The sequence below is a fragment of the Odocoileus virginianus genome, chromosome 8 (genome assembly GCF_023699985.2).
Source record: "Odocoileus virginianus isolate 20LAN1187 ecotype Illinois chromosome 8, Ovbor_1.2, whole genome shotgun sequence".
Lineage (NCBI taxonomy): Eukaryota > Metazoa > Chordata > Mammalia > Artiodactyla > Cervidae > Odocoileus > Odocoileus virginianus.
Window position 1 is genome coordinate 69,547,162 of NC_069681.1, and position 144,179 is coordinate 69,691,340.

Genomic DNA, 144,179 nt, shown 5'->3' on the forward strand with positions numbered 1-144,179 from the left:
TCTTTCTGTACCAAAATTTTGGGCTCTGATACCTGAGGCCTTATCTATTTTGATGTCTACTGTTACTACAAGACCTTCTAGAATTAACACAAAAAAGATGTCCTTTTCATTATAGGGGACTGGAATACAAAAATAGGAAGTCAAAAAACACCTGTAGTAAAAGGCAAATTTGGCCTTGGAGTACAGAACGAAGCAGGGCAAAGGTTCATAGAGATCTGCCAAGAAAATGCACTGGTCATAGCACACAGCATTTCCCAACAACACAAGAGAAGACTCTACACATGTACAACACCAGATGGTCAACGCTGAAAACAGATTGATTATATTCTTTGCAGCCAAAGATGGAGAAGCTCTATACAGTCAGCAAAAATAAGACCAAGAGCTGACTGTGGCATAGATACTGAACACCTCATTGCCAAATTCAGACTTAAATTGAAGAAAGTAGGGAAAACCACTAGACCATTTAGGTATGACCTAAATGAAATCCCTAATGATTGATTATACAGTGGAAGTAAGAAATAGATTTAAGGGACTAGATTTGATAGACAAAGTGCCTGATGAACTATGGACAGAGGTTCATGACACTGACAGGAGACAGGGAACAAGACCATCCCCAAGAAAAAGAAATGAAAAAAGCAAAATGGCTGCCTGAGGAGGCCTTACAAATAGCTGTGAAAAGAAGAGAAGCCAAAAGCAAAGGAGAAAAGGAAAGATATTCCCATTTGAATGCAGAGTTCCAAAGAATAGCCAGGGGAGATAATAAAGTCTTCCTCGGTGATCAATGAAAAGAAATAGAGGAAAACAATAGACTGGGAAAGACTAGAGATATCTTCAAAAAAAATTAGAGATACCAAAGGAACATTTCACGAAAAGATGGGCTCAATAAAGGACAGAAATGGTATGGACCTAACAGAAGCAGAAGAGATTAAGAAGTGGTGGCAAGAATACACAGAAGGACTGTACAAAAAAGATCTTCATGACCCAGATGATCATGATGGTATGATCACTCACCTAGAGCCAGACATCCTGGAATGTGAATTCAAGTGGGCCTTAGGAAGCATCACTACAAACAAAGCTAGTGGAGTGATGGAATTCCAGTTGAGCTATTTCAAATCCTGAAAGATGATGCTTTCAAAGTGCTGCACTCAATATGCCAGCAAATTTGAAAAACTCAGCAGTGGCCACAAGACTGGAAAAGGTCAGTTTTCATTCCAGTCCCTAAGAAAGGCAATCCCAAAGAATGCTCAAACTACTGCACAATTGCATTCATCTCACACACTAGTAACAATTCAAAAATTCAAAAAAAATTAAAAATTCTCCAAGCCAGACTTCAGCAATACATGTACCATGAACTTCCAGATATTCAAGCTGGCTTTAGAAAAGGCAGAGGAACCAGAAATCAAATTGCCAACTTCCACTGGATCATCAAAAAAGCAAATGAGTTCCAGAAAAATATCTATTTCTGCTTTATTGACTATGCCAAAGCCTTTACTGTGTGAATCACAATAAACTGTGGAAAATTCTGAAAGAGATGGGAATACCAGAGCACCTGACCTGCCTCTTGAGAAACCTGTATGCAGGTCAGGAAGCAATAGTTAGAACTGGACATGGAACAATAGACTGGTTCTAAATCGGGAAAGGAGTACTTCAAGGCTGTGTATTGTCGCCCTGTTTATTTAACTTATATGCAGAGTACATCATGAGAAACTCTGGGCTGGATGAAGCACAAGCTAGAATCAAGATTGCCGGGAGACAGCAATCCCACTTCTGGGCATACACACCAAGGAAACCAGATCTGAAAGAGCCACATGCACCCCAATGTTCATCGCAGCACTGTTTATAATAGCCAGGACATGGAAGCAACCCAGATGCCCATCAGCAGACGAATGGATGAGGAAGCTGTGGTACATATACACCATGGAATACTACTCAGCCATTAAAAAGAATTCATTTGAATCAGTTCTAATGAGATGGATGAAACTGGAGCCCATTATACAGAGCGAAGTAAGCCAGAAAGATAAAGACCATTACAGTATACTAACACATATATATGGACTTTAGAAAGATGGTAACAATAACCCTATATGCAAAACAGAAAAAGAGACTCAGATGTATGGAACAGACTTGTGGACTCTGGGAGAAGGAGAGGGTGGGATGTTTCAGGAGAAAAGCATTGAAACATGTATATTATCTAGGGTGAAATGGATAACCAGCTCAGGTTGGGGACATGAGACAAGTGCTCGGGCCTGGTGCACTGGGAAGACCCAGAGGGATCGGGTGGAGAGGGAGGTGGGAGGGGGGACTGGGATGGGGAATACATGTAAATCCATGGCTAATTCATATCAATGTATAACAAAAACTACTGTAATGATGTAAAGTAATTAGCCTCCAACTAATAAAAATTTAAAAAAAAAAAAAAAAGATTGCCGGGAGAAATATCAATAACCTCAGATATACAGATGACGCCACCCTTATGGCAGAAAGTGAAGAGGAACTAAAGAGCCTCTTGATGAAAGTGAAAGAAGAGAGTGAAAAAGTTGGCTTAAAGCTCAATATTCAGGAAACTAAGATCATGGCATCTGGTCCCATCACTTCATGGCAAATAGATGGGGAAACAGTGGAAACAGTGGCTGACTTTATTTTGGAGGGCTCCAAAATCACTGCAGATGGTGATTGCAGCCATGAAATTAAAAGATGCTTACTCCTTGGAAGGAAAGTTATGACCAACCTAGACAGCATATTAAAAAGCAAAGACATTACTTTGCCAACAAAGGTCCATCTAGTCAAGGCTATGGTTTCCCATTAGTCATGTATGGATGTGAGAGTTGGACAGTGAAGAAAGCTGAGAGCCAAAGAATTGATGCTTTTGAACTGTGGTGTTGAGAAGACTCTTGAGAGTCACTTGGACTGCAAGGAGATCCAACCAGTCCATCCTAAAGGAGATTAGCCCTGGGTGTTCATTGGAAGGACTGATGTTGAAGCTGAAAGTCCAAAATTTTGGCCACCTGATGTAAAGAGCTGACTCATTTGAAAAGACCCTGGTGCTGGGAAAGATTGAAGGCAGGAGAAGGGGACAACAGAGGATGAGATGGCTGGATGGTATCACCATCCAACCAATGGACTTGAGTTTGAATTGGTGATGGATGGACAGCCTGGCGTGCTGCAGTCCATGCGGTCACAAAGAGTCGGACACAACTGAGTGACTGAACCGAATTGAACTGAACTGTCTCTAAATGCTTGTTTTAATTTGGGTCCCAGTACTCCCTACTTTGAAGCCTCCTGCTGTAATGCACCTGCCTGCTGAAAATCATGTGGACTGTCGGATACATCCTGCACCCACCTTGACTAGCACTGTATCCTAAAGAACTGGCTGGGGTCCTCTCATCTCTTTAACTACAAAGAGATATCTCCAGTGTACTTAGTATAATATTCACTTCCTGGATATTTGCTGGCTGTTTCTCTGTCAAGCCTACCACACTTTATGTCACTGTTTCATAACCTTCTTTGATACTACAGTGATATATGCTATGTGGGCTTTTGACTCAGTAAATAGTCACTTTAAATTTGAGTTTGCTTTCTTACAATTTTTCTTCCTTTGCTACAGTAATTATGTGGATTCTGTGAAGCTGCTGTCCCAAATATTTGTTTTATAAGATAAATATTTAAATATTAAATAATTTCTTACAGTTATTTAAAAAAATAATACACTTGCTTTTGATATACCAATCAGTGCTTCTTATTTATATAGGAATTTATATAATTATTTCTAATTAATTGTTTTAAGGGAAATCACAGTTCAAAACAGTTGAATTCACTATGCTTTACTAGACTCCTACCCTCCTAATGCAGGTAACTTAACTGACCCATTTAAACCTTTCCCATACAACAATAATTCGGCTTTTACTGAAGTAGATTTAAATGACCAGAGCATTACAAAAATTCTGGGTAACACATATAAACACTTTTCAAAATGATATTAAAATTATTTCTATTATAATGTCTAAATTAAACAAAGGCTGTAATAATTTCAACAAACATTCACAGTTGCCACCATAAAAAATCTTAAATTCTGACATTTCCTCTAACAAATATTTGTTAAGGTTATTCAAACACTAGATATAAAACAAAGACTGGATTTATTCTTCTATATATTGTCTCAGATCTATCCCACTTGATGTAATCAGAAACCATGTTTAAGCAGTTTCAAATCTAAATAACTACTTCCTCCTAAAGCTTAATGCATCACAAAATAGTAATTTTGGACACAATTTTCCTAAGCAGCACAAAATACAGAAAAATGATCAAAATATTAATACCATGCTGTCAATTGTAAATTTTTCAAATTTCAGACAAGATTTTGTGAAAATTTTCTTTTAAACCATAATTGAAAATGGACTCCAAGCCCTCCATCTGAACATATAACTCTAAAGTGTAACCAAAGATCCCTTCACATCTCTTCTTAATACAGATAGTTGCTAAATAATTTAAAAAGTAATTTTAAGAACAATTCAAAAAGAGTAATGGAAAAGATTTTATGTGTTGACATACAGAGAAACATAAAGAATGACAAGTACATATTGCAATGGTTGCTCAAAATCTGGAGCATCAATTAAAATTACTTAAAAGATGTTTTTCATATTGCAATAAAAACATTATAGTATTATTTTTTCTCAACCTGTCATGAAATGCTTTTGCTCTAATTATAATTTTATTTAACTAATACTTACCACATTCTATGCTATAGAAATAATTCATTTACATTTAGAAGATTAAAATAATATAAATATTTCTAATAATAGAAATAAAATATTTAGATTTCAAAGATTTTTGCATGACATATGATCTAATAATTGAAAGATCTAAAAAATGAAAGACAGTGTGATATTATAGTGGAAATGAGCATTAACAGCTACGATTGCTCAAAGGAAAAGGAACACTCACTTGAGGTTCTGAAAAAGTTCACACAGAGGAGGAAAATGTATGAAATAAGTGTAAAATACTTTATTGGAGAGATCGTCACATAAAATAAGTATTTCTTAGTTTTTAAATAATCATAATCATAACTAGATTGAGGCCTTACTGGACAAGATTAATTTTTTTTTCTGTCACAGGAAATGTGGAGGATCAGTAGGCAATTCTTTTGGGAACTAAAGTTTAAAGATAAAAAACTTTTTGAATTAAGCTCTTCTGCTGAATTTTGATCACAAATAGATTTTCACCTGTGCATTAGAGTTTCGGTCATGTATAACTCTGTGATTCCACGGACTGTAGCCTGGCAGGCTGCAGGGTTTTCCAGGCAAGAATACTGGAGCGGGTTGCCATTTCCTATTCCAGGGGATCTTCCTGACTCAGCGGTTGAACCTCTCTTTTTTTTTTTTTTTCCATTTTTTTTTTATTAGATGGAGGCTAATTACTTTACAATATTGTAGTGGTTTTTGCCATACATTGACACGAATCAGCCATGGATTTACATGTGTTCCCCATCCCGATCCCCCCTCCCACTCCTTCCATAACCCATCCCTCTGGGTCTTCCCAGTGCACCAGCCCTGAGTACTTGTCTCATGCATACAACCTGGGCTGGTGATCTGTTTCACCCTTGATAGTATACTTGTTTCCATACTATTCTCTCAGAACATCCCACCCTCGCGTTCTCCCACAGAGTCCAAAAGTCTGTGGACTTTTCTGTTCTGTTCATCTGTGTCGCTTTTTCTGTTTTGTATATAGGGTTATCGTTACCATCTTTTAAAATCCCATATATATGCGTTAGTATGCTCTATTGGTCTCTATCTTTCTGGCTTACTTCACTCTGTATAATGGGCTCCAGTTGCATCCATCTCATTAGAACTGATTCCAATGAATTCTTTTTAATGGCTGAGTAATATTCCATGCTGTATATGTACCACAGCTTTCTTATCCATTCATCTGCTGTTGGGCATCTAGGTTGCTTCCATGTCCTGGCTATTGTAAACAGTGCTGTGATGAACATTGGGGTGCACGTGTCTCTTTCAGATCTGGTTTCCTCAGTGTATATGCCCAGAAGTGGGATTGCTGGCAGTTCTATTTCCAGTTTTTTAAGAAATCTCCACACTGTTTTCCATAGTGGCTGTACTAGTTTGCATTCCCACCAGCAGTGTAAGAGGGTTCCCTTTTCTTCACACCTCTCCAGCATTTATTGCTTGTAGACTTTTGGATAGCAGCCATCCTGACTGGTGTGTAGTGGTACCTCATTGTGGTTTTGATTTGCATTTCTCTGATAATGAGTGATGCTGAGCATCTTTTCATGTGTTTTTTAGCCATCTGTATGTCTTCTTTGGAGAAATGTCTGTTTAGTTCTTTGGCCCATTTTTTGATTGGGTCATTTATTTTTCTGGAGTTGAGCTGGAGGAGTTGCTTGTATATTTTTGAGATTAATCCTTTGTCTGTTGCTTCGTTTGCTATTATTTTCTCTCAATCTGAGGGCTGTCTTTTCACCTTGCTTATAGTTTCCTTTGTTGTGCAAAAGCTTTTAAGTTTCATTAGGTCCCATCTGTTTATTTTTGCTTTTATTTCCAATATTCTGGGAGGCGGGTCATAGAGGATCCTGCTGTGATTTATGTCAGAGAGTGTTATGCCTATGTTCTCCTCTAGTTTTATAGTTTCTGGTCTTACATTTAGATTTAATCCATTTTGAGTTTATTTTTGTGTATGATGTTAGAAAGTGTTCTAGTTTCATTCTTTTACAAGTGGTTGACCAGTTTTCCCAGCACCACTTGTTAAAGAGGTTGTCTTTCTTCCACTGTATATTCTTGCCTCCTTTGTCAAAGATAAGGTGTCCATAGGTATATGGATGTATATCTGGGCTTTCTATTTTGTTCCATTGATCTATATTTCTGTCTTTGTGCCAGTACCATACTGTCTTGATGACTGTGGCTTTGTAGTACAGCCTGAAGTCAGGCAGGTTGATTCCTCCAGTTCCATTTTTTTCTCTCAAGATTGCTTTGGCTATTCAAGGTTTTTTGTGTTTCCATACAAATTGTGAAATTATTTGTTCTAGTTCTGTGAAAAATACCGTTGGTAGCTTGATTGCTACCAACAGTAGCAATCTATAGATTGCTTTGGGTAGTATAGTCATTTTTACAATATTGATTCTTCCAATCCATGAATACGGTATATTTCTCCATCTGTTTGTGTCCTCTTTGATTTCTTTCATCAGTGTTTTATAGTTTTCTATGTATAGGTCTTTTGTTTCTTTAGGTATATATACTCCTAAGTATTTTATTCTTTTTGTTGCAATGGTGAATGGTATTGTTTCCTTAATTTCTCTTTCTGTTTTCTCATTGTTAGTGTATAGGAATGCAAAGGATTTCTGTGTGTTGATTTTATATCCTGCAACTTTACTATATTCATTGATTAGCTAACCTAACTCAACACCTAAAGCAACTAGAGAAGGAAGAAATTAAGAACCCCGGGGTTAGTAGAAGGAAAGAAATCTTAAAAATTAGGGCAGAAATAAATGCAAAAGAAACTAAAGAGACCATATCAAAAATCAACAAAGCTAAAAGCTGGTTTTTTGAAAAGGTAAATAAAATTGACAAACCGTTAGCCAGACTCATCAAGAAACAAAGGGAGAAGAACCAAATCAACAACATTAGAAATGAAAATGGAGAGATCACAACAGATAACACTGAAATACAAAGGATCATAAGAGACTACTACCAGCAGCTATATGCCAATAAAATGAACAACTTGGAAGAAATGGACAAATTCTTAGAAAAGTATAACTTTCCAAAACTGAACCAGGAAGAAATAGAAGATCTTAACAGACCCATCACAAGCACGGAAATCAAAACTGTAGTCAGAAATCTTCCAGCAAACAAAAGCCCAGGACCAGATGGCTTCACAGCTGAATTCTACAAAAAAATTTAGAGAAGAGCTAACACCTATGTTACTCACACTTTTCCAGAAAATTGCAGAAGGAGGCAAACTCATTCTATGAGGCCACTATCACCCTAATATCAAAACCAGACAAAGATGCCACAAAAAAAGAAAACTACAGGCCAATATCACTGATAAACATAAATACAACAATCCTTAGCAAAATTCTAGCAAACAGAATCCAACAACATATTAAAAAGATCATACATCATGACCAAGTGGGCTTTATCCCAGGGATGCAAGGATTCTTTAATATCCACAAATCAATCAATGTAATACACCACATTAACAAATTGAAAGATAAAAACCATAGTGTTATCTCAATAGATGCAGAAAAAGCCTTTGACAAAATTCAACATCCATTTATGATAAAAATTCTCCAGAAAGCAGGAATAGAAGGAACATATGTCAACATAATAAAAGCTATATATGACAAACCCACAGCAAACAGTATCCTCAATGGTGAAAAATTTAACGTATTTCCCTTAAAGTCAGGAAAAAGACAAGGGTGCTCACTTTCACCACTACTATTCAACATAGTTGTGGAAGTGTTGGCCACAGCAATCAGAGCAGAAAGAAAAACAAAAGGAATCCAGATAGGAAAAGAAGAAGTAAAACTCTCACTCTGCAGACGACATGATCCTCTACATAGAAAACCCTAATGAACCTATGTCTCTTGAGTGTCCTGTATTGGCATGTGGATTCTTTACAACTAGCACCACTAGTTTCTCCAGTAAAAATGTAACCTATAAAATTAACCTATAAAAGTCATCACAACGAATCAAAATAGTTCATCTAAAAGAGTTTTCTACCTCAGAAAAGATTTATGGCATTCTGCTTCCAAAGAAAAAACCTTTTTTTCCCATTTATTTTTTTAATGGAAGGATAATTGCTTTTCAGAATTTTGTTGTTTTCTTGAAACCCCAGCATAAATTTGCCATAGGTATACATATATCCCCTCCCTTCTGAACATTCCTCCCAGCTTCCTCCCCCTCCCACCGCTCTAGGTTGATACAGAGCCCCTGTTTGAGTTTCCTGAGCCATTCAGGAAAAACCTTGCCAACTGATCAAATATAAGGTATTATCTAGCCTGGGTTACATGATACAGGACAGTTTTGAAATGGAACTTTTCACATTACTGTTTAATCAACTATAAGTATCAAGAAACTCAGTAAGAAACTCATGGGAATATTTCAAACTAAAACAATAACAGATATGGCCCATTTGATATTGTCTGCCTAGATATATATCTATATGTAGAAAAGTTTTTTGTTTATTCCATTTTATTTTGTGTGTACTGACTGCTTCAAAAGTAAAAGTTAAAAATACTCACTGCATGGAAATAACATGGTAACTTGTTATGATGCATTTTTTATGCAGTCACATCTAAAATATTATGTTACTCTAACTTAGGAAAGAACTATTCAAATGTTATTCTTTTTTGACCTTTATAATTTAATGCAAAGATTCCAGTGTATCTGCTATAACTTTTTCAACCAATTTTTACCAAAAGCAATACAATTTTGTCTCCTTTATGATCCAAAGTTATTGAGGTACTGATCACATTTTGTAACTCCACAAACCTATTCATCATGCTGCTGCTGCTGCTAAGTCACTTCCATCAGCTATACACTTATGCAATAAAATTTAAATTTATGCACAAATTAATTAAATTCTGTTTAGCAAAAGAAAACACTAGGTAAAACTTTGAAACTGCAGGTCTAGTGTGACAGGGAGAAAAGAAAAAGTTCGTCTAAACATGTGTATATCTGTGTGTTTACATAAAAAGCTGCTTTTGTAATACAATCCCTTCCTCAAATCTATTCTCTCCTCTCTCCGTATTTTCCCAATCTCATTTTTACAAAATCATGTTTCTATCAAAAGTTCTCTTGCCTAAAAAATGTTTTCCCATTTCTAACTTGTTTCTTCACATTTAAATCTGAGCTGAGATAGAATAAGCAAGTATGGTGATCATAACTACTAGAGTTACTTTTCACAAAACCATTGTGATTTTAAACAAGAGTAGATATTTAGGAAAATTGATTCTCAAGACAAAATTGGTTGAATTAGCAAACCAGAGATAAGTTAACTATTTCACAACTAATAACATATATCAAAATGGAACCCCAAAGAAAATAAGTCTATGCAGCTCTGAATTCAACTTTTTATAAAAATAAATCAACCCATAAATTTTAATCACTATAATGTGATTACCTATAGATTTGATTTTTTTCAAAAACTTTTTATTGCTATTTAGAACTGATATAACTGAAAGGGCCCTTAACTGATAATGTTGTTTGGCCACCACATGAGGTAACTGAGTCCCACAGGAATCATTTGGTTTGCTAATGTTAAGAAGCTTTTTCATGGCATAATCTGGCTTAAAATCCATGTAACCCCACTGTCAAGACCAATGTTTTTATACTTTAGCACTAAATGCAATTAAGGATACTCAATCTTTTTATAATAATGAATCAAATAGCCAATGTTTTAATATAATTTATGTTTTGAACCAAAGTGTAAAACTGTCAGATTAATAAATTAGTATTGTTTCAAACCTCTAAATTTGTGGTATTTACCACATCAATAGGAAATAAAATTATCAAATTCCATTCAATTTAAATAGGATATCACACATTGTATATGCTTGATTCACTTGTTATGTGCTCATTTAGAAGTCATATTATGCTAATGGTTGCAGAGAAAAACTCAGTTTGACGTTTTGAAGTTTCTGTCCAGCACAAGATACTTCCTTCTTCCTTCTGAAAATAACCTTAATTTTATTCAGATATTCACCTCTTCCTCATACATGTGACATAAGAGAACTCCTTTTTGTTAACTCAAGGAATACTTATTATTGGTCTAAAAGTAATTTCATCTTGATTCTAGTTACTCTATCAGTAATATGAATGTTACCCAATGGAGCTCAGGGAAATGTTCTTATGTTAAATATTCTCTTGAGTCCTTAAGTAAGCTGCATGTATAAACTTCTTTTGATCATTATCATAATTTCATATGTCAGGAAATGCTAATATTTTGAGCATTAATTTAAGGGCAATAAGGAGATTACAAGACATTAAAAAAGATACCTGGGTTTAATAATTGTGGTAATAAAAAAACAAATCCCATATTTTTCTTCAATTTTGAACTTTTTTCTTAATGTCTTATTACTATTTAAGCCATGTTGACTTCTGATTCTTATTCCTTGCAGTCAAAGAATATAATCAGCATTGCACTGGAGTTGACTATAAAGATACATGCACTGTGGTCCTGAATTCTCAATTTAGTAGATGCATAGCTTTACTTGAAAATAGTTTCACATTTTTAAGGCTTAATTAGTTTTAAAAAATCATTTGACAATTAACTGATATACTATATGTGAGTGTATTTTGACTGCAAAGTTACACACACTGGACTAGTAACAATAATACATCCAACAAGTAACATGCATCACTATATTTCCTTTCTTCAACAATCTGCCTCTAACCAGTTTATTTAACTTTATATTTTGCTGTTGTTTGAGAAAATATCTTATGAAAAAATCCAGTCTTGTCACTGCCTGTAAATAAACCATTATCACAGTTGTTTGAATTATGCTATTTTCTTTGCATGGAACAATTTCAGATCACACTGTACCTATGTAAATATCAACTGATTCAGTTAAGAAGATACCATGAAGATACAATTGGCTACCATGACCTACCCCAAATTATTCCTCTCCCAAAGGAACAAATCTCAACAGTAATACATTTTATCCTTATCATTTATTTTCTTATGGCATTGTATCTATGTTGTTAAATCATTAGATGCATTATATCAAGGCATTATAATAAATTGCCATTCCTTAGTCTTTTGCTTATATTGTAAAGAAATTAGCCTCCAATTAAAATAAATGAATTTATATTAAAATAAAAAATAAAGGTAAAACACTTTAAATATTGAATTTATTAATGCTGTTTGCATAGTTACATTACATATGTACCTTATAATCATGTCTATTTATTCAGAGTATCACTTTTGGAAGTGTTCTCATTTTATTATTTTTGAAATATCCATCAAAGACATAAATATTCGACTCCTTTGAATGATCATCCATTTTAAATATTTTTGTTAATGTTGCATTTTTATATAGGGCTTGCACTTTTATAAATCCTATATTTCCAACTTGATTGTGGATCCTATGAGTATAAATACAATAGATTGCATCTTTTACAAATCGCATTTCCTCATTCTGCAATTTGTACAAAGATTAATTTCTGAAAACACTCATGATATGATAAAATTGAGAAGTTATAAACCTCTCTGAAGTTTTAATAAGAATTACTATACTAAGATTGGAAGTGAATTCACAAGTCTTATAAATATGTAAAATAATTATAATGTGTAAAATGAATGAATTTTTATTGGTAATACTGAATACTGTATCTCATTTGTTAATATTATTTGCTCTATAGTTGCAATGAAATTTTTGTTTCTTGTATATATTGCATGATTTAAGAAATATATTTTGTCTTAGTTCTGGATGTGCATACACATAAAAGAAATGCCTTTTTGGCTGTATGATAATTAGCTGTTGATTTTTGTAAACTGGGTGCCCACAAAGTCCTAGATACAAAATAACTTGTGTGACTCAGTTCAATTCATTTCAGTCGCTCAGTCGTCTCCGACCGTTTGTGACCCCATGAACCGCAGCACACCAGGCCTCCCTGTCCATCACCAACTCCTGGAGTTTACCCAAAGTCATGCCCATTGAGCCGGTGATGTCATCTAGCCATCTCATCCTCTGTCGTCCCCTTCTCCTCCTGCCTATAATCTTTCCCAACATCAGGGTCTTTTCAAATGAGTCACTCTTAGCATGAGGTGGCCAAAGTATTGGAGTTTCAGCTTCATCATCAGTCCTTCCAATGAACACTCAGGACTGATCTCCTTTAGGATGGACTGGTAGGATCTCTTTGCAGCCCAAGGGACTCTCAAGAGTCTTCTCCAACACCACAGCTCAAAAGCATCAATTTTTCGGCGCTCAGCTTTCTTCACAGTTCAACTCTCACATCCATACATGACCACTGGAAAAATCATAGCCTTGACTAGATGGACTTTTGTTGGCAAAGTAATATCTCTGCTTTCTAATATGCTATCTAGGTTGGTCATAACTTTCCTTCCAAGGAGTAAGCGTCTTTTAATTTCATGGCTGCAGTCACCATCTGCAGTGATTTTGGAGCCCTCCAAAATAAAGTCTGACACTGTTTCCACTGTCTCCCCATCTATTTCCCATGAGGTGACCAGATGTCATGATCTTGGTTTTCTGAATGTTGACCTTTAAGCCAATTTTTTCACTCTCCTCTTTCACTTTCATCAAGAGGTTTTTTAGTCCCTCTTCACTTCCTGCCATAAGGGTGGTGTCATCTGCATATCTGAGGTTATTGATGTTTCTCCCAGCAATCTTGATTCCAGCTTGTGCTTCTTCCAGCCCAGCGTTTCTCATGATGTACTCTGCATATAAGTTAAATAAGCAGGGTGATAATATACAGCCTTGCCATACTCCTTTTCCTATTTGGAACCAGTCTGTTGTTCCATGTCCAGTTCTAACTGTTGCTTCCTGACCTGCATACAGGTTTCTCAAGAGGCAGGTCAAGTGCTCTGGTATTCCCATCTCTTTCAGAATTTTCCACAGTTTATTGTGATCCACCCAGTCAGAGGCTTTGGCATAGTCAATAAAGCAGAAATAGATATTTTTTTGGAACTCTCCTGCTTTTTCAATGATCCAGTGAGTGTTGGCAATTTGATCTCTGGTTCCTCTGCCTTTTCTAAAACCAGCTTGAACATCTGAAAGTTCACAATTCATGTATTGTTGAAGCCTGGCTTGGAGAATTTTGAGCATTACTTTACTAGCATGTGAGATGACTGCAATTGTGTGGTAGTTTGAGCATTCTTTGGCATTGCCTTTCCTTGGGATTGGAATGAAAACTGAAATTTTCCAGCCCTGTGGCCACTGCAGAGTCTTCCAAATTTGCTGACATATTGAGTACAGCACTTTCACAGCATCGTCCCTTAGGATTTGAAATAGTTCAACTGGACTTCCATCACCTCCACTAGCTTTGTTCATGGTAATGCTTCCTAAGGCCCACTTGACTTCACATGACTCAGAGAAGAAGATATTTCTCAGATCCTCTCAAAAAAATATGAATACTTAAATATTTTATGTCAAGCATAAGACATACATTTTATTATTTTATTCAAGTCCTACTTGCCTTCTTTCCTCCTCTCAGATAAGAATGTCCTAAGGTTCAGTATTACTTTATTTCAGCTTTACTTGTTCTGGAAGAGCAAGAATTTATTTTTACCCTGTTATATGTTTTCTTTTCTTTTTCTCTGTTTTTCTCTTAATAACACATTTTTCAGTTACTGTAAAACAAAGCAAACTAAACAAAAACCCCAAAACCTACATGCACAGACAAGTGCATGTAGTCACTTGTCTGCATATATACAAGTCAAGCTTCATATATACAAATAATATAATTAAGAAGAATAAGACTATATGTATTTTCAAATATTTTTTATGAAAAATTTTTTTAAAAAATAGTATGGAGAATCAAATAGATATTTCTCAGTTGAATTTAGAGAAAGAAATTGAAAGATTATCAAGCAGTTGAGTTAGTTAAGTGGGCTTTTGAAGATACTGATCAGCAAATAGTACAGATGTCTCAGAATGATCATATCTCTATAATATTATACTTAAATGTATGTAATATGACCAATGTGACATTGGCTTTTAGTAATTCAGCTTTCTAAGTGATCTATTCATGCAAATTATTTCACTTGTAAGAGAGAAAAAAATAGAGCATATTGTCATAAATATAACATTTTCTAGCTCAAAATAAAGTCACAACTATCAAATATGAGGCAAGCTTAATATTTTAAGTGAGAAGAAATAAGTTGATATTATTTATTTCATTGCCATTGATTTTATTGTTTGTTTTAAAAAGACAAAAACATGCATCAGTAATAACAATGAGAAAACTATTGACAGATAACCAAAGTGGAATGTAGCGTGGAATGTAGCAAGTGCATTTACAGTACTCTGAGACTTCCCTGAGTAAGGGATATTTGAGCTGGGATTTTAAGGATGACAAATAAAAGGAAATAATTGGATATTAATGTTTCTCAGGTTTTTGAAAGTACATGGAATTTAGGAAATTATGACCTAAGCAGTGTTACATCCTGGCAGAAACAGGTTGAAATGGTTGGAATTAATTTATGTAGGAGTCCTGTGTGTTAGTCATTCAGTCATGTCTGACACTTTTGGACCCCACGGACTATAGCTGATCATGCTCCTCTGTCCATGGAATTCTCCAGGCAAGAATACTGAAGTGGATAGCCATTCCCTTCTTCAGGGGATTTTCCCAATCCAGGGATCAAACCCAAGTCTCTTGCATTGCAGGCAGATTCTTTACCATCTCAGCCACCAGAGAAGCCCATAGGAGTCTTGTATATACTAAATTTGGTATTTAGTACCAAATTTAGCCCCTAAATTTGGGGCTTCAAAGTTGCTGATTTTTTTGTTTTCACTTTTAATATTGTTATATTACTATAAGGACACATCTTTCAGAGCACTAACTCTGACAGCCTTAAGAAAAACAGAAATTTGGTGTAGTAAAGTTCTTATTTAATTGATAGGTCAAATATTCCATAAATAAGATAGTGCTTTTTAAAACTTTAAATGTCACCGAGAGTATAAAAATATTCATGTACCCACACACATATAAATAAAAAAATCCTTGCTATATTTAATGTGAGGTGATATTTTATACTAATTCTATTTTATTAATATTTTAATAGATAATACAATTATAATCAAATAAATTGATTTAACAGCCAGTTAATGACCTATAACCCACAGTTTTAAAAATATTGGCAAATTGGTGAGATTCTGAATTTAAATATACTGATAGGAGGGAAGATTTCTAAGTATAACTGACATAAGAATAGTAACATTCATTGAGTACTTATTAGTTGCCAAGTTTATTTTATAAATTAGCTAATTCAAACTTACAAAATTCCCAGCAGATAGTTGAAATTTACATCCAGTTTTACAGATGTTATACTGGTTATGTAAAAATGGTTACAACCTTTAAGGTTCAACTTAAATTTCATGTGTTCCATAAAACATGTTCTGAGTAATATAGCCCTTTAATTTTTCCTCTGAATTTCTATATGTTTTTACTTATAAAAATGAACCATATCTTCTTTCTTTGTGCCCCGTAGTATCTAATACATATATGATCATAGAGTAAGTACTTTCTTTCATAGTTAATAATGTGATTCCTTGTAATATTTATCCACTAGACAAAAGATTTTATGTTTTTGCATTACTGTCCAAGATTTTCATTTGCCTTTCCCAATCAGTTGAAAATAGAATCATGAAATACTTTTTGAGCATAAAATCATTTTTTGAATATAAAATTAAATCACAGTAGAATATAAATATAGATAAAATATATGATCAAGACAAATATATTAACATGCACCCCCATATAAGACATGCTTTTCCTAACCCCAGAAAAAGATCAGCAATACTCAACCCCCATTGTACATTTTGCTTCTTTAGCAATTTTCTTTCAGGTAAAAATCAATTTTCTTTCCTGTCCTTTCACTCTGAGATTGTTCTGCATATATAAACTCATCCAATATTTTGTAATTTGATTTATCCAGTTTTCTCTTTATCTGTTGTTATCGCTTCTTTTTGAGGGAGAGAGATCCTGGGTTTTGTGGAAATACCTCAGTATGACTCTCTCTAAAATTATAGTGAATACATGAATTATAAAAATGCTTTATTTTTGGTTGGTAGCATGGCATGGAGTTAAATATCAGGACATAAAGACAAAGACATCCTATGGCTCTTCTTAAGTTTAACCTTGACTATGACTACATATTTTGGTTTGAAGTACATATAGTCCTGCTCATTCAGTATAATTTCAAATAAAAATAAGATATCACTTTTAAAATACAACAGAAATGTCTTAGGTTTTTATTCTTACAGATTACTTATCTTATGTTTCTTCCCTGAAAGAATACATAGTTAAGAAATAAACACATATTTGATTTAAGTGAAATGTACAGGAAAAGTTTAATTAGACAAAAAATAAACTATATTTGTGTTTAAAGCATATATACATGAGGGAATACTGTAAGAAAGAGGTAGAGGTTACAAATATCTAAAGTCCAGATAAGATTTTTGTAGAGAGCTTATTGCAGATACAGTTGAATTCCAGTAAGCCCAGGTCCTTTTTTTTTTTTGCCCAGGTCCTTAAATGTATAAAATTGCTTCCGACAATTAAGGTCTCCATGGTTGCCAACATCTTCAGCAAAATGCTGGCTTAGTTTCAAGGGAACTGTCTACTGAAAGTATCCTTTCTGGCACTGCTTTTTTAATCTGTATGGGTTTTGAAGAAGGCAGTCACTTTGAATATAGGTCTAACAGTTTTAGGTTACCAAAGAGGAAATCTCAAGATAACCAATTCAAGGACTCAGAGCCCTTGTTGTTTACTGGGCAGCCCCAAGGAAGGTTCAGAAGATTGTGTAATTAACTCCAACTTGTCCAAAGGTTTTCTCTTGAGTAATTCTGTATTGCCTTAATGCTTTTATTCATTATACTTGCTTAAAATGTATTTAGATAGAATTATATACACATTATATTTAGTATGGGTGTGAAGAATATTATTCTTTCAACTTAACTCAAAATGGAGGATTTGTGAAGTCCATTACCTAACATACTTTATTAAAAGGTATTCCAGGGTAACATCACATGGTGAATATTATACAGAGAATAGTATGAAATGCATAAGCATTATTATTAACAGAACCATACTGGGCTTTCGAAACCTAGCATCTAGTAAGATCCTCTAAGAGTAGTTTCAGGCCCATAGCTATTTAACATATTTATTAACAATCTGGATAGAATGTTAAGATACATATGATTCAAAATTAAGAGGAGAAGAAAGTAATACGCTTGAAGATTTAAGATTCAGTAAGATCTGGAGAGATTAAGAGAACAAGCAAAGGGTACTAAGCTTCACCATATGCATTAGTAAAGGGACAAGAAAACATTTTAAATTATGTTAGAGAAATTTGCATTAAGATGTTCTAGCTAAGCAATATTCAATATGATATAATTGAATTATGTACTTATGCACATTATTAAGGTGGCATTTACATACCAGTGCCAAAATGAGGGAGCTTTCCTGGTGACTCAGACAGCAAACAAAATCTGCCTGTAATGCAGGAGACCCAGGTTCAATCCCTGGACCAGGAAGATGCCCTGGAGGAGGGAATGGCTACCCACTCAGTATTTTTGCCTGGAAAGGCACTATGCATTCAGATTTAAAACAATATTAGACTCATTGCCAAAAAGAACTACAGACAAAAGGCACATTGAAAATTATTCAAGAATTGTATCTACAACCAGAGTCACAAATATAAATCATAGAACAGAATTAAACCATAGCTGGGGCACTGTTCTCTTGTTCTCTACTAAGAACATATACACAGTCTGGAAAACATATATAGATAATAACCAAAGGGAAGTCATAAAATAAATCATACAGTAAAAAGTTCAATGGTGAAATGAGAATGATGAAAAAATGAGAGATTGTGATGAATAAAAAGCAGTTATTAAGAAAAAATGCCTTTAATCAATATACATAATTTTCTGAACTACTTAATGTAGATAAAACAAAGAAATTACAAAGAATTGTTGATGTATTTTGAAATCAATAATATCCTAAATGTTCTAGACTTCAAGAAATCTTTGTGTATAGTTATTCAGAAAGATTATTTCCAGTTATTCTGATAGATTATTTCCTATTAATTATTTGATATCTTGTGTTAGCTACTCCTTAGGTTGTTGCAGTGAACTCACTGTAGAAATTTTAATTTTGAAATTTTCTTTTAGGAATCCCCATTAATATATTTAATTTTTATTTTTTCATAATTTTTCCACAATTGCACATGGTTTTATTTTGTCAAAGAAATTTAAGAAAGAGAATAGAAAAATCAAGGCTGGAAAATAAGGACAATTCATTATAAACTCAGAAATAGAATTCTACATTATTTTCACATATAAGATGATATAAACAGTGAACACGTAGACAACTTACAGAAAAAAATGAATGTTGCTATCTAATGATGTCTAATAGAAGTGGTTCAGTTCACTTCTGTTCAGTCATTCAGTCGTGTCCGATACTTTGAGACCCCATGAATCGCAGCACGCCAGGCCTCCCTGTCCATCACAACTCCCGGAGTTTACTCAAACCCATGTCCATCGAGTCGGTGATGCCGTCCAGCCTTCTCATCCTCTGTCGTCCCCTTCTCCACCTGCCCCTAATCCCTCCCAGCATCAGGGTCTTTTCCAATGAGTCAACGCTTCTCGTGAGGTGGCCAAAGTATTGGAGTTTCAGCTTCAGAAGCATCAGTCCTTCCAATGAACACCCAGGACTCATCTCCTTTAGGATGGACTGGTTGGATCTCCTTGCAGTCCAAGGGACTTCTCCAACACCACAGTTCAAAAGCATCAATTTTTCAGCGCTCAGCTTTCTTCACAGCCCAACTCTCACATCCACACATGACCACTGGAAAAACCATAGCCTTGACTAGAGGGACCTTTGTTGGCAAAGTAATGTCTCTGCTTCTTAATATGCTATCTAGGTTGGTCATAACTTTCCTTCCAAGGAGTAAGCGTCTTTTAATTTCATGGCTGCAATCACCATCTGCAGTGAGTTTGAAGCCCAAAAAAATAAAGTCTGACACTGTTTCCACTGTCTCCCCATCTATTTGCCATGAAGTGATGGAACCAGATGGCGTGATCTTAGTTTTCTGAATGTTGAGCTTCAAGTCAGCTTTTTCACTCTCCTCTTTCACTTTCATCAAGAGGCTTTTTAGTTCCTTTTCACTGGTTAAGATTCGCTAAATGTTAGGAATTGTATAAGCATGCAATGAGAATATTCAGGGCTAATTAGGCACAGAGAATCTTAGTGGGTGATTAGAAAGTCAATCTGAGGTATAAATTATTTTAACAAAATGAAGAGGGATATAACTGAAATTAATATAAATAGAGATTTCTAGTCAATGGAAAAATTTGGTAGGTGTGGTCATATTGAGGTGTAATTACAAGATTTTACTAACCATATTTTCCATGTTTTCTATTACCATCTATAAAAAATGAGAAAGAATAAAATATGGTGTTTTAGTTATTTGTTGAGTTTTAAATAGCAGCTATTTTTTTTAAAGGACTGCTATAATCAGGATGACTAAAATGCTTCCCAGGTGGCGAAAGGTCTTCCCAGGCTCCTTCCCAATACAGGAGCCTCAGAAGACACAGGCTTGATCCTGGGACCGAGAAGTTCCCCCTGGAGTAAGAAATGGCAACCCACCCAGTTTTCTTGCCTGGAAGATTCCATAGGCAGAGCAGCCTGGCAGGGTATAGTCCATAGCGTTGTGAAAGACTCGGACTGAGCACACACACAGAACCTTTTCTTTTTTTCATAATCATGATACTCAACAACTTTTATTGTGTTGTTTAAAAAGTTTTTTAAGTTCTTTTGCACACAGTAGAATACATTGGCATGCAGAAAATGAGAGACATTTAAGATGAAACAGTTAACACAGACCTGAGAATGGCTTGGGGATTAGTGAAGAGGTTCTGTTTCATGTTAGTGATGTGTTACAGGCTCCAATTTGAGTGGGTTAGTTGTATTGAGTGATGCTTCTATAGAAAGGCTATAATAATCTGGGACAACAGGTGAAACTCAGGAATTTATCTGTAATTGAAAAATGAGGAGTAAAGGCAAGCATTTCATTTGGAGATTAACTCAATGGCTAAAACTTTAAGTGAAATATGTTTACAAAGTTACACTGGATTTATCATCTGACTATATGAATACAGCCACATAGCACACAGGACAATTTCTGATGCTTCACATCCAATCTCCAATAAATTATCTTATGTAATAATTACAATTTTTATTAATTACCTTGAGAGCTGTCATTTTTACCTTTCCTGTGCAGTTTTCTAATGTGTGTCCTCTCATTCTGTGACAATTATATTTCCTTGAAACCCAATCATTTATACTTTTTCTGTCATAATGTAACTTTTTCTCCACTTATCACTGTATTTCCTCCTTTCCTGGGTGCTTGTTAGAATTGATGCATTAATTTGCAATTTGTTAAAATATCTTTTAAATTTATTTACCTAAGCTCCTACCCACCTATTAAATTTGAGAAAAATATTATTACCAAATACAAAAATCCTGCCTGCTCCATGGTATCTGATTTCAGTTAAGTTCAGTCGCTCAGACTCTTTGCAACCCCATGGACTGCAGCATGCCAGGCATTCCACCTTCCAGAGTTTACCGAAATTCATGTCCATTGAGTCAGTGATGCCAACCAACCATCTCATGCTCTGTCTTCCCCTTCTCCTCCCGCCTTCAATCTTTCCCAGCATCAGGGTCTTTTCAAATGAGTCAGTTTTTCACATCAGGTGGCCAGACCATTGGAGTTTCAGCTTCAGCATCAGTCCTTCCAATGAATATCAGGACTGACTTCCTTTAGGATGGACTGTTTGGATCTCCTTGCAGGTATCTGATTTAAAAACTTGTAATTATGCTTCTTATAACACCACTAAAATTGAACAAAATAATATGTCCTAATCTTATTAAAATCTAAGTAATATTTTTAGTGACATTTTAATTTTTAAAAACTTTTTTTTTCTTCACACATTATGTGGGGTGTTAGTTCACCCTATCAAGAATCAAACCTGCATCCCTTGCAGTGGAAGTGCAGAGTCTTAATTACTGGACTTTCAGGGAAGTCCCTAGTGACATTTTCTTACCTCATATTATTTGTGGCTATTATTCAACAAAACAGAACTTGGCTTTACTGCTATTTTTATTGCTTAAGCAAAGAACATATCATTATATATGATATTATGTACTCTAAAAGAAAATTTCTTTTTTTAATTTATTTACTTTAATTGGAGGATAATTACTTTACAATATTGTGGTGGTTTTTGCCAAACATTAACATGAGAAAATTTCTGTTAAACTAGACATGTTCTCGGGTGGCTCAGTGGTAAAGCATCTGCCTGCCAATGCAGAAGACACAGGAGATGCCGGTTTGATCCTTGGGTCAGGAAGATCCCTTGGAGAAGGGATAGCAACCCACTCCAATGTTCTTTCCTGGAATGGCCCATGGACAGAGGAGCCTGGTGAACTATAGTCCATGGGATCTCAAAGAATCAGCCAGGACTGAGTGACTAAGCATGCATGCATATTTTATACATATTTTGAATTTTTAAGATTTTTTTTTTAATTAAGGCTCTATATAATTACATTGCTATAGCAATGATACTGGATTTTTCAAAATTCCAAATTTATAAGATACTGAATGCTAATTTTAAAAATTCCAATAGTCATGTATGAGTGTGAGAGTTGGACCATAAAGAAGGCTGAGTGCCAAAGAATTGATGCTTTTGAACTGTGGTGTTGGAGAAGACTCTTGAGAGTCCCTTGGACTGCTAGGAGATCGAACCAGTCAATCCTAAAAGAAATCAATCCTGAATATGCATTGGATGGACTGATGCTGAAGCTGAAACTCCAATCCTTTGGCCACCTGATGTGAAGAACTGACTCATTAGAAAAGACCCTGATGCTGGGAAAGATTGAAGGCAAAGGAGAAGGAGGCAGCAAAGAATGAGATGATTAGATAGCAGCATCAATGACTCAAAGGACATCATTTCAGCAAACTCCAGGAGATAGTGGAGGACAAAGGAAGCTGGTTTGTTGCAATCCATCTGGTTTGTCAGGGTTGCAGAGTATTGGACATGACATAACAACTGAACTACAACAATATTAATATACTTAATTCATTCAAGTTTATTTACATATATGGTATGAGAAAGTAATCCAGTCTGATGTCTCGAATGTAGCTGTACAGTTTCCCAACACCGTTTATTGAAGAATCTTTTGTTTTTTCTTCATTGTATAATCTTGTCTCCTTTGTCCTAGATACGCTGTTGTTCAGTTGCTCAGTTGTATATTACTCTTTGTGGACCCATGGACTACCGCACACCAAGTCTCCCTATCCCTCACTATCTCCTGGAGTTTGCTCAAACTCATGTCCATTGAGCTCTGGTTTTGTTTATGGGCTCTCTATTTTATTTCATTGATCTACATGTTTGTTTCTGTGCTGATTGTAGTGCTATTTTGATTATTGTGCTTTGTAGTATACTTTGAAATCAGAGGGCATGATACTTCCAACTTTATTCTTCCTTATCCAGATTGTTTGGATATGTAGGATCTTTTGTGGTTCCATGCATATTTTATAATGATTTCTTTCAGTTCTGTGATAAATACCTTCAGTATTTGGGAAAGGATTGCATTTAATCTATAGATTGCCAGGTTAGTATGGTCATTTCAATAATAATTTTTCCATTCTGTTAGAGTTATATGTTTTTCAATTTGTTTTATCATCTTCAATTCTTTTCATGTAAGTCTCAGAGTTTTCCGAGTCCAAGTCTTCTACTTCCTTGCTTAGACTTATTCCTTGGTTAGATTTATTTATTTATTTACTCATTCCTTGCTTAGATTTATTCTTTTTGATGCAATTATAAATGGGATTTTTTTCTTCATTTTTCATTTTTATATTTTTATTAGTGTATGAAAAGGCAACAGAGTCTCTATAGTAATTTTTTATTTTGCAAAATTATTGAAATTGCATATGACTCAAATTATTTTTGATGGAATCTTTGGAATTTTCATGGATCAGTTCAGTTCAGTTCATTTCAGTCACTCAGTCATGTACAACTCTTCGTGACTCCATGTATTACAGCATGCCAGCCTTCCCTGTCCATCACCAACTCCCAGAGCTTGCTCAAACTCACATCCATCAAGTCAGTGATGACATCCAGCCATCTCACACTCTGTCATGCCCTTCTCTTCCTGCCTTCAATCTTTCCCAGAATCAGGGTCTTTTCTAATGAGTTAATTCTTCTCATCAGGTAGCCAAAGGATTGGAGCTTCAGCATCAATATCAGTCCTTCCAATGAACACTCAGGACTGATTTCCTTTAGAATGGACTGGTTGGATCTCCATGCAGTCCAAGGGACTCTCAAGAGTCTTCTCCAACACCACAGTTCAAAAGCATCAATTATTCAGTGTTCAGCTTTCTTTATGATCCAACTCTCACATCCATACATGCTTACTGGAGAAACCAGAGCTTTGACTAGGTGGACTTTTGTCAGCAAAGTAATGTCTCTGCTTTTTAATATGCTGTCTAGGTTTGTCATATTTTTTCCTTCAAGGAGGAAGTGTCTTTTAAATTCATGGCTGCAGTCAAAGTTCACAGTGATTTTGGAGCCCAAGTAAATAAAATCTGCCACTGTTTCCACCTCATCCCCATAATTTTGCCATGAAGTGATGGGACCAAATGCCATGATCTTAGTTTTTTGAATGTTGGGTTTTAAGCCAGATTTTTCAGTTTCCTCTTTCACCCTCACTGAGAGACTCTTTATTTCCTCTTTGCTTTCTACTATTAAAGTGGTATCATCTGCATATCTGAGGTTGTTGATCTTGATTCCAGCTTGTGATTCATTCAGCCTGACCTTTCACATCATGTACTCTGCACAGAAATTAAATAAACATGGTGACAATATACAACCTTGATGTATAACTTTCCAAATTATGAACCAGTCTGTTTTTCTATATCTGGTTCTAACTGTTGCTTCTTGACCCACATGCAATTTTCTCAGGAGACACGTAAATTGGTGTGATATTCCCAATCCCTTAAGAATTTTCCACAGTTTATTGTGATCCACACAGTCTGTAGTATAACCAATGAAAGAGAAATAGATTTTTGTAGAGGAATTCCTTTGCTTTTTCTATCATCCAGTGGTTGTTGGCAATTTGGTCTCTGGTTCCTCTACCTTTTCTGAACCTAGTTTGTACATCTGGAAGTTCTTAGTTTACATATTGTTGAAGCCTAACTTGAAGTATTTTGAACATTACCTTGCTAGCAATGAGATGAGTGCAACTGTATGGTAGTTTAAACAATCTTTGGTTTTGCCTTTCTTTCAGATTGGAATGAAAACTGAACCTTTCCTGCCCTGTGGTCACTGCTGAGTTTTCCAAATTTGTTGACATATTGACTGCAGCACTTTAATAACATCATCTTTTAGCATTTTAAATAGCTTATATGGAATTCCATCACCTTCACTAGCTTTGTTCATAGTAATGCTTCCTAAGGCCCACTTGACTTCACTCTTCAAGATGTCTGGCTCTAGGTGAGTGACTATTACATTGTGGTTGTCCTAGTTATTAAGATTTTTTTTTATAGGTCTGGCATTTATAAGGCTTTATTTATGTTGAGATATCTTCTCTCTATGCCCTCCTGTTTGGGAGTTTTTAATCACATGTTGATGTTAAATCACATCCATAGGTTTTTCTCCATCAATTGAGGTAATGATATGATTTTTATTTTTCACTTTTTACTATCATTTATCACATTGATTGATTTACAGATATTGAGCCATTTGTATCATTAGAAAAAAGTCTCATTTGATCATGATGTATTTTATTGTACTTTTGAATTTGCTTTGCTAATATTTTATTGAGAATAGTTTATCTATGTTCCTTAGTTATGTCGGCCTATAACTTCCTTTACTGTGGTGTTTTTGACTGATTTTGTTGTCAGCATGATGCCAGACTAATAGAATGAGTTCAGAAGCCTTCTTTCCTTGTGAAGTATTTGAAATACTTTGATGAAAATAGTTGTTAACTGTTCTATAAATTGTTTGGTAGAATTTATCTATGATGCCTACTGGTCCTGTATTTTTCCCTTTGGGAACCTTTAAATTACTGAATCAGTTTTTTTTTTAATAGTAATTTCTCTGTTCACATATTTTATTTCTTCCTAATTAAGTCTGAGAGATTGTACATTTCTAGAACTTTATTCATTGTTCGAGCTTGCCCAACTTTTTTGTGTGTATAATGGTTTGCACTTTTTTTTCCCATTTATTTTTATTAGTTGGAGGCTAATTACTTTACAACATTGCAGTGGTTTGTGTCATACATTGAAATGAATTAGCCATGGATTTACATGTACTCCCCATCCCGGCCCCCCCTCCCATCTCCCTCTCCACCTGATCCCTCTGGGTCTTCCCAGTGCACCAGGCCCGAGCACTTGTCTCATGCATCCAACCTGGGCTGGTGATCTGTTTCACCCTAGATATACATGCTTCGATGCTGTTCTCTTGAAACATCCCACCCTCGCCTTCTCCCACAGAGTCCACATGTTTGTTCTATACATCTGAGTCTCTTTTTCTGTTTTGCATATAGGGTTATCGTTACCATCCTTCTAAATTCCATATATATGTGTTAGTATACTGTAATGGTCTTTATCTTTCTGGCTTACTTCACTCTGTATAATGGGCTCCAGTTTCATCCATCTCATTAGAACTGATTCAAATGAATTCTTTTTAATGGCTGAGTAATATTCCATGCTGTATATGTACCACAGCTTTCTTATCCATTCGTCTGCTGATGGGCATCTAGGTGGCTTCCATGTCCTGGCTATTATAAACAGTGTTGCGATGAGCATTGGGGTGCACGTGTCTCTTTCAGATCTGGTTTCCTCGGTGTGTATGCCAAGAAGTGGGATTGCTGGGTCATATGGCAGTTCTATTTCCAGCTTTTTAAGGAATCTCCACACTGTTTTCCATAGTGGCTGCACTAGTTTGCATTCCCACCAACAGTGTAAGAGGGTTCCCTTTTCTCCACACCTCTCCAGCATTTATTGCTTGTAGACTTTTGGATAGCAGCCATCCTGACTGGCGTGTAATGGTACCTCATTGTGGTTTTGATTTGCATTTCTCTGATAATGAGTGATGTTGAGCATCTTTTCATGTGTTTTTTAGCCATCTATATGTCTTCCTTGGAGAAATGTCTGTTTAGTTCTTTGGCGCATTTTTTGATTGGGTCATTTATTTTTCTGGAGTTGAGCTGGAGGAGTTGCTTGTATATTTTTGAGATTAATTCTTTGTTGCTTTGTTTGCTATTATTTTCTCCCAATCTGAGGGCTGTCTTTTCACCTTGCTTATAGTTTCCTTTGTTGGGTTTGCACTTTTCTTATGATCTTTTGTATTTTTATGGTGTTGTTGGTAACTTCTCTGTTTCATTTCTGATTTTATTTATTTAGGCACTCTCTTTTTTTTCTGGTTTACTCTCTGAAGGTTTATCAATTTTCTTTATCCTTTCAAAGATATAGATCTTAATTACATTGATCTTTACTACTGTTACTTAAAATATGTTTTTTATTTTATATTTTATTACTTTCCACTCAATCTTTGTCAGTTGTTTCCTTCCACTCATTTGGATTTTCTTCCCAAAGAAAAAATTTATAATTCTTTTAATGTAAGGTTATTTGAACTTTTTCCTTTCTTCCAGAGCTCAACATGTATAGCCACAAACTTCCCTCTTTGAAATGATTTTGTTATGTCCCCTATATATCATTGTGTCAATCCCAAGCAGAGATAGCTCTAAAATGTTAAAGCATTTGGTAAAGGGTTGCTGAGATTTTCTGTTGCCAGTACCAAACTGCTTTTCCATTTATGAAGAATTCATGCCTTTCAAGCATTTAAAATATGACAATATTTATAAATGTTTGGTTTGGAGGAATTGTTTAAATCCTTTTTCCTAATTTCCTTCTCTTCAGGATAAGTTCTTTCAACAAGTAATTTATATTAAAGACTGTGTTGACTTCAATTTTGGAGCATAGTAGCTATGTTAATGCTTTGTGAATAAGTGTTAATACTATGTTAATACTTTAACCACTTGATGAAAAGAGCTGGCTCACTGGAAAAATCCCTGCTAGAAAAGATTGAGGGCAGGAGGAGAAGGGGATAGAGGGTAGAGGATGAGATGGCTGGATAGCATTAGTGACTCAATGGACATGAGTTTGAGCAATTCCAGGAGATAGTGAAGGCCAGGGAAGCCTGATGTGCTTCATCTCAGTCCATGGGATCTCAGAGAGTTGGACATAATTTAGTGCCTTAACAATAACAACAGCTATGTTAAAGATTATTTGATCTTATTGAAGCCAACAGAGAATTTGCTGCTATGTTTTTCCTTCAGTGATAAATAAATTACTTACAGGAAAAAATGAAAATTATGGGCTATATATTTGATGAAATAGAAGTAAAAATCCTCAAGAAAATATTAGCAAATGTGGCTGAGTTCATAAGACCTACATGGCATGGTAAACTGAAACATAGTTAAAGGCATAAGCATGTGGACCCACCCCAAGACTCCGCAGGAAATTGAAAGTGAAAAGTGAAAGTTAAGTCACTCAGTCGTGTCCACCTCTTTGCAACCCCATGGACTGTAGCCTACCAGTCTCCTCCATCCATGGGCTTTTCCAGTCAAGAATACTGGAGTGGGTTGCCATTTCCTTCTCCAGGAGATCTTCCCGAACCAGGGATTGAATCTGGGTCTCCCACATTGCAGGCAGATGCTTAACTATCTGAGCCCCCAGGGAAGTCATAGGGAAGCTAACTGAAAAATGCCCAGGCTTTCTGTGAAAGAGGCTTGTTATCTTAAAGTGTCAGCCTGAGAGTTCTACTGAAATGCTCTCTAGGGACAAAGGCTTCCAGCACTATCTCTGTGCTCTTCAGAGCTCATCTTGCTCTATCTGAGAGGCACCATCTTTGTACTTTACCTGTGCTGATCTCCAGGGCACTAATATCTCCTAGAGGAGAGCTTTTAGAGGAATCTGGTGCAAGTTTTTTTTTACAACTGACACCTAAAGGATGCCCCTTGTTTGGCCTGGCCCTGTTGGCCAAAAGGGATTGTGATCCTCTATCCTTACCAAACTGTAACATTTTGAGACAGTTCTTGACCAGATATTATCCTTAGGTTTCTGTACAGACAATAGACTGAAACATACTCCTAGCCTGTGAATCAGGCCTATTTCCTTTTCCTGGAGCTTCAGTATGAAGGGCAGGCTTCAGGTATAATATATAACTAGATATTTACTGAGCTGCTCTCAGGGAATGGAAGATGGTCGGTGTCATTTTAGCAACCTCCTTCTACCTCATTTCATCTCACTAGTATTTCCCCAAAAGGAGGCATCTTCAATGAGCATCTCATTTTTCTTTTTACTGCTGCCTGTGGTTACCTCTAGATTATCTGGCTCTGGTGACCAGTGGGGCCTGTGTTCATGTAGCCCAAGAAACTGTGACAGAGAGAGAGAGTTCTTAGTTAGCTACCATCCCCAAGGCACAAAAAGAGGTAATGTACTCTTTCTCTGAAAGAGGTTTATTAGCTTGTTTTCATATCTGAAGTCTGAGGGGAAGGCTTTTATTTTTTTTTTCCATTTATTTTTATTAGTTGGAGGCTAATTACTTTACATCATTACAGTAGTTTTTGTCATACATTGAAATGAATTAGCCATGGATTTACATGTATTCCCCATCCAGGTCCCCCCTCCCACCTCCCTCTCCACCCGATCCCTCTGGGTCTTCCCAGTGCACCAGGCCCGAGCACTTGTCTCATGCACCCAACCTGGGCTGGTGATCTGTTTCACCCTAGATAATATACATGTTTCAATGCTGTTCTCTTGAAACATCCCACCCTCGCCTTCTCCCAGAGTCCACAAGTCTGTTCTATACATCTGAGTCTCTTTTTCTGTTTTGCATATAGGGTTCTCGTTACCATCTTTCTAAAGTCCATATATATGTGTTAGTATACTATAATGGTCTTTATCTTTCTGGCTTACTTCGCTCTGTATAATGGGCTCCAGTTTCATCCATCTCATTAGAACTGATTCAAACGAATTCTTTTTAATGGCTGAATAATATTCCATGCTGTATATGTACCACAGCTTCCTCACCCATTCGTCTGCTGATGGGCATCTGGGTTGCTTCCATGTCCTGGCTATTATAAACAGTGCTGCGATGAACATTGGGGTGCATGTGTCTCTTTCAGATCTGGTTTCCTTGGTGTGAATGCCCAGAAGTGGGATTGCTGGGTCATATGGCAATTCTATTTCCAGCTTTTTAAGAAATCTCCACACTGTTTTCCATAGTGGCTGTACTAATTTGCATTCCCACCAACCGTGTAAGAGGGTTCCCTTTTCTCCACACCCTCGCCAGCATTTATTGCTTGTAGACTTTTGGATAGCAGCCATCCTGACTGGCATATAATGGCACCTCATTGTGGTTTTGATTTGCATTTCTCTGCTAATGAGTGATGTTGAGCATCTTTTCATGTGTTTGTTAGCCATCTGTACCTCTTCCTTGGAGAAATGTCTTTTTAGTTCTTTGGCTCATTTTTTGATTGGGTCATTTATTTTTCTGGAGTTGAGCTGGAAGAGTTGCTTGTATATTTTTGAGATTAATCCTTTGTCTGTTGCTTCGTTTGCTATTATTTTCTCCCAATCTGAGGGCTGTCTTTTCACCTTGCTTATAGTTTCCTTTGTTGTGCAAAAGCTTTTAAGTTTCATTCAGTCCCATTTGTTTATTTTTGCTTTTATTTCTAAAATTTTGGGAGGTGGGTCATAGAGGATCCTGCTGTGATTTATGTCGGAGAGTGTTTTGCCTATGTTCTCCTCTAGGAGTTTTATAGTTTCTGGTCTTACATTTAGATCTTTAATCCATTTTGAGTTTATTTTTGTGTATGGTGTTAGAAAGTGTTCTAGTTTCATTCTTTTACAGGTGGTTGACCAGTTTTCCCAGCACCACTTGTTAAAGAGGTTATCTTTTTTCCATTGTATGTCCTTGCCTCCTTTGTCGAAGATAAGGTGACCATAGGTTCGTGGATTTATCTCTGGGCTTTCTATTCTGTTCCATTGATCTATATTTCTGTCTGTCTGCCAGTACCATACTGTCTTGATGACTGTGGCTTTGTAGTAGAGTCTGAAGTCAGGCAGATTGATTCCTCCAGTTCCATTCTTCTTTCTCAGGATTACTTTGGCTATTCGAGGTTTTTTGTATTTCCATACAAATTGTGAAATTATTTTCTCTAGTTCTGTGAAAAATACCGTTGGTAGTTTGATAGGGATTGCATTGAATGTATAAATTGCTTTGGGTAGTATAGCCATTTTGACAATATTGATTCTTCCAATCCATGAACAAGGTATATTTCTCCATGTGTTTGTGTCTTCTTTGATTTCTTTCATCAGTGTTTTATAGTTTTCTATGTATAGGTCTTTTGTTTCTTTAGGTAGATATACTCCTAAGTATTTTATTCTTTTTGTTGCAATGGTGAATGGTATTATTTCCTTAGTTTCTCTTTCTGTTTTCTCATTGTTAGTGTATAGGAATGCAAGAGATTTCTGTGTGTTAATTTTATATCCTGCAACTTTACTGTATTCATTGATTAGCTCTAGTAATTTTCTGGTAGAGTCTTTAGGGTTTTCTATGTAGAGGATCATGTCATCTGCAAACAGAGAGAGTTTCACTTCTTCTTTTCCTATCTGGATTCCTTTTACTTCTTTTTCTGCCCTGATTGCTGGGGCCAAAACTTCCAAAACTATGTTGAATAGGAGTGGTGAGAGTGGGCATCCTTGTCTTGCTCCTGATTTTAGGGGAAATGCTTTCAATTTTTCACCATTGAGGGTAATGCTTGCTGTGGGTTTGTCATATATAGCTTTTATTATGTTGAGGTATGTTCCTTCTATTCCTGCTTTCCGGAGAGTTTTAATCATAAATGGATGTTGAATTTTGTCAAAGGCTTTTTCTGCATGTATTGAGATAATCATATGGTTTTTATCTTTCAATTTGTTAATGTGGTGTATTACATTGATTGACTTGTGGATATTAAAGAATCCTTGCATTCCTGGGATAAAGCCCACTTGGTCATGATGTATGATTTTTTTAATATGTTGTTGGATTCTGTTTGCTAGAATTTTGTTAAGGATTTTTGCATCTATGTTTATCAGTGATATTGGCCTGTAGTTTTCTTTTTTTGTGGCATCTTTGTCTGGTTTTGGAATCAGGGTGATGGTGGCCTCATAGAATGAGTTTGGAAGTTTACCTTCTTCTGCAATTTTCTGGAAGAGTTTGAGTAAGATAGGTGTTAGCTCTTCTCTAAATTTTTGGTAGAATTCAGCTGTGAAGCCATCTGGTCCTGGGCTTTTGTTTGCTGGAAGATTTCTGATTACAGTTTCGATTTCCTTGCTTGTGATGAGTTTGTTAAGATTTTCTATTTCTTCCTGGTTCAGTTTTGGAAAGTTATACTTCTCTAAGAACTTGTCCATTTCTTCCAAGTTGTCCATTTTATTGGCATAGAGCTGCTGGTAGTAGTCTCTTATGATCCTTTGGATTTCAGTGTTGTCTGTTGTGATCTCTCCATTTTCATTTCTAATTTTGTTAATTTGGTTCTTCTCCCTTTGTTTCTTAATGAGTCTTGTTAATGGTTTGTCAATTTTGTTTATTTTTTCAAAAAACCAGCTTTTAGCTTTGTTAATTTTTGCTATGATCTCTTTAGTTTCTTTTGCATTTATTTCTGCCCCAATTTTTAAGAGTTCTTTCCTTCTACTAACCCTGGGGTTCTTCATTTCTTCCTCCTCTAGTTGCTTTAGGTGTAGAGTTAGGTTATTTATTTGACTTTTTTCTTGTTTCTTGAGGTAGGCCTGTAATGCTATGAATCTTCCCCTTAGCACTGCTTTTACAGTGTCCCATAGGTTTTGGGTTGTTGTGTTTTCATTTTCATTCATTTCTATGCATATTTTGATTTCTTTTTTGATTTCTTCTATGATTTGTTGGTTATTCAGAAGCGTGTTGTTTAGCCTCCATATGTTTGAATTTTTAATAATTTTTTTCCTGTAATTGAGATCTAATCTTACTGCACTGTGGTCAGAAAAGATGACTGGAATGATTTCAATCTTTTTTAATTTACCAAGACTAGATTTATGGCCCAGGATGTGATCTATTCTGGAGAAGGTTCCGTGTGCACTTGAGAAAAAGGTGAAGTTGATTGTTTTGGGGTGAAACGTCCTATAGATGTCAATTAGGTCTAGCTGGTCCATTGTGTCCTTTAAAGTTTGTGTTTCCTTGTTCATTTTCTGTTTAGTTGATCTATCCATAGTTGTGAGTGGGGTATTAAAGTCTCCTACTATTATTGTGTTACTATTAATTTCCTCTTTCATACTCGTTAGCGTTTGCCTTACATATTGCGGTGCTCCTATGTTGGGTGCATATATATTTATAATTGTTATATCTTCTTCTTGGATTGATCCTTTGATCATTATGTAGTGTCCATCTTTGTCTCTTTTCACAGACTTAATTTGAAAGTCTATTTTATCTGATATGAGTATTGCGACTCCTGCTTTCTTTTGGTCTCTGTTTGCGTGGAATATTTTTTTCCAGTCCTTCACTTTTAGTCTGTATGTGTCCCTTGCTTTGAGGTGGGTCTCTTGTAGACAGCATATATAGGGGTCTTGCTTTTGTATCCATTCAGCCAGCCTTTGTCTTTTGGTTGGGGCATTCAACCCCTTTACATTTAAGGTAATTATTGATAGGTATGGTCCCTTTGCCATTTATTTTGTTGTTTGGGGTTCACGTTTATACCACCTTTCTGTGTTTCCTGTCTAGAGAAGATCCTTTAGTATTTGTTGAAGAGGTGGTTTGGTGGTGCTGAATTCTCTCAGCTTTTGCTTGTCTGTAAAGCTTTTGAGTTCGGGGAAGGCTTTTATTGAAGCACACAACCACTATCCACTATAACCCTATCTAGAGACCTTATATGTCAGGCACAATATTAACATTATTCCTTTACTGCAATGAGAGTTCCACTATCTCCAAGAGGGAAGTATGTGCATATATTTATTGCCCAGATTTTTACATCTTATGCCCTGATGTAGCTTATGGGGCTACATCCTAAGAAATGACCTTTATATAATTGGCTCTGGTGGCCAGTGGGGCTTGTATCCCTAGGTCCCATGGAATTATAAAAATGCAGAAATTGATTTTGACTGACAACAAGCCACAGGGAACAGCACAAACAGCAGATGGAAACATACCCCAATCCTTTTCTGAAAGAGGCCTATTTTATTTTTCTATCACTTTGGCCTTAAGAGAAGTTATCAGGTTTGGCAGATATCTAGAGGTCTACTGAAGGTTTTCCGAGGATGCAGGCTGGTAAACACCATTTTTGTGGTCTCCCTCTGACTCATTCCAGGTTGCTGGTATCTCCCAGGGAAAAAATTTGAGCAATCATTTGGCATACCAAGCACTGCAGATGTTTTTCAGGGAACAAGCCTATAGCATCTGATTCTAGGAGGCTGTGGGACTTAGCTTTATGGCTCCACAATACTGTATATGTTTACATATTTTAAGAATTGCTGGCTGATAGGATGCTGTCATCCAATCAGCCTGAATCTAGGTCTTGACCGAGATTCTCCCCTTTTGTACACTGAGAGGTCTTGACACACCCTCAAAAACTGGAAGCCACTAAAAATAAAAGAATCTGCTTTGCCAATAACAAAATATTGGGGAAAAGCTAAGAGCAGGTTCATCTCACACATTATGTCATCTCTAAAGACTGAGAGGTGACTACATTATATTAACATATGTGTCCAACAGAGAGAATTTAAGAAAAATAAGAAAAAGAGGAATGGACTTCCCCGAAACAAGGATAAAATCTCAAAAGAATTCCTCTATGAAATGAAAATAAGTGATTTACCTGATAGTCAAAATTAATGATCATAAAAATGACTGACAATCTTGGAAGAAGATATAAACATCAGCAAAGAGAAAGAAACATAAGAAATTTACAAAAAGGAAATCACATAGCTCAACAATACAAAAAATGAACTGAAAAGTACACTAGACATATTCAACAGAAGATTAAATAGAGAAAAGTTCTGTGAAATCAAAGACAAGTCAGCGAAAACCCCAAACAATAGCAAAATAAATAAATAAAAAGGGAAGATCCTTTAAAGAACTTATGGGACAACAGTAAGCAGATCAAAATTTGCATTATAAAAGTCCTAGAAGAAGAGGGAGAGAAAGTAGCAAAATAATTGCATTTTTATGTAATGGCTAAAAACTTATCTAATCAGGCTGTGAAAATTGAAATCCTGTTCCAGATTCTCATGAACATCCAAACAAGAGAAACACAAAGAAATTCATGCTAAGACACATTTTTTACTAAAATGTTATGAAGTTAAAGACAAGAAAGGCATATTTAAAGCAGCAAGTGAAAAAACATATTAGACACACACAAAATCCCCATATGACTATCAGTAGATTATTTAGCAGTTATTTTGCAGCCATAAGGGAGTGTCATTTATATTTGAAGTGCTGAAAGAAAATTATAAATAAGAATATTTTACCCAGAAAAGATGTTATTCAGAATTGAAATAGGGATAAAGATTTTCCAGAATGAAAGAATGCTAATTTGTAACAGAAAAACATATGAAAAAATTTTACTGTTAAAGGTGAATATGTAATATTCAGAAAAATCAAATGTAAAAGTGGTGATAATCACTTATAAAGCTAATATTTTAAAAAGTAGTAAAAGTAGGTACAAAAACAACAATCAGCTAAGGGATTCACAAGATAAAAGCATTTAATGTGTACAATCAAAACCACAAAATCAGGATTGAAATAAAAATAAAGAACTTACAATGCATTCAAGCTGAGGTTATCAAATTTAAAAGACTGTTTTGAATATAAGTTGTTGGATGTAAGCCTCATAGTAACAGATAATAAAAACCTTTTGTAGATTTTTTTTTAAAAAGAAAAAAAATCTAAGCATACTACTAGGGAAGAACATCAAATCACAAAGGAGAACACAAAAGGAAGAAGGAAAAAGGAACTATAAAACAAACAGAAAACAAATTACAAAATGGCAATAAATACACAATGACCAATAACTACTTTAAATGTAAATAGAATAAATTCTCCAGCCAAAAACATACAGTGACAAAATGAATTATTAAAAACAAAGAAACATGACCCAACCATGTGCTACCTACAAGAAACTCATTTCAGATATAAAGACACACAGACTGTAAGTGAAGATGTGAAAAGTGATATTTTATACAAATGAAACTAAAAGAATGTGGCTCTTGCTGTACCTCTATCAGACAAAAATAGATTTTAAAACAAAAACTCTAATAAGAGACAAATAAGGGTATGACATCATGATTAAGGGGTCAATTCATATATGATTTGTAAATGTTTATGTACCCATTTAGGAGTGTCTAAATACATAAAGCAAATATTAACAGACCTAAAAAATATATAGCAACATAATAATAGTAGAAAAATTTAATACCCTATTTTCCAATGGATAGATCATCCAGATAATCAATAGGGAAACATCAGCCTTAAATAAAACATTAGACTAAATTTACTTAGCAGACATATACTGAATATTCTAACCAAATGCAGCAGAATTCACATTCTACTAAAGAACACATAAAACATTCTCCAGGATAAGTCATTAAACAGGTCTTAAATTTGGTCATATTAAATATGTTAAACATCCTTTTCAATCATTGGTTGTTATTGTTGTTGCTCTGTTGTGTCTGACTCCCTGTGAACCTATGGACTGTAGCACTCCAGGCTTCCCTGTCCATCACTGCTGGAGCTTGCTCAAACTCACGTCCATTGAGTTGATGCCATCCAACCACTTCATCCTCTGTTGCCCCCTTCTCATTCTGCCCTCAACCTTTCCCAGCATCAGGGTTTTTTCCAATGAGTCCACTCTTCTCATCAGGTGGCCAAAGTACTGGAGCTTCAGCATCAGAACTTCCAATGAATATTTAGGGCTGATTTCCATTAAGATTTATTGGTTTGTTTCAAGAGAACAGCATTGAAACATGTATATTATCTAGGGTGAAAAAGATCACCAGTCCAGGTTGGGGGCATGAGACAAGTGCTCGGGCCTGGTGGACTGGGAAGACCCAGAGGGATCGGGTGGAGAGGGAGGTGGGTGGGGGACTGGGATGGGGAATACATGTAAATCCATGGCTAATTCATTTCAATGTATGACAAAAACTACTGTAATGATGTAAAGTAATTAGCCTCCAACTAATAAAAATAAATGGAAAAAAAAAAAAAGATTTATTGGTTCTATCTCCTTGCTGTCCAAAGAACGATCAAGAATCTTCTCTGATACCACAAATTATTTAAAAAAAAAAAAAAAAAAACAGGAAAATTCACAAATATGTGGCTTTTAAGCAACATGCTACTGAACAACAAACAGGTCAAGGAACAATTCAAAAGTCAAGTCAAAAAACACTCTGCAACAAGTGAAAATAAAATACAACTGCCAAAACTTATGGGATATAGCAAAAGCAGTCTTACGAAAGTTCGTAGCAATAAATGCTTACATAAAGAAAAAAGAAAAGTCTCAAATAAACAACCTAACTCTACATCTCAAGTAACAAAAATAGAAAAGCAAAAATGTTAGTCACTCAGTCATATCTGATTCCTTATGAGTAACAAGTAACAAAAAAAGAAAAGCAAACAAAGCCCAGAATTAGTATTATAGAAGAAATTAATAAAATTGTGACTAAAAAATTTTTTAAAAATCAATAAAACTAAGAACTAACTTTTGTTTTTTGGGTTTTTTTTTTTTTGTTTTTTTTTTTCCATTTATTTTTATTAGTTGGAGGCTAATTACTTTACGTCATTACAGTAGTTTTTGTCATACATTGAAATGAATTAGCCATGGATTTACATGTATTCCCCATCCCAGTCCCCCCTCCCACCTCCCTCTCCACCCGATCCCTCTGGGTCTTCCCAGTGCACCAGGCCCGAGCACTTGTCTCATGCACCCAACCTGGGCTGGTGATCTGTTTCACCCTAGATAACATACATGTTTCAATGCTGTTCTCTTGAAACATCCCACCCTCGCCTTCTCCCAGAGTCCACAAGTCTGTTCTATACATCTGAGTCTCTTTTTCTGTTTTGCATATAGGGTTCTCGTTACCATCTTTCTAAAGTCCATATATATGTGTTAGTATACTGCAATGGTCTTTATCTTTCTGGCTTACTTCGCTCTGTATAATGGGCTCCAGTTTCATCCATCTCATTAGAACTGATTCAAATGAATTCTTTTTAATGGCTGAGTAATATTCCATGGTGTATATGTACCACAGCTTCCTCATCCATTCGTCTGCTGATGGGCATCTGGGTTGCTTCCATGTCCTGGCTATTATAAACAGTGCTGTGATGAACATTGGGGTGCATGTGTCTCTTTCAGATCTGGTTTCCTTGGTGTGTATGCCCAGAAGTGGGATTGCTGGGTCATATGGCAGTTCTATCTAAGAACTAACTTTTGAAAAGATAAAATTGAAAAAATTTTAGCTAAACTCACAAAGAATAAAGCTGAGAACACAAAATCATAAATTAAAAGGGAGACATAATATTGACATCACAGAAATGCAAAGGATCATAAGATACTACTATGAACAATTATACAGCAACAAATTGGACCATCTAGAAGAAATTGATTAATTCAAGGATATCATGAAGAACTAGACAATCAGAACAAACAAATTACTAATAGTGTTATTAAATCAATCATCAAAAAAATCACAGCAGGGCTACTCTGGTGGTCCACTGGTTAAGAATATGCTTGCCAATGTAGGGGATACAGGTTTGATGCCTGCTCTGGGAAGATCCCACATGTCTTAGAACAACTAAGCCCTTTAGTCACAACTACTGAGTAAATGCTCTATAGTCTGCAAGCCGCAACTACTGAGCCCATGTAACGCAACTCCTAAAACTCAAGTGCTCTAGAGCCCATGCTCCACAGAAAGAAAAGTCACTGCAATGAGAAGCCAGTGAACTACCACAAAGAGTAGCCCCAGTTCACCACAACTAGAGAAAGCTAGTGTGCAGCAAGAAAAACCCACATGCAGCAATGAAGATACCAGCACAACCAAATAAATAAATATCTTAAAATCCCAACAACAACAACAAAAAAAGCCAATACCCGATGGCTTCACTAGTGAATTCCACCAAACATTTAAAGAAGAGTTAATATTAATCTTTCTCAAATTCTTCCCCCAAAAATGAAGAAAAAGGAATACTTCCAAAGTCATTTATGAGGTCAGCATTACCCTGACATGAGCCAAGGACATTTCAAGAAAAGAAAATTATATATCAATATATCTGATGAATTTAGATGCAAACATCCTCACAACAAAATATTAGAAAGCTTATTTCAAAAATACATTAAAAGAATCATACATAATATTTAAATCCAGAAATACAAAGATGTTTGCAGATCCACACATCAAACAATAGGATATACCATGTTAACCAAATGAAAAATAAAAATTGTAATTATTTCTCAATATCTATAGAAAAATCATTTGAGAAATCTCAATATCCAGTCATGAAAAATTCTCAACAGTGGATATGAAAGTGAAAGTGAAATTCGCTTAGTCATGTCTGACTCTGTGACCCTGTGGACTGTCCAAGGAATTCTCCAGGCCAGAATAATGGAGTGAGTAGCCTTTGCCTTCTCCAGGGGATCTTCCCAACCCAGGGATCGAACTCATGTCTCCCACACTGTAGGCAGATTCTTTACCAGCTGAGCTATCAGGGAAGCCTAACAGTGGGTATAAGGGGAACATACTTTAACTTAATAAAAGTCATAATAAAGGACAAGCCCACAGCTAACATCATAATCAAGAGTAAAAGTTGAAAGTTTTTCTTCACTGATCAGGAACAATGATTCCTATTCTAACCATCTTTAATTAACTTGGTATTGGAAGTCCTAGCCAGATAAATTAAGCATGAAAAATAATAAAAGGCATCGTAATTAGTAAAGAAGTAAAGCTGTCATTATTTGCAGATGACAAGATATTATGTATACAAAGCCCTAAGGACTTCAGCAAGAAAACTGTCAGAACTACTACACAAATTCAGTAAAGGTGTAGGATACAAAAATCAATATTTAAAAAATCTGTTGAATTTCTATACTAATTTCTATAAAATATAAGAAAAATAAAATAATCCTATTTAAAATTGCATCAAAAAGAATGAAGTATCTATAAATAAATTTAGCCAACTAAGTAAAGGTCTGTGTAAAGAAACTAGAAGACATTGATGAAGAAGATATAACTGAATAGAAAAATATTCCATGATCATGAATTATAAAAATTAAACCATTAAAATGTAATACATAACATCCAAGATAATCTACAGATTCAATGCAGTTCTTATCAACATTTTAGTGGCATTTTTCACAAAAATAGAACAAACAATTCTAAAAAAATTTTGGAACCATTAAAGACCACAAATAGTCATAGAAATATTGAGAAAGAAAAACTAAGCTGAAGGCATCAGACTCACTTATCAAACCATATTACAAAGGGTATGGTAATCAGAACAATATATAATGGGAATAACAAAGACACATTGTTCAATTGTTCACTAAAATGGAATCAAGAGCTTAGAAATAACAGTAAATTAAATTAACAAGAGAGTCAATAACATACAATGGAGAAAGGACAGTCTCTTCAATAATGGAAAAATTGGACAGCCATATGCAAAAAGAGTAACACTGGACAGTGTCTTATACCTTACATAAAAATTATCTCAGAGTGGATTAAAAACTTAATGTGTGACCTGAAACCACCCAACTCCCAGAAGAAAACAGGGAGTAAGATCCTTAACATTGGTTTTGATAATTTTTATTGTTGTTTCTGCTGTTGTTTTGACAGTAAAAGCAAAAGGAACAGAAGAAAAAAATAACAGGAAAAACTAACATGGGACTAAAAAGCTTGCGCCAAAGTAAACCATCAACAATATGAAAGGGAGTCCTACTGAATGGGAAAAGTGCTTGCAAATAGTATATCTGATGGGGGTTAAAATAAAAATATATAAAGAACTCAAACAATTCAAAAAAATAATTAATCCAATTTAAACTTTGGGAGCAGATTAAATAGACATTTTTCCAAAGAATGCATACAAATATCCAAAAGATATATTAAAAGATGCTTAACATTACTAAATATCAGGAAAATCCAAATAAAATTTACAATGAGATATCATCTCACACCTGTTAAAATGGTTACTATTAAAATAACAAGAAATAACAAGTGCTGGTGAGGATGTGTAGGGAAAGGAACTCTTGAGTACTTTCTGGTCCCTAATGTGAATTGGTGCAGCCAGTACTGAAAACGATATGGAGCTTTCTCAAAGAATTTAGACTAGCACTATCATATGATCCAGAAATTCCATTTCTAGGTAACCATCTTCAGAAAATGAAAATAATGGGAATGCATGCATCTCATGCTCATTGCAGCATTATTACAATACCCAAGATGTGGAAATGAACTAAGTATTAACTGATGGATGAATGAATACAGAAAATGTGGCACATATATATACAATGAACTAGTATTTAGCCATAACAAAGACAAATGTTGCTATTTCTGACAACATATATGGACAATGTGGGCATTATTCTATATGAAGACAGAAAAGGACAAATACCATATGACCTCTCACTTTTATGTGTAATCTATTTTTTAAAAAAAACTCATACCGAGAAAAAATACATGATTACCAGAGGGGGGGGTTGGGAATTGGGCTTATCATGTCATGTGTTTGTAATTGGCTATTTCATTTTTATTTTCCAATTTTTTTTCTTAAAAATAAAAATATAGCCTCATTAAAGAAAAGTGATATAATTACAAAAGTTACTTAGATGAACTACAAATTGCAAGAAGTCAAAGAAAGCAAAGATTTTATTTTTTTAAACTAAGAATATTATTTCAGGGATGATCACTTTTGAAACCACATCATATGTGGGAAGAAACAGTTATCAGAATAGGCTTTAAAATCCAGCACTAGTTACTGAAATGTTATACACTTATATAAAATTTACATATGAATATTTTATGATCATATATGAATATTTATCAAATTGTTGGTTTTTTCCATCGCTTAGTCACATTTCTAGTATATAAAATTAAGTAAATGAGAATATATCTATCTATTATAATGTGTGTGCTGTGTATGCTCAGGCACTCAATTGTCTCTGACTCTTTGTGACTCTATGGACTATAGTCCACCAGACTCTGTCCATGGAATTTTCTAGGCAAGAATACTGGAGTTGGTTGCCATTTCCTTCTTCAGGGGATCTTCCTGACCCAAGGATTGAACTCATGTCTTTTGCATCTCTTGCATTGGCAAGCAGAATCTTTACCACTGTGCCACTTGCATGTATGCATTATATAGCTTGACAATACATCTGTCTGTCCCCTCATCTCTCAATGCCATTATCTATTTTTAAGAAAAGGAGAAATCTAAGAACATGTTCTTCTAATGTTTAATAGTGTATTAGTCTCTAGAGCTATCATGACAAAATAACACACACTAAGGACTTAAACAACAGAAATTTGTTTTCTCATGGTTCTGGAAGCTTGAAGTTTAATATGAAGGTGCCATAAAGGTTGATTTCTGCTGAGGCCTCCCTTCCTGGTCTACAGATGCTCATTTACTTGCTGTATTCTCAAATGACCCTACTTTGTGCACTCAGAAAGCAAGACTTCTCTGGTATCTGTTCCTATTCTTATAATGAATTATATAGTCATGTATAACAGGTTAACAAATAAATAATAATAATTTTATTTAGATTTATAAGTATGCTTCCATTTTTATTATGTATTTAATAAATAACTTGATGCTTCATGGCTCAATCTGGAAAGCTGTCTTGCTCTGTTTTCTTTTAAAACTTATTTAAGAACGAATATGGTTCCTGGTTGATACGGATTGATTTGTGTATCCCCAAAATATATTTGTTAAAGCCCTAATTCCCACTGTAACTGTATATGGAGCTAGAACCTTTAGGATGGTGATTATTATGAGATCATAAATCATGACAACAGTCAACATGAAAATCAACATGAAAACATTGAAAACAAGTTTGGAAAGAGATGAATACAATTTATCCTCATGAGACAGGGCAAATCATAACATCCCCAAATTATATGTTCGTGCATAACAAGTTAACAAATAGGATTTTAGCCTTCTTTATGGTCTAATTCTCACATCTATACATGACTACTGGAAAAACTATAGTTTATTGGCAAAGTAATGTCTCTGCTTTTTAATATGCTGTTTGGATTTGTTATAGCATTTTTTCCAAGGAGCAAGTGTCTTTTAATTTTGTGGTTGCAGTCACCATCTGCAGTGATTTTGGAGCCCAAGAAAATAAAGTCTGTCACTGTTTCCATTTTTCCCCCTTCTATTTGCCATGAAGTGAATGGACCAGGGAGAAGGGTATACAGATAATATATGTGAAATAATTGGAATACAAATTATATAAATTTGATCTACAGTTTTTGTGGAGAGAGTGTCCTTGAACTAAATGTAAAACTACTGAATCTTCGCAAACAGAGGTAGAAGATGGATTCAGGATAAATATATTAAACATTTTAATTAACTAAAGATGAAGGTATTTGTGTCTCATTGCTTTTATTTTCTTAATGACATGAGTTAAAACCATCAGTAAAGAGTGGATCCTTCCACTATCCTTAGCAGATTTGAAAAAAGAGGAAAACATAGAATACAAGCTGTACAGAGTGAGAGAGTGATTTTTGTTAAGTTCTCGAATGAGGTTAGCAGCCATGAATTTGTAGTGAAACTCTCATTCTAGGATGTGGGATTTTTTCTAAGAATAATCCATTATAGTAATAAAACAGAATATCAGGTCAGTTTGTTTCTTTTCCTCAGTTCTTGACTCATCCCAACAAAAATTTGGAGTGATGAACTAAAGGGCGTAGAACAACAGACAATTTACAGCTTAGTTCAGCTCAAGCAGACAGGTCTTTTATTAAACACACATTCCCAGGACATGGGAGCAGGACTCCCAAAGGAGTCCTCCTCATCGTTCCTCTTGACCCTTCTTGACTTCCCCCTTTAATACTTCCAGTCTCCTCCTTTTAGTTATGCCCTCTGCAAAGTAGAGCTTATACCCACCACCAATCAGTGAAAGGGAATGCAAATGGGCACACTCTCAAGGCTGACTGACAATTGCAAATTATAAAACAGCAGGCTGTGTTGTTTATATCTTCCCATAATTTAGTCTGTTATAATTAGATGTAGAATACTCTGGAACCCTTGCTGGGTTCCTAACTGCCTAAGGTTATTTAGAGAAGCCCCTGTACTTATTTTGTATCCATCGTGTGCCTAGGGCACCTATGCAGGAGTTGAAAAGTGTCAGAGGTTATTTTGTAGCATATCTATGAGCTCTCTTGGGTATGTCTGGTATGGAATTTAGAGATCAACTTGCATCCCTTTCAGCCAGGCCACCCCTCGTTGCTCATGCCTAACTTCAGACCTGACAGAAAAGACCATGTTTGAGTTTGTCCATGGTTGCTACTGCTGCTGCCAAGTCGCTTCAGTCCTGCCTGACTCTGTGCGACCCCACAGACGGCAGCTCACCAGGCTCCCCGGTCCTTGGGATTCTCCAGGCAAGAACACTGGAGTGGGTTGCCATTTCCTTCTCCAATGCATGAAAGTGAAAAGTGAAAGTGAAGTCGCTCAGTCCATGGTTAGGGTGCTAGAAAAATATATCTGGAGGAGAAAGAGATAAGAGAAGCAACAAGAAGAAAGAATACCCCTCGTCCAAGAAGATATCCCTCGTCCAAGGTAAGGAGCAGCAGCTGCGCTTTGCTGGAGCAGCTGTGAAGAGATACCCCCGTCCAAGGTAAGAGAAACCCAACTAAGACGGTAGGTGTTGCGAGAGGGCATCAGAGGGCAGACACACTAAAACCATAATCACAGAAAACTAGCCAATCTGATCAGAGGACCACAGTCTTGTCTAACTCAAGGAAACTAAGCCATGCTATGTGGGGCCACCCAAGATGGTCGGGTCATGGTGGAGAGGTCTGACAGAATGTGGTCCACTGGAGAAGGGAATAGCAAACCACTTCAGTATTCTTGCCTTGAGAACCCCATGAACAGTATGAGAAGGCAAAATGATAGGACACTGAAAGAACTCCTGAGGTCGGTAGGTGGCCAATATGCTACTGGAGATCAGTGGAGAAATAACTCCAGGAAGAATGAAGGGATGGAGCCAAAGCAAAACCAATACCCAGTTGTGGGTGGGACTGGTGATAGAACCAGGGTTCAATGCTGTAAAGAACAATATTGCATAGGAACCTGGAATGTTAGGTCCATGAATCAGGGCAATTGAAAGTGGTCAAACAGAAGATGGCAAGAGTGAATGTCAACATTCTAGGAATCGGTGAACTAAAATGGACTGGAATGGGTGAGTTTAACTCAGATGACCATTATATCTACTACTGTGGGCAGGAATCCCTTAGAAGAAACGGAATAGTCATCATAGTCAACAAAAGAGTCCAAAATTCAGTACTTGGATGCAATCTCAAAAACAACAGAATGATCTCTATTCATTTCCAAGGTAAACCATTCAATATCACGGTAATCCAAGCCTATGCCCCAACCAGTAATGCTGAAGAAGCCGAAGTTGAACGGTTCTATGAAGACCTACAAGACCTTTTAGAACTAACACCCAAAAAAGATGTCCTTTTCATTATAGGGGACTGGAATGCAAAAGTAGGAAGTCAAGAAACACCTGGAGTAAAGGCAAATTTGGCCTTGGAGTACGGAATGAAGCAGGGCAAAGGCTAATAGAGTTTTGCCAAGAAAACGCACTGGTCATAGCAAACACTCTCTTCCAACAACACAAGAGAAGACTCTACACATGGATATCACCAGATGGTCAACACTGAAATCAGATTGATTTTATTCTTGCAGCCAAAGATGGAGAAGCTCTATAAAGTCAGCAAAAACAAGACCGGGAGCTGACTGTGGCTCAGATCATGAACTCCTTATTGCCAAACTCAGATTTAAACTGAAGAAAGCAAGAATAACCACTAGACCATTCAGGTATGACCTAAATCAAATCCCTTATGACTATACAGTAGAAGTGAGAAATAGATTTAAGGGACTAGATCTGACAGACAGAGAGCCTGATGAACTATGGACAGAGGTTCATGACATTGTACAGGAGACAGGGATCAAGACCATCCCCATGGAAAAGAAAAGCAAAAAGGCAAAATGGTTGTCTGAGGAGGCCTTACAAATAGGTATGAAATGAAGAGAAGTGAAAAGCAAAGGAAAAAAGGAAAGATGTTCCCATTTGAATGCAGAGTTCCAGAGAATAGCCAGGAGAGATAAGAAAGCCTTCCTCAGCAATCAATGCAAAGAAATAGAGGAAAACAACAAAATGGGAAAGACTAGAGATCTCTTCAAGAAAATTAGAAATACCAAGGGAACATTTCATGCAAAGATGGGCTCAATAAAGGACAGAAATGGTATGGATCTAACAGAAGCAGAAGATATTAAGAAGAGGTGGCAAGAATACACAGAAGAACTGTACAAAAAAGATCTTCACGAGCCAGATAATCACAATGGTGTGATCACTCACCTAGAGCCAGACATCGTGGAATGTGAAGTCAAGGTGGCCTGAGAAAGCATCACTATGAACAAAGCTAGTGGATGTGATGGAATTCCAGTTGAGCTGTTTCAAATCCTGAAAGATGATGCTGTGAAAGTGCTACACTCAATATGCCAGCAAATTTGGAAAACTCAGCAGTGGCCACAGGACTGGAAAAGGTCAGTTTTTATTCCAATCCCTAAGAAGGGCAATCCCAAAGAATGCTCAAACTACCACACAATTGCACTCATCTCACATGCTAGTAAGGTACTGCTCAAAATTCTCCAAGCCAGCCTTCAGCAATACGTGAACTGTGAACTTCCAGATGGTCAAGCTGGTTTTAGAAAAGGCAGAGGAACCAGAGATCAAATTGCCAATATCTGTTGGATCATCAAAAAAGCAAGAGAGCTCCAGAAAAACATCTTCTTCTGCTTTATTGACTATGTCAAAGCCTTCGACTGTGTGGATCACAATAAACTGTGGAAAATTCTTCAAGAGATGGGAATACCAGACCACCTGACCTGCCTCTTGAGAAACCTGTATCCAGGTCCAGAAGCAACAGTTAGAACAGGACATGGAACAATAGACTGGTTCCAAATAGGAAAAGGAGTACATCAAGGCTGTATATTGTCACCCTGCTTATTTAACATATTTGCAGAGTACATCATGAGAAACGCTGGGCTGGAAGAAGCACAAGCTGGAATCAAGATTGCCGGGAGAAATATCAATAACCACAGATATACAGATGACACCACCCTTATGGCAGAAAGTGAAGAGGAACTAAAAAGTCTCTTGATGAAAGTGAAAGAGGAGAGTGAAAAAGTTGGCTTAAAGCTTAACATTCAGAAAACTAAGATCATGGCATCTGGTTCCATCACTTCATGGCAAATAGATGGGGAGACAGTGGAAACAGTGTCAGACTTTATTTTGCGGGCTCCAAAATCACTGCAGATGGTGACTACAGCCATGAAATTAAAAGACGCTTACTCCTTGGAAGGAAAGTTATGACCAACCTGGAGAGCATATTAAAAAGCAGAGACATTGCTTTGCCAACAAAGGTCCCTCTAGTCAAGGCTATGGTTTTTCCAGTGGTCATGTGTGGATGTGAGAGTTGGACTGTGAAGAAAGCTGAGCGCCAAAAAAATTGATGCTTTTGAACTGTGGTTGGAGAAGACTCTTGAGAGTCCCTTGGACTGCAAGGAGATCCAACAAGTCCATCCTGAAGGAAATAAGTCCTGGGTGTTCATTGGAAGGACTGATGCTGGAGCTGAAACTCCAGTACTTTGGCCACCTGATGCGAAGAGCCGACTCATTGGAAAAGACCCTGATGCTGGGAGTGGTTGGGCGCAGGAGGAGAAGGGGTTGACAGAGGATGAGATGGCTGGATGGCATCACCGACTCGATGGGCATGAGTTTGAGTAAATCCCAGGAGTTGGTGAAGGACAGGGAGGCCTGGCGTGCTGCATTCATGGGGTCACAAAGAGTCAGAGACGACTGAGCGACTGAACTGAACTGAACTGAACTGAAGGGACTTGTGGGACAATATTGAGGCAACCAGAATTTGCATTACAGGAATCCCAGAAAAAGAATATATAGAGGAAGTGGTAGAAAACTTATTTGAAGAAATAATGGTGGAAAACTTCCCTAAACAGGTGCAAGAAACATGTAGATCTAGGAAGTCCACAAAGTTCCAAAAAAGATGAAGCCAAAAAGACCAATTAGAACCCAAAAAGAGCAATTATAATGAAAATGTCAAAAGTTTAAAAAAAAGGAGAAGAAGAAGAAGAAAAGCAGAAAGGTCTCACTGGTACAGCTAAATTTATACCAAAAATCAAAATAATCTAACATTGTAAAGTCTTATAAAGTTAATATGAAGGTTAAAGACAACAGTAGTGAAGATAAGTATAGCTACAATAATTATAAGGGATGTGCAGTGCTGTGCCAAGTTGCTTCAGTCGTGTCTGATTCTTTGAGATGTTATGGACTGTAGCCTGCCAGGTTCCTCTCTCCATGGGATTCTCAAGGCAAGAATACTAAAGTGGGTTGCCATGACCTCCTCCAGGGAATCTTTCCAACCCAGGGACCGAACTAACATCCCTTTACTTCCTCTGCATTGGCAGGCATGTTCTTTATCTCTAGCACAACCTGGGAAGTCCTAATTAGTTAAGGGATACACCAGATAAAAATATGGAATATGAGCCATCAAAACTATAAAACATGCAGAAGGGAATAAAAATCAAGATATTTAGAACTTATTCAAATTTAAATTGTAATCAACAAACTGTTATAAACAAAAGTTGTTTTATGTAAGTTTCATGGTAACCACAAAGAAAAACCTATAGTAGGTACACAAAAAGCAAAGGGAAGGTTAGAAGAACAAGATGGTGGAGGAGTAGGTGAACATGGAGTACATCTCTCTCCAAGGATACATCAGGAATACATCTTCAGACACAGAAGTGCATATAGAACACCAGCTGAGGGCAGAGAGGAGTACCTGACCAGTGGAAAAGAATATATAGAACCAGGCAAAACTCGGTAGAACAAAGGAACTAGGGAGAAAAACAGGAGTGTTGGTAGGACTGGACCTGCCCTCAGAGGGTGGAGGAACTGAAGTAGGGGTCTGATCACCACATCGGAGCAATTGTCTGAGTCACAGGAGGAACATTTAAGGCTGAGAGTGAAAGAGCTGATCTGTGGCAGCCTAAACGGAATGAGAATCAGGCAGTCCTTAGTACAGTCATACATACCTCAAACAGGGATGCAGGTCTTCTAGAAGGTGCAGCAGTTGGGAGCTGGAGTTTAGGGATTGTGGAGAAATCCCAGGTGAGGGCTGCTATTGACTGCAGAGAGACAGATCAAGGGGGATGTGAGTGAGGAGACTGTGGTGGGAAATGCCTGTGGAGGAAAGCTAGGCAGCCAAGGAAGCAAGGCAATACTGCTGAGTCGTGTGTAGGAGGTGGAGCCATTACAATAACCTCTCTCTACCCACAGCCAGCATCGGCAGCTGAACAATAGAGAGGCTGGCCCATCAAATGCCTGACATACTGAACTACAGAGTAGGACCCCACCCAGGGTGCCCCTTTAAGTGCCTGATGTGCCAATACACACTAGGATCCCAGTCAGGGGGCCTTCTATGTGTCTGATATGCCAAACAACAGAGAAGGACGCGAGACAAGGGAGCTCTAAATGCCTGAATGGGCAGAGCTACAAAGAAAGACTAGCCAAAGAGGCCTTCTGATCACCAGCTACTAGAGGCTAAAAAAGACTCTGATAGGGCCATAACTCCTGCAATGGAGACAATCCATGTACCTGCACACTTGGCACCACCAGGGACCCTGCAAGCCAAGTAGCTGCACCACCTTCACACTCAACACTCACTGGGGCAGAGCTGCCACAGGATAGAAACAATGTGCGTCTGTTGGGGGAATTTGTAATTTCCTCAGTTCTGTCTCACTGCAGCAAAATTTGAAGCAACAGATGGGTCAGTGTTACTGCCCAGGTTTATTTGGCAAGCAAAGAAAAATATATGCTTGAGGCATGAGGGCAGGCCAACCCAAAAGAAGTGTAGAGAAGCCCAAAGTTCAATTTTGACTCCTCTTTTTATGTGCTTTTCTCCTCCCCCGAGCCTGCCCTAGCCAGGAGTGCTGTTTGTTTCGCCTGAGGTTCTCACTCCAGTCCTCAGACCTTCCTTTGTTCTATTTTCATAGGCTTTTCACTTCTTTGTCTTTTAGCCACCACAGTTCTGGACTTCTTTTTCCTATCCTAACTACCTAACATTCCCCCCTGAAAAGATGGGAGACTAAATTATTTGGGAATACGGGCGTCAAGGTCTTTCTGGATACTTCCTGCTGAACTGGGACAGTGAGGGCCTCCCCTACTACTAGTTGCAAACCTCAGAGTCTTACAGCGGTATCCATCTAAGGGTGAGTGATACATTCCGTGATTGGCTGTAGTTTTATATATACTTGTTGAACTGGCACTGCACATTGTAGCCTGTTGATGTGGATAGAGACAAAACAGCTTAGACAATTGATAATACATGGAACAACCATAAGCAGCATCTATATGGTGGTAACAGGGATTAGTGGGGGCATTAGCTAACTCAAATTCTCCCTCGCCAGGAGGAGGATGCCCCAAAAAGAGATTGTAGCCACCCCGAGAACTCTCCAGCTCATTTTTTGAGATCCTGTAGGATCTGAATTTTTTCTTGAGGACTGTGACTTTCTTTAACTTGGTTGGAGATATTTACATAGAAACAACATGCCTCATTCAAGATGACTCAAGTCCCTCCTTGTTCAGGAATCAAGAGATGTGTTTTTAGAGTACAACCCCTGCCAAGCTGTGTTGGCTCTTTAGAGCTAACCTGAGAAATCTTATCCCCAGAAACATAATTTTGGGAGTGTTCATTAGAATGGCACTTATTTGTAGTCCTGAATACATATCTGAGATCTCCCAGGGACTCACAAGTGTATTGAGTGTCCTATTCGGTTTTCTTAAACAGCTTGACTCATGAATAGTGAATCCAGGAGTCGTGTCCTACTATCTCACTGCTGTGGGGGTAGAAAGTATTACAGGGTAGGGGCCCTTCCATGTGGGCCAGAGTTGAGCCTTTGGGGACCCATCTTTCCAGACTTTAATTAGGACTTGAGTCCCTGGAGAATATAGTGGTGGCTCTTTAGAATCTTTTGGGTCCTGGTTGACAACTCACAAGCATATATCTTGTTGGAATTGCCCAATGGCCATGGTATAAGACTGGAGGGCCTGAGCCTCTGGATTTAGGAAGGGGTCATTGGTGTAAACAGAAGGTCTCCCACATAGCATCTCATAAGGATGAAGACCAGCTTGTTCCTTAGGGGCATTATGGGTGCAGAGGAGAGCTATTGGTAAAGCCTCCTTCCACCCCAGGGAGGTGTCCTGGATTATCTTTTCATCACTGATTTTAAGAATTGGTTGGCTCTTTCTAATTCTCCTGAAGACTGAGGCCTTCAGGCACAATGGAGATAATAAGTAATGCCCAATGCTTTAGAGATCCCTCGGGTGATCTTAGAAGTAAATGATGTCCCATTGTCACTTTGTAATGACCTTGGCAGACCAAATCTCAGAATGATTTCATGGAACAGTTTATTTACCACCTCCTCAGTCTTCTCAGTCTGGGAAGGAAAGCCTTCAATCTATCCTGGGAATGTATCTATCATGACTAATATGTATTTATATCCTTGAGAAACTGACATCTGGGTGAAGCCCATCTGCCAGTCCTCTCCTGGGTAGGCCCCAGGTCATTGGATGGGCTGAGCCAGCTGGGGTCTTCAAGCTCCTTGAGGGTTGTTTAATTGGCAAGTGGGACAAGAGGAGACCACTTGCCTTATACTCGTTTGGTGGCCTGTTTCACTGAAGGACCTTTCCAGTAATCTTTGGAGGGCCTTGTCCCCTAAACGAGTGGTGGAATGTAAGGAGTTAACCAACTTACATTGTTAGGCAGATAGGAGTTTCTGCCTGGTCCTCAGGCAGAAAAAGGAGTCCCTCCTTTTGGAACAACCCCATATGATCTTCTTGAAAGCCCTCATTCTTAGCTTTAAGAGTCTCACCTTCGGTATATGAAGGAGTTTCTGACAAATTAGTCTGTGGAACTGAGGTGGCAACCCCTATTACGTCATTGTTCTGTAATGCTGCTCTCTTAGCTACCTAATTGGCTGCTTGGTTCCCTCATGCCACTCCCATGCTCCCTTTTTTGTGTCCTTTACAATGGGAGACTGAAACCTCAGTGGGCAGATGGATTGCTGCCAAAAGCCTAAGAATTTGATCACCATGTTTGACTGGGCACCCTCAGGTGGTCAAGTGGCCTCTTTCTTTCCAAATAGCAACATGTGCATGTAGCACCAGAAAGGCATACTTGGAGTCAGTGTAAATGGCTACTCTATTTCTCTTTCCCAGCTCCAAAGCTCGAGTCAGGGCTATGGGCTCCGCTAATTGGGCTGAAGTACCTGGTGGGAAAGGTTTAGCCTCTATGGTCTCAAAATTGGAGACTACTGCATATCTGGCTCTTCTTTTTCCATCCAAGAGAAAACAGCTTCCAATCAGTGTACCAGATTTCCTCATGATTGGTCAGAGGATCTTCTGACCCTCTCAGGGTTTTGTCCAGTGGTCCAAGGTTTCTAGGCAAGAGTGAAAGGGGAGAGAACCCTCGAGGGTAGGCAGGAGGGTAGCTGGGTTAAGAATCTCACAAGGGGATATAGTCAGGCCTGGATTTTCCATCAGCACTATTTGATATCTGAGGACCCTTTGCTCAGACATCCATAAATGGCCTCTCCCATTCAGGAATTGTTTCACTTGGTGGCTGGTAAATAGTTAGTTTGCCCCCACACCCCCAAAAGAGTCTTAAGGCATTTTCTATCAGGACTGCAATAGCTGCAAGATTTCAAAGGCAGGGAAAGATCTCTTCCCAATAAGGGAGTAGGACACTCAGGGACCACCAAAACCTACAGGGAAAATATTTGTCCACCCCAGCAACAAAGAAGTGCTCATGTGAATCTTTTTGTAATTGTTTTTCCTGTAGCACCCAAAATGGTACAGGTTTGGGGGTAGGAGGCTCTGAAGCAGGAAGTCAGGACAGAGTAGTTAGCCCCTGGGTCAACCAAGAAATTCTCGAACCTACCTGCCACATCCAGTTGCATCCTTGGCTCCAGCCCCTTGATGGTTACCTGTGACAGGCAGGTTGGCTGGAGTGGGCTGCTTCAGTCCTATTGAACCATTGTGAGGGAAGGCTTGACACTTCACCTTGAGGTTCTTGGGTCCCCAGGGCAGAGTGCTGCCCAATGTCCCAATTGATGGCATTTGTAGCAAGTCATTTTAGGAGATTTGTCATGGTTTGGACCCTCTTTGGCCCAGTGTCCCACCTGTCAACAGGTTAGGCATTTGCCTTGTGCCTTGTCCTTCAAGGACTTGGAATTTGCCATAGGGCTTCCCTGGAAGGTAGCCAGCATTTGGGCATGCCTTGTCTCTTTTCTTTTCTCCCTTTCCTGGGCCTTGACTTCCCTTCCTGGGCCTTGAATTCCCTCTCCTGTTCTCTGTTATAAAATGTATTGGTGGCTGTCTGGACCATCTCATCTAGAGAGGCAGCAGAGTCCTGCTGTTGTGGCTGTTGAAACTTTATCCTGATGTCTGATACACACTGGGACATGAATTTGTCCGTTAAAATGACCTATCCCTTGTAAAAGTCCAGATTTGTAAACTTCTGGAGGGCGTTTTTTAGACTTTCCAAAAAGGCAATGGGGTTCTCATTGGGCTCCTGAGTTATTGCTGAGACCAGGCATAGTCCCACAGCTAATAGGCTTCCTTCTATTTTCATGGGTGGACTTCCTTAGGGGTGAGTCTTTTTGAAGTTTATCCTACCCAGTACTGCTGCAACCTGAAAGCCAGGCATCCCCAGGTCAGGGTGTAAATCCCCAGGAAGATTGAGGCATGACAACTTCCTGGAGATTGAATCCCCAGGCAGGCTGAGGCATGTCGGCCTCTCAAGAATTGGGTCCCTGGGCAAGTTGAGGCATGTCAACCTCCTGGGACCCATGGATTGATGGATCCCAGAACAGGTTAAGGCATGACAACCTCCTGAGGACCAGATCCCTAGGCAGGTCGAGGCAGGTTGACTTCCCGGGACCTCTGGGCGGGAGCTGGGCACCCCAAAGTCTCCAGCATGACTGGTGTTGGGTAGGATTAAGGGATTGTAATCTTAACTCTATACAGTCATAAGGGACTTGATTTAGGTCATACCTGAATGGTCTAGTGGTTTTCCCTACTTTCTTCAATTTAAGTCTGAATTTAGCAATAAGGAGTTCATGATCTGAGCCACAGTCAGCTCCCGGTCTTGTTTTTGCTGACTGTATAGAGCTTCTCCATCTTTGGCTGCAAGAATAAAATCAATCTGATTTCAGTGTTGACCATCTGCTGATGTCCATGTGTAGACTCTTCTCTTGTGTTGTTGGAAGAGGGTGCTTGCTGTGACCAGTGCATTTTCTTGGCAGAACTCTATTAGCTTTTGCCCTGCTTCATTCCGTACTCCAAGGCCAAATTTGCCTTTACTCCAGGTGTTTCTTGACTTCCTACTTTTGCATTCCAGTCCCCTATAATGAAAAAGACATCTTTTTTGGGTATTAGTTCTAAAAGGTCTTGTAGGTCTCCATAGAACCATTCAACTTCAGCTTCTTCAGAATTACTGGTTGGGGCATAGGCTTGGATTACCGTGATATTGAATGGTTTGCCTTGGAAATGAACAGAGATCATTCTGTTGTTTTTGAGATTGCATCCAAGTACTGCATTTTGGACTCTTTTGTTGACCATGATGGCTACTCCATTTCTTCTAAGGGATTCCTGCCCACAATAATAGATATAATGGTCATCTGAGTTAAACTCACCCATTCCAGTCCATTTTAGTTTGCTGATTCTTAGAATGTCGACATTTACTCTTGCCATCTCCTGTTTGACCACTTCCAATTTGCCTTGATTCATGGACCTAACATGGCATCTGGTCCCATCACTTCATGGCAAATAGATGGGGAAAGAATGGAATCAGTGTCAGACTTTATTTTCGGGGGCTCCAAAATCACTGCAGATGGTGATTGCAGCCATGAAATTAAAAGACGCTTACTCCTTGGAAGGAAAGTTATGACCAACCTAGATAGCATATTAAAAAGCAGAAACATTACTTTGCCAACAAAGGTCCGTCTAGTCAAGGCTATGGTTTTCCCAGTGGTCATGTATGGATGTGAGTTGGACTGTGAAGAAAGCTGAGCGCCAAAAAATTGATGCTTTTGAACTGTGGTGTTGGAGAAGACTCCTGGGAGTCCCTTGGACTGCAAGGAGATCCAACCAGTTCATCCTAAAGGAGATCAGTCCTGGGTGTTCATTGGAAGGACTGATGCTGAAGCTGAAACTGCAATACTTTGCAATACTTCATGCTGAAGCTGAAACTGCAATACTTCATGCGAAGAGTTGACTCATTGGAAAAGACCCTGATGCTGGGAGGAATTGGGGTCAGGAGGAGAAGGGGACGACAGAGGATGAGATGGCTGGATGGCATCACCAACTCGGTGCACATTAGTTTGAGTAAACTCTGGAAGTTGGTGATGGACAGGAAGGCCTGGGGTGCTGCGATTCATGGGGTTGCAAAGAGTCAGACACAACTGAGCGACTGAACTGAACTGAACTGAATCTTAACTCATTGCTGATTTGTCCACCACGGATGGGAATAGAGACCATGATGTAAAGCAATCCAAGCCTGTGCCCTGAGACTGGGAACCTGGGAAATAGCCATAGGCCTTATCTTCTTATTGCTCTGAGGAAGTTTAAGTCATTGATTTCATCCCCTAGTCCTCCATAAGAGCAGTTTAGAGTGTTTCCAATGGTAAACATTTCATTGTCATAGACCCACTTTAGGTAATAACAGAAGTAATGACAAAGGAGTCATTATGGTCAAAATGGTCATGTTAGGGGCATTAGGAGTATTTTAATAATTGGTGGGGTGGAGCAATGTTGCCTACAAGGGGGCAGGGTCCTGGTTGTAGGAGTCAGTAAGTTTCTTAAGGACAAATTGATAAGAGGCAACAGAGCAGATGTTTCATAAAAGTGGAGTGGGGTAGGTTTGTAACTTTAGGAGAAAGGTGGTAAGGGTTTGGGCCCAAACAGCTTACAGGGCTTAACTCCCAAAGTGGCAAACATTATCCCTGGAAGTCCAGTTGCCCTTGAAGGGATGCCATCAACAGATGTACTTCTAGCAGGCATTGTGTGCCTGTCACCCACCTGAGCAGGTCCACTGAGAGGTACTGTTGTCACACTTGTTGTAGGAAATATGGAATATGAAGGGCTGACTATCTATAGAGATTGGATATTACACAGTATTTCCCTCCCTTGGGCCAGCTATTTTCTGATTGCCCCTCCTAAAGATTGTAGATACAACATTGTGGGCCTGGACAGGGATCAGGAAAAGAGCATGAAATAGGAGGGAAGCGGGCAGGGCACCACTTTTGAAAGAATTGCATAGCCCAAGGGCATAACATAAACCAATTAAAGTCAAATGGGTCCAAGATGACAAGTCAAATTCAGCTAAACCTTGATTCTCACTCTGCAAGCTAAATGACACACCCAGAGATGCCAGGACAGTTCCAAAGTGAAGTGAAGTGAAGTGAAGTCGCTCAGTCGTGTCCAACTCTTTGCAACCCTGTGAACTGTAGCCTACCAGGCTGCTCTGTCCATGGGATTCTCCAGGCAAGAATACTGGAGTGGGTTGCCATTTCCTTCTCCAGGGGGCCTTCCCAACCCAGGGATCAAACTCGGGTCTCCAACACTGCAGGCAGATGCTTCACCCTCTGAGCCACCAGGGAAGCCCAAGGACAGTTCCAAGTCACTGTCAAAAAACTGAGGAATGGGTGGTTCTTCAATTGTTGGAGTGATCCTCCCACTCACTAGCATATGAAATCACCCAGCTCACAAAAACTAACCACACAACATTCCATGGCTGCTGCCCTGGCCCTCTGCAATGGCCCACACCCTGTAGAATGTGCTTCCTCTGAATCTGAACAAATCCACCTCTTACCTATTACTGCCTCTCACTGAATTTTTTTGCAATGAGAAATCAAAAGCCTGAGTTTCATTCGGTCCTAAAACCAGGCACTGTGGGTTTCGGCCAGGCTCAAGTCCCAGTCGGATATGACTGAGTGACTAAGCATAGCACAGAGTCCCTGCCATGTGGGTCTGAGTCCCAATCTTAGGTAAATGGTTTGAAGTACAACTTTCAGAAATGGAAAGATGATGACATGCCCAATACTTTATAAGTAGTGGCATAGGTGAAGAGATGAGCTGAAGGACAGGAGGAAAAAGCAGTGGGGGAAAACGTGTCGAGTAATCCCGTTCACAGCCTGCTGGAAAATCTGCTAAATACCTGACCTGTGCTCACAGTTTTTATTGGCCTTATCCTTGGCACAAAGAAGATTAAGGACAGAAGAACCCACACACACATGAGCAACAGCTACTAAGGCACAACAGATAGTAGAGCCTTTGGGACACCCAGTGGCACCCACTACTGCTCACCTGTTCATAGGGGTTTCAAGAAAACAAGATTGTAAAGGAATTAAGATTTTGTTAGCCATATGTCCTTCCAGCCATAGATAGGAGCAAGGACTTCCTATCCCAACCAGAGGATTTCTGTATTCTGAGACTGAACTGCATGAGCTTTCTGCCAAGTTTGTTTTTGCTGTCCTGGTTTCCAGCACACTGGGGTTATTGTCACTTCCCTTACACTGGGTTTTCTTTATATTCAGCTTCCACCATGGGAGCTTTCACCCAGTTGGCTTCTGCTGTGCTTGGCCTCCACCTCACAGGGGCCGAGCTGAGTTTGTTTCAGCAAGGTTAAACCTGAGTCATGGCACCATAGATGTCAGAGCAGTTTGTAATTTCCTCAGTTCTGTCTTGCCACAGCAAAAATTTGAAGCAATGGATGGATTGGTGTTACACCTTGGTTTTATTTGTCAACCAAAGGAAAATACATCCTCAAGGTGTGAGGGTGGGCTGAACCAAAAGAAGCAAAGAGAAGCCTGAGGCTCAATTTTGGTTCCTCTTTTGTATGTCTTTCCTCCTCCCTCTAAACCTGTCCAATGTAAATTGGGCAAGCCAAGAGAGCTGTTTGTTTCCCATGAGGTTCTCAATAGGTCCTTGGGCCTTCCTTTGTTCTATTTTCGAAGGATTTTCACTTCTTTGTCTTTTAGCCACCACAATTTTGGGCTCCTTTTTCCTATTCTACCTACCTAGCACGTTTATGTGTGCAGGGTCGCTTTGGTTGTCTCTGGCTCTGTGTGACGCTGTGGACTATGGTCTGCCAGGCTTCTCTGTCTGGGGGGTTCTCCAGGCAAGAACTGGAGCATATTGACCAATACTGGCTGCCATACGCTTCTAGAGCACTGTATTTCCTGGTGCCCTAGCCACCAACTCTCCTCAGTAACTGGCGCTGCCAGAACCCCTGCAGCTGCACCACCTCCACACCTGGCACTCACTGGGGCAGACCCAAGTCCTGCAGGGCAGCCTCAGGAGTGGACGACCCACATGCAGTGGATGACCCACATGCAGAGATGGAAGGAAATGAGACCACAATTGAAACCCAGTGGATGACCCACATGCAGAGATGGAAATAAGACCACAATTGAAACCCAGGGGCAGTGTGGCTAAGGAAGAAAACCCCAAACATTCCCACCAGTTGTACAAGCTGCAGATTAAATCCACATGATCAACTAGGCAGACTCTGTGCCTATGGAATATATAAAAGGACAATGAGAGCTCTCACAAAAGAAAATGCATTAGTTCTGATACCTGTGAACGTTGGAGGCAAGAACACACAGGAGTAGGACCAGATTAGAATCTGAGCTTCTGCCACAGCAGGGCCAGAGCTCAGCACAGTGTTGGAGGGCATCCTAGGGAGGTGAGGGGGACTGTGACTCCCAGCGAGGGAAAGCACTCTGACAGCAGAGACTCAAGAAGAACACTTATTATTCTTATGCTTTGACTTGTTCTATAGATTCTTTTGGATTTTTTTGTTCTTTATTTTTTCCTTTTTCCCCCCTCTGTTGTAGTTGTTGATTTATTAGCATTATGAAATCTAATTAAGATTTTGAGCTTTTTTTTCCCCTCGGTCACATTTCTTACTGTTATGATAAACCTCTGCCTCTATGTTGGACTTTAGCAGTTCTGTGGAGTTGTTTTCCTTTTTTCTTTTTTCTCTCTTCTTCCTTTTTTAAAAATTCCTTTTTAATTTTAATTTTTAATGCTTTAAAACCTATTGATATTTTTCTACATTTATTCCTTTGTCTGCTTTTCCTGCTGTTCTTTTCCCTTTGCAGTGAATCTTTAATGTATATAAACCTTCATCTACCTCTATTTAACTTTGCATATCTATTCTTTCTTCCTTTGTTTTCTTTCCTCTTAAAATATTTGTTAGTTTTATTTTCATTGCTTTATCTCCCACTGGGCACCTTGATTTAGTTTTATCTTCTAGTTTGTGCTTTAGTTAGTTTTGTTCTTAACTGGTAGATATAATTTTTTATTTCCTTTGTTCACTAGGCCAATCTACTGTACTTTAATTTTGTTGGACTATTCTGATTTTGCTTATGGGTGTATATGTATCTGTGTATATACCATTATTCTAATTTTTATTTGCCTGATTTTGTAATTGCCACTTATCTGGGGTAAATCTTTGGTTTCTCATCTTGGGGTATTTGTTTTAATCTCACATGTTGTCACCCTGCTTATTTAACTTATATGCAGAGTACATTATGAGAAACACTGGGCTGGAAGAAGCACAAGCTGGAATCAAGATTGCTGGGAGAAACATCAATAACCTCAGATACGCAGATGACACCACCCTTATGGCAGAAAGTGAAGAGTAACTAAAGAGCCTCTTGATGAAAGTGAAAGAGGAGAGTGAAAAAGTTGGCTTAAAGCTTAACATTCAGAAAACTAAGATCATGGCATCTGGTTCCATCATTTCATGGGAAATAGATGGGGAAAGTGTGGAAACAGTGTCAGACTTTATTTTTTTGGGCTCCAAAATCACTGAAGATGCTGACTGCAGCCATGAAATTAAAAGACACTTACTCCTTGGAAGGAAAGCTATGACCAACCTAGATAGCATATTAAGAAGCAGAGACATTACTTTACCAAAAAAGGTCCATGTAGTCAAGGCTATGGTTTTTCCAGAGGTCATGTATGGATGTGAGAGTTGGACTGTGAAGAAAGCTGAGTGCTGAAAAATTGATGCTTTTGAACTGTGGTGTTCAAGAAGACTCTTGAGAGTCCCTTGGACTTCAAGGAGATCCAACTGGTCCATCCTAGAGGAGATCAGTCCTGGGTGTTCATTGTAAGGACTGATGCTGAAGCTGAAACTCCAGTACTTTGGCCACCTCATGCAAAGATTTGACTCATTGGAAAAGACCCTGATGCTGGGAGGGATTGGGGGCAGGAGGAGAAGGGGACAACAGGGGATGAGAGGGCTGGACGGCATCACTGACTCGATGGACATGAATTTGAGTAGACTCCAGGGGTTGGTGATGAATAGGGAGGCCTGGAGAGCTGCGATTCTTGGGGTCGCAAAGAGTTGGACACAACTGAGTGACTGGACTGAACTGAACTGAGTGCTATAATGAACCACTTGTGGAATCTTCATTTCTGACCAGAGATCAAGCTAAGCTCTGAGCCTTTGGAGTGGGAACACTGACTCCAAGACCCTAGACCACCAGAGAACTAACCCTAGGGAGTATCAAATACTGAGAACTCACACAAAGGAAACCACTTGAATACAAGACCCAGAATCACCAACCCACCCTGTGCAGGATGCCTCATCTAAACAACAAACAAAACAAAAATACAAACCCAATCATCAGCAGACAGGATTAGCACCTCACTCAACCTTGCCCATCAGAGGAGAAACAAATAAAAACAAAAACAACTCAGCACAAAACTTACCCTATATGAAGCTTACACAAACCACTGGAATAACATTGGGGGGGTGGGCAGAAACAAAACGGAAGAAAGAATTCAACCTTGAAGCCCATGAAAAGGAGACCTCAAACACAATAAGTTTAAAAATAATAATAATAATAACGCAGAGAAATACTACACAAATGAAGGAACAAACTAGAAACACAGAAGTCCAAATAAGTGAAGAGGAAATAAGCAAAGTACCTGAAAAAGAATTCAGAATAATGAGAGTAAAAATTATCAGAAACCTTGAAAACAAAATGGGGGAAGTACAAGAACCAATTAAACAAGACCTAGCATTAAAGAAGAAACATACAGAGACAAACAACACAATTTCTGAAACTAAAAATATTCTAGAAGGAACCAATAGCAGAGTATCTGAAGCAGAAGAACGAATCAGTGAGCTGGAAGATAAAATAGTGCAAATAGCTTCTGAAGAACAGAATAAAGTAAAAAGAATGAAAAGAACTGAGGATAGTCCCAGAGACCTCTGGGACAATATCAAATGCACCAACATTTGAATTATAGGGGTCCCAGAAGAAGAAGAGAAAAAGAAAGGGTATGAGAAACTTTTTGATTATAGTTGAAAATTTCCCCAACATGGAACAGGAAATAGCCAATCAAATCCAAGAGGTGCAAAGAGCCCCATACAGGATAAACTCAAGGAGAAACGTGCCAAGATACATACTAATCAAACTAACAAAGACTAAACACAAAGGAGCAATATTAAAAGCAGCAAGGGAAAAGCAACAAGTAACATACAAGGGAAACCCCATACACTTAACAGCTGATCTTTCAGCAGAAACTCTGCAGGTCAGCAGGGAATGGCAGGATATATTTAAAGTACTGAACGGGAGCAATCTACAACCAAACTTACTGTACCTAGCAAGAATCTCATTCAAAACTGATAGGGAAATAAAAGCTTTTCATAAAAGCAAAAGTCAAGAGAATTCAGTACCACCAAACCAGATTTACAACAAACATTAAAGGGACTTGTATAGGCAAGAAACACAAGAGAAGAAAATGATCTACAAGATCAACCAGAAACAATTAAGTAAATGGCAATATGAACACATATATGAATAATTACTTTAAATGTAAATGGACTAAATGCTCCAACCAAAGACACAGACTGGATCAATGGATATAAAAACAAGACCCATATGTATGCTGTCTACAAGAAACCCACTTCAGATCTAAAGACACATATAGACTGAAAGGGAGAGGATAGAAAAATATATTCCACACAAACGGGAAGCAAAAGAAAGCTGGAGTAGCAGTCCTCATATCAGAAAAAATAGACCTAAAATGAAGATTACAAGAGATAAGGAAGGACACTACAGAATGATCAAGGGATCAATCCAAGAGAAAGATGTAACAATTGTAAATATCTATGCACCCAACATAGAAGCACCTTAATACATTAGACAGACACTAGCAGACATAAAATGAGAAATTGACAGTGACACAATAATAGTATGAGACTTTAACAACCCACTCACACCACTAGACAGATCATCAAAACATAAAATTAATAAGGAAAAACAAGTCTTAAATGATACACTAGATGAGATGGATCTCGTTGATATTTTCAGGACATTCCATCCAAATGCAGAACACACCTTCTTCTTAAGTGCACATGGAACATTCTTCAAGACAGATGACATCTTGGGTCACAAATCAAACCTCAGTAAATTTAAGAAAATTGAAATCATATCAAACATCTTCTCCAACCACAACTTTATGAGACTAGATATCAACTACAAGAGAAAAACTGTAAGAAACACTGTTATGGTCTTCGTGACAGACCAGAACCTGGGGACAGGAGTCAACAAAAAGGCAAAGAAAAGAAGGACGCAGGGGACCCAAGTCTCTAGTGGAACAAGGGTGTTTTATTCATGGCAACCTGTGTTTATATATTGCTATACAAGGAAGCTTTAGGCAGAAAAATAAAGTTGAGTAAGAAACACCGAAACCAGACGCATAACAACAGTAACTGAGGGAATAACAATAATCATAGGTCCATAACAATAGTAACTAGGGGAATAACAATCATCACAGGGCCAAAAGACAATCCATGTATTGGAAATAGGAACATGACTAAGTAGTTTAACAGAAAAGTAAAAAGGTTACTGAAAGGAATCCATGTATGCGTTCCGCCTCATGGCCTCAGTCCTGAGAACTACGTGCAACTCTGCTCGTTCCTGTTTTCCAGGAAATGAAACAGGAACAGAGGGCCCTTGAGAAACAGAAAACAACATATAGGAGTCCTTAAACGTTCCCTGACAAAACACAAACATGTGGAGATTAAACAAAATGTTTCTAAATAAACAATAGGTTACTGAATAAATCAAAGGGAAATTAAAAAAAATCTAGAAAGAAATAATTATGAAAACATGACAACTCAAAACCTATGGGATGAAGCAAAAGCAGTTTTAAGAGGGAAATTTAGATCAATACAATCCTACCTCAAGAAACAAGAAAAATATCAAATAGACAACCTAACTTTACACCTAAAACAACTGAAAAAAGAAGAACAAGAAAAAAGAAGTAGAAGGAAAGAAATCATAAAGATCCAAGCAGAAATAAATGAAAAAGACATGAAAGAAACAATAGCAAAGATTAATATTGGTTCTTTGAGAAGATAAACAAAATTGACAAGCCATTAGTCAGACTCATCAAGAATAAAAGAGAGAAGAATCAAGTCAACAAAATTAGAAATGAAAAAGGAGTGGTTACAACAGACAATGAAGAAATACAAAGGATTATAAGAGATTATCATGAACAACTATATGGCAATAAAATGGATAACCTGGAAGAAATTGACAGATTCTTAGAAAAGTTCAATCTCCCAATACTGAACCAGAAAGAAATAGAAATTATGAACAACCAAATTACAAGCACTGAAAATGAAACTGTGATCAAAAATCTCCCACAAAACAAAAGCCCAGGAAGAGACAGCTTCACAGGAGAATTCTATCAAACATTTAGAGAAGAGCTAATGCCTACTCTTCCAAAGCTCATTCAAAAAACTGCAGTGGAAGGAATAATTACAAACTCATTCTACAAGGCCACCATCACCCTGATCCAAAACCAGACAAAGACCACACAAAAAATGAAAACTACAAGCCAATATCACTGATGAACATAGACGAAAAAATCCTCAACAAAATTTTAGCAAACAGAATTCAGCAACACATCAAAAAGCTCATACAACATGATCAAGATGGGTTTATTCCAGGGATGCAAGGATACTTCAACATAAGCAAATCAATCAATGTGATACACCATATTAACAAACTGTAAGATAAAACCCATATGATAATAGATGCAGAAAAAGCCTTTGACAAAATTCAGCACCCATTTATTATTAAAACTCTTTTTTAAAATGGGCATAGAAAAAGTCTTCCTCAACATAGTAAAGGCCGTATGTTACAAGCCTACTGCAAATATCATTCTCAATGGTGAAAAACTGAAAACATTCTCCCTAAGTTCAGGAACAAGACAATGGTGTCCACTTTCACCACTATTATTCAACATAGCTCTGGAAGTCTTGGCTGCAGCAATCATAGAAGAAAATGAAATAAAAGGAATCCAGATCAAAAAAGAAGTAAAGCTCTCACTGCTTGCAGGTGACATGATACTAAACACAGAAAACCCTAAAGTCAATATCAGAAAAATTACTAGAGCTAATCAATGAATTTAGCAAAGTTGCAGGATACAAAATCAATATGCAGAAATCTCTTGCATTTCTATATACTAACAACCAAAAATCTGAAAGAGAAATTAAGGAATCAACCCCATTCACAACTGCAACAAAATGAATCAAATATCTAGGAATAAACTTTCTTTTTTTCTTGTAAAAAGAAAATTACAAGACACTAATGACAGAAATCAAAGACAACATAAACAAATAGAGAGAGATTCCATGTTCCTGTGTAGGAAGAATCAATATTGTGAAAATGACTATACTAACAAATGCAATCTACAGATTTAATGCAATCCCTATCAAATTACCAATGGCATTCTTCACAGAACTAAAACAAAAAATTTCACAATTCATATGGAAACACAAAACATCCCAAATAGCCAAAGCAGTCTTGAGAAAGAAGAATGGAGCTAGAGGAATCAACCTTCCTGACTTCAGATTATACTACAAAGCTACAGTTATCAAGACAGTATGGTACTGGAACTAAAACAGAAATACAGACCAATGGAACAAGATAGAAAGCCCAGAAATAAACCCATGCACCTATGGGTACCTTATTTTTGACAAAGGAGGCAAGAAGATACAATGGAGCAAAGACAGCCTCTTCAATCAATGGTGCTGGGAAAACTGGACAGTTCCATGTAAAAATGAAATTAGAACACTTTCTAGCACCATACAAAAAGATAACTTCAAAATGGATTGAAGACCTAAATGTAAGACCAGAAACTACAAAACTAGGAGGAAAACATAGGCAGAACACTCGATGACATAAATCAAAGTAAGATCCTCTATGACCCACCTCCTAGAGTAATGGAAATTTAAAAAAAGTAAACAAGTGAGACCTGATTAAACTTAAAAGCTTTATCACAGCAAAGGAAACTATAACCAAGGTGAAAAGACAACCCTCGGAGTGGGAGAAAATAAGAGCAAATGAAACAACTGACAAAGGATTAATTCCCAAAATATACAAGCAGCTTATACAACTCAATACCAGAGAAACAAACAACACAGAAAAACAAACAGGCCAACCAAAATGTGGGGAAATGACCTAAACAGACTTTTCTTGAAAGAAGACACACAGATGGCTAACAAACACATGAAAACATGCTCAACACTGCTCATTATTAGATAAATGCAAATCAAAACTGCAGTGAGATATCACCTCACACTGGTCAAAATGGCCCTCATCAAAAAGTCTACAAACAATAAATGCTGGAGAGGGTGTGGAGAAAAGGGAACGTTCTTCCACTGTTGGTCAGAATGTAAATTGATACAGCCACTACGGAGGATGATATCAAGATTGTTTTTAAAACTAGGAATAAAGCCACCATATAATCCAGCAATCCCACTCCTAGGCATATACCCCAAGAAAATTAAAATTGAAAAAGACACATGTATCCCATTGTTCACTGCAGCACTATTTACAATAGCTAGAACATGGATGCAACCTACATATCCATTAATAGATGAATGAATAAAGTTGTGGTACATATACACAATGGAATATTACTCGACCATAAAAAGGAATGCATTTGAGTCAGTTCTGATGAGGTGGGTGAACCTAGAACCTATAATACAGAGTGAAGTAAGTCATAAAAAAAATTTTTTAATTCATGTTCTAATGCGGAATTTAGAAAAATGAATACTGAACAATTTATTTACAGGGAAGCAGTGGAGAAACAGACATAGAGAATAGACTTATGGACATGGAGAGAGGGGAGGAGAGGGTGAGAAAGAGTAACATGGAAACTTAGATTACCACATATAAAATAGATAGCCAGTGGGAATTGGCTGTATGGCTGTATGACTCTGGAAACTCAAACAGCAGCTCTGTATCAAACTAGAGGGGTAGGATAGGGAGGGGTTTAGGAGGGAGGTTCAAAAGGTAGGGAATATATGTCTACCTAAGGCTGATTCGTGCAGAGGTTTGAAAGAAAAAAAATAAAATTCTGTAAAACAATTAACAGCCTTCAGAATGGGAGAAAATAATAACAAATGAAGAAACAGACAAAGGACTAATCTCAAAAAATATACAAGCAACTCCTGCAGCTCAATGCCAGAAAAATAAATGACCCAATCAAAAAATGGGCCAAAGAACTAAACAGACATTTCTCCAAAGAAGACATACAGATGGCTAACAAACACATGAAAAGATGCTTAACATCACTCATTATCAGAGAAATGCAAATCAAAACTTCAATGAGGTACCATTACATGCCAGTCAGAATGGCTGCTATCCAAAAGTCTATAAGCAATAAATGCTGGAGAGGGTGTGGAGAAAAGGGAACCCTCTTACACTGTTGGTGGGAATGCAAACTAGTACAGCCACTATGGAGAACAGTGTGGAGATTCCTTAAAAAACTGGAAATAGAACTGCCATATGACCCAGCAATCCCACTCCTGGGCATACACACCGAGGAAACCAGATCTGAAAGAGACACATGCACCCCAATGTTCATCACAGCACTGCTTATAATAGCCAGGACATGGAAGCAACCTAGATGCCCATCAGCAGATGAATGGATAAGGAAGCTGTGGTACATAAACACCATGGAATATTACTCAGCCATTAAAAAGAATTCATTTGAATCAGTTCTAATGAGATGGATGAAACTGGAGCCCATGATACAGAGTGAAGTAAGCCAGAAAGATGAAGACCAATACAGCATACTAACGCATATATATGGAATTTTAAAAGATGGTAACGATAACCTTATATGCAAAACAGAAAAAGAGACACAAATGTACAGAACAGACTTTTAGACTGTGGGAGAAGGCGAGGGTGGGATGTTCAGAGAGAACAGCATTGAAACAAGTATAGTATCAAGGGTGAAACAGATCACCAGCCCAGGTTGGATGCATGAGACAAGTGCTCAGGGCTGGTGCACTGGGAAGACCCAGAGGGATGGGATGGAGAGGGAGGTGGGAGGGGGGATTGAGATGGGGAACACATGTAAATCCATGGCTGATTCATGTCAATGTATGACAAAAACCACTACAATAATGTAAAGTAATTAGCCTCCAACTAATAAAAATAAATGAAAAAAAAATATGGCAAGCAAGAGAACAATTATTCTTCAAATAAAAAATAAATAAATTTTAAAAAATGAAGCAAAGGAACCTAAACATCAGTTCTGACACTCTTTGTGATGCCATGTACTGCAACACACCAGGCTTCCCTGTCCATCACCAACTCCCAGAGTTTGCTCAAACTCATGTCCACCGTGTTGGTGATGCCATTATCCATTGTCCCCTTCTCTTTCTGCCTTCAACTTTCCCAAGAATTCGGGTCTTTTCCAATGAGTCAGTTCTTCGCATCAGGTGGCCAAAGTATTGGAGCTTCAGCTTCAGCATCAGCCCTTCCAATGAATATTCAGGACTGACTTCCCTTAGGATTGACGGGTTTGATCTTCTTGTAGTCCAAGGGACTCTCAAGAGTCTTCCCCAACACCACAGTTGGAAAGCATCAACACTTCAGCACTCAGTCCTCTTTATGGTCCAACTCTCACACTCATACATGACTACTGGAAAAACCATAGCTTTGACTAGATGGACCTTTGTTGGTACAGTAATGTCTCTGTTTTTTAATATGCTCTCTAGGTGGGTCACAACTTTTCTTCCAAGGAGCAAGCATCTTTTTATTTCATGGCTGCAGTCACCACCTGCAGTGATTTTGGAGCCCAAGAAAATAAAGTCTGCCACTGTTTCCATTGTTTCCTCATCTATTTGCCATAAAGTGATGGGACCCGATGCCATGGTCGTCATTTTTGAATGCTGAATTTTAAACCAGCTTTTTCACTCTCCTCTTTCATTTTCATCAAGAAGCTCTTTAGTTCCTCTTCATTTTCTGCACTAAGAGAGGTGTTATCTGCATATCAGAGGTTATTGATATTTCTCCCAGCAATCTTGATTTCAGCTTGTTCTTTACCATCCTGGAATTTCACATGATGTGTTCTGCATATAAGTTAAATTAGCAGGTGACAATATACAGCCTGGACATACTCCTTTCCTGATTTGGAATCACTCTATTGTTCCATGTCCAGTTCTAACTGTTGCTTCTGGATCTGCATACAGATTTCTCAAGAGGAAGGTCAGGTGGTCTGGTATTCCCATCTCTTTCAGAATTTTCTGAAGTTTGCTGTGACCCACACAGTCAATGGCTTTAATGTAGTCAATAAAGCAAAATAGATGTTTCTCCGGAATTCTCTTGCTTTGCCTATGATCCAAAGGATGTTGGCAATTTGATCTCTTATTTTTCTGCCTTTTCTAAAACCCGCTTGAACATCTGGAAGTTCTCATTTCATGTACCGTTGAAGCCTAGCTTGGAGAATATTGAGCATTACTTTGCTAGCATGTGAGATGAGTGCAACTGTGCAGCAGTTTGACCATTCTTTCCAATTGACTTTCTTTGGGATTGGAATGAAAACTGATCTTTCCCAGTCCTGTGGCCACTGCTGAGTTTTCCAAATTTGCTGATATATTGAGTGCAGCACTTTCACAGCATCATCTTTTAGGATTTGAAATAGCTCAGCTGGAATCCCATCACCTCCATTAGCTTTGTTCCTAGTGATGCTTCCAAAGGCCCACTTGACTTTGCACTCCAGGATATCTGTCTCTAGGTGAGTGATCACACCATCATGGTTATCTGGGTCATTAAGATCTGTTTTTTATAGGTTTTCTGGGTATTCTTGCCACCTCTTCTTAATCTCTTCTGCTTCTGTTAGGTCCATACCATTTCTGTCCTTTATTGTGTTCATCTTTGCATGAAATGTTCCTTTGGTATCTCTAATCTTCTTGAAGTGATCTCTAGTTTTTCCCATTCTATTTCTTTCTTCTATTTCTTTGTATTGGTCATTTATGAAGGCTTTATTATCTCTCCTCATTGTTCTTTAGAACTCTGCATTCAGATGGGTATATCTTTCTTTTCCTCCTTTGCCTTTAATTTCTCTTCTTTTCTCAAATTTTTCTGAGGACTCTTCAGACAACCATTTTGCCATTTTTTTCATTTCTTTTCCTTAGGGTTGCTTTTGATCACCACCTCCTGTACAATGTTAGAAACCTCTGCCCATAGTTCTTCAGGCACTCTGTCTATCAGATCTAATCCCTTGAATCTATTTGTCAGTTCCAGTGTATAATCATAAGGGATTTGATTTAGATCATACCTGAATGGTTTTTTTGCCTTTTCATACTATAAAAAAGACCAAATAAAAGTGTGTGTGTGTGTGTGTGTTTATATATATATATATATATATATATATATATATATATACACACACACAATATATCAATATACATACACAATATATATACATAATATATCAAGGCTGTATATTGTCACCCTGATTATTTATTTATATGCAGACTACATCATGAAAAATGCTAGACTGGATGAAGCAAAAGCTAGAATCAAGATTTCAGGGAGAAATATCAATAACCTCAGACATGCAGATAACACCACCCTTATTGTAGAAAGCGAAGATCTAGAGTCTCCAGATGAAAGTGAAAGAGGAGAGTGAAAAGGCTGGCTTAAAATTCAACATTCTGAAAACTAGGATTATGGCATCCGGTCCCACCACTTCATGGGAAATAGATGGGGAAACAGTGCAAACAGTGAGAACCTTTATTTTTGGAGGGTGGGGGGGTCAAAATCACTGCAGATGGTGACTGCAGGCATGAAAGTAAATGATGCTTGTTCCTTGGAAGAAAAGCCATTACCAACCTAGACAGCATATTAGAAAGCAGAGACACTACTTTGCCAAAAAAAATGTCTGTCCAGTCAAAGCTATGGTTTCTCCAGTAGTCATGTATTGATGTGAGAGTTGGACCATAAAGTAAGCTGAGAGCCAAAGAATTGGTGCTTTTGAACTGTGGTGTTTGAGAAGACTCTTGAGATTCCCTTGGATTGCAAGGAGATCAAACCAATCCGTCCTAAAGGAAATCAGTCCTGAATGTTCATTGGAAAGACTGATACTGAAGCTGAAACTCCAATATGGCAATCACATGATGTGAATAACTGACTCATTGAAAAAGACCCTAATGCTGGGAAAGGTTGAAGGCAAAAGAAGGGGACAATGGATAATGGCATCACCGACATGATGGACATGAGTTTGAACAAGCTCCAGGAGTTTTTGATGGACAGGGAAGCCTAGTGTGCTGCAGTCCGTGGGGTCACAAAGAGTCAGACATGACTGAGTATCTGAACTGAACTGAGTCATCTAGTGTTTTTCTCTGCTTTCTTCAGTTTAACTCTGAATTTTGAAATAAGGATAGGTGAAGGTGCATAGAGGTGACCTTGGCCACCCAGAACCCAGCCTCATGGGACCTGGTGGGGACATTGGATGGAAGATAGAATCTGGAGATGACTCATGGGAAGCAGTATGTGGGGGCTGCCTCAACCCACCAGGCGGGTGGGGGCCCCAGTGCAGGTGGGGAAGCATGGAGTGTGCAATGCAGCAAGAAGGCAAGAAGCCACCTTCCTACCCTTTCATGCTGCCCAGCACCTTCTCGCTCTCTTTCCTCTCCACTGGAAATACCACTGGACCTGACCACCAGCCGCCCATGCTCTTGCATGGACAGACGGGCTTCTGGATGTCTCCCTCCCCTCCCCACACCCACACTCCCACTCCCGGCATGCCAGACCTGTGGAAGAGGTTCCTAAGCCAGTGGACAAGGCCACTGCACTCTCAGAACTGAGTTGATGATCCTTAAGTTCACCTACAGAAACCTTGTTTCACCTACAAAACCTCAGTTATCACCAACGACATTTATCAAACTGCAAAGGAAAAGGACAAGAGAGAATAAAAGGATGACAAAAAAACTAAAAGTCAGCCAGAAAACAAATACAAAGTGGTCATAAATATACACCTATCAATACTTTAACTGTAAATGAACTGAATTCTTCAACCAAAAGACAGAGTGGTGAATAAAAAACAAAACAAAACCAACACCCATCTATATGCTGCCTACGTGGGACTCATTTCAGAAGTAAAAAGACATAAAGGCTGGAAGTGAAAATATGGAAAAAGATATTTCATACAAATGAAAGTAAAAGAAAGCAGGTGTTGCAAAATCAACTTTAAAACAAGACTATAATAAGAACCAAAGAGGATCACTACATAATGATTAAGAGGTCAATACAACAAGATAATGTTTATCATTCATAAATAGCATTTGTAAATCTCTGTACCTATTTAAGAGCATCTAAGTTTACAAAGAAAATCTTAATAGATTAAAGGAAGAAATAAACAGCCACACAGGAATAGTAGAACATTTTAATATATCACTTCATCAATGGATAGCTCATCTAGACAAAAACTCAATTAGAAAACATTTTCCACAAAAGACACATTTGACCAGAGGGATTAACAGATATATGCAAAATGTTCAGTTCAACTGCAGCAGAATGCATATTTTATTCAGTAGCACATGGAACATTCTGCAGAATAGATAATAGACCATAAAACAAGTCAATAAATTTAAGAAGATTAAAATTATAGCAATTATATTTTCCTACCACAACATTATGAAACAAGAAATCAATTACAAGAAGAAAACAGGAAAATTCACAAATATATTGAGGCAAAAAGTCATGCTAATGAACAAACAATGCATCAAAGAACAAAACAGAACAGAAATTAAAAGCACCTAGACACAAATAAAAAGAAAACCAATATACCAAACTTTGAGGATGTAGCAACAGAAGTTCAAAGAAGGAATTTCATAGCAATAAGTGCTTACCTAGGGAAACAAGAAAAGTCTCAAACCTCCTATATTCATACCTCAAAGAATTAGAAAAACAATAAATAAAGCCAGGCACTAGCAAAAGAAAGAAAAAACAAAAGACAGTGGAAAGAAATTACACAGAGACTAACAAGACATAGAAAAGACCAATGAAACCAAGAGCCGATTCTTTGGGAAAAAATTGATAAACTTTAGGTAGACTCACCAAGGGAAAAAAAGAGAAAGAGAGGAGTAAAATCAATAAAATTAGAAATGAAAGAGTTACATTGCAGCTAAAACCACAGAAATACAAAGAACTCTAAAAGACTACTGTGAATAAGTATATGCCAACAAATTGGACAACCTAGACAAAATTAGATAAATTCCTAGAAACACAAAGCCTACCAATACTGAATCATGAAGATATGGAAAATCTGAACAGACCAATTATTAGTTAGAAAATTTAATTAATAATTGAATACTTCCCAGCAAAAAATAAAAGACAAAAACAAGACAGCTACACTGGTAAATACTATCAGGCATCTAAAACAAAATTATTATTAATTCTCAAACTCTTTCAAAAATTAGAAGAGGATTAAATTCTTCCAAACAAATTTTATGAGACCAGCACTACCCTCTTTACAGACCAGCATCTCTGATGAACATAGATGGAAAAACTCTGAACAAAATATTAGCAAACTTAATTCAACAATACTTTAAAATACGACTCAGTCAAGTGAGATTTATTCCAGGCATGTAAGAATTTTTAAACATCCACAAATCAATGTGACATAGCACATTAATAAAGTGAAAGATATAAATTATATGATCATCTCAACAGATGATGAAAATGCATTTGACCAAATTCAGTATGCATTTATGATAAGAATGATCAATGGAATGTGTATAGAGGGAGCACACTTCAGCATAATAAGGGTATGTATAACAAGATCACAGATGACATAATACTCAAAAGGTCAAAAACTGAAGCTTTTTCTCTAAGATCAGAAACTACAAGGATGCCCACAGTGCTACTTATATTTAACATAGTACCAGAATTGTATCCAGAGTAGTAGGAAAGACTGAGAAATGAAGGTTATCCATATTGGAAAAGAAGTAAAACTTTGCAGTTGACTTGATATTATATATGGAAAACCCTCAAGACTCCACCAAAATACTGTTAAAACTAGTAAATACATTCAGTAAAAGTATGCAAAACAAAATCAAGATACAAATATCTGTCACATTTCTATGCTCTCATACAAACTGACAGAAAGAAGAATTAAGAAAACAATCCCATTTACAATCATATGAAAAGGGTAAAATACCTAGAAATGAATTTAACCAAGGAGATAAAGATTCATATATTAAAAACTATAGGACACTGGTGAAAAACATTGAAGAAGACATATAAGTAAATGAATACTCCATGCTCATGAATTAGAAAAATTAAAATTGTTAAAATCCATAGCATCCAAGCCAGTGTACAAATTCAATGCAAACCATATTGAAATATTAAGGGCATTTTTCTCATAAATAAAACGAACAACTCTAAACTTTGACAGAGAAGACTACAAAAGATCTCTAAGTAACCAAGAAATCTGGAGAAAGAAGAGAATTAAAGGAGTCATGCTTCTGATTTCAAACTTTATTACAAAGCTATAATAATCATAGTAGTAAGGTATTGCCATAAAAACCAGACATATAGATTAATGAAACAAAATCAAAAACCCAGAAATACACCCACACCTATATGGCCAATTAAATTATGATGAATAAGCTAGGAATATAGAGGTTTCCCAGATGGTGCTAGTGGTAAAGAACCTGCCTACCAATACAGGAGACACAAGAGACGTGGGTTTGATCTCTGGTCAGGAAGATCCCCTAGAGTAGGAAATGGCACCCCACTCCAGTCTTCTTGCCTGGAAAATTCCACGGAAGCCTGGTGGACTACAGTCCTTGGGTCTGCAAAGAGTCGGACTCAACTGAGCGACAGAGCACACACACATATGATGTAAAAGAGATGGCATTTTCAATATGAAGTGTGGGAAAGAAAACTGGAGAACCATATGCAAAGAATGAAACTGGACCAAAATGTCAACATAGCTAATAAACAGTGTTGGGAAAACTAGACAACCACATGCAAAAGAATGAATCTGGGCCATTATCTTATAACATACAACAAAATGAGTTAAAATGGATTAAATACTTGAATATGAGACATGAAAGAATAAAATTTTTAGACAAAAACATTGGCAGTAAGTTCCTTGACATTGGTGTTGGTAATAATCTTTTTTTTTTATTTGACACCAAAATCAAAAGCAACAAAAGCAAAAATCAAGCAAGACTGCATCAAAGTAAAATGCTTATTCACAGGAATGGAAACAATGAAAAAATTAAAAGACAACCTACATAATAGCAGAATATATTTTGAAATTATCTCTGATAAGAGGTTCATATTTAAACCATGTAAAAAATTCATATACCTTAATACCAAAAGCATTTCAATTGAAAAATGGTCAGAGGATCTGAATAGACATTTTTTTTCCCTAGGAAGACAAAGAAATTGTCAAAAGTATATTAAAAGGTGTTCAGTTTAACTAATCACCAGGGAAGTGCAAGTCAAAACCACAATGAGATATTACCTCACACTTATTACAGCGGCTATTGTCCAAATGCCTGGAAATAACAAGTGCTAGTGCAGAATCCTTGTGCATTGCTGGTGGGAATATAAATCGGTGCAGCCACTGTGGAAAATGCTATTGAGTTTTCTTGAAAAACTACAGATAGAACTATCATATGATCCAACAATTCCACTTCTGGGTATTTACTCAAAGAAGGCAAAAACACTTGAAAAGATATCTTCATATCTATCTTCATTACAGTATTATTCACAAGAGCCAAGACACGGAAACAACCTAAGTGTCCATCAGTGGATGAGTGGTTAAAAATAAGGTAATACATACATAAAATGAAATCTTGTTCAGACATGAAAATAATGAAATCTTGCTTTTTGCAACAACATGGATAGAATTTAAGGGAAATATACTAAGTGAAATAAGTTAGAACGAGAAAAAACAAACATTATATGATCTCACTTACATGAGGAATATAAATGAAAAAAAAAAAAGAAAACAAAACACCAAGTGTGTAATAGAGAGAACATATTGGTGGTAGCTAGATGTGGGGATGGCATGGGAGAGAAATAGGAAGGGTATCTAAGTTACAAACTTGCAGTTATAAAATAAATAAATCTTGAGATATAATGTAAGCTTGGTAACTACAGGAAAATAGAAGTGCGTTGCATGTTTTGTTTTTTTTAATAGGAACATAGTTGCTTTCCTTGGGTCCTGATGCACACAAGGTTTTGTTTGTGCCATCCAAGTGTCTCTGGCAGGTACAAGGTTTGATTTTAAACATGATTGTGCCCTTCCTACCATCTTGTTTTGGCTTCTTTGCCCTTGAACAAGGGGTATCTTTCTATGATGTGTTCCAACATTCTCCTGTCGGTGATTGCTCAGCAGCTAGGTGCAACTTGTTGTTTTTGCAGGAGAAGGGGAGTTAATGTCCCTCTACTACACCATCTTGATTCATAGTCAAAAACAAGCTCAAAATACAGTACTTGGCTTTAATCTCAAAAATGACAGAATGATCTCAGCTTGTTTCCAAGGGAAACCATTCAATATCACAGTACTACAAGTCTATGCCCCAACTGATAATGCCAAAGAAGCTAAGTTGAATGGTTCTATGAAGACCTACAAGACTTTCTAGAACTAACACCCAAAAAAAAAAAAAAAAAAAGTTCTTTTCGTCATCAGTTAAGTTCAGTTCAGTTCAGTCACTCAGTCGTGTCTGACTCTTTGCGACCTCATAGACTGCAGCACGCCAGGCCTCCCTGTCCATCACCAACTCCCGGAGTTTACTCAAACTGGAATGCAAAAATAGGAAGTCAAGAGATACCTCAAGTAACAGGCAAGTTTGGCCAAGTAGTAAAAAGTTAATCACTATAAAAGCTAATAAAGTTTTGCCAAGGGAAGACACTGGTCACAGCAAACACCCTCTTCCAACACAAGAGACAACTCTACACATGAACATCACCAGATGGTCAATACTGAAATTAGGTTGATTATATTCTTTGAAGCCAAAGATGGAGAAGCCCTATACAATCAGAAAAAAACAGGACTGGAAGCTGACAATGCTCAGATTATGAACTCCATATTGCAAAATTCAGAATTAAATTAAAGAAAGTAGGGGAAATCCACTAGGATATTCAGGTATGACCTAAATCAAATCCCATACTTATACAGTAAAAGTGACATATAGAGTCAAAGGATTAGATCTGGTAGACACAGTGCCTGAAGAACTAAGGATGGACATTCACAACACTGTACAGGAGGCAGTGACAAAAAGCATCACCAAGAAAAAGATACACAAGAAGACAAAAAGGAGGCTTTACAAATAACAGCAAGGAAGAGAACTGAAAGTCAAAGGAGGAAAGGAAAGATATTCCCATCTGAATGCAGAGTTCCAAAGAACAGCAACAAGAGATAAAAAGGTTTCTTAAGTGAACAATGCAAAAAAATAGAGGAAAAGAATAGAATGGGAATGACGCTAGAGATGTCTTCAAGAAAATTACAGATTGGTATTAGGGAATATTTCACACAAAGATGGACACACTAAAGAACAGAAATGATATGGACATAACAGAGGCAAAAGGTACTAAGAAGAGGTAGAAAAAATACACAGAAGAATTATCCAAAAAAGGTCTTAATGGCCTGCATAACCATAACGGTGTGATCACTGATCTAGAGCCAGACATCCTGAAGTGTGAAGTCAAGTGGGGCTTGGGAGGCATTACTACAAACAATGCTAGTGGGGGTGATGGAATTGCAGCTGAACTATTTCAATTTGTAAAAGAAGATACTATGAAAGTGCTTCACTCAATATGCCAGCAAATTAGGAAAACTTAGCAGTTGACACTGGACTGAAATAGGTCAGTTTTCATTTCAATCCCAAAGGAACGCAATGACAAAAAATGCTAAAACTACTGCACACTGCACTTATTTCACATGCTAGCAAAATAATGCTCAAAAATCCTTCCAGCTAGGTGTCAACAGTATGTGAACCAAGAATTTCCAGATGTAAAAACTGCATTTAAAAAAGGCAGAGGAACCAGAGATCAAAGTACCAAGATTTGCTGGACCAGAGAAAAAGCAAGGGAATTCCAGAAAAGCATCTATTTCTCCTACATTGGCATCGCTAAAGTATCTGGCTGTGTGGGTCACAACAAACTGTGGAATATTCTACAAGAGATGAGAATTCAAAATCACTTTACCTGCCTCCTGATGAATTTGTATACAGGTGAAGAAGCAACAGTTAGAATGCATATGGAACAATGAACTGGTTCCAAATTGGGAAAGGAGTATGACACTATATATTGCAACCCTACTTATATAACTTCTATGCAGAGTATATTAAGCAAAATGCCAGGCTGAATGAAGCTTAAGCTAGAATTAAAATTCCTTGGAGAAATAACCTCAGATATGCAGATGACACCACCTGTATGGCAAAAAGCAAAGAGGCACTAAAGAAAGAGCCTCTTGGTGAAGGTGAAAGAGGAGACTGAAAAAGCTGGCTGAAAACTCAACTTTCAAAAAACTAAGATCATGGAAATTGGTCTCTTCACTTTATGGCAAATAGATGGAGGAAAGGAGCAAAAAGTGACAGATTTTATTTTCTGGGGTTCCAAAATCACTATGACACTACACATGGACATCACCAGATGGTCAATACTAAAATCAGACTGATTATAGTCTTTGTAGCTAAAGATGGAGAAGCTCTGTACAGACAGCAAAAACAAGACCAGGAGCTGACTGTGGCTCAGATCACGAACTCCTTATTGCAAAACTCAGATTTAAATAGAAGAAAGTAATGATCCTCTACATAGAAAACCCTAAAGACTCTACCAGAAAATTACTAGAGCTAATCAATGAATACAGTAAAGTTGCAGGATATAAAATTAACACACAGAAATCTCTTGCATTCCTATACACTAACAATGACAAAACAGAAAGAGAAATTAAGGAAACAATACCATTCACCATTGCAACAAAAAGAATAAAATACTTAGGAGTATATCTACCTAAAGAAACAAAAGACCTATACATAGAAAACTATAAAACACTGATGAAAGAAATCAAAGAGGACACAAACAGATGGAGAAATATACCTTGTTCATGGATTGGAAGAATCAATATTGTCAAAATGGTTATACTACCCAAAGCAATCTATAGATTCAATGCAATCTCTATCAAACTACCAACGGTATTTTTCACAGAACTAGAACAAATAATTTCACAATTTGTATGGAAATACAAAAAACATCGAAGAGCCAAAGTAATCTTGAGAAAGAATGGAACTGGAGGTATCAACCTGCCTGACTTCAGACTATACTACAAAGCCACAGTCATCAAGACAGTATGGTATTGGCACAAAGACAGAAATATAGATCAATGGAACAGAATAGAAAGCCCAGAGATAAATCCATGAACCTATGCTCACCTCATCTTCGACAAAGGAGGCAAGGATATACAATGGAAAAAAGACAACCTCTTTAACAAGTGGTGCTGGGAAAACTGGTCAACCACCTGTAAAAGAATGAAACTAGAACACTTTCTAACACCATACACAAAAATAAACTCAAAATGGATTAAAGATCTAAATGTAAGACCAGAAACTATAAAACTCCTAGAGGAGAACATAGGCAAAACACTCTCCGACATAAATCACAGCAGGATCCTCTATGACCCACATCCCAGAATTTTAGAAACAAAAGCAAAAATAAACAAATGGGACCTAATGAAACTTAAAAGCTTTTGCACAACAAGGGAAACTATAAGCAAGGTGAAAAGACAGCCCTCAGATTGGGAGAAAATAATAGCAAACGAAGCAACAGACAAAGGATTAATATCAAAAATATACAAGCAACTCCTCCAGCTCAACTCCAGAAAAATAAATGACCCAATCAAAAAATGGGCCAAAGAACTAAAAAGACATTTCTCCAAGGAAGACATACAGATGGCAAAAAAACACATGAAAAGATGCTCAACATCACTCATTATCAGAGAAATGCAACTCAAAACCACAATGAGGTACCATTACACGCCAGTCAGGATGGCTGCTATCCAAAAGTCTACAAGCAATAAATGCTGGAGAGGGTGTGGAGAGGGGGGAACCCTCTTACACTGTTGGTGGGAATGCAAACTAGTACAGCCACTATGGAAAACAGTGTGGAGATTTCTTAAAAAGCTGGAAATAGAACTGCCATATGACCCAGCAATCCCACTTCTGGGCATACACACCGAGGAAACCAGATCTGAAAGAGACACGTGCACCCCAATGTTCATCGCAGCACTGTTTATAATAGCCAGGACATGGAAGCAACCTAGATGCCCATCAGCAGACGAATGGATGAGGAAGCTGTGGTACATATACACCATGGAATATTACTCAGCCATTAAAAAGAATTCATTTGTATCAGTTCTAATGAGATGGATGAAACTGGAGCCCATTATACAGAGTGAAGTAAGCCAGAAAGATAAAGATCATTACAGTATACTAACACATATATATGGAATTTAGAACGATGGTAACAACAACCCTATACGCAAAACAGAAAAAGAGACTCAGATGTATAGAACAGACTTGTGGACTCTGTGGGAGAAGGCGAGGGTGGGATGTTTCAAGAGAACAGCATTGAAACATGTATATTATCTAGGGTGAAACAGATCACCAGCCCAGGTTAGATGCATGAGACAAGTGCTCGGGCCTGGTGCACTGGGAAGACCCAGAGGGATTGGTGGAGAGGGAGGTGGGAGGGGGGACCGGGATGGGGAATACATGTAAATCCATGGCTAATTCATTTCAATGTATGACAAAAACCACTGCAATGTTGTAAAATAATTAGCCTCCAACTAATAAAAATAAATGGAAAATAAATAAATAGAAGAAAGTAGGGAAAACCACTAGACCATTCAGGTATGGCCTAAATCAAACTGACAGCTTTAGGACATCATACCCCAATTACAGGAGCATGAAAAGATGTTTCCCTGCAGTTTCAAAGCTGTGTAAATGCCTTCCTAGGACACAATGTGCTATCTGTGAATGTTGACTTCTGTATGTGTTTTTACCAAGATCAGCTAAAACTGTACTGTCAGAGGACTTCCAATCAAGAAACAGCAAGGGGCGTATTTCTCTCAGAAAACACAAGTACTTGATGAGACTTCTGGTCATAAAGAAGGGAAAAATGCCGCCCTGTGCTTTTCCATCAGGTTGGAGACTGCAATTATTCCGGGATCTTAGGTGAAAATGCTGTTTCTCTTCAAGCCCGGAATTCTAGGTTCAGAGAAAAGTTTCCATACAGTGCCAGACCTATGCAGAAACACTCCTAGAACACTCTGCAGTCTTAAGGAAGAGGAATATGAACCCGTGTGCATTTCTCTCAGGCTTAAGACTGCAAGCACCCTGCAGTCACATGAAAAATGCTGCTTCTGTCATTACAGTACAAATCTCATGTTAACAAGTATAGTTAGAAAGCTGTGTAAGAGAGCACAAGAGTTCAGTGTAAAAAGTTCAATGGGGAGTTCTCTGAGAATTCGGTGGGGAGTACTCCATGAGCGTTAAGTGCCATACCCATTGTCGGCTTAATTCTGTGAAACTGGACTGGGCGAAGACTTCCCAGTAAGACATGGCAAGCAGCATGCTCCTTTCAGAAAACTCAGGTAATGGCTAAAAGTTGTTGTCATACTACAGAGAAAAATGACCAAATGTGTTTTTTCCTGGCTCGTTTGAGACTATAAATATCCAGTTTTCACAGGCGGAATATACTGATTTTGCCATATTGCCTGGATTTCCAGCTTCAAGAAAGCATGTTTCCCTGCACATTTGGAGCTGTGTAAAAGACACTCCCTAATGTACAGACACTGAACCGTTTGCGTAGTAAAGATATCAGTGGAGAGAGCTCTGTGAATGTACAGGGAAAGCCTGTTTTTAACTTAATTAGCTGAAATGTACTGTCAAATGACCTCACAGAAAGAAACAGCAAGCCGCCTGTTTTCATGAGAAGTGAATTTCTTAAGTCATGTATGATTCTTTGCGATTCCATGGACTGTAGCTTACCAGGCTCCCCCGTCCTTGGAACTTTCCAGGCAAGGGTACTGGAGCAGGTTGCCATTTCCTTCTCCAGGGTATCTTCCCGACCCGGGGATTGAACCCAGGTCTTCCACATTGCAACCACATGCTTAACACTCTGAGCTGCCAGAGAAACCAACCAAATTCACTGTAAAGTCAGCTACTTAACCAAAGCTGTTCTGGAATTCAAGAGTAGCGTGAGCCTGTTGTGTTCTTCTGGCAGGTTGGATGTTGCAACTGTACAGGTTTCACAAGGGGAAATGACTGCTTTTGGACGTCATACACCAATTCCAGGTTCACAAAAGATATCTCCCTGCAGTTTCAAAACTGTGTAAATGCATTCCTAGGACACAAAGTGCTATCTGTGAATGCGGAATTCTGTATCTGTTTTTACCCTGATCAGCAAAAACTGTACAGTCAAAGGACTTCCCATCAAGAAATGGCAAGCAGTATGTTTCTCTCAGAAAACGCAAATACCTGATGACACCAGAGGTACAAAAGTCGGGGAAAATGCCCCTGTGTGCTCTTCCATCATGTTGGAGATTGCAAGTGTATCAGGTTCTTTTGGCAAAATGCAGCTTTCTCTTCAGGCCCCAAGTTCTAGGTTCAGGGAAACATGTCCCCACAGCTTCAGAGCTGTATAAAAACACTCCTAGAACTGTACCATTCCCTTAGAAGAGAGTTCAGGGAAGCCTGTTCTGTGAGAACTTCTGCCATACCTGTTGTTACCCTGAGAGGGCGATATTACACTGCCAGGTGACTTTGTAGCCTGAATAAGCCAGCGCTTCTGCTTTCAGAAAACACAGATACTTAAGCAAAGCTGCAGTTGTAAGGAAGAGGAAAATGAATCGCTGTGCGTGTCTTTCAGGCTTAAGACTGCAACCAACCTGCAGTCACTGGAAGAAATGCTGCTTCTGCCATTTAGGCTCCAAATCCCATGTGAACATAAATGTCACTGTAGTTAGAAAGTTGTGTTAAGAGAGCCCAAGGACAGACTGCACCATTCCATGAGTAAAGAATTCAGTGGGTAGTGTTGTGAGAGTTTAGTGGGGAGTGTTCTGGGAGTGTTGACTGCCATACCTGTTGTCAGCAGCCTAATTTGGTGAAACTGGGTTGGGTAATGACTTCCCAGTAAGAAGTGGCAAGCAGCATGTTCCTTTTGGGTAGCTCAAATAATGGGCCAAAGCTCTTGTCATAATGCACATGCAAGTGACCCAGTGTGTTTCTCTCTGGCCACTTAAAGGATGCTAGTGTCCAGCTTTTACAGGAGAAATATACTGATTTTTCCATATTACCTGTATTTCTACCTTCAAGAAAACATATTTCCCTGTACATTTAGAGTTGTGGCAAGACACTCTTAGTGTACAGACACTGTACTGTTTCACAGCAAAATTACCCATGGACAGTGCTCACTGAATGTGAAGGGCAAAGCCTGCTTTACTCTGTTTAAGTGAAAAGTACCATCAGGAGACCTTGCAGCAAGAAGTGCAAGCCATCTGCTTCGTGAGTGGTGAATTTGCTCAGTCATGTTTGACTCTTTGCAGACTCATGCACTGTAGCTTACCAGGCTCCTCTGTCCATTGAATTTTCTATGCAAGAGTACTGGTGTGGGTTTGCCATTTCCTTCTCCAGGGGTTCTTCCTGACCCCCAGGGATTGAACACGGGTCTCCCACATTGTAGCAGACGCTTTACCCTCTTAGCCACCATGGAAGCCCACCAGATTCATTGAAAAGTTAGCTATTTAACAAAAGCTGTTCTAGAGTTCAAGAGTAGAATGAGCCTGTTGTGCTTTTACAGCTGCTTGGATGCTGCAATTACACAGGAGGGGAAATGATTGCTTTTGCATGTCAGATCCCAAATCCCAGTGCACAAAAAGACATCTCCCTATGGTTTCAAAGTCATGTAAATACACTCCTAGGACACAGTGTGTTATCCGTGAATGCTGACTTCTATATGTTTAACCTGCTAGATAAAACTGTACTCAGACTACTTCCCGTGAAGAAATGGCAAGCTGTGTGTTTCTCTCAGAAAACACCAGAACTTGAAAAGACTTATGGTCCTAAAGATGGAAAATATGATCCCGTGTGCTTCTCCTTCAAATTGGAGACTGTAAGTATTTCTGGTTCCTTAGGCAAAAATGCTGCTTTCTCTTCAGGCCCCGAGTTCTAGGTTCAGAGAAACATTTCCACACAGCTTCAGAGCTGAGTAAAGACACTCCTGGAACACACTACACCATTCCCTTAGAAAACTGAGTTTCAGGGAAGAGTGTTCTGTGAGAGCTTCTGCCATACCTGTTGTTACCCTGAGGGGGCAAAATTACTCTGTCAGCTGACTTTGTAGCATGAATAAGCAAGTACCTGTGCTTTCAGAAAACTCCGATACTTAAGCAAAGCTGTGGTCGGAAGAAAAAGGAAAATGAACCCGTGTGTGTGTCTTTCAGGCTCAAGAACTGCAAACACCTTGCAGTCTCAGGAAGAAATGCTGCTTCTGCCATTTAGGCTCCAAACCCCCTGAGAATGTAAACAAATGTCCCTGGAGTTAGCAAGCTGTGTAGGAGAGCCCAAGGACAGATTTCAGCATTCCACGAGTAAAGAGTTCAGTGGGGGGTGTTCTGAGATTGTTGACTGCCATACCTGTCATCAACAGCCTAATTCGGTGAAACTGGACTGGGTGATGACTTCCCCATAAAAAGTGGCAAGCAGCATGTTCCTTTTGGGTAACTCAAATAATGGACCCAATCTGTTCTCATAATGCACAGTCAAGTGACTCAGTGTGTTTCTTCCTGGCTGCTTGCAAGTTGCTACAATCCCGCTTTCACAGGAAGAATATACTGATTTTTCCATATTACCTGGATTTCCACCTTCAAGACAACACATTTCCCTGCACATAGAGCTGTGTCAAGACTGTCCTAGTGTGCAGACACTGTACCATTTGCACACAAAGATACCCATCGAGACTGCTCAGTGAATGTGGAGGGCGAACCCTGCTTTACCCAGCTGAGGGTAAATGCACCATCAGGAGACCTCGCAGCAAGAAGTGGAAAGCCACCTGCTTCATGAGAAGTGAATTTGCTCAGTTGTGTTTGACTCTTTGCTCTCCTTGCTATTCCATGGACTGCAGCTTACCAGGCTCCTCTGTCCATCGAATTTTCCAGGCAAGAGTACTGGAGTGGGGTTGCCATTTCCTTCTCCAGGGGAACTTCCCAACCCAGGGATCAAAGCCAGGTCTCCCACATTGCAAGCAGACACTTTACCCAATGAACCACCAGGGAAGCCCACAGGATTCATTGAAGAGTCAGCTACTTAACCAAAGCTGTTCTGGAATTCAACAGTGGAATGAGCCTGTTGTGCTTTTCTGGCAGGTTAGATGTTGCAAATACACAGGTTTCACAAGGGGAAATGACTACTTTTGCACGGCAGACCCCAAATCCCAGTGCACAAAAAGACGTCTCCCTGCAGTATCAAAGCTATGTAATTGCATTCCTAGGACAAAATGTGCTATCTGTGAATCTGGATTTTTGTATCTGTTTTAACTGTGATTAGCTAAACCCGTACAATCAAAGGACTTCCCGTCAAGAATTGGTTAAGTAGCATGTTTCTCCCAGAAAACACAATTACTTGATGAGACTTACGGTCCTAAAGATGAAAGGAATGCCACGTGAGCTCTTCCATCAGGTTGGACATGGCAAGTCTTCCATGTTCATTAGGCGAAACGCTGCTTTGTCTTAAGGCCTTGAGTTCTAGGTTCAAAGAAACGTTTCCCCACAGCTTCAGAGCTGCGCAAAGAAATTCCTGGAACATGCTCTAACATTCCCTTTGAAAAGAATTCAGGGACAACTGTTCTGTGAGAACTTCTGCCATACCTGTTGCTATCCTGAATGTGCAAAATTGTGCTATCACCTGACTTTTTAGTGTGAATAAGCAAGCGCCTGTGTTTTCAGAAAATGCAGATACTTAAGCAAAGCTGGGGTCAGAAGGAAAAGGAAAACAAACCCGGGTGCGTGTCTTTCAGGCTCAAGACTGCAACCACCCTGCAGTCTCAGGAAGAAATGCTGCTTCTGCCATTTAGGTTCCAAATCCCATGTGAACATAAACAAAAGTCCCTTCAGTTAAAAAGCTGTGTAAGAGAGCCCAAGGACAGATTTCAGCATTCCAGGAGTAAAGAATTCAGTGGGGAGTGTTGACTGCCATACCTGTTCTCAACAATCTAATTCAGTGAAACTGGACTGGGTGATGACTTTCCTATAAAAAGTGGCAAGCAGTATGTTCCCTTTGGGAAACTGAAATAATGGACCAAAGCTGTTGTCATAATGCAGAGACAAGTGACCCAGTGTGTTTCTTCCTGGTAGGTGGCAGGCCGAAACTATCCAGCTTTCACAGGAGTAATATACCGATGTTTCCATATTACCTGAATTTCCACCTTCAAGATAACACATTTCCCTGCACATTTAGAACTGTGCAAGGCACTCCTGGTGTAAGGACAGGGAGTGTACCTTTTGTGGAGCAAAAATAGCAGCAGAGAGTACTCTGTCAATGCATACCTTAAACCCTAAACCCTGAACCCTAACCCTATACCCTTACCCTAGCCCTAACCCCTAACCCTAAACCCTAGCCCTAACCCCTATCCCTCTAGCCCTTTAACCAAATCATAAATCTTAACCTGTAACTTTTAAGCCCAATTTATACTCTAAACCCTAATCCTGACTCGTTATGATAATCACTGCGCTTCACCCCAACCCTTAACCCTGTGTCCTAACCCACACCCCCAGTGCTAGACTTACCTTTTGAAGTACCTACATACATCATCTTCAATTTAGGCACATCACATTCATAACAAAAGACAACTGAATAAAACTTTAAACATTGATACAAGAATTATTAACCGCATACCAGTAATATAAACACTGTGAACACATCATTTAAATTACTTGTACCACCAAAATACCTCTCCACCACACATCCAATGATTAACAGTGGAACACATGTATGTCATAAATATTATAACATAGCAATCTAATACAGCAATTAGAATCTAGAACGGTAATCCGGGTAATTATAAACACAAGATATATCATTACATAAGAATATTTAAACAAATTCCAATTCTCTACAATAGTATCAATCCTCACTAAAGTAGGATTAACAGCACATTTTTCCACTAGGATCCAAAACATTGTGCAAAATGACATTACAAATGTCATGCTCATTATTGACTAAGTAACTCTTAATTATGACCATCAGGAAAAAAGGTCAGCATGGCTGCTCTAACAGATTTCTCAGTGTTCCAATACAGGTTCTACCCAAATCCATAAGGAAAGACATAAAGGCATACACATAGGAAACTACAAATTGAAAGCAAGTCTATTCAGATAAATATATGACATCATCTGTAGGCATAAACAACTTCAAATATTCATCAAATTCACAAAATTACAATAAGAAAGTATGACTGCACACAATGCATTCAGTTTTATAAACTACCAATGAATAACCTCACAAGGAATTTAAAAATAGATTACCATTTCAAATGTCATTTTCAATATTTAATAGGTTTGATCTATGAACAAGACTGTAAGACAGAAAATTAAACAAGTATGACCAAAATAAATGAAGTAAATCCTCAATAGATATGAAGACATCCCATGGTAATGAAATGAATTAACATAGTTAATAGGATATTAATGCACAAACACATCTCCAGATTCGATGTGATCAGAATTAAAATTTGGCAAAAAATACAAAAGCTGATTTTAACAGTCATACTATTTTTCTTTGTACCCCTAAAAAGAAAAACAAAGTTGAAACACAAAATCAAACGTGGAGTCTCATATTTCCCAATGTCATATGTCAGTAAACAAAGCAACAGCATATAAAACTTTGCAATACTACCATTAACATATGCGTTTAAATGAAATTGAATGAAATACCCCCAAAATAAACATATACTTCTAGACTCAATGTTTCACAAGGCAGATAACATTTAATTAATGAAACAATGGTCTTTTCATAAAATGATGATAGGTGACAAGTATACACATGCATAGGAATGAAATGGGACCCGTATCTCGAACCACGCAAAAATAAATCTTCCCTCAACATAAATGTAACACAATCAGCCCTTCACATGCATAGATTCTTCAACTATGAAGTCATACAAATATGGATGAAAAATATTGCAAAAAATTCCAAAGTTTCAAAGTGGTAAATATTGAATTTGACCTGCAATCACTTCTTTATATGTCATCTCTATTATAATAGCTATTACAATGAATCATGTGCTCTGCTAAGTCACTTACACCATGTCCAACTCTTTGGGATCCTATGGATTAGAGCCCATCAGGCTCCTCTATCCATGGGATTCTCCAGGCAAGGATACTGGAGTGGGTTGCCATGCTCTCCTTCAGGAGATTTTCCCAACCCAGGGATCAAACCTGTATCTCTTATGTCTCCTGCATTGGCAGGTGGGTTCTTTACCACTAGCACCACCTGGAAAGTCCCAAGACACATGAACATCAGTGGATTTGGGGATCCACGGGGCATACACAGAACCATTCCTCAAAGAAAATTGAAAAATGACTTTAAAATCTCAAAGAAAACATGAGTATACATATTCACAGCCTTGGTGTTGCAAGGGTTTCTTAGATCTGACAAGTGCCATGGACCAATGAAGGACTATGTGAAGAATACTTCAAAATCTGTTTGGCAAACACAGACTGGGTTGGCTATGTTTAGTCTTCAAATGAATGAGAATGTCATTAGTAGTGGTCATTTCAAATAAGTAGCATGTGAAGCTGTTCACAATTATTGTGATTCACAGTATACCACATCCACAAATTTCCATAGCATTTGTGCAAAAACTATACATTTCTCAGTGGAAGCTTCTATATGGACTATTGTAATCAGAGCTCTAATTCATACAGGCATACTTCTACTTTACAAATGATCCTAGCACAAGTGTAGAAGCAACACCTCAGTGATTAAACATTTAAAAATGACAATGACTGATATGAATAAACCTTTAAAAGTGCCTTCTCAGACCTCTCATCATAAGCACAAGCATGATTAAAACACTGAGTTTACATGGTCTCACACAAAATTAGACTAACTTATGACAATGGCCAGAGAGGCTCCTATAAGACATCAGGGCTGAGCCTTTAACAAAGACTGCATGAGATGTTTCTGGAATTCAGTGCTGGTGTTGGGTGCCACACACCCTCTCCTCCAGCCTTGCCCCCTACCTCCTTGTTTATGGAGGACAGTGGACCCTGATTAGCAGCCACAGGGCAAAAATGCCACACTATAGAGCAGTTCATGCTGATGGTTTTGTCTTCACCCATTGCTATGGCTGTTCTGGAAAATGATGGCTGGCGAATGAGCCATCTTTGTCCTGGAGATTGAGTCCCAGGACATAAAGTGTCCACATGAAATGAGCACTTTAAGAGCACACTGATGGGCATAAAACCAATGTGGGGGCTTCCCTGGTCATCTGATCCAATGGTTAAGAATCCACCTTGCAATACACCAGATCAATCCCTAGTTTGGGAGGGTCCCACATGGCAACTAAGGCCATGAGCTGCAACTACTGAGCCAATGTGCCTAGAACCTGTGCCCTGCAACAAGAGAAGTCACTGCTACGAGAAGCCCAGGCACCACGAGGAAGAGTAGTCCCCACTCACCAGAACTAGAGAAAGCCATTGTGCAACAACGAAGACTCAGGACAGCCAAAAATAAATTTTTAAAAAATGTGATAGTGTTATGTGTCGACTTGACTGGGCCACAGGTATTTGGTAAAAAATTGATCTAAATGTTTCTGTGAGAGTGTTTTTTTGGATGAGCTTAACACGAAAGTCAGTAGATTGCATTAAGCAGATGGCCCTTCTCAAGATGCATGGGCTTATCCCATCCATTGAAAGCTTGAATAGAACAAAAAGGCTGACCCTCCTCTGATTAAGAGAGAATTCTTCCTGCCCAACGGCCTTTGAACTGGGACATAAGCTTTTCCTGCCTTTGGACTGGAACTGAAAGATTGGCTTTTCCTGAGTCTCAAGACTTCGGGCCTTTGGGCTGGAACTACACTGTTGAGTTTCCTGGTTCTTAGGACTTTGGACGCAGACTGGAACTAGCCCATTGGCTGTCCTGGGCCTTGAGCTTGCTGACTCACCTGCAAGATTTGGGATTGCTGGCCTCTGTAATTGTGTAAGCCAGTTCCTTATAATAAATTTGTTTATACAGACATACCCCAGAGATATTGTGGGTTTAGTTTCAGACTACTGGAATAAAGTAAATATCATAAAAAAAAAAAAAGACATCAGGGCTGGGATTTACTGTACAATGCACATTGGTTTAGTGCATCACTATCTGTTATAAAAATAGAGGCTTACAAACAGGATAAAGGCATATTCTCAAATACAACAGCAAATAACACTGCAAATTCAAGGAAAATGGCTACAATGACAATAGTTAATTTCATGATGGCTACTACTTATTAGAGCTAGGACTGCCTATCGCATTAAGTACTTAAATGGCCAGCTGTGATATTAGCAATTAGTTTCTCACTGTAATTCTCACTTAGAAACCTAACCTAATATTTTCCATGTTTACTAGCACAAGAACAGTGAATAATCCTTGTAGAAGAAATTAGACAGACATGCTTCTGTTTTATCACAGAAGTTGCTTATGACAGTTCCTGCTCACAGACAGATTGTTAATTCCAAATTTACAGACAGTTATGCAGATATTCTTTACCAACTAAGTGACCAGGGAAGCCCTAATAGCTCAGTTGGTAAAGAATCCACCTGCAATGCAGTAGACTCTGGTTCAATTCCTGGGTCAGGAAGAGCCCCTGGAGAAAGCATAGTCTACCCACTCCAGTATTCTGGGCTTCCCTGGTGGCTCAGCTGGTAAAGAATCCGCCTGCAATGGGGGAGACCTGGCTTTGATCCCTAGGTTGGAAAGATCCCCTGGAGAAAGGAAAGGCTACTCACTCCAGTGTTCTGGCCTGGAGAATCCCATGGACTGTACAGTGAGTCGCAGAGTCAGAAAGAGTCGCAAAGAGTCAGACCCAACTGAGCCACTTTCACTTTCACATGTGAATATTATAAAAGAAAAAAAAAGTGGTAACAGACAAATCTAGTACATGTGTCAAGCTAATGAATGAGTAATATAAATATGAATAATCAACTTTGTCCTGCATAGTTATTACCATCCAGTATTTGCTTTGAGAGGAGTTGAACTATTCATCGTTAAAGAGAAATGATCCCTTCTTTTCTGAAACATATGTTAATCATTCAGTTGGTTGTGGTGAATAAAATACTTAAGGATCTAATACATAAAAATGCAATAGGCAAAGCAAATAGATTTTTTGCTCCCTTTCTCAAAGGATGGAATATCTTGTATTTGTACTGATTTTAAGTCTCGACTTCATGCACAATTATATATTGATATTTTTAGTTGAAATACAATAGGACTAAAAATCAGATATTGATATAATACTAATAAATCATGGTGGTGTATGTAGTTGTCACATATGATTCACAGGAGATTTAAATTCCCAGGTGTCAACGTAAAGGATAAATGCCATTTAGTTTCTTTATGAATCTATACCATGAATGAAGAGCATTTATCAAAATATTTCACTGAGGGAACTGCAAGGATTATAGGCATAAAATTATGTTTCAACTCACAAATTTCTAAGCATTGCTCACAATACAGATCTGATTTTCAACATTAGGGTTCTTTAAGTGTCCTTGAATAGCATTTGTTTTTCTGTATACAGAAGAAAAAATTCAAGTGTATAAAATGTGTTGACATAAAACTAGTGTATGAATTGTTACGTTCCCGACCCAGGGATCAAACCCACATCACTTTCATCTCCTGCACTGGTAGGCAGATTATTTACCAACTGCACCACCTAGGAATCAATATACATTTCAAGAACCACTGCCATCAGCTTCTACTCTTCATGACTGAAGTATGAGAAAGAACACTGGAAGAAGTACTCATAAGTGTATTATTTAGTCCAGGAACTGTTATACTGGGTACTCCAGTTATTACTGGGACAAGTCAATTCCTCCAATGATGATGGATATAACTAAAAAATTATTACAAATTCATGGGATGCTATGGCTACATTATAAATGTGTTCATCTTATGGTACTGATTCAGGTACCCCCTACTTCAGCATGAAGTACTGGACTTAAAGAGGTGCCTACAATTCCAGTTCAAGCAACAAATAGTGAAGCGCAGATCATTGTCCTTTGTTGAAAACAATCAGCAGTTTGTCAACAAATGTAATGTGCCAGAGCAAGCCTTGAAATGGAACTCTAAAAACAGGTTGCTGCTGCTGCTGCTAAGTCACTTAGGTTGTGTCTGACTCTGTGCAACCCCATAGATGGCAGCCTACCAGGCTCTGCCATCCCTAGGATTCTCCAGGCAAGAACACTGGAGTGGGTTGCCATTTCCTTCTCCAATGCATAAAAGTGAAAAGTGAAAGTGAAGTCGCTCAGTCGTGTCTGACTCTTCGCAACCCCATGGACTGCAGCCTATCAGGCTCCTCCATCCATGGGATTTTCCACACAAGAGTGCTAGAGTGGGTTGCCATTGCCTTCTCTGACAAAAACAGGTTAGCCCCACTTTTTGTCAAGCTCTGCGATAAAATACAAATCAAAATAAGAAAATTAGCATCAAATTTGTCAGGACTTCCTCACCTTTTCTTTCTGGATGGCAGGAAACAGACATTGAAGCCAGATGACTGCAGGTTTTAACTGTGAACTAACATTGGGTGGGGTGGAAGCTCATCACTCTAGTAAGAATGTGACTCAATTAAACTGTTTGACTTTCATTCATTTCATATACATAGAGTTCTATAATCCTTCATTATGGAATTAAATAAATTATACTTCCTTACACCTTTGCAATCTCTTGGTTTACAGTAGTGTAAATTCCTAGTCCAGCACTTATACAATGAGTGTTACAGGTAGTAACAGGGCATAAATGATGAAGTGTAATGTGAGGAGGTTTATTTATTCTCTGTTTGCATTCTCTAGTTATTTTTATATGATTGATCAGTGAAATATGCTTACTGATGTGAACAGTTTAGTCGCATGTATACACACTGAGTAGTGCTATGATAATTCTTAGTGTTGGCACAATAATTATCATTGCTATTATGTTTTTTCATATATTCCTTTTGAGATTCTGTTCTATTATACATTATCATAAGATATTCAATACAGTTTCCTATACTATACAGTAGATCCTTGTGATTTCTTTCATATGTAGTAGTATGTATTTGTTAATAATTCAAACAAAAAATGGTACACAACTATTCATATCAATAATATCAAAACAGCCCAAAGGCAGAACCCATTCAAGTGTCCATCGGTGGGTGAATGAATATGCAAAACAGGATATATTCAAAAGCTTGAACAGTATTCTACCATACAAAAAAATAAACTGAAATGGTGCTGCTGCTGTGCAAGACATTACAGAAATTACTCCAAAACTAACACATGGAATTAATATATGATAATTCAATTCTAATTCACATTATGTACCCAAAATCTTTGGGAAAAGATTCACAACAGCATTATTCACACTGGTCAACAAACAGAAGCAATCCAAGTATCCAGGAACATATTATTTCATAAACAAACTGTGGTATACACACAATGGAATATGATTAGGCCTTTAAAAGTCAGTAATTCTGACAATGCTACAATATGGATGAACCTTTTGGTCATTATGTTAAGTGAAACAAACCAGACCAAAAAGGACAAATGTTCTGTGGTTTCACTAGTATGAGATATCCAAACAAGTCAAATTAAAAGTCAGAAAAAGCAGAAAGTGATTCCCAGGGGTCAAAGAGAGTTTATGTTTCATGGACTCAGTTCCCCTTGGGGAAACTGACTTCCCATGACATCTCTAAAACCAATTATACAAATAATTGGAAACCATATGCAATCAAATAAATATAGACATAATTTTACATCTACACCAACTTCACTCAAACTTCTCAATACACAAAATGCAAAACTATCTATATTACCTCAGGTTTGCTTAAAACTGTATCTACAGCACCTCAGTTTTGCTTATGAATTTTAACAAAAAAAAAAAAAACTAAAGTCTATCCAAAAAAGGATATAAAACATATAACATGAACTTTAAAAAATTAGAAATTTAAACTGTGAAAAACCTTATTCACAAAACTTAAACACAAGCCACAGAAAAATATATTTACAAAATACATATCTGATAAAGGATTGTACTCCAACTATACCAAAAAATCTGGAACAAACAACCTCATTAAAAATGTATAAATCTGAGGACCTGGCCGAAGAAAACACACAGATAGTAAATAAGCATACCAATAAACTAAAAAAAAAAAAAAAAGCCCCTAGTGGCTCAGTGGTAAAGAATCTCCCAGACAATGAAAGAGACTCAAGTTCAATCTCTTACCCAGGAAGATCCCACATACCACAGAGCAACTTAGCTGGATTTTTTCACAGCTTAACAAGGCTCACCTGAGAACTGAACACTACCCATCTAGTCTTTAGAAAACAGCTTTGAAAAAGGATCCAAACAAAACTATCACACAATTATACACAGCAGCTCTACTTGTAATAGCTAAAAACTTTCAAATGATGTCTTCAGTAGATGACTGTGTAAGCAAACTGGATACATCCAAAGTGAAAGGGAGCAAACACTGCCCCCAAAATATACCTCTTCACAGCATGAGAATTATTTGGACCTAATTAACTTTTTTTTTTAAAGGACACATGATCATCTCTGAAACCCAAGTCAAGATGGCTCTTTCGTGAGTCACATTGACAAGAGAAATCTCATTTCAAAGGAATTCTTTCTATATACCAAGATAGAAGGATGACAGTCTTGTGAAACTCTTTTTTTATCAATAGGGAAAGCTAAGATGTAAATCTGCACAACCATACCCTCCCTTTCCTTTGTTTTTATTTTTTTTAATACTCATTTGTTTTTTTACTTGGCTTCACCAGATTGACCTTCGTTGAAGCAAGCCAGATATTTAGCTACAGCATGCAAATTCTTAGTTGTAGCATGGCGGATGTAGTTCCCTAGTCAGGAATTGAACCTGGGCCTCCTTATTTGAGAGAGCAAAGTCTTAGCCACTGGACCACCAGGAAGTCCCTGTTTTGTTTTTAATGAAGATGGTATCTAAGGTGATATCTTGGGCCATTTCAGTCACTGACTCAGTTTCCTGAGTTTCTCCAAAGCACGCACAAGGTACACATTATTAAACTGGTTTGCAAAACAAGTAAAGGTAGTTCATACTACAATACTGTATGCTTACAAATATGTAAATGGTAAATGGTATGTTATTTATTTTTAATTACTATGGGAAAAAAAGAATGTAGTATTGACACATGTTAGAACATGAATAAAACCATCTTTAATGAAAAAAATCCATATAAAAATGGCCACCCAGATCCCACATTCACCATGTCTGCTTTAAATCCATCAAGTTTGTCCAAATAACTGAAAATCTCAGTAACACTCTAAAAAAAGAAAACATAAAACAAAAAAATTTAAAAATTTAAAAAAGAAAAGAAAAAAAAGGGTAGGGATGGGAAAAAAAGATATATTCATACAATTGGACAATTGATGAAAGTGGAAATGGGGTTGTGGATTACATTACAATGCAGAAACCATATGATTTCCTGATTTTGGAGGTTATGCGCTGGTTCTGCAAGAGAATGCACCCATTTTGGATAAAACACATAGAGTATTTTAGATGATGTGGCAAATGTGAGTACTTTTTACCATTACTAGGAATTTTCTGTACATTTTAAAGTACTGGAAAGTAAATTATTTTTCAAAACAACCATGTCACAAAAGAAAATCAGATCAGGCAGGCATGAAACTTTCTTATAGAGGCCAAGACTTACCCAGATCAAGTTTAAGGGAAGTTGTGATGCTCACTGCCCTCTAGGAGTTCACATGGAATAAAGAAGTATTGTGGGAAGTCTACTAGTAGCCACCACATCTTAGGTCTGCTGGATGACCTATTGGAGGAGAAACAAATTTTACAAATAAAATTTTCCACATAACTTCACAAAAAGTTGTTAGACTACATTCAGTAAAGTTGAATAATTTGGGATCAAATTACAATCATATAAAATACTACAATTTACAATCCCAATCAATATACAAAAATCAGTTGCGTTTCTATACACTAACAACAATCAGAAACAAAAAATAAGAAAATCCAATTTATAATTGCATCAAAAAGAATTAAACATCTAGCAAAAAACTTAACCAAGGACATAAAAAACCAGTAGTCAGAAAACTAGAAAGCACTGTTAAAGAAACCAAAGAAAACAAAAATGAACAGAAAAATATTCCATGCTCATGCACTGGAACAATGAGTAATTAAAATGTCCATTCCAACCAAAGTCATCAACAAATACACTGACTGCAATCACAAAATAATATTCAATGGCATTTTCATAGAAATATAAATATTCCTAATATTAGTCTGCTAATATTGAACAGGACCTTAAAGAGCCAAAAAGACTGAGAAAGAACACACCTGGAGGTATTTTCCTCTCAGACTTCAAACTACATCACAGAGCTGGAATAACCACAACAGTGAGGAACTGGCACAAACACAGACACATGGACTAGAGGAAGGAATAGAGAGCCCAGGAATAAACCCACATGTATGTGGTCAGTTCATGAAAATCAGGCCAATAACATGCAAAGAGGAAAGGACAGTCCTCTCAAGAAACGGTGACAGGAAAACTGGCCACCTACACTAAAGAACATCACTAATCATCCTCTAGATCATCTAATAGAAATCTAACTAAAAACCCACCATTTTGCACATGGAGCTCTTTCCCTCCAGAGTCCTCTGAGATGGACCTCCGGTCATCACTCAGCTGGACACAGGAAACGTCTACTTCGTCCTCATTTTTCCCTCTTGCAGCTCCTCCATGCTGGTGGGTACTGAGGCAATCCCCCTCCTCTCAGCCTGGACGCAGTCCCATTATCCACAAGTCTAAGCCCTGACTGTCCTGAGGAGATAAATCTCCTGCCAACTGTTCACCAAGCCAAGTCTGAAGGCAAAAAGTGCCCGTGCCCTGAGGCTCAGAGGTGGGTTTGGCGCCCCCTGTGGGCCACCAGAGAAAATCGGGTAGCACCGCGCTCACAAACCCCAGAAGTCTCATCCAGAATGCAGCCTTGCTGTGTACACTAAGACTGGAAGCCCAAACTGAAACGCAGCCGAATATCTCCATGACCCTTCTCAAAACATGGCTAAGGAACAATTAAAGACTATATGGAATGCAGCCATAAAACACATATGAGTCAGTTCTAATGAAGTGGATGAACCTAGAGCCTATTAAACAGTGAAGTAAGTCAGAAAGAGAAAACCAAATATCATATATTAAAGCATATATACAGAATCTAGAAGGATGTTACTGACGTATCTGTTCACATAGCAGCAATGGAGATGCAGACATAGAGAACAAACTTACAGACAAGGGTGGGGGACAAGATGGAGAGGGTAAGACGAATGGAGAGAGCAGCATGGCTGCATATGCACCGACATTTGTATATAAACAGCCAATGAGAATTTGCTGTATGGCTCAGGGAACTCAAACTGGGGCTTTGTAATAAACTAGAGAAGTGGGGATGGGTGGGAGGTGGGAAGGAGATTCAAGAGGAGGGGGACATATGTACATGTATGGTTAATTCATGTTGATGTATGACAAATCAAACCAATATTGTAAAGCAATCATCAATCAACTAAAAATAAATAACTGTTAAAAAAAAAAATATGGAATGAAATGAACATAAACACAAACTTTGCAACTATCACTGTAATTAAATTTAAAAAACTATAAAAATTTTAGAAAAAAACAAAAGATCCATATGACCTTTGGTCTGGTGATGAGTTCTAACACACAACAAAAAAGTCAACTTACCAAATTATTAATATAAATTATTTAAAACATTGATTTTTAAAATGTTATACATTCACTCTGTGAAGGACCTTATTCAAGAAAAGCAAAAGACAAACTGTTAAAGGCACCACTGACCACCCTGCCCTTGCCAGGCACCAGAGAATACACTTGCAGGAGTCTTCTTACAAAAGGAGGTTCAGGTAAGGAACAAGGAACTAACAAGCTACCACCAGCCAGAATAATTCTGGAGAAGTCAAAAGGAGATGGGAGACTCCAGCCCATAGGTCCTACCAACTTCCCAGGATTCTCATTGTTAGAATCCATCTCAACTGAGTGATGTGTGTGCCCCCAGGAAGTATCCCAATTCAGAATGACTGGCAAGAGACAAACCAGAAACTAACCCAATGACCATAAAACCTGAGACTGTGAACCATGTGGCAGAGCAGTTCTCTCGGTTTCCCTCAACTCCTGCCCTCTGCCCCTGCAACTCTTCCCAATAAAGTCTCTCGCTTGGACAGCACTCCTCTCCTCAGACAATTCATTTCCAAGTGTCAGACAAGAACCCACTCTCAAGCCCTGGAAAGGATCCCCCTTCCTTCATCAAAACCACAATCCAGGAGAAAATATCTTCAAAATGCTATCTTGTAGAGAAGGAAATGGGACCCTCTCCAGTATTCTTGCCTCAGAAATCCTAGGACAGAGGAGCTTGGTGGGCTCCTCTGTCCCAACATCAGGGCATTTTTGAGGGGAGGAAACAGTCCCAGGAAAGTTGAGGTGCTTGCCAAAGGCCCCAGAGCTTTCTTTTTTTTTTTTTTTTTTTTTTTTAGTTGGAGGCTAATTACTTTACAATATTGTAGTGGTTTTTGTCATACATTGACAAGAATCACCCATGGTTTTACATGTATTCCCCATCCCGGTCCCCCCTCCCACCTTCCTCTCCACCCGATCCCTCTGGGTCTTCCCAGTGCACCAGGTCCGAGCACTTGTCTCATGCACCCAACCTGGGCTGGTGATCTGTTTCACCCTAGATAATATGCATGTTTCGATGCTGTTCTCTTGAAACATCCCACTCTCACCTTCTCCCACAGAGTCCAAAAATCTGTTCTATACATCTGTGTCTCTTTTTCTGTTTTGCATATAGGGTTATCGTTACCATCTTTCTAAATTCCATATATATGTGTTAGTATACTGTAATGGTCTTTATCTTTCTGGCTTACTTCACTCTGTATAATGGGCTCCAATTTCATCCATCTCATTAGAACTGATTCAAATGAATTCTTTTTAATGGCTGAGTAATATTCCATGCTGTATATGTACCACAGCTTCCTTATCCATTCGTCTGCTGATGGGCATCTAGGTTGCTTCCATGTCCTGGCTATTATAAACAGTGCTGCAATGAACATTGGGGTGCACGTGTCTCTTTCAGATCTGGTTTCCTCGGTGTGTATGCCCAGAAGTGGTATTGCTGGGTCATATGGCAGTTCTATTTCCAGTTTTTTAAGGAATCTCCACACTGTTCTCCATAGTGGCTGTACTAGTTTGCATTCCCACCAACAGTGTAAGAGGGTTCCCTTTTCTCCACACCCTCTCCAGCACCCTTGTCTTGTTCCTGATTTCAGGGGAAATGCATTCAATTTTTCACCATTGAGGGTGATGCTTGCTGTGGGTTTGTCATATATAGCTTTTATTATGTTGAGGTATGTTCCTTCTATTCCTGCTTTCTGGAGAGTTTTAATCATAAATGGATGTTGAATTTTGTCAAAGGCTTTTTCTGCATCTATTGAGATAATCATATGGTTTTTATCTTTCAATTTGTTAATGTGGTGTATTACATTGATCGATTTGCGGATATTAAAGAATCCTTGCATTCCTGGGATAAAGCCCACTTGGTCATGATGTATGATTTTTTTAATATGTTGTTGGATTCTGTTTGCTAGAATTTTGTTAAGGATTTTTGCATCTATGTTCATCAGTGATATTGGCCTGTAGTTTTCTTTTTTTGTGGCATCTTTGTCTGGTTTTGGAATTAGGGTGATGGTGGCCTCATAGAATGAGTTTGGAAGTTTACCTTCTTCTGCAATTTTCTGGAAGAGTTTGAGTAAGATAGGTGTTAGCTCTTCTCTAAATTTTTGGTAGAATTCAGCTGTGAAGCCATCTGGTCCTGAGCTTTTGTTTGCTGGAAGATTTCTGATTACAGTTTCGATTTCCTTGCTTGTGATGAGTTTGTTAAGATCTTCTATTTCTTCCTGGTTCAGTTTTGGAAAGTTATACTTCTCTAAGAATTTGTCCATTTCTTCCAAGTTGTCCATTTTATTGGCATAGAGCTGCTGGTAGTAGTCTCTTATGATCCTTTGTATTTCAGTGTTGTTTGTTGTAATCTCTCCATTTTCATTTCTAATTTTGTTAATTTGGTTCTTCTCCCTTTGTTTCTTAATGAGTCTTGCTAATGGTTTGTCAATTTTGTTTATTTTTTCAAAAAACCAGCTTTTAGCTTTGTTGATTTTTTGCTATGGTCTCTTTAGTTTCTTTTGCATTTATTTCTGCCCTAATTTTTAAGATTTCTTTCCTTCTACTAACCCTGGGGTTCTTCATTTCTTCCTTCTCTAGTTGCTTTAGGTGTAGAGGTAGGTTATTTATTTGACTTTTTTCTTGTTTCTTGAGGTAGGCCTGTAATGCTATGAATCTTCCCCTTAGCACTGCTTTTACAGTGTCTCATAGGTTTTGGGTTGTTGTGTTTTCATTTTCATTCATTTCTATGCATATTTTGATTTCTTTTTTGATTTCTTCTATGATTTGTTGGTTATTCAGAAGCGTGTTGTTTAGCCTCCATATGTTTGAATTTTTAATAATTTTTTTCCTGTAATTGAGATCTAATCTTACTACACTGTGGTCAGAAAAGATGACTGGAATGATTTCAATTTTTTTGAATTTACCAAGACTAGATTTATGGCCCAGGATGTGATCTATTCTGGAGAAGGTTCCCTGTGCACTTGAGAAAAAAGTGAAGTTGATTGTTTGGGGGTGAAACGTCCTATAGATGTCAATTAGGTCTAGCTGGTCCATTGTGTCCTTTAAAGTTTGTGTTTCCTTGTTAATTTTCTGTTTAGTTGATCTATCCATAGTTGTGAGTGGGGTGGTAAAGTCTCCCACTACTATTGTGTTACTATTAATTTCCTCTTTCATACTCGTTATGATATGAGTATGAGTTATGATATGAGTATTGCAACTCCTGCTTTCTTTTGGTCTCCGTTTGCGTGAAATATTTTTTTCCAGCCCTTCACTTTTAGTCTGTATGTGTCCCTTGTTTTGAGGTGGGTCTCTTATAGACAGCATATGTAGGGGTCTTGTTTTTGTATCCATTCAGCCAGTCTTTGTCTTTTGGTTGGGGCATTCAACCCATTTACATTTAAGGTAATTATTGATAGGTATGGTCCCGTTGCCATTTACTTTGTTGTTTGGGGTTCACGTTTATACACCTTTCTGTGTTTCCTGTCTAGAGAAGACCCTTTAGCATTTGTTGAAGAGCTGGTTTGGTGGTGCTGAATTCTCTCAGCTTTTGCTTGTCTGTAAAGCTTTTGAGTTTTCCTTCATATCTGAATGAGATCCTTGCTGGGTACAGTAATCTAGGTTGTAGGTTATTCTCTTTCATTACTTTAAGTATGTCCTGCCATTCCCTTCTGGCCTGAAGGGTTTCTATTGATAGATCAGCTGTTATCCTTATGGGAATCCCTTTGTGTGTTATTTGTTGTTTCTCCCTTGCTGCTTTTAATATTTGTTCTTTGTGTTTGATCTTTGTTAATTTGATTAATATGTGTCTTGGGGTGTTTCACCTTGGATTTATCCTGTTTGGGACTCTCTGGGTTTCTTGGACTTGGGTGGCTATTTCCTTCCCCGTTTTAGGGACGTTTTCAGCTATTATCTCCTCGAGTAACTTCTCATGGCCTTTCTTTTTGTCTTCTTCTTCTGGGACTCCTATGATTCGAATGTTGGGGTGTTTCACATTGTCCCAAAGGTCCCTGAGGTTGTCCTCATTTCTTTTGATTCTTTTTTCTTTTTTCCTCTCTGCTTCATTTATTTCCACCATTTTATCTTCTAACTCACTTATCCTATCTTCTGTCTCCGTTATTCTACTCATGGTTCCCTCCAGAGTGTTTTTGATCTCATTTATTGCATTATTCATTTTTAATTGACTCTTTTTTATTTCTTCTAGGTCCTTGTTAAACATTTCTTACATCTTCTCAATCTTTGTCTCCAGGCTATTTATTTGTAACTCCATTTTGTTTTCAAGATTTTGGATCATTTTTATTATCATTATTCTAAATTCTTTTTCAGGTAGATTCCCGATCTCCTCCTCTTTTGTTTGACTTGGTGGGCATTTTTCATGTTCCTTTACCTGTTGGGTATTTCTCTGCCTTTTCATCTTGTTTAGATTGCTGTGTCTGGAGTGGGCTTTCTGTATTCTGGTGGTCTGTGGTTCCTTTTTATTGTGGAGATTTTACCCAGTGGGTGGGGCTGGACGATTGGTTTGTCAAGGTTTCCTGGTTAGGGAAGCTTGTGTCAGTGTTCTGGTGCGTGGAAATGGATTTCTTCTCTCTGGAGTGCAATGGAGTGTTCAGTAATGAGTTTTGCGATGGGTCTATGTGTTAGGTATGACTCTGGGCAGCCTGTATGTTGACACCCAGGTCTATGTTCCTGCGTTGCTAAAGAATTTGCATGGTATGTCTTGTTCTGGAGCTTATTGGCTCCTGGGTGGTGGTTGGTTTTGGTGTAGGTATGGAGGCTTTTGGATGGTCTCTTATTCCTTAATGTTCCATGTAGTCAGGAGTTTTCTGGTTTTCTCAGGTTTTGGGTTTAAGTCTCCTGCCTCTGGATTTCAGTTTTATTCTTCCAATAGTCTCAAGACTTCTCCAACTATACAGCACTGATAATAAAACTTCTAGGTTAATGGTGAAAAGATTCTCCATCGTGAGGGACAACCAGAGAGGTTCACAGAGTTACATGAAGAATAGGAGAGGGAGGAAGGAGATAGAGGTGAGCAGAAGGAGAAAAAGGGGACTCAAGAGGAGAGAGACAGATCTATGCAGTTCTCTGTTCCCAAAGTGTTCTCCGTAGCCCAGACACCCACAAAGATTCACAGAATTGGATTGGGAAGAGAAGGGGAAAGGAGGAAATAGAGGTGTTCTGAGGTAGAACACGGAGAGTCAAAAGTGGGAGAGAGTAATCAACACACTCCTGAATAGAAATGGGAACTGACTATTGTATTCTTAAATGTCCAAAATTTATATCACATACTGAAAAACAAAGATTAAAAATCTAGTGTAGAGGTTAGACTCTTTGAAATACAATATTTAAAAACAAAAACACACAAAAAAATTTAGAAATATATATGAAGTTCAGCTTAAAAATAGGGCTTCTCTCTTTTTTTTTTTGGCAAGGTTATAGTGAAATGAAAATGAAAATCAAGGAATAATAGAGGAGTATTAGAGGACTTTAAAAGGAAATAGGAGAGAAAAAGAAGAAAAAGAAAAAAAATTTTTTTCCCTAAGTAAAAAAATCATAAAAATATATGAAAATGAAAGTTGAGGAGTAACGGGGGGAATTTTAAAAGAAAATAAAAGAGAAAAAATTTTTTTAAAAAAGGAAAGAAAAAAAATTTTTTTTTTTAATTTAACAAAAAATATACATATATATCTAGGAATTTCTCTGGAGCTGTTGCAGTCACTGTAGGTTCAGTTCAGTTTCAGATAGCTCCTCTTTCCAGCTTACACTTCTCGATATCTATAGGCCCCTTCCAGTGTAGTCGGTGTTACCTTAAGGGATTTTAATCTGTTGCACCAGTCCTTTCTGAAGCGGTTCCCTTTGTTTATTTGGCTTCTGTTTGCCATCTCTTCGGTGTCTAATTTCCGCCCTGACACAGGTGGGCGGAGGTGATCTCTTATTTAGGTTCGCTAGTTCAGTTCAGTCCTGCTATGGGGAGGGCGGGACGCTGCAGACAGATATCGCTGTGTGTGGATAGCACTCACCGTGTTCCGGCCACACTGGGTTTGCCCCGTACAGGGGTGTCTGTGCTTTCCCCGTCTACACTGCTCAGGCTCCCGGCTGCTTTATATGGAACGGGCCCTGCGTTGAGTGCGGTTCCAGTTTTCGTGTACTCCACAAAAGCGCGGATTCCGTTGCGCCTGAGTTTTGTGCCTTCCCCGGCCTGAGCGGTTCAGGCAGCCAGGGGCTTGGGCGCACTCTCCCTGGGCCTTTTCCCTCCGCAGCCCCAGCGCGCGCCACCGGTTGGGTGCCCGCGGCTTGGTTTGTTCTCAGGAGCTGGCCTCTAGCCGCGACCCTCCCGGTGGCGGGTGTCGACCATCCATAATCTCCGGAAGTCTTTAGATAGAAACCGGAGGCCTGTTTGCAGTGTGGGAGGGGGTGGCTTCTCTGGGGCTGAGTTAGCCCCTTTCCCCTCCCCGCTGCCTCCTACCTCCAGTGGGGATGGGCCGGCTCTTCTCTGGAGTTTCTCAGTCCCTTTGTTTTGCGAACCGCCGGCAGTGTGTTCAGGCTGGTTAATTTTCTCCCTTGCTATCCCACAGTTTAAAAGAGCTCCCTCTGATTGCTCTCAGGGTCTTCGGGCCAGTCCTTACCCTAAGCAATGCCGCCCGCTCCTCTCCGTTCCGCCCCCGCTTGTTGGTGGCGGGTGCGGGCGTCTGGGGTACTTTTCTGCTGGGAGTTGCTTTTAGGCACATAATCTGTAGGCCTTATTTAATTTTTCCTCCCAGTTAGGTTGCCCTCCGAGATTTGAAAATTTCCCCCAGACCCGCCAGTGCGAGGGTTTCCTGGTGATTGGAAACTTCCTCTATTAAGACTCCCTTCCCGGGACGGGTCTCCGTCCCTAGCTCTTTTGTCTCCCTTTTTATCTCTTATATTTTGTCCTACCTCCCTTCAAAGACAATGGGTTGCTTTTCTGGGCGCCTGATGTCCTCTGCTAGCGATCAGAAGTTGTTTTGTGAAATTTGTTAAGCATTCAATTGTTCCTTCGATGAATTTGTAGGAGAGAAAGTGGTCTCCCCATCCTAGTCCTTCGCCATCTTGGCTCCTCCCAGCCCCAGAGCTTTTGATGGCACAGCCAGAGCTATGGCTGAAGACTCCCAGCTCCCAGACCTCTTGATCCTGGCCTTTCTCACCAGATACACGTGTGGAAAACTAGAATCTAAACTAGAATCTAAAATATGCCTGAGAGCTTCCCTGGTGGCTCAGTGGTAAAGAATCCACCTGCCAATGCAGGAGATGCAGGTTTGATCCCTGGTATGGGAAGATCCCACAGGCTACGGAGCAACTAAGCCCATGTGCCACAACTACAGAACCTGTGCTCTAGATCCTGGAAGCCACAATGCCGAGCCCACATACTGCAACTCCTGAAGTCCACGAGCCCTATAGCCTGTGCCCCACAACAAGAGAAGCCACTTCAGTGAGAAGCCCTCAAAGCACTAGTTATGGTCCATGATCGCCATAACTAGAGAAGAGCTCACACACAAAGACCCAACACAGCCAAAAATAAATTTTTTAAATGCATATCTGACAAAGAATCTGTACTCACAATGTCCAAGAATGCTAGAGCAAACAAGGAAAGGTTACAATATCCATGTCATGGTGGATCAGGTTGGAGACATCATCACAAATTACCTTTAGCTAAATATGTTCAAATGTAAGCTGGAATATATGTATACATTTCCATGTATTGTCAGCTGAGCATATTTAGCTCCTACATGTATGTTTTTAATATCATTCTGTAATAAAAGGGAACAGGAAACTTCCCTGGTGATCGATGGTAAAGAATCTGCCTACCAATGCAGGGAACATGGGTTCAGTCCCTGGTCCTAGAAGATTCAACATGCACAGGGGCAACTAAGCCCTCACACAATTATTGAGGCCTGCATGCTCCAGAGCGCAAGTTCTGCAACAAGAGAAAGCATTGCAATGAGAAGCCATGGCACGGCAACTAGAGAGTGAGCAGAAGAGCCTCTGCTACTGCAACTGAGCTTCTGCTCACTGCAACTAGACAAACCCTGCTTGCAGCAGCAAAGACCCAGCATAGCCAAAAATAATTTAATGTTTAAAAAAAAAAAAAAGTTCTTTGAAGAAATGACTGAGACTAGGGGTGAGACATAGTAAATATATGAGAAAGTAAAGACAACTATCAAGCTGTCCAAACTGATAAAAATAAATGATTACAGTTTTATCTGTATACACTAGCAAATAATAATCTGAAAAGGAATTTAAAAAACAACTCCCTTTCAATAATCTCAACATTAATAAAATACTTTGCCATTGAGGTAATGAGGATGACAAGACTAGCACACTGGAAATTATCACAATTGTTGAAAAATATCCTAAATACATGTACAGATATTCCATAGCAATGGAAAGACTTAAGATGGCAATACTATGTAATGCATCTTCAATCTGAAATGAAGATTCAATATGAATTACAAAAGAAGAAAGAATCTTGGAAGAAATACACAAGCTGACCCTAACATACACGTGGAATGAAAAGGGACTCCAAAGAGCCAAAACAATCACACGAGTCTGCTGTCAAAGGTCCTCTGGTATGCTGTGCTAAGTCGCTTCAGTCATGTCTGACTGTTTGCAACCCAATGGATTATAACCCACCAGGCTCCTCTGTCCATGGGAATTTTCCAGGCAAGAATACTGGAGTGGGTTGCTGTGCCAGCCTCCAGGGGATCTTCCCAACCCAGGCATCGAACTCCTGCATTGGCAGGTAGGTTATTTACCACTAGCACCACATGGGGTGAAAGTGCCTAAATGGAGATCAAGGAAACCCAGCTAAGAGAAGGGACTCAGAGGAAAGGAAGTGAGGGAAGGAGACTCATAGCCACCTTCAGAGAAGCCCAGCAGGTAGTTCTGTAGGTGTGAAGAAGGAATTCATAGGGCCTGGACTCCATCTCAGGCCTGTCCATGCTGGTCGTGTGTGGCCACCTCTCCAATGGACTCTGAACTCTGTGCTTAGCGCCTATGGAAATGACAATGGAAGGATAAGACCCCCTCTGGGCAGGGGAATCTTGAAGATCACATCCAGGTTACTCATTGCCTAAGAGGAAACATACCGTAATCACCCCCGCCTCCGGACAGGTCATAAAATTTTTCCGTATCTATTGGGATGTGATCACAGGCTTATCGATTATTAACTGGTTGGAACGTGACCACAGGCTTATTGATTATTAACTGTTTGGAATGAAACTGCGGGCTTATTGATTATTAACTGTTTGAACACATAACACGTGAATGATGGGGTTATTGTAGTTGTATTTACCCTTCCTTTGTTTATGTAAGTTTCAAGGAATTTGGGGTGGTGGGTTTGGACATGTACACATGGGGTATAAAAGATTTTCACAAATGCTGGTCGGGGTCCTTGGCTAGGAGGAGATTCTGCCTTGGGCCCACCGGTGTAATAAACTGCACTCCACTATCTGCATTGTCCTTCTGAGTGAGTTTGTTTCCTGGAACACTTGGCTATAACATGTGGAAGAGGAAGAGAAAGCAGGCTGGAGCTGTGTAGAAGATGAAAGAGGGAACTAAAGCAGGGGCCCTCAAACTCTAGGATCTGATGCCTGATTATCTGAGATGGAGCTGATGTAATAATAATAGAAATAAGTGTTTGTCACTCAGTCATGTCCAACTCTTTGTGACTCTGTGGACTGTAGCCCACCAGGCTCCTCAGTCCATTGAATTCTTCAGGCAAGAATACTGCAGTGGGTTGTCATTTCCTTCTCCAGGAGATCTTCCCGACCCAGGGATTGAACCCAGGTCTCCCACACTGCAGGCAGACTCTTTACAGACTGAACCACCAGGGAAGACCATAGAGATAGAAACAGTACACAATAAATGGACTGCAACTTGAATCATCCCGAAACCTTCCCCCACCACTGTCCGTCAAAAAGTTGTCTTTCACAAAAGCCCCCGAGGTCAAGGAAGGAACCCCTGGCCCTGAGGGATTTGCCTAGGGGTCTAGTCTGGGAAATTCAAACAGTTCAGGAGATGGTTCTGAACTGGATTTCCACAAACAAAAGTATCCATGCAAAGGATAACCCTGCAGAGCTCTGTGCCCATCAGCCACAGGAAGAGACTGCCTCCCAACAGCCAGCAGCATTTACAAGTGACCTCCTAAGGCCTTTGCCAAACTACAGGGTCATGTCTGGGTTTTCTGTTTCCTTCACTTTTCTGACTCTTCTAAAAAAACGTACATTTCTTCATAGAATGCCACAGTGGAAGGAAAACAGGCCTTACACTTTTAGGCCTCAATTTGCAAAAAACTTAGAGGGTCTAGGGTTTTGTGGTTTTTTAATTAAAGCATCACATAATTTAAAATTTTTACACATTCTAATTATTCAGTTCCAAGACACCAAACTCATTGCACAGGGTACCCATGGAAAGGCCCGTCTCGGCAGGACAGCCATGGATTCCACCATGAAAGGGCAGCAAGGTGCTGTACCCGCTTCTTCTCTGCCTGGGAGGCCACCAGGTTTTTAAGTCCATGCACCCTATTAAGTGTCTCAGGTGCAATTTGGAGACCCTTCCCTGTCCCATCCCAGCTGGTGGTCAAGGGCTCACTGGGCTGCAAAAGTGCCAGAAGCAAGGCTGGGCCAGCCGGCTAGAGTAGAGGTTGCAGGGTCCCAGCAGGTGAAATAACCAGGCAGGATAAATCCCTTGGACATCCTGGGAACCTCCCCAGGAGCACTAGGCTGGTTGGGAAAACCGCGGGACTGTGCTTTATGTGAAGAGGTAAAGCCTTGGAACTGTTCTCAAAGCCTTTAACCCCAAAGGCAAAGCCTTTCTGCAATTGCCAGGTTAGGGGGCTCCAAGACTGGGCCAATAAGGAGGGCATAATACATGGTTCTGTTAGGTAGGTAGAATAGGAAACAGGAGTCCAGAATGGCAGTGGCTAGAAGACAAGGAAGAGAAAAGCCCACGAAAATAGAACAAAAGAAGGTCCGAGGACCGGAGTGAGGACCTCAGGTAGAACAAACAATACTCCTGGCTAGCCCAGTTTACATAGGGCAAGCCCAGGGGGAGAAAAAACATATAAAAAGAGGAGACAAAGGGCCGGGGGTCTCTCTCTCTCCCACGGGCTGGGGCATTCTCTTCTCATCTTTGGGTCAACATGCCCTCACGCCTCAAGGATGGATTTTCCTGCTATTATCTAAATAAATTAGAGCTGTAACATGGAACTGTAACACTGATTTGTCTAAGTGCTATAACACAGTCCATTCAAGACTTGAGAGCTATAACACGGTCTGTCCAAGACCCGAGAGCTGTGACACGCTGAGGGCTTTAATGTCCGTCACTCCAAATCTTTGTTGTGACAAGACAGAACCGAGGAACATACACTCGTCTGACAGTTTCCCTGCTCCACCCCACGCCACCGAGCCCAATACCTGTGGCCCTCACCCCTCCGGTTCGCTCACTGGATACCAATCGTTGGGGACCCAGGAGCCCACGAAATGAGCATTCCCAGCCCCAATTGAGACCCCTGAGAGCTCGCCTGGGACCCACTGCCTAGGAGCGCGGAGGAGGCGCGCAAGCACGCCCCAAGTGAGCTCTGCCCGACACAGGTCACGTGTGCTCCGCCCCTACTCCCAGTTCTGGGGAGGCCGCGGGGTTCACTGGTGCGTCCAGATGAAAGGCAGCCAAGGCACGGGCCAAGTGCATTCTGCTCCTATGCCCACAGTTCCTAAAAAATGTAAATGTGATATGAACTTTTAGGTAAACTATTAGGAATAATTATACTTTAGAAATGTCTGTCTAAAATTGTCTCTCCAGATTTTGATAACCTGTATTTCTAACATTGTGCTAAACTAAGTGATAAAAGTTTATTGAATAGCTGAAGGAGTCTTTGGGGCCTAGAAAAGAAAACGACCTTCTCAAAGGCCTTTGCTGAGTCACCTAACTTTGGAGAAAACAAAACAGAACTTTAGGTCCTGCCCTGATGCTCCAGGCTGGTTGCATCTATCTGGGACTTATCACCACCTGTCCAGAAACCTTCCACCCCCTACACCTGCCCAGAAGACTTATCAACCCCTGTCCGGAAACCTTCCACCCCCTACACCTGCCCAGACTTATCACCCCCTGCCCAACTACAAATGCCATCTCAACTAAAGAATACCCAAAACATCCCACCTGATTAACATTTCCCTTATCGCTTCCACAAACCTCCCTATAAATATGGAGCTTCCCTGATCCCTCTCGGTGCTCAGTCTGGTCGTTAGGCCGACTGTCGCCCCACCTTGCCTAAATAAAGGTAACCTACTTCTGTTGAGGTCGTCTTTCCTTTTCTGCCTCGGCCCAAACTATACCTTACAATAGCTAGGTCATTTCCCAATAAAACAAGATTCGGAAACATTCACTACTTAACACTACCATCCTCTTACACAGAAACTAAAGAGATTTATACTAATAATGAATAGTGTTTGATGTCATCCTGAGATGTTCTCTATAAGAAAGCAAATTTTTTTTTTTTTAGAAATTATCACTGGTACATACGTATATGTACCAATATGTACATATACCAATCTATAGAATGCTAATATAAAGATCAGTTCTTGGTTGCTTAAGGAAAGTAGGATGTGTTTTGTTATTACAGAAGGTATGAGGAATGAAACTGCATTTTATGAAAGGAAAAAGAAGCAGCTCTGACTTACAGGTGGCTGTTTTAGGATGGGAAAACAAAGGAATGGGTACAAAAAGGGATAAGGAGGTTTTATGGAAAGTGGACACAGAGAAAGGGGTTTTGTGCATAATACACGTTTGCTTGAGATAGTAAACTCCCTTTGATAATGGATTTTAAGTTTCTTTACCTCTGAAGTGATCTGTTCTGTTTACCTTTAAAATCTTCTGTTAACTTTGGCTAAGTGGATAACTATTGCTTCACAGTGACTTATATGATACTACCTGACTTTTATAAACTCTTTTGATATTTATCAATAAAACTTCCCAAATAACTTGACTTCAAAGGGCCCCTGAGACATCCCAAAGAGAGATATTAAGCAACCTGAGTTCATTTGACATGTTAAATTACATGGGAAGTATTGTTAGAAAGAGTGATAAAACTTCGTAGGTTGTACTGTATGGTCGCTGTTACTAATCTAGACATCCTAGAAGTTATGTGAGATTCATGAAAATCTGTTATGTCCTGGTAAAATGCTCAGTTATAATTCTAGTTATCATGTTAAAGTGTTACAAGTCACAGCAATGACTAGGTTATTTTGTCAGTTGCAATTTAATCAGATTTTAAACATGCCTTCTGTGGTTTCACTCTGATGTCTTTGCAAGATTTATAAAAAAGACTTTTCTAAGGTTAGCCAATAATTTTTTGTTTGTTTGTTATCTGGTAAGCTGCTACAAGGCTGGAATTCAGTCTACCATCTAAGTTAAAAGAACAAAGTTTTCTTAGAATGCAGAAATTCTTTCAATACCAGATTATTAATTTCTTTGCCTTTCAGTGATTTACATGTTTTTAAAATCTTTTGCAATTTTTCTAAATAAATAAGCATTATTTAAAAGTATCCTATATGTAGGATGGAGGACGCTTCCCCCACTTCTGCAAATTCCCTTAACCCTTCAGATTTTTTTTGATGGGAAAAAGTTCTCACTTCCGACAAGGGGGACAATCCAAGATTTTTATCAGATGATCTGCCCCTGATATCCAAATCAATTTGAGCACTATTTGGTCTATAATTTCAGAATAAAACTAGGACTACAGAAAGGAGAGATGACTTTTTGACTCGGGATGGGCAAGATATTCTGTAGACTCCAAAGAAAATTAGTTAAAATGAAAAAAAAAATTTTTTTTGAAACTGCACATCTGGTTCTTTTTGCATATGCAGTTGAAAACAACTAGCATGTTAAAAAAGCATGCTTAGGGCAAAGCTTGAAGTTAACCCTTTCCTTGGTCTTGAAATACACTGCCTCATATGCCTGAGACCTCAGCCTTGAGCAAATGAGAGCTTTTAGCAGAGGGGGAGAAAAAAAAAAAAGACAAGGGTCAAAGAGATATTTTAAACCTCAGGCAGAAAACTAGGAAATCTCTGTCTGTCTGTCTGTCTGGATTTATGTATGTCTCAGTGTGTATCTTCTGTTTTTTTATAATATTGCTGAAGTTGTGAGTTCTTATTTCATTGGCCTAAAGAAAACGAAGCACTTATAAATCAAACAGTTCTAAATACATGAAAAATTTGACCTAAATGAATTTCAGATTCACATGAACTGGGAAATAGTCAATATTAAATATCTAATATTAATGTTTGTTTGCTACTCTAATATAGATGTGTCTAAGAGTCACTAATATTAAGCATAAAATTTTCATTGTGCTAGGTTTATTATAAGTTAAATATTGCTATATTGTTATATCTGTTACAAGTTCAACAAAGAAAGTACCTCAAAAAAAAAAAAAAAAACTCCTAAAAAATGTAAATGTGATATGAGCTTTTAAATAAACTATTAAAAATAATTATACTTTAGAAATGCCTATCTATAGTAGTCTTGATTGAAGGAGGGAAGAGAAGGGGATGACAGAGAATAAGACAGTTGGATGGCATCACCAACTCAATGGACATAAGTTTGAGCAATGGACAGGGAAGCCTGGCGGGCTGCAGTCCATGGGCTCACAAAGAGTCAGACACGACTGAGCAACTAAACTGAACTGAACTTAACAATAGTCTCTCCAGATTTTGGTTACCTGATTTTCTATCATTGTGCTAAACCTAGTGATGACAGTGTATTGAATAGCTAGGTCATTTCCAAATAAAATAAGGTTCTGAAACATTCACTACTTGACAGGATCTTCCTCTTACACAGAAACTAGAGATTTTTGACTATTCATGAATAGTGTCTGGTGCCATCCTGAGATGTTCTCCATAAGAAAGCATTTTTTTTTTTAAGATATATTCACTGGTACATATGTTCACTAATCTATAGAATGCTAATATAAAGGTCAGTTCTTGGTTACTTAAGGAGAATAGGATGTATGTCTTGTTATTACAGAAGGTGTGAGGAATGAAATTGCATTTTATGAAGGGAAAAAGAAGTAGTTCTGACTTACAGGTGGCAGTTTCGGGATGGGAGAAGCAAAAAAATGGGTACAGAAAGGGATAACAAGGTTTTTATGAAAGTGGACCCCCAGAAAAGAGTTTTGTGCCTAATACAAGTTTTCTTGAGATGTTGAACTGCCTTTGATAACGGATTTTAAGTTTCTTTACCTCTTAAGTGATCTGTTCTATGTTTACCTTTGAAATATTTTGTTAACTTTGGCTAAGTGTATAAGTATTGTTTCACAGTGATTTATCTGATCCTACCTGACTATTATAAGTCCTTTTGATATTTATCAACAAGCCTTCCTAAATAATTGACTTCTAGCTAACTTTGGATGCTTCAAGGGGCCCCTGAGACATCCCAAAGATAGATATTAAGCAACCTGAGTTCACCAAAGATAGATATTAAGCAACCTGAGTTCATTTGACATGTGAAATAACAGGGAAAGTGTTGTTGGAAGGGGTGATGAATCTTCTAAGGTTATATTGTATGATTGATGTTACAAATATAGATATGCTAGAAATTAGGTGAAATTCATGAAAATCTGATATGTCCTGGTAAAGTGCTGTCAGTTATAATTCTAGTTATCATGTTAAAGTGTTACAAGTCACAGCAATGACCAGGTTACCTTGTCAATTGCAATTTAATCCTATTTTAAACATGTCTTCTATGGTTTCACTCTGATGCCTTTGCACGAATACCACTACTTCAAGATTTATGGAAAAAACTTTTTAAGGTTAACCTGTTGTGGAATCTGGAGTCACAAACACACCTCAGAGGACAGTCAAGACAATGAAGTACAGTTTATTATGCCAGCGGGTCCAAGGGGAATCCGTTCCCAAAAAAGGACACTGATGTTTCTGAGAGGCCTGGTTTTATGCCCCCTGCCATGTGACTGGTTATGAAGAAGGAATTCATAGGGCCTGGACTCCATCTTAGGCCTGTTCATGCTGATCATGCTCGGCCACCTCTCCAATGGACTGTGAACTCTGTGTTTAGTGTCTATGAAAAAGACAACAGAAGGATAAGACCCCCTCCGGACAGGGAAATCTTGAAGAGCATATCCAGCTTACTCCTCTCCTAAGAGAATACATACACTAATCACCCCTTCCTCCAGACAGGCCATAAGTTTTTCTGTACCTGTCGGAGTGTAACCTCGTGCTTATTAATTATTGGCTAATTGTTTAACATGGCACATGGCACATGAGTGATGGGGCTATTGGGATTGTATTTACCCTTCCTTAGTTTATGTAAGTCTCAAGGAATTTGGGGTGGTGGGTTTGGACATGTACACATGCAGTATAAAAGATTTTCACAAATGCTGGTTGGGGTCCTTGGCTAGGAAGAGACTCTGCCTTGGGCCCGCCGGTGTAATAAACTGCACTCCACCATCTGCACTGTCCTTCTGAGTGAGTTTGTTTCCCGGAAAGCGCGGCTATAGCAGTTACATGTTAGCATCCTCTTTATTGTGTATGATTGAGTTTTACAAGTAGGTGCTAGGAGGACAAACAATTAAGGTTGAAGAGGGGGAACCATGATTATACATCAAGGGGGTATGTCTCCATAGTTAATCTAACAGGGGCAACCTGATCTCAACTACATTCCCTGTTTGCCATCTGTAGGGAGGGAAGTCTCTAGGAGACCTGATTTTTATAAGCAACAGTTTCCTCACTCTTGGGCAGGGTTCAGGCACAGTTCACATCCTGTCTTTAAGAAGGATGACAGGCTTCATGATGGTGTCTCTCCTGCTTTCCCCACACGGTCCCCAACAAACTGAGCAAATTTTGTTTCTTTGTTATCTGGTTAGTTGGTACCAGACTGGAATTTAGTCTATTCTCTAAGTGAAGAAAACAAAGTTTTCTTAGAATGCAGCTTTCAACAACAGATTATGAATTTCTTTGTCTCTCAGTGATTTATATTTGTTTTTAAAATCTTTTGTTACTTTAGTAAAGTAAATAAGCATTGTTAATATTATGGTACACGTAGGATGGACCAAGCTTCCCCTACTCCTGCAAATTCCCTTAACCCTTCAGATTCTTCTGATGAGAAAAAGGTCTCACTTCCCACCAGAGGGACAACCCAAACTTTTTATCAGCTGATCTGCCCCTGATATCAGAGTCAATTTGAGCACTATTTGGTCTATAATTTAGGCATAAAACTATGACTACAGAAAGAAGAGATGACTTTTTGATGCAGGATGGCCGTGATATTCTTTAGACTTCAAAGAAAATTGGCCAAAAGGAAATTTTTTTTTCCCCTTGGAAACTGCAAACTGGTTCTTTTAGTATATGCAATTGAAAACTTCTAGCTTGTTAAAAAGGACTGCCTAGGGCAAAGCTTGAAGTTAACCCTTTCCTTGGTCTTGAAATACACTGCCTCATATGCCTGAGACCTCAGCCTTGAGCAAATGAGAACTTCTAGCAGAGGAAAAAAAAAGACAAGGGTCAAAGAAATATTTTAAACCTCAGGCAGAAAACTAGGAAATCTCTGTCTGTCTGTCTGTCTGTCTGGATTTATGTATGTCTCAGTGTGTGTGTTCTGTTTTTTGATAATATTGCTGAATTTGTAAATGAGTTCTTATTTAATTGGCCTAAAGAAAAGTAAGCACTTACAAATCAAATGTTTCTAAATACAAGAAAAAATTAACCTAAATGAATTTCAGATTCATGTGAGCTGGGAAATAGTCAATATTAAATATCTAGTATTTTTTTTTTTTGCTACTCTAATACAGACACGTCTAAGAGTCACTAACATTAAGCATAAAGTTTTTATAGTGCCTAGGTTTATTATAAGTTAAATATTGCTATATTGTTATATCTGTTACAAGTTTGTCAACAAGGAAAGTGCCTCTAGAAAAAGTAATAATAAAAACTCCTAAAAAATGTAAATGTGATATGAACTTTTAGATAAACTATTAAAAATAATTATTCTTAGAAATGTCCATCTAAAATAGTCTCTCCAGATTTTGATAACCTGAATTTCTATCACTGTGCTAAACTAAGTGATGAAAATGTATTGAATATCTAGGTCATTTCCATATAAATAGCATTCTAAAACATTCACTGCTTAACACTACCTTCCTCTTACAAAGAAACTGAAGAGATTTATACTATTAATGAATAGTGTTTGGTGCCATCCTGAGATGGTCTCGATAAGAAAGCCAATGTTTTTTCTAGAAATTATCACTGGTGTTTATGTCCACCAATCTATAGGATGCTAATATAAAGGTCAGCTCTTGGTTGCTTAAGGAAATAGGATGTATGGCTTGTTAATACAAAGGTATGAGGAATGAAATTGCATTTTATGAAGGGAAAAAGAAGTAGTTCTGACTTACAGGTGGCTGTTCCAGGATGGGAGAACAAAGGAATGGGTACAGAAAGGGATAACGAGGTTTTATGAAAGTGGACCCCTAGAAAATTGTTTTGTGCATGATACAAGTTTTCTGGAGATGTTGAACTGACTTTGATAATGGATTTTAAATATCTTTCCCTCTTAAGTGTTCTGTTCTATGTTTACCTTTGAAATCTTTTGTTAACTTTGGCTAAGTGGATAAGTATTATTTCACAGTGGCTTATCTGATCCTACCTGACTGTTATAAACCCTTTTGATGTTTATCGACAAACCTTCCTAAATAACTTGACTTGTAGCTAACTTCAGGATGCTTTAGCAAGCCCCTCAGACATCCCAAAGAGAGATATTAAGCAACCTGAGTTCATTTAACATGTTGAATTACATGGGAAGTATTGTTAGAAGGAGTGATGAATCTTCTCAGGTTATAATGTATGGTTGATGTTACTAATATAGATATCCTGGAAATTATGTAAAATTCATGAAAATCTGATATGACCTAGTAAACTGTTGTCAGTTATAATTCTAGTTATCATGTTAAAGTGTTACAAGTCACAGCAATGATCAGGTTACCTTGTCAATTGCAACTTAATCAGATTTTAAACATGCCTTCTATGGTTTCACTCTGATGCCTTTGCAAGAATACTGCTACTTCAAGATTTATGGAAAAGACTTTTCATTTTCTGCCATAAGAGTGGTGTCATCTGCATATCTGAGGTTATTGATTATAGACAGGTGTTAATCTCCTGGTTGTAGATTATGGAGCATCTGAAGTTTATCCAAAAACTGGTTACTAAGATAAGCTTTAGAAACAGAAAATGAAGAGGAACTAAAAAGCCTCTTGATGAAAGTGAAAGAGGATAGTGAAAAAGTCAGCTTAAAGCTCAACATTCAGAAAACTAAGATCATGGCATCTGGTCCCATCACTTCATGGGAAATAGATGGGGAAACAGTGTCAGACTTTATTTATGGGGGGCTCCAGAATCACTGTGGATGGTGATTGCAGTCATGGAATTAAAAGACACTTACTCCTTGGAAGGAAAGTTATGACCAATCTAAATAGCATATTAAAAAGCAGAGACATAACTTTGCCAACAAAGGTCCATCTAGTCAAGCCTATGGTTTTTCCAGTGGTCATGTATGGATGTGAAAGTTGGACTGTGAAGAAAGCTGAGCGCCAAAAAATTGATGCTTTTGAACTGTGGTGTTGGAGAAGACTCTTGAGAGTCTCTTGGACTGCAAGGAGATCCAACCAGTCCATCCTAAAGGAGATCAGTCCTGGGTGTTCATTGGGAGCACTGATAGTGAAGCCGAAACTCCAATACTTTGGCCACCTCATGCGAAGAGTTGACTCTTTGGAAAAGACCCTGATGCTAGGAAGGATTGGGGCAGGTGGAGAAGGGGACGACAGAGGATGAGATGGTTGGATGTCACCACCGACTCGACGGACATGAGTTTGAGTAAACTCTGGGAGTTGGTGATGGACAAGGAGGCCTGGCATGCTGCAATTCATGGGGTTGCAAAGAGTCAGACACAACTAAGTGACTGAACTGAACTGATAATCATTTAAGTCAGATGACTGGGGTATTCTCTGCTATACCTAATGAAAGTTCTTGACTTAAATTCTTGCTCGTGACCTTACTAATAACCACTAGATATATTATTTTCTATGTCACTTGTTTCAGAAGATTGTTTCTTACATTACCAAATGTGTGACTGAGCCTGTGATAAAATGCTGAAATGCAATTCCATATGAGATCAATGATTGTAATAAAGTAACTATATATATGGGAAGAAGCAACAAGAGGGAATATTTTCCTGGACCAAGAAACTAGTAAGACAGGTATGGTCCAGAGACTTTTGCTACTTGCAAGGCCTGGTCTAGTAATAGCACATTGAGTGACCTGTCAATGGAATCTTCGTTAGACCTTGGACTGAGCCTTCCCAGTACTCTGGACACAATGGCCATAAAATGCCCCCAAAGCATGGTCAAATATGTGGCTATGAAGGGACCCTGCAGACTAGAAGTTGGCACTTGCCAGCTGCCTCTACAAAGGTTAAATCATGACCACTGCAATCTGCTGACCTTCAACACCCCTTGAAAGGAGTTCAGGGTGGAGGTCAGAAAAAAGGCACTCTGTGCTCTGGGAAAAACCCAGAACAAGCCTTCAGGTAGTCAGATGCTTTGAGGTAAAGATTTTATGAGCCCAAATTCTTGCATCTTCTCATACCTAGAGAAACACTAACATCACCAACCAGTGTCTAGTCCTGTTTCTCCTGGCTAGCTCCTCAGCAGCTCTTCTACTTCTAGCAATCTTTGGGCCATGTATCTATAACTTTCTTGTGAAGTCTGTTTCTTCTAGAATACAACAAATCTCCAAGTGGTAGTATGATAATATTCCCTGGCCAACACCCAGACAATGCTGAAACAAGCCACCTTATCATCCCATGGACTCTCATCTCCCTCCATAAATCACTCTGACAAAGAGCAGGCAAAGAGAACCCAGAGCCCCATGATGCCCCTGTATATCCTGAAGAAGCCAGAGAGGTCATCATCCCTTTCCCCTTGAGACTGGGTTCCCAAAGGCCTGAGCAGGGTACCAAAGGGCGCCAAGGAATTGACCCTAAAAATAGAGGGAGGAATATGGTGACCCAAGAATGAAAGAGCAGACAAAACCAAGGAGGGTTTTGGAAGGCAAGAATGGAAAAACCAGACCTTTATCATCCTTCCCTCCCCCATATTGTAACTATTAACAGATTTCAGTTCCTTCTGAGCAGTACAACCTGTTTCCCCTCCTACCCCACACAGGGAAACAGTATTTGCCTTACTCTTCCCCCACCCAGTATATGTGCTTCATCCAATCAGCAAATGACCCACAAGACCCCTTTTCTGCTCCTTGTACCCTAGGTATAAAAGCAGACTAAGGATCCCTGTTCAAAGTCAGTTCTCCCTTGAGCTGGCCCACAGTTCTAATGATCTCCCACTCTAATAAATTTTATTCTCTTCTCATTCTGCCTCATGTCTGGAAATTCTTTTCCAACCCACTCACAGACCACAACAAGAACCTGGAAGAGTAGAGGAAAAATTGTTTTTCTTTCCATACACGTGCAGTGGGATACTGCTCAGCAATAGAAAAGAATGAGCCATCAATCAATGGAAATGTTACTGAGTCCAAGCTCACTCTGCTCACCACCCAACAGGTCAGTGAATCTGAGAGATGAGGTATTGAGGCAAAGAAGACTTTAATAGGGGAGTCAGCAGATGGAGAAGATGGCAGGCTAGTGCCTCAGAATAACCATCTTTTTGGGGTCTGGATGTCAGGTTCTTTTATGGATCAGAGAGAAAGAAGCAATGAGGAACTGAAGTCAAAAGGCAGAAGAGAGAGGGAGATTCAGTGGGGAAGTAAAGGTTTTCAATTTCTCACAAAACATCTCCAAGGGAATGCCCAGCCTTTGGAAAGGGTATGTTAACCTCTTCTATTCACAGGTGGGCAGGGACAAACTCTCTCCAGGAGCTGAACAAAGGCACTTTAGTTTACAGTCAAGCAGAGGGGCAGGGTCCTCCAGGCAAGCCACTGAGTATGACTGCAATAATAAAAGCAAGTCAAAGAAACAGTTTCCAACATGCAGTCAAATTTGGCTTTCTCCCTGCAACAAAACTCTATTCCACAATCTTGCAGGAAAAAGTGAGTGAAAACCTTTTTGCTTAGTCAGATGGATCTTTCTGGGAGTATCCACCATCTTTGCCAGTGTTTCAAATGTTGAGATTTGTCTTCTTTTTGTTCCTCTTTTGAAAGAGGTCTATTTTATACCTGTAGACTTGGAAATACTAAACTTCAAATCTAGGAGACAAGATCTCAAATTAAGAAATTTAGCACTTTTCTATGTATGGGAAGATGCAAGTGTCAGGGCTCACTAAAAATTATTTACTTGGCATGAACCTCAGCCATTTGGGGCTTATAATCCTGCATTCTGAACTTCCTCAGGGTTCACCAGAGGGAGTGACTGGAGTGGCTGCAGTCTGATGACTACCAAGTGGTAGGTATTCCCCTTCCTCAGGGTTCAAAGGCTCACGCTGAAGGGCTGTAATCACTGATTCCATTTCTCAGGCATTCCCTTTTCGGTCATGAATGGCCATTATCTGGGAGACATTACAAGATCAGCTTTTGTCCCATGATGCTGAGAGGCTCATTCCAGTTCAGTTGAACATTCTTGATATGCCACTCTGGGTGTTAAATTTTGGACCAGACTCCATCAATAATTAAAATTCTCTGGACTCTAACTTCAATTCAGGAGACATTTTCCCTTGTGGCTTCTTCACATACTTACAATCATATTACTGCAATTATTTTATGCTACAAATATGATTTTCTCAAAACATTTAGCCTTAGGAGATTTGCTGGAGGCCTAATTGCACATTAGTTACTGCAAGAGACAGCAATCTTATAAATTAAACAGGATATAAGTAATGCAGACAATGACATAGTGCAGCAGGGAGACACAAAACACAGTTTGAAAACAAAGAACAAATTTAAAGAATGATTAATATAACTAGTTGTAATCCAGTTGAAATTTATTTTAGGCTTAGTCAATCCTGACTGATCATGTACAAAATCCTTTTTGGGGTCCATTTTTCACAAAGTTTTGAAGACGCTGATGCTGGAAAAGATTGAAGGCAGGAGGAGAAGAGGACGGCACAGGATGAGATGGTTGGGCAGCATCACCAACTTGATGGACATGAGTTTGAGTAAGCTCCAGAAGTTGGTGATGGACAGGGAAGCCTGGCATGCAGTAGTCCATGGGGTCACAAAGAGTTAGGCATGACTGAGCAATTGAACTGAACTGAACTAGTCAATCCTGACTGATCATGTACAAAATCCTTTTGGGGGTCCATTTTTCACAAACCTTTCATCACAACATATCTCAGTGCAATTTTAACTTTCAAGCTGTAGAGTATCTGGAAAAGATTCTTTATATTGAATTGGGCCACCACCTACTTGTGGGTGCATCACTTAGCTTGCTAATATGTTACAAAGAGCATATGCTGAGGTTCAAGTTCTAGAGGAAGTCAGATGACTCAACTACTCCACTATCTTGGCTCACATAAGCCACCGTTTTCATATGAAAGTGTTGTAACTGCTTTCATAGCCTTCCTGTGAATCTCTTTGATAGTGAAGCCCTTTCTGTAATAGCATCACAGTACAAAAGAATCTACAAATGACAAAAGACTTAAAATTCAAGGTTAAACAACTGATAAATTGATAAAGACACTTGGACAATACTTATTCCTTAATCGCATCAATTCTTCTGCACTGAGCTTTCTTCATAGTCCAACTGTTACATCCATACATGACCACTGGAAAAACCATAGCCTTGACTAGACAGACCTTTGTTGGCAAAGTGATGTCTCTGCTTTTTAATATGTTGTCTAGGTTGGCCATAAATTTTCTTCCAAGAAGCAAGCATCTTTTAATTTCATGCCTGCAGTCACCATCTGTGGTGATTTTGTAGCCCAAGAAAATTAAGTCTCTCACTGTTTCCTTTGTTTCCCCATCTATGTGCCATGATGTGATGGGACCGGATGCCATGATCTTAGTTTTCTGAATGTTGAGTTTTAAGCCAGCTTTTTATCTTTCCTATTTCACCGTCATCAAGAGGCTATTTAGTTCTTCTTCACTTTCTGCCATGAGGGTGGTGACATCTGCATATCTGAGGTTATTGACATTTCTCCCAGCAATCTTGATTCCAGCTTGGGATTCATTCAGCCCAGCATTTTGCATGATGTACTCTGCATATAAGTTAAATAAGCAGGGTGACAATGTACAGCCTTGACATACTCCTTTCCCTATTTGGAACCTGGGTCTGTTGTTTCGTATCTAGTTCTAACTGCTGCTTCTTGACCTACATACAGGTTTCTCTGCATAGAGGAGGAAGGTAAGGTGGTCTGGTACTCCCATCTCTTGAAAATTTTCCACAGTTTGCTGTGATCCACACAGTCAAAGGCTTTAGCGTGGTCAATGAAGCAGAAGTAGCTGTTTTTCTGAAATTCCCTTGCTTTTTCTATGATCTTTTTAGTTAAGCCCTGGGGACATGGTCAAGACTTTCAGTTCTCTGCCCCTTGTATGCTGCCGGACAAATGCTGAATGCTCAACACAGGCTCAGTGAATTAAAGATGAATCAGTACTGATGCTGAGCATGTGTGTGCAGATACTGCTCTGAGGACAGCCCAAGATCCCTTCAGTTCCACCCCTTCACAATTCTAGGGGTCAGGTACTCTTGTCACCTCGGTTTTACAGATGAGGAACCTGAGGTAGAAAAAAAATAAGTCGTTTCCAGGATCCCACAGCTGGTAAGTCTCATGATGACACTGGAGCCTAGAAGCCTGACTTTTCCTGTCTGCAGCCTGGAAGGAGAAGGCAGGAGAGCTGGACAAGAAGCACAACCCACCTGTCCTCCCCTGATGCTCTCAGGGAGGCCACCATTCCCAGGGGACCTCGGTGAGTGTGCTGGGTCTGGCCCAAGGCTGCGGAGGGTCGGATTTCAGCCTAGGTCATGTGCTTCAGAGTAGACAGACTGAGGCTCTGGCACATCCCTGCTTCAGCCTCTCTGGTCACCATTCCAGCATGCTGCAGTACGGGCTCTGGATGGCCCTGGCCCCTCTGCTAACCACCCTCACTGCAGGTGAGTCAAGGTCAGTGACGACTGGGTGCATGCTGTGTGCTGGGACAGAAGCCCACTACGTGCATTCTCTATTAGACCTCCCATCAGCTCTGTGCATGTATATGACTAAAGCCCACTTTTCAGATGGCTCCTGGTCAAGGGTGTGCCATCAGTAAGTGTCAGGTCCAAGCAGGAGCCCGAACCATGGCCTCATCTCTGTCAGTCAGTGCCTGAGGGAAGAGTAGGAGGGGCATATACCACTGGCCCCTGGCCTCTGGGGTCCTCTATCTGCATTCTCTTTGCCCGTGTCTGCAGGCCTTCACTCTCTCCCTATCCCAGGTTCTCAGGGGTCACTGTCTCTGGTCCTCTCGTCCTTCTACTCTGCATCTCCTCTCAGGCTCCAGAATCACATGCAGCCCTGAGGGGCCCCATATGTCCTAACGGGTATCAACTTTTCTCTGTGAATTGTCTGCTTCTCTGGGCCTCATGTGAAACAAGTACTTGCAGTTGGCTTTATCACAGGAAAATTATCTAATATTCTGTATTCAATTAGCAGTTATGCCTTTTAGGAACACAGAGCTGACAGGTAATAAATTACTAGTAGTAATACTATGTGCTCATGTTCAGTTGTACCTGACCCTGTGCAACCCTATGGACTGTAGCCTGCCAGGCTCCTCTGTCCCTGGGATTTCCCGGGCAAGAATACTGGAGTGGGTTGCCATGCCCTCCTCCCTCCAGGGGGGTTCCCAACCAAGGGATCGAACCTGTGTCTCCTGCGTTGCAGGTGGTCTCTTTACCAACTGAGCCACTAGAGAAGCCCGTAGTATCTTGTATACATTTATTTAAAATATAAATCTTATAAAGAACATTCCATATAGCAATTTATAGACATAAATTTATATATACTTGTTTATTCAATACATGTTGTATATTTCATATATGTGTGTGTGTGTGTATGTATAAGCACCTTTTTCATGTATTGCCCACAATTCTCTAAGGCAGGCATTGTGTCCCAGTAGAACTGAGCTGGGAAGAAGTTGCTCACTGGCAATGGGTGGAAATGCTGGGGTCTGGGCCAGATCCCGCTACAGCTGGAGCCTCAGGTCCTCCCATAAAGATCTGCCGAGCAGCTTCAAAGGTGAAGCCCAGGCAGGCCTTCTTCTGCCTCAGCCCAGCAGAGACCCTGTGGGGGCAGGGGGGAAGAGGCCCAGGGAGCGGCAGTACTTCACACCTGCTGACCAACAGGGGCACAGACAGAGACTTGCTGACCCCGCAGGGGCACAGACACACAGCTGCAGCAGCCCTTTCACCAGGGCTTTGGGGTGGGGGGTGGTTCTGGCTGGCCACGCCAGCTCCCCCCAGTGTAAAATGAGAGGGTCGACCAGCTGAAATGTCAGCTCGGCTATTCTATGCTACTGACAGCAGGTGCTCTGAAAGCCTGGAAATTCTAGCAGGTAAAGGGAACAAAGCCCTGAGCTTCCCCAAGTGTCAGGTTTCTGGGGTCTCAGGAGGCTTCTCAGCCAGCTTGCTGCCCTAAACATAGCCTTTGTGCACGTCTCCTCCTTTGTCTCTTGCCGAATGTGCCCAGAAGAGCCATCATCTACAGCACCAGCCCCTGCGCCCTGCTCTCAGTGCAGTCTGTTATGACAACTGGTCAGTCCTTACAGGCTTTTGCTGGAGGAGCCTCATCACAGGAGCCAGCCCTGCTCAGAGGGGCTGTCACACAGCCCCTCTCTCCTTCGCTCTTCACAGGGACAGCCGCCCTCTCTCCCCACAGCGGGGCCCCGTGCCACCTCCTGAGCCTCATCGTCGCCTGCCCACCAGGATGGCCCTCTGCAGTTAGGAGCTGCCAACAGTGCCCTGCAGGCTTTTAGTAAGAAGCAAATGCCCCAGGAAAGAGGAGGGAAGGGGCAGAAGGGGCGAGCTGCAGGGCCAGGGGCTGGGGGACAGGCAGGTCCTGTCCATGGTGGCCCCAAGTGTGAGGCCTACCAGGGGTTGAGTGCTGCTTGGTGAGCACAGGAGCTTGGTGGAGGGCCCCCCAAGCCTGCCCAAACCACAGTCTTCTGACCACAATTGAATTCAAGGAGGAGGGTGGGTGCCTAGCAGGGCTCTGCTTCTCTGTCCTGTGACCTGGCGAGTCTCACCTGGGAGTGAGGCTAGCTGTCAGACCACCTGCTCTCTCCACGTCTGCCCACAGAAGGTGGGCCAGGCTGCAGTTGAGCTGAGTGTCCCCAAGCCTCCTTGCCATTGCTGCTGCCAGCAAAGCCAGCTGTCCCCTGGCCTGCAGGGTCTCTCCTCAGCTGCTGAACTTCCTTTGGCATTTGCAGCTGCCTGGGGGACAGGACCACTCCATGGCTGTGTCTCACAGGAACCCGTGGTGGGCTCCCAGGACTCCCAGAAAGCAAGGACTGCCAGGTGATGTCCAGTGGGGGCAGCCACTTGTCTCAGCCATTCCGGGGCGGGGGTAGGAGGCATTCAGGAAGTCCCTGAAGAGGCAGAGTTGCTCAGAATCTCCCTGAGACATGGCAAGGTAAGGTGGCAACACTGTCCTTGAGGAGGCAGTGGACAGCGTCCCACACTACTGATCACAGGTACTCGCCCAGCCAGTGTAGCCTGAAAGCAGGTGTGCCTACTTGCAGGGCTGCGGCAGGGACCCAGGGAGGTGATGCACATGAGGTGTTGGGAGGTTCAGAGCCGCAGTTCCGTGGGACCTCTGATTAAGGCAGGAGCTACATGGCTGGGGCCTAGACACCCACAACAGACACCAGGTAGCTGAGCTACTCGCTGTGTGTCACCAGGCAGCTCTGTGTGTGGCAAGAGCGAGGAGGGCAAGGAGCAAGTAGTCCTGTCCCCTGGTGACTCAGAGAGGGAGGTGAGTCAGGGAGTCTGCAGAAACACTTGGCAAAATAAGCACCTGAGCTGAGGTGCCAACTGTCAGCACCGTTCAGGTACAGGTGTTAGTCATGACCCACCTGCTCTCACCACGTGTTTCCCTGTTGTCCGGCCCAGCAGGAGGTTGGCTGCATCTTCTGCCCTCTGGACTCCTTCTCTGATACAGGCCTTGGCTGCCAGCCCTGCTCTATAGGTAGGTAAAAGCTGGCCGGAGATCCTAACCGCATTTGGGAAAGACTGGCCCTGGGAGGGTGAGGAGGGTGCTGGGTCTGCACACTCCCCCGGAGCCCAGGTGGTCTCAAGCCGATCCCCTCAGGGCTGTGGGGAGAATGCACTGAGATTAGGCAGAGGAAGCATGCACAGTGGTGAGGTTTTGTCCCTTCCCAGATGTGTAGTCCTGGCAGAGTCTCACAGTCCTTAGTGTACAGGGTCTGCTCCCAGGACCCCGCACACCATCCCTTGGCCTGGGGGCTCCTCCAGGATGAAGCCCAAACCCTGTCAGGACCCACCCATGAGATGTCCCCTCACAGATGGAGATTTACCCTGTCTGCACGGTGCTGCTGAGCCATACCTGGCCAGGAGCTTCAAGACCAGGAGGGAGACGCCTCATTCCAACACCAGTTTCCACTCAACAGGTCAGATCTGAATTCTGTCCACTGTTTGCACAATGAGGAGGGTGACTTGCTAGTCAGGTGCTTCTCCAAAGGCTTGCGGAGGCTAACTGTTCAGTACTGAGTGTGGCCAGCAGTCCAGCCGCTGGTGAGGGATGACCACAGGAAAGCCACACCCAGGGTACAGCAGGCCCTTTGAGACCCCAGTTATGGAAGCCCCAGGATGCCGTGCTCAGCTGGGAATTCAGGACCTACTTAGTACTCACCAAGCGGCTTCCCTGGTGGCCCAGCGGTAAAGAATCTGCCTGTGATGTAGGAGACCAAGGTTCGATCCCTGGGTCAGGAAGATCTCCTGGAAAAGGGAAAGGCAACCCACTCCAGTATTCTTGCCTGGAGAATCCCACGGACAGAGGAGCCTGGAGTGCTACAGTCCACGGGGTCACAAAAAGTCAGACACGACTGAATGACCAACATTTTCACTAGCACTCACCAAGGTTTGCCATGTGTCCAGTGCCCTGCAGAGCTCTGTCCATTTGAATAATGTCATATTCAGTCCTCCCGGCCAGCCCGAGTGGAGGTGTGGTTCTGATACTTTCTGATATAGAAAGGAAAACGGAGGCTTAGGGAGTTGGGAGCCTGCCTATCACAGCCATCTATGGGAGGTCAGAGCTCCATACAGGCTGAGCGGAGCAAGGATGCCCAGCAGTTAGCACCAGCCACTCTCCTCTGCATGGGCAGGTGGGAACCAGTCCCCATGCTATATCTCCAGGGAAGCCCTTCCTGGTAAACTGGGAAGGGGACCAGCTCCCTGCACCCCCAGGTCCGCAGGAGTATCAGGGGCACCAGGGCCTGGGAGACGGTCATTGCTTCTCCTTTGAAGACAGCAGCCCAGGCTCTTCAGAGAGGACTCATGATCTAGGCTGCTCTCTCCACAGTCCTCAGCCAGTGTCTGCAGTGCCCAGCAGGACACTTCTGTCCCAGCGACGCCACACAGCCCATCCCATGCCAGCCGGGCACATTCGGCCCCATCCCGGGCCAGGACAAAGCCACAGCCTGCACTCCGTGCCCCGCAGGCAGGGCCTGTACGCGGGCTGGGCTGACTCAGCCAGACGCAAAGTGCACACCAGGGTAAGGGGCTCCGATTTCTCCACGGCGGGGGCTCAGAATCCTCCTCTTCCACCATCAGAGAATCAGCGCCTCAGGTTCAGGGAGGGCTTCTCCAGGAATTCCCCTCCTTGGTGTCTCAGGAGGGCCCCAGTAGAGCTTAGGGTCACACCAGTCCCCGGTTCCAAGACCTCCTGCAGGAGCCCTGGGGCCTGAGCATGCTCAGGAGCAGCTGGGGAAAAGGAAGCTCAGAGAGGCCAGGTCACCATGCCAAAGCCACACAGCAGGTTGGTGGACACAGTGCGAGTCTCCCCAGGATGGAAGGGCTCTGCCTGCTGGGTACCAGGCTCCGACACCTTGGTTGCCATAGGTATGTGTGCCCTTTGGGCTCCTCGAGCCCCCACGCTCCCACACATGCCTGCCCAGCTGGGACCTTCAGCAACCGCAGTGACCTCTCTGACCTGTCCCAGTGTGAGATCTGCCCTTCGGGACTGGCCTGCCCTAGAGGTAAGTGAGGGCAGAGGGGCAGCCTCGCTACCTTCCAGACCTACCCCTGGGTGAAGAGACAGGGAGCCCAGGGAAACAGACCCCGGCCCACAGCCCCTACTTTTCCCACAAAGAGCACAGTCCACCTCCCAGGTGGGACCATGAAGAAAGTTCTTAGCTCCCAGCCCACTCTCTCAAGGTGGGGGGAGGAAGACAGCCTCTGGGCCACTGCTGACCCTTGCCAGAGGAGGGCTGAGGCCCCTGCAGGCCTAATTCACAACTGTGTTTGCAGGAACCGGGGGTCCAGGCCGGCCCCCCACCCTGTGCCCAGCTGGCCATTATTGCCCTTGGGGCACCAAACATCCAACACAGTTCCAGTGTCCCCCGGGTACCTGGAGTAACCAGACCGGACTGACGGCGAGCGAAGAGTGTGCGCCCTGTCCCGGGGGCTGGTTCTGTGTCGGGGGAGCCCAGGTGCCCTCGGGGACATGCAGAGCTGGACACTACTGCCCAGAAGGTGAGCGGGGCAGTGTCTGTCCTAGCAGGGTCAGGGGCCAGAGGTGAGGGCTGGGGTGAGACCACGAGCAGCCTTCAGCCCTCCCAGGTCAGGGTTAGGTCTCAGGAAGACCTTCCTGAGAGGAAGGCTGGGACTGGTCAGCCAGCGAGCACCCTGACTGAGGGTTCCCAAGGCGTCTCAGATGACGTGGTCATCTGTGGGAGGGGCTCCTCCACTCCCTGCCCCTCCCCAGGGCCTCCCTTGAGCACCCCCACCCTTGCTGGGAAGAGGTGAGGAGCTGCTGTGATGACAATGTGGCTCTGACCCCTCTCAGCCCCTGCTCTTCTCCCTGACACAGGTACCAAGTGGGGCGCCCAGCTCCCCTGCCCAGAGGGCACCTACAGCTCCCAGTCAGGCAACAGCCATGTGGAGGACTGCCTGCCCTGCCCACCAGGGGCCTTCTGCCCCAGAGGGGCCCCCAAACCTATGCTCTGCCCAAGGTATGGGAGGCTGGAGGTGGGGGGTGGGGGGGGGGGCGGGCTGCTCCTGAAGCTAAGTGACCACATGTTACACATTGGAGCCCAGTGCTGCTCCAGGCACCGGGGGGTCTTAGAGAGACCTTCAGGACCCGGCAGCCTTTTTGAGACAAGACACAGAAACAGAATGGGCAGGTCCAGGGTACAGGGCCCAGGGTAATGGGCTGATGTGGGAGCCGCACATCCATGGGCCCAGAGGTGGAAGGAGGGAGGGTGCTTGAGGCTGGAGTCAGCGAGGAGGTGCCTGTCGCACCTTTGGTGGGCCCTGCAACTGTGAAGCCACCTCAGAATGACCCAGCCCAAAAACCAAGGGCCTGGAAGCTAACTCCAGCCTGGGTCTCAGCAGAGATTTGGCCCAAGCTCTGGGGTTCTCTGCTAATAGACTCTTTTACCAAGTTGTGCCTTTTATTCCTGTAGTCAAAAAGCAAAACTTAGAATTTTTCTTATTTTAAAAAAAAAGCAATCTATGGTCTTGTAAAAAAGTGAAAACAACATCATCTAAAAATAAATTTCAGAGCAACTATAATTTCAAGGTAAAAAAGACAATCATAAGATTACAAAGCAAAATACAAATGGACATTTATAAAATCTGAGAGAATTTGGAAAATCTAAGCACAGCATGAAAGGCAGAAATAATTGAGGAAAAGACTGCAAGATCTGAACACAATGTTTCAAACTTCTATCCTTCAAAGCTGCTCTAAAGGAAGCTAGAAGGCAAACGCCAAAGCAGGGAGATATTTTCAACATGAACAATAGGCTAACCATCCATCTACTTAGTACCTTACTATGTAAAAAGCCATTACAAATCATATAAAATATGACAGAGAGACAGAACCAGCAGAAAAACAGAACCAGCAGAAAAACAGAAGCAAAGGTGAAAGGTGAAAAGTAAAAGTAAAAGAAGCACGACTGATCCATAGCCAGGTTGTAAAATGTCTTGCACCTTACGTTGTTTGGGGTCACACCCGTCCCATTGATGGCCTGGCCCAGGGCCTGAGCCTACCCTTGAGCCCTGCAGCTGGTGTGGGGGCAGTGGGGACAGCTGCCTGGGTGTCACGGCTCCTCCCCCAGGAAGGCTCTGGGCCCCACACCCTCAGCTCCACTTCCACTCTAGGGGAACCACCCGCCTGAGTCCTGGTGCGAGGCTGGCTGTGGCCTGTGTGCTGTGCCCAGCTGGCCACCACTGCCCTGAGCTGGGCACCGCCACTCCTCGGCCATGCAGCATGGGCAGTTTCTCGGTAAGTGCTCACTCCAAGGCCCTGGAGTGGGGGAGTCCTAGAGTCAGGGACACAGGGTACAGGCCAGCAGAGCGGAGCCTCCATCCTGGCCCCTCCTCCAGACTCTGGAAACCTATGGACCAAGGAGATACTCAAAGACCACCTCAGTTCTGCTGGTATCCACCCTGCTGTTGGGTCCCCCACACCCCACCCTCCTCAGAAGGGGAGGCACCCGGAGCCTAGGGCCAAGGCCAGAAGTATCCCCAACCTGATTCAACACGTTTCCTGAGTACCTGCTCTGCCCAGGCCTGACCCTGATGTCGAGGTGTTGAAAGACACCAGTCGTCTTGCCCATCCCTCTTTCCAGGGTCCAGGTCATCTCTGGTGCCAGGATTGCCCAGGAGGAAAGCTCTGCAACCAGACAAAGCTGGCCAGCCCTGCCGCATGTCCACCCGGGCACTACTGCCCAGCCCGCGGCTTGCTGTCCATCCCCTGTCCCCAGGTGAGACATTCCCCCTGACCTCCGGCCTCTCTGCTTCTGTGTGGAAAAGCTCTGCAGACATCAGTGTCCCTCCACCAAGGCAGGGCCACGCCAGGCCTTCTGCTCCTACCCCCGCTCTGACAGGGCTGGGACACCCACTTTCCTGCAGCTGGTTTCTAATGATGGCTCTAGACCAGAAAGTCACAAGGGACAATGCGAGCCAGGCCTGTGGGGTGGGAGGGGAGCAGGGACAGGAGGGAGGCGCAGGTGGGACCCCAGCCTCCCGAAGCCCCACTCTCACGTGCCTCCCCCAGACCATGGCTCCCCTCTCCAAGAAGCACACCCCACCTAGCCTCCTAGGTGGCTTCTGTTTGCTTGTCCTGCCTGCTATCAAAATCTGCTCTGCATTCCAGTTACAGATTGTATGCTTTACAGTCAAACACTTGATCTGCTGAGAAGTAAATCCCATGCTTTCTCATGAGCCTGTTGATCAGGCCTCTCCTGCTCCCCTGCCCATCGGTCCCAGACCCTGCTCTGCTCCCTTCCTGGCGGAGTGACCAACCTGTTCAGGCCTGGAGCCCCACTCTGGCTTCAGGACCTTGACTTCAGCAGCCTTCTCCTCGCCCAGGGCACCTTCCGAGCGGCCCCTGGGGCTGCCCGTGTGGAGGACTGCCAGCCATGCCGCCCTGGGGCCTTCTGTGGCAGAGCCGGCTTGGTCGAGCCCCAGGGTCTGTGCCGCCCAGGACATCACTGTGGGCCTGGTTCCAACACCTCTGCCCCGGTGAGTGCAGGCCCCACAGGGCCACCCAAAGGCAAGCCTCCTAACCACCCAGGACTGGGCCAGGGTCAGGGGACACACAGAGGGCAAAGCCTAGTGCCTGCCCTCGAGGGCTCACTGCCTAGTGGGCTGACAGGGTGCCCCCAGCAGGTGGGATGAAACCACTGCAGACCAGAGCTGGTGGGTGCAGAACCATCACACTTGACCAGCCAAAAGTGTGAAAAAACAAAGACAGGGCCAAAGTTATCTGCTGACAATCTCCAGCTTCCACCCGAAAAGGAATCAAACACAAACACAACCAGAAAAAAGCACAGCCGGACTGGCAGTAAGGACGGGAAGCAAAGTCCTTTTGTACCACAGGCATCTGCATGAGTGCATGCTCAGTTGCTCAGTCGTGTCCGACTCTTTGTGACCCCATGGACTGTAGCCCACCAGGCTCCTCTGTCCATGGGATTCTCCATGAGTTGCCATTCCCTCCTCCAGGGGACCTTCCCGACCCAGGGACTGAACTCAGGTCTCCTGCTTCTCCTGCATTGGCAGACGGGAGCTTTACCACTAGGGCCACCTGGGAAGTCCCACTGTCTGCATCTACTAATCCCCAAAAGCAAGACCATTACCGGAGGCTCTAGGAAGGCGCTGCTGGAGAGCAGCATGCAGTACCAAGAGGCCCCAGGCGACTCATCTTCTGATCCGATAATTCAAATGCGGGGAAGAGACTGAAAGGGGAAAAAGTGATTTATGAAAGACGGCCAAACCACAGATTTTAATAGCAAAACCAAAACAATCACAAAGCACTATCAAGGCTCAGTAATAAGAAAATATCTAGTCAGAGATATGGCATATCAACTCAGTGGGATTTTAGGTAACTCTTAATAATGACAAGTAAGTATACTACGTTGATACATAAATGATTGAGAGATGATTGATAGATAGAAACAGATATTCCTTACACAATTGAAGCTGTGTATGAATACTTTTAGCAAACAGAGAGCGGGATGGTTTGGGCTATTTAATACTAAAGTTTGCTTTATTTTCTGCAAAGTTAACCTCCCAGAGCTGTTCCCAGGGGAGGTGTGAGTGAGGGTCAGCACATGTGCACGAACAGGAGTGGCCAGGTGGAGCCGGGAAGGCTTTCTCAGAGAGGGGTCAGGCGGGACCAGGAGGGAATCTGGCAGAGACAACCTTCTCGTCCTTGACGTTAAGCCTTGACAGTCCCCTATTCCTCCAGGAGGGACTCCCCTTCGGTGACCTCTGCCCCCCTGGCCATTTTTGCCCAGCTGGCACCGAGAACCCCAGACAGAGGCCCTGCCCTGTGGGCACCTGGAACGCGGAGAGAGGGGCACCGGATGTAAGCTGGTGCCTGCCCTGCCCACCTGGGCTCTTCTGTGCTGAAGCGGGGCAAGCTGCCCCCAGGGGCCCATGTGCATCAGGTGAGGGAGACTTTGACTGCTGGTGGGAAGGCACCAAGCAGAGGGGGGCCGGCCAGCCACCCCGGTCCTGGCAGACAGAATCCAGGGAAATATGCCGTGTGGCTGGGTTTGTGCAAACAGGAGCCACACTGGAGCACAGGACCCTCGGGGACACAAATGCAAGGAACTGGGCTACAGCCCCCAAAGTAGACCGGCCTGAGCATTTTCTCTGCCGCCAGGATTTTACTGTCCAGGAGGGGCACAGACCCCAAGACCTCTTGGTAGGCCTTGGGGAAACCTCGGCATGGAGGACCACGTCTGCCCTGAAGGCTCGCTGGTGACCATGCCCTGGATGGACGGGCAGCACAGCAATGGCTCAGGTACTTGGCACAGAGAGCAGAGCAGAGTTGTTGTGAAAACCACTACAGCATGGGGTGGATAGGGCCACAGGGCGACCAGAGCACTCTGCTCTCCAGACCAAGAGAGCCACCAAGAGAGGATCTGTCCACCTGGTCATTACTGCCCCCAGGGCATTCACCGCCTACCCCTGGCCTGCCCTCCAGGCATGTCCAGTTCAGGGCAGGGACAGAGCCAGCCTCAAGGCTGCTGGCAATATCCTGCAGGTGAGGTGATAGATGGGAGCGGATGGGCACTCCTGGGAACACAGTCAAGGTTGTGTCCTGGGGCCTGAGGGGCGGCAGTTCCCTGGGAGCCTATTCTCCCCACTGGCCCAGGGCCTGGGGGGCCCAATGAAAGGTGGGGAAGGAAAGGGCCTTGGGCCTTGGGCAGAACCCAGTGCACAGCTCCTTCTTGTGGGAAGTCATGCTAATTCTGACGGAGATGTGTAATGCTGAGGTGAAAATGCAACGAGGCAGAGCAGAGGAAGGCATTGAGGAAGGACTCAGCCTGACTGAGGCTAAGACGGGGCCACAACGCAGGACGTGCACTCAGTGACCCGTCACCAGCCAGAAGGGAGAGGGGCTCTGGCCTCCTGCAGGGTGCACCAAGCAGCAGCTCCATCAGCTGCATCCTTGGAGGTGGGGGCACTGCACCCGCCCACAGCTGAGCTCGCTCCCAGGTCAGCCTCAGCTGAGCAAGGGGGCGACACAAGGTCAGGAGTCACAGGACCTCTGGCTGGAGGAACCTCAGGGGACAGGACCTCGGCGCCACCGGTGCAGGTTCTCCGTGGTGAGGGCTGACCCGGAGCCCACACGTGTAAGACAAACACCAGTCTTGTATGACAAACACCACCTCACAGGCACGTCCTCCAGGGTGAGGTCGGGGCCCAAGGCTGGTAAAACCAGCCCCTGACCTCAGGCCGCTCTTGTTCCAAGATGGCTCACCCTCTCCTTGTCTCCTCAGCACCCCTGGTGCTGTGGAGGTGGCGTTCACTGTGAGGCCACAGTCTTAGAGGCGTGTCCCTCGGGCCTCTTCCGGCACCCTCAGCCCGTGTCAGAGTGCGGCATGCAGGCGTGGGGGGGCATCACAGGTTTCCTGCCCCACACAGGCATGCAGATGTATGCACATTCAGGCTTCCACAAACCCCCAGCCTTTAGGGCACTCACAAAAGGGGAGTCACACATCATTTCCTTTTCTCTTCCCAAAACAATACAAAGGTCCTCAGAGTTTGGCATCAGTATAATCAGGTGCCCCGACTCATCCCCTAAAGGCTTGAGCAAACCAAAAGGGGACATAAAGGTGCAAATGGAACAAAAGACCTGGCCAAGATGAAAACAGATTTCCAGAATACCCAGAGGCCTGCATTTTGCCACACAGAGCCCCCACCCCCTTCTGTTCTGTGCCCACATTTCTCCTTATTGGGGCAGATGCTGGCATCCCGACATTTCCTCCCCACCTTCTAGCTCCTAAGCAGGGTGCCACCCAGACAGCCCATAATTTAGGAGACACATCTCAGGACCCCATCTGACCCTGTACCACCCGACATCCCCACAGAAATCAGGACTGGACAGGACCCTTGGAGTCAAGGGGCTGTGACAGGAAATGGCCCGCTGCAGAGTGTATACCTGGTGGGGACAGGTTGAGCGACCGGCTCTGGGCTGGGGAGGCTGCTCTGTGATCTCACCCACCCCTGGCTTTGGGCAGGAGCTGAAGCTGTTGGAGGTGCCTGTGCCACAGTAGGGGGCCCCTGCCCTCCAGGCTACTTCTGTCCAGTGGGAACAGGGGTGCCCCTTCCCTGCCCTAAGGGCACCTACTCAGACCGGTGAGTGCCCCCAACCATGGCAGTGGGTCCAGAACTGTCTTCTCCCTGATCCTCCTTCCTGCACTGACATCTCACCAACAACATGCCTCTGCCTCAGAGGGTCACGCATGGGCCATAGGGAGCAGGATTCCCATCCAGGCTGTGGGGCAGACACCCTGTGCCTAGCAGTAGAAAGAGGGGAGAGAGCTGCCCAGGATGTCCACTGCTGGGAGCTTGAGAACATGCCGTGCCAAGAAAGAAAAGCATCAAGAACATGGCTTGTTCACCTGTGTCTCATCTGAGAGCAGAGGCCTGTGTCCCCACCTTCAGAGACCTTCCAGCCCCAGGAAAGGATGCCCCAGAGCAAGGGGATAGCATTGGAGCCAGGGCTGAAGGGCTTCTGGCCATTCTGGATAGCTCCAGACCCAGGGGTCCAGACTCAGGCAGCCTGAGTCTGATTTGCAGATTAAGATAGAAAAGGACCCCTCCACCCAGGCAGCTATCTTGAGAGAGAGAGAAGCCAGCCTTTCCTTCAGCGTCTGCAGAACGCTGCCCTGGGTACCCTGAACGCAGGAGGAATCCCAGGGGGATGACAAGAAGGGAAATGTAGAGGCAGCTCTGCCCCCTGAGAGCCCATCCCCTTCCACTCCTTGTTGCCCAGGACCCTCCCTGCCTGGCTCCAGCCCGGCTTCCAGGTCTCTTTCCCTCCAGGATGCTTCTTTCGGTGGCCTCCGAGTGCTCATCCTGCCCCTCTGGCCATTTCTGCGGTGCGTCTGGCCTCACTGCCCCCTCGGGACCCTGCTCCCCAGGCTACTTCTGTCTGGCAGGAGTCACCTCCCCAAACCCAACAGGTAAGTGCCTCTCAGGACAGGGGTGGTCCCTGCACCAGCCACAGGCAGGTGGGCAGTCTAATGATGGGATGTGACTGGATGCGGGCAGTTTGAGGACAGAGGCCGTGTGTGAGCAGGGTAGGCCTGACCGCTACTCCCGGGCCCACTGGCCTCCTGTCCCCGGCCTCTGTCCAGCAGTGTCTCACAGCGTGCTCACTGCCCTCCTGCACTGCAGTCATGGGATTCTGGTCACCCTGCAGCCCCAAGCCCACCCCAGACCCACCCCACCTCCTGAATCAAAGCCCCAGTGGTCTAAAGCTGGGAATGTCGCAGAATTGCAGGGATGAAAGGCAGGGAGGGTCGAAGGCTTCCAGAGACCAGGCAGTGGGTGTGAGAGATGCCCTGTGGGCCACCCAGAGGTGAGCTGGCTCGCCAGTGGTGTGGCTCTCGTCTCCATCCCGTGGGAGAGCACCTAGTAGCGGGTGGGGTACAAGACCCCCTGCCTGCAGTGGGATGCAGGCATATTTAAGAAAATAATCAGAGAGCCTCTAAGGGCGCTCCAGGGAGTGTGAGAGGACAAGGCTTTGTGTCTGGAAGACTGGTATACCGTCTCAGGCCAGCATCCCATGACACTGCAGCGTCACCCCTACTCCCCTACCACAGCTTAGCCTGTGTGTAAAGGACTTGCTTTTTGATCTGTCAGTGCTATGCAGATGCTAGCCAAGGGCATTATCTCTTTATAAAACCACTGAGCCTCTGACCCAAACCCAGGTCCACATTTTATCCCAGTGGCACCACGCCAGTTGTCCAGCTCTGCTGTGACTGAACCTGCTGACCTCAGCCAACCTCCTTCTTCTCCCCAGGCCATTCGGAGCAGGGGGGTCCTTGTCCCCAAGGCCATTTCTGCCCCCAGGGGACCAGCCTCCCCCAGCCTTGCCCTGCCGGCTCCTACAACAACCTGACAGGCCAAGCCTCCTGCTTCCCCTGCCCTGCCGGCTACTACTGCCCTGAGACCCTCACGACCTACAGTGGGCACCCCTGTCCGGTTGGCTTCTACTGCCCCCGGGGTGAGTGCCTGGGCCCCGCTCAGCTGGGGGGAGTGGGCGGGTGTTGGTTCTCACTGCGCTGGAAACTGCAGCAACTTCGCAGCCCAGAAGTCCTCTACATCCAAGACTTAGTCCTCTATGTCCATAATATATCCATGTAGACTGAAAAATAAAGATATTAGGTAGCAGTGTGTTACAAACTTGGGGGTGCCCATGCCCTTCAGCACCGCTGACCACCTGGAGGAGGAGTCCTGCGTATTCTGTGGCTTTGTGGGCCCCAGGGCCAGGGCCACACAGCCAGGGAGTCTGGTGGAAGTGGTGGCTGAGGAGGGGCTCCTATGGGGATGGGCCCTGCAGGAGGGTGGCACTGCCTCCTGCCCCAGCCCAGGGCAGGGCTGGACTCCCAGGCTGGACCCAAACTTCTAAACTTTGCTTTTCAGGCACCAAGTATGCCACCCAGTTCCCCTGCCCTCGGGGCTACTATAACCCAGACCCACTGACCCAGAGCCTGGACAGCTGCCTACCCTGCCCTCCTGGCCACTACTGTGGACAGGAGAATCTGACGCAGGTCTCCGGGCCCTGCGAGGCAGGTGTGTTTCCCACAGCACACGAAGACGTCCCCTCCTACCCCTGTGGTTCCCACTTCTGCCCCTGGACCTGGGGTGACCCAGTCACCCCCTGGCACAGCTTCAGGGATAGGGGTGCCTTTGACCTCCGGGTCACTGCCTGCCCTCCTGCTGGCTCCCACTTCAGGCTGGTTCTGTGTGTCGGCAGCATGGACGGCCCGCCCCTTCGACCTGGACAACTACACCAGCACCAACTGCCTGTGCCCAGCCACGGCCACGGGGGGCAGGTGCCCAGCCGGCTCCTTCTGCCCTGAGGGCAGCCCTGAGCCCATTCCCTGCCCCCCAGGGTCTTTCTGTGCCACCTCTGGTAAGGACTGAGCCCTGTCCAGCCATCGTGCTGTGACCCGGGCTCATCGGGCAGTGTGGTGAGAGAGCTGGGGGATACTTGACCGGTCTCATTAACTACGCCTCGCACACGCCACCACCAGTTTCCTCGGACAACTGCAGATTCGGTCTGCACCTGCCTCACAGGGCACTGTGCCTGGTGCTCTTAGGGGCAGGGCTGTGTTGCCGTCCAGGTGATCCATTGAGCTCAGGTAGATCACGTGGAAGAGTGTGGGGAGGAGGCACAGTGCCTGAGCACCTACAGAGGCTGGACACCCCGCTCACTGAGGACCCAGACATGAACTGGAATCTACCTGTCTGGTTCTCAGTCCCCCTTGAACTGGAGAGGGCAGTGAGGGCAGGACCCCAGCCAGAGTCCCCTCTGGTGGTGGACTCAGGCCTCAGGCGACACGGGAGTGGTACCCGAGTCTCAGGGCCAGGAGAAGGGGAGGATGGGACTGGCTGCTCAGCACAGGCTGGGCCTCTGGACTCTGGCATGCTAAGACCTTCAGCCCAGAGGCACCTAGTTCACTGAGGTCGGACACTGCTCAAGACCCCCAGTGCCCAGCAGGACCAACCACTTCTCACAGTGCATCTGTTCTCCACCAGGCCTCTCCATGCCCAGTGGACCCTGCCAGGCCGGCTACTTCTGTGCAGGAGGAGCAGCATCCCCAGCCCCAGAGGATGGGCTGACGGGGGCCCCTTGCCCCCCAGGAACCTTCTGCCGTGAGTGTCTTAGCCCTACTTGCCCTCCTGCCCTAGGTCTGCTGACACCGCGGTCTTGGGTTTGCATTAGGACCCTGAGGCAGGCGGGAAAAGCCAGAGGGAAAATGGATGCCCAGGCTGTCTAGCCTGAGGCCGAGAAGTGTTGTGGGGGCATGGTAAAATACACCTGGGTGCTGGTGTGGTTTGGGTTATTCGGTGTTGATGGCTGAGGATCGACGGCTGCTGCCTTGCCACACCAGAAGCTTCATTTCCTCTCGGTATGTCTCCCTTGCTCCTGAACCCCAGCCACATGTAAAGATCTGGGGTTCTCCCCATGTATCATGCTGAGGGGGTGGGGGACAGGGCCTCAGGGAGATTGGGAAGAGGTAGTTCCAGAGGGGAGCCTCATCTCCGACCACACCTGCTGTGCGTGGACCAGCGCCCCCCTGTACCCTCAGCTGAGGCATCACCCAGGCCCACGCCATGTCCTGCCGGCACCTTCTCCAGCCTCCCGGAGCAGACCACATCCTCTGCATGCCAGGCCTGCCCACCTGGCTTCTATTGCAAGGAGGCCGGACTCCAGGCCCCCAGTGGGCAGTGCCCAGCAGGTGAGAGAGGCAGTGAGGACCTGGGGTGCCAGCAGAGGGGAGGAGGCCAGGAGCGAGAGTCAAGGAGGGCAGCTCTCTAGGCACTGGGCCCTTGTGCTGGAGATCCTGCCTGGACTAAACATCTCAGGGTGAGTCCTGAGAGCTCATCGCTCCTGGCCAGGTTACTACTGCGACTCCAGTGCTGGGCCTGTTCAGGACTTCAGCCTGCACCCTTGTCCTGAAGGCTATTACTGCCCCCCTGGCACATTCATAGCCACACAGCACAGCTGCCCAGTGGGCACTTACGGCCCTCGGAAGGGTCTGAGGAGCATCACTGAATGCCAGCCGTGCCCTGCTGGGAAGTTCTGCGCACTGGCGGGACTCATGGCTCCATCAGGTGTGTTCTAGGGGCAGAGGAGACCATGGGCAGTGGAGGCTGTGGGCAGTGGTGGGAGGAACAGTGGGTTGCAGCCAGGCTGAGGAGGAGATGCTTCCGGAGAAGGTCCATGGACCTGGATCCCTGGCCAACACGGGGTCAGAGCAGCATGGGCTGACTGGGCCAAAGGGAGGTCTTTATTCCCACTGCCTGCTCAAGACCCCTCAGGCCAGAAAGACGGAGCCCCCACAGCCCACCTCAGGAAATCTCGGGGCTGGGCCCAGGCATCTAGCTTAGAGACTTCTCCAGGAGATCCTGGGGCACTCCCATTCCTGCCTGCGGCCTCGGAGGGTGTTCCCCCCAGCCCCATTCTCAGCTCTGCCAGCCGAGCACCAGGCTGGGTTCTTCCAGAGGGTCTCCAGTGTCTGCCCCATCCCTCAGCCCTGCCCCTGTTAGCTGGTTTGGGGGAGTGGAAAAATGAGGTGTCACTTTCTTAGAGAGTTCGGGTAGCTCCTGTACAAAATGACTGGAAATAATCCACAAGGAAAATCTAGGCCTGGCTGTTGACTGTCCCTGTGGGGGACAGGCCCCACACCTGCTCTGACCCAGGAGCTCGACACTGGACAGGGGAGGACCAAGGACTCCCACCGTCTGCAGCCACCATGGGGTTGGCTGGGTATGGGGAAAGCCTCGTGCTGCAAGGGGCAGGCACAGCCGACAAGACATCCTCTCTCTAGGAGACTGTGCTGCAGGGCACTGGTGCATGGGAGGAGCCACGAGCAAAGACCCCACCCACGGGGCACGGGGCCTCCTCTGTCCAGCTGGGCACTACTGCCTCCAGGGTATCTACCACCCCCGGGCCACACCAGCCACAGCAGGGCAAGGCCATTCCCTCCCAGTCCTCTGCTGGTGGGAAGAGGGTCTCCACGTGCTCAACCCTGCTTCCAGCCCAGGCCACAGGGGCCCCAGATGAAGGGCAGAGCTGAGCCACGAGGGCCAAGCACAGACCTATCTCCCCCAGAGGCCCCTCTCTGCTCAACAGCCCTCACCTTCCCCCTCCCCAAGACCCCTCCTCCAGCCTGAGCTCAGGAACCTCACAGTGTAGCTGACCTTCCTGCCTCACCTCTGTATCTTGGTTACTCCCCACCAAGGATGCTCCTTTAAGCCTGGGGCTGCTCCCCGCTTTGGTCCCCACTCGCAGGATGACAGGTGAAGCTGGCCCAGAGGCTTCAGAGCAAAGCTGGTCCCTGCCCTCTGGAAGCTGAGAAGGGGCAGCAAATTCACCGGGTCTTACTGCCCACAGCCCTCTCCCCTCTCCTCTCTCTCTCTGACTCCTGCAGGCGCTCCTGTTCCGGCCCGATGCCCACCAGGTACTTGGTCTGAGGAAGGGAACAGAACCCCAGGAGGGTGTCAGGATTGCTCCGGAGAGCGACTCTGCCCTCGAAGCCACCCTCCGATCTGGCCAGCCCCCTGCCACCCAGGGTGGGCAAACAGTTTATATCCTCTGACAGGAAGTGGGTTGTTGGCTCTAGTCCAGGGTTTCTTGTCCGAGAACAAGAGGAAGAAATTCCTACTGGTAGGGAACAGTCACTCCCACCGCCCTGTGGGGCCTGCGGCCACTTGTAGACAAACAAAGGGTGCCGTGTGCTGGGACACAACTACTCTGCTCACAAGGTCACTGGAAGGACATCAGGGTGGACTTGTGGCAGCAAGTCTCATCTCTGCCATCACCGCCCCCTCCCTCCCCTGGCAGAACCAGGCTGCCCATCCTTGGGACCAGGCTGGGGGGAGGGGTCAGTGAGGCAGGAGGTTCCAGGAGTGAGCGGAATGGGAAGAGACCCAGGCCCACACTCGAGGTCCGTCTGCTGCCCATGTGTGCAAGCTCTTCAGCAACTCTCCTCTGCTAAGGCCCTTTTTTAAAATTGGAATATAGTTGCTTTACAGTGTTGTGTAGTTTCTGCTGTACAATGAAGTGAATCAGCTATATTTATACTGAATCAGCTAAGTCCCTGCACCATTCGGCCGATTCCCACCAGCTCTCTGTTTTACACAAGGCTATTTTGCTCACCCCTCATTTTCCCAGCATGTCCTGCACTGGAGGAACTGTCCCCGTCACCCCCATGGACGGACTTTCTGGGAGGTCATGCTCCCAAGGGCACCTCTGCCCTGTAGGATTGACTGAAGCTGCTCCGTGTCCTCCTGGCTTCTATGCCTCTGGCACCCACCCCACAAAATGTCACATCTGTCCCAGCGGCCACTACTGTGCTCCCAGGCTGAGGCCACAGCTGTGTCCTAGAGGTCAGTGTCCTGCCAGCAGCCCAGCTGACTGAGCAAATGGTCCAGAGTGAAAGGGAGGAGTGTTGGGCAGCCACCACAGGGATGTCATCGCCTCCAGCTCCCCCAGATGAAGGGAGGGCTGTCTATTCTGATTACAAGGTGGCAGGAGCTGGCCCCCCACCCAGCCTCCCCCGGGCATCCTCCCTGCCCACCTCCTTGGGCCTTGGCCCCAGCCCTGCCCCTTCACAGGTTTCTACTGCCCTGAAGGAACAGAACTCAGCTGGCAGCCCTGCCCCGCGGGCACCTACGGCCCTGTGCCTGGGCTGAGCAGCCTGCAGGCGTGTCGAGCCTGTGACGGAGGCAGGTTTTGCCCCAGGGCCAACGCCACGGAGGCTGGCGGGCAGTGCTGGGAGGGCTTCTTCTGCTCCAGAGGGTCCACCCGGCCCAACCCAGAGGCCGGCACTGAAGGTAACTGCCCCCCATCCCCCCGCTGGACGCTGAGCTCCACTGCATTTCCCGGGCCTCAACTGGGAGGCCAGACACAGATGCAAGGCCCTCCGTTCACTCACCGGTCACCCAGATAGGCTCATGTGTCTGTTCTCTCCAGGAACCTGGTTGCTGACCATGTTCCCATGCTCTGGCTCAGGGTTGGCAGAGCCTATGGTAACAGTGAACTGAGCCCTGGCATTTGTCCCTTCCACCCACTGTCCATCTTGTTAGGACTCCTAGGGACCCCCATATCCCACACTGGCCAGGCCAGGGGCAAGAACCAGGGCAGACCTAAGGAAGCTTGCTTTAAAGGTAGCATATGAATCACCTGGTGCTTACTGTGGGGTCAGGGAGGGACAGGCCATCAAACCAGAGTGTCTGGGGTGGGGGCCAGGCCAGGCACGGTCAATTTTATAATCTTCCTAAGGGGTTCTCATGAGCAGCCAAGAGGTCATTCGGTGTTTTGAGTCTCTGGGGGGTCAAATGTCCTGTGGAGAATGACAGAGTCTATGGACACACATCCAGGGAAAACACAGATAGCTTCACCATGTCTCACGGAGCTCCCAGTGCTCTGTGTCCAGGGTCCGAAGGACAGAGGCCTGGGATCCAGTCCAACCCTGGCCTCAGGAGAAGGGAAGGGGTCTGCTTCACCTTAGATCACACAGTCAGTAGCCCAGCTGAGCACCCACTGACCCACTGGTCCAGCTTCCAGCCGCTCTGCACTACCCCAGGAGCCCAGGACCACACCACCCTGGAGAGGCCCGGGTGCCAGCTCCAACAACCCAGTCTGCTCATTGGTAGCCACCTGGGCCAGCTACCCACCCCCACCCCCAGCCACCCTGGTGGCAGGCGTCTCGGAACCTGGCCCATAGGAAGCCAGGGGAGGAGGGAAGACACGGCTGAGCGACTCCAGAAACGGGAGAACACCACCGCACTTGCCAGTGCAGCGAGGCCTACAAAGGCTTCTGCAGCGAGAGTGAAGCGGGTGCTCCAGGGGCCTCTCCTCAGTCCCAGACTGACCGTCCCCTACACTTGAGCCTTCCAAGAAGGCCCGCCTCCCTCAGGGGCCCCTTGCCAACCTCACCAGCCGTGACAAGTATCCTCGGGCCTCTTCCCCTTGGTACCAGCAGTACGGGCGGTGGTGGACGGGCAGGTGTCAAGGTGTGGCCACAGGAGGGCCCTCCCCGATGTGCCTCCCAGAGTGCCCACCCCAGAACCACCCCCAACCCCCCTGGGCCCAGAGCCTGCACCAGGGATGCAGGCACAGCTGCTCCAGTACCCATGTCTCACCCCGTCCTTCTCAGTGACCCGGCTAACTTATCTCTTGGTTCCAGAAAGGGCCGGCCCTTGTCCTCCAGGACACTACTGCCCTAGGGGCTCGGCCATGCCCCAGCCCTGCCCACCTGGCACCTTCAGCCCACACAGCAAGCTCAGCTCAGAGGTAGGAGACCCTGGCCCAGGGAAAAGTCCGGGTGTGAGGAGAGCCTGTTTGGTCTAGCCTCTGAGATCCAAGATTGTCGCACAGCCTCACAGGCACATCTCTTGCAGGCTGCTTGCTCCCCTTGCCCACCTGGCTACTACTGCAGCTCTCCCGGCCTCACCAGCCCTTCTGGGCCCTGCAGCCCAGGCTTCTTCTGCCTCACTGGGGCCCTCATCCCCAATGGCTCCCTGGGAGACCAAACCAGCGGCCCTTGCCCTGCAGGTACCCCCAGGGCTGGCCTGAGGAGGAGCCAGGGAAGGTGGGGAAGAAGCAGGCTCCAAGGTGGCCCCCAGTCAGGGCTGAGGGTCCCCCAGACCCTCCAGGAACTGGGTTTAGGATGGAGCTGCTCTGAGCACCAGGGAGTGGGCCTGCCTTGGCCCTGACTGTCGGGTCTGCTTCCCTTCGAGGACACTTCTGCCCCCTGGGCACTGCAGCCCCCAGGCCCTGCCCAGCAGGCACCCACAATGGCCAGGCTGCCCAGGACCATTGCGAGCCTTGTCCTGAGGGGTAAGTGCCCCAGACATCCCCCTCCCCAGACCCAGGGCAGCGAGCAGGCCCCTTTCAACATCACAGAACTTCCACTTTTTCTTCTCCCCATCTTTTTCTCCTGGCATCACCAGGTCATTCTTCCTTTCAAACCTGGGCCTCTCTGGCTGTAATTTAAGTCA